Source organism: Thermobia domestica, chromosome 2 (assembly GCF_964235325.1).
Source record: "Thermobia domestica chromosome 2, izTheDome1.hap1.1, whole genome shotgun sequence".
Lineage (NCBI taxonomy): Eukaryota > Metazoa > Arthropoda > Insecta > Zygentoma > Lepismatidae > Thermobia > Thermobia domestica.
This window is the reverse complement of record NC_137455.1, coordinates 314,537,529-314,664,901: the sequence shown is the minus strand read 5'-3', so window position 1 is coordinate 314,664,901 and position 127,373 is coordinate 314,537,529. Positions and strand designations below refer to the sequence as shown.

General features: G+C 35.1%; 1 protein-coding gene and 1 long non-coding RNA gene across 3 annotated transcripts; one reads left to right on the top strand and one right to left on the bottom strand.

The window, feature by feature from the left end:
* The first annotated feature begins 18,230 nt into the window (after window positions 1-18,230).
* Window positions 18,231-108,923, top strand: LOC145678632 (uncharacterized). 2 transcript variants are annotated; one of them, XM_081748999.1, is made up of 10 exons: window positions 18,231-18,386; window positions 35,141-35,302; window positions 43,179-43,414; window positions 49,836-49,960; window positions 57,898-58,718; window positions 64,045-64,127; window positions 74,676-74,861; window positions 87,095-87,426; window positions 99,333-99,462; window positions 108,206-108,922. In XM_081748999.1, the coding sequence occupies exons 1-10, from the start codon at window positions 18,298-18,300 to the stop codon at window positions 108,370-108,372; spliced, it is 2,331 nt and encodes a 776-aa protein (XP_081605125.1). In that variant the 5' UTR covers window positions 18,231-18,297; the 3' UTR covers window positions 108,373-108,922. The 2 variants fall into 2 exon arrangements, with proteins under 2 accessions (XP_081605125.1, XP_081605126.1); XM_081749000.1 differs by lacking the exon at window positions 18,231-18,386 and adding an exon at window positions 23,772-23,972 and having other exon boundaries at window positions 108,206-108,923.
* On the bottom strand, window positions 35,624-57,952 carry LOC145678633 (uncharacterized). The gene is made up of 3 exons (XR_014130419.1): window positions 57,851-57,952; window positions 36,206-36,328; window positions 35,624-35,826 (listed from the first exon to the last, which is right to left on the bottom strand). It is a non-coding gene; the product is annotated as an uncharacterized LOC145678633 (long non-coding RNA).
* Window positions 108,924-127,373: the final 18,450 nt, after the last annotated feature.

Sequence of the window (127,373 nt, the reverse complement as noted above, 5' to 3'; positions counted from 1 at the left end):
CGTCGAAATAGAACACACAAGCAAATTTGAACATATGTATAATTCTGTATTTCCTAAGGAACAAATTTCCGTTAATATATATGGCATTGATTATGATCATGAAACTATTTTCCCGTTACGTATAAGCGAAAACACATGTGTAGATAAACGTATAGATTTACTGTATTGTGAAGAAAACTGCAACACTCATTATTGTTTAATAAAAAATATCAATGCGTTATTGAAGAGTCATAAAGAGAAAACTTATGTAAAATTGCCTCAATGGATTTTATCCACAAAATGTGTTTTAAATATTGAAAATAACGATAATAGAAGTTTTATGTATAGTATTCTAGCTGCGTTGCATCCCGCAAAAGAACATCCATATCGTGTGAATAATTACATACAATATATTAATACTTTATTACCGTTATTTGAAAAAACAATATAAAATTCCCTGTCGAAATAGAACACATAAGCAAATTTGAACATATGTATAATTCTGTATTTCCTAAGGAACAAATTTCCGTTAATATATATGGCATTGATTATGATCATGAAACTATTTTCCCGTTACGTATAAGCGAAAACACATGTGTAGATAAACGTATAGATTTACTGTATTGTGAAGAAAATTGCAACACTCATTATTGTTTAATAAAAAATATCAATGCATTATTGAAGAGTCATAAAGAGAAAACTTATGTAAAATTGCCTCAATGGATTTTATCCACAAAATGTGTTTTAAATATTGAAAATAACGATAATAGAAGTTTTATGTATAGTATTCTAGCTGCGTTGCATCCCGCAAAAGATAATCCACATCGTGTAAATAATTACATACAATATATTAATACTTTATTACCATTATTTGAAAAAAACAATATAAAATTTCCCGTCGAAATAGAACACAAGCAAATTTGAACATATGTATAATTCTGTATTTCCTAAGGAACAAATTTCCGTTAATATATATGGCATTAATTATGATAATAAAACAATTTTTCCGTTACGTATAAGCGAAAACACAGCTGTAGGTAAACATATTGATTTATTATATTTAAACTCATATTATTGTTTAATTACAAATTTAAATGGTTTAGTTAGACATCAGTTAGGTAGTCATCAAACATTTATTTGTAGACGATGTTTAATATCTTTTTATAACAAATCAAAATTAGATGAACATGACAAACTATGTAAAGAACACACTCCAACCAAAATTAACATGCCGAAACAAGGAGAAGTTTTAAAATTTCGAAATTTGAAATTGTTATTACAGAATGATGTGATAATAGTTGCAGATTTTGAAAGTTTTTTAAAACCTATAAATAAACAAAGTGGATCTCATACAATACAAATTCAGCAACATATACCATGCAGTTTTGGTTATATTGTATGTTGGAGTAACAACTATATGAAATCAGATTTAGTTATTTATCGGGGAGAAAATGTATCGATGAAGTTTATGTCTGCTATGGAGAATGAATTAAGAAAAATCATAAACATATTAGATCAACAAAAACCATTAATACCATTAAATAGTTCTCAGTTACAAGAGTTTAACCTATCCACTGAATGCTCAGTTTGTGATAGTAAATATACGAGTAACAATAGAAAAGTTAAACATCATAACCATTTAACTGGTCAATTTATTGCCACGGTGTGCAACAATTGTAATTTACAAATTAAACGTCAAAGTAATTTTATCCCTGTCTTCTTCCATAATTTGTCTGGGTATGATGCACATTTATTTGTGAAAGAATTAGGTTGCACCCCTGGAAATATTTCTGTAATTGCTGAAAGCACTGAGAAATACATAACATTTTCTAAGCACTTTAATTTTAATGGTAGACCTATCGAGTTACGTTTTGTAGACTTATTTAAATTCCTGCCGTACAGTCTCGAAAATTTGGTGTCAAAATTAAAACCTGAGCAATTTGTCTATACAAAGCAATATTTTTCCGATGATAAGTTTCCTTTAATTCTCCGTAAGGGAATTTATTTTTATGAATACATAACAAATTTAGATACATTTAAAGAAACTGAATTTCCTGAAATAGAGGCGTTTAGTAGCAAATTGAATGGAACACAAATTTCCGAGACTGATTATCAATATGCAAAACTGATTTGGCGTGTGTTTAAATGTGAAAATTTAGGGGACTACCACGATCTATATTTAAAATGTGATGTACTTCTCACAGCAGATGTGTTGGAGAATTTTAGAAAGACATGTTTAAATGCTTTTTGCATTGATCCGATTAATTGTTTTACTGCACCTGGGTTGGCATGGCAAGCCATGTTATATAGAACAAAAATTGAACTTGAACTTTTATCAGATATCAATATGTATATGTTTGTAGAAAAATCGATTCGCGGAGGTATTACTCAAGCTGTGTTAAGGTATGCCAAAGCTAATAATCCTTACGTACATGATTTTGATGCGGAAAAAGAAAAATTTTATTTACTGTATATTGACATGAACAATCTGTACGGACTATCAATGATTGACTATTTACCATATGGTGGTTTTCGGTGGGAGGATAAAATTGACAATTGGCAAGACAAAAATAAAATTATCAATTGGCCCACGGATAGTGAATGGGTTTTTTTTCTAGAAGTGGACTTAGAGTATCCAAATTATTTACACGAATACCATTCTGATTTTCCGTGTGCTCCCACTAATGAAGTTCCACCGAATGGTAAATACTCAAAATTACTATTGACACTTAAATCGAAATCGAATTATATCTTGCATTATAGAGTATTACAATTTTATCTAAAACAAGGTTTAATATTGGTAAAAGTACATAAAATATTATGGTTTCGTCAATCTAAATGGCTTGCATCTTATATACAAGAAAATACTCAACGCCGTGCAAATGCTACAATTGAATTTGAAAAAGATTTCTATAAGTTATTAAATAATTCTGTAAACGGAAAGACAATGGAGAATGTACGAAAACGAATTGATATAAAATTAATTAACAATGAAAAAAGTGTAAAAAATTAGTAGCGCAAAATCAGTTTCAAAATTGGGTAAAATTGGCTGATAATTTGGCATTGTTTCATATGGTAAAAAAATCTGTAACCCTTAATAAACCGATCTATGTAGTACCGTGTTGTGCATCAGTTTCATCCCCAATTGTTACATTGTTCTGTGAATGTTTAGAGAATATTCTGAGCTACAACTGATGGCACAGCACCGGCACATGATGGAGATGCTGTGGGGCTTACGCCGTTGTAACGAGCTCAAATTTCTAAACATTTTGCATATGCCGACCGGCAAAATAGGTTACTGTATCGCAGGAAAGGAAATAATAATGTTATTCCATATATCAAGTATTATTATTAACATGTTCGTTCATATAATATGTAGCTAATGATCAGGGATGTACGCAGGAATTTATTTCGGCAGGGGTCTAAAGCATTTCGGGGGTAGTCCAAATACAATTTAAGGCTAAATTATATGAAAATTTCTAAAATTGCCCCTAAAAGTAGACTACATTTACAAATGAGTCGGGATTTGGGGGGTCCGAACCCCCAGGACCCACCCCCTGCCTACGCCTCTGCTAATGTTGCAGACACTGATGTGAACAGCGGAATAATAAAAATCCATAGTTGGCACCAATATCCTAGAAAATTACTACAGAAAACCTGTTCGGCATCTCCGTATCCCGGGATTCCTCTTCCTCTGCATCCATGTTACACGTAAATGCCTGCATTATTTGGCAGAATCGTGACAAATCTTCAGCTAAAACAACATCGTCCTTCCGAAGGAGAGAATCTATTATAACTACGACTGACATTCGCAAGGATGATGATCTGAAAAGACTTACGGGTCTTTACCCAGGTGCAGAATTTGTGTATCATTGTAATAACGCATGTTACAAATTATATACGAGGCGCATTTCAAAAGCAAGGGCCGATATTTAATTGGAAACAGGTAAGTAAGTTTAGCAACATTGTTTTACTGGGTAAAAACAAGTACATATCCACTTTATTTTTCAACATAGTCATCATAATTTTCCAGCACTTCCTGTACCGTGGCACAAGGTTGTTTTTTTTATATACCCTCTGCATAGAAGTTCGCCGCCTGGGAGTTCAGCCACTTCAACACTGCCATTTTCAATTTATCAGGTTCTTGAAATCGTTGAGAGGAAAGACACCTTTTTGGGTGCAGAAAGAGGTGATAGTCACTTGGTAATGGTGAAGCGACGATTTTCTTTAACGTTTTCATTCACTCGCTGCACCAAGTCGTCAGTCTGAATGCTTGGTCTTCCACTCTTCTCTTCGTCGTGGATATTTGTACGGCCTTCTTTGTATGCACGACACCATAGCCGTATCTTTCCTTCACTCACTACACTGTCGCCGTACACTGCACACAATTCTCTATGAATTTCAGCAGCACTTTGTCCTTTGGCATGAAGAAATCTAATCAGCGTGAACCTCGCACCTGGCGGGATTGTGTATGCGTGCAGTCATTTTAACACGCTCCAACACACACGAAAGAAACAGATGACTGGCGAAACTATGGCAATTTGATAGCCAATGGACCAAGTGATGTTACTGCGCAAGCGTGATCCGATCACTATTGCCAGTCGGTTATAATAAAATATCGGCTCTTTCTTTTGAAATGCACCTCGTAGAAACAAGAATGTATTGTTGCGGAAGAAAGGGGAAAAAAGAACGTAGTGAAACTGCAGAACTGAATCAAAGTTCAATAAAATTTCAATCTGAGCCAATGCCAAGGAAAATGAGAGTAGATATTCCAGTCCGACAATCACTATCTTCAAACAAGAAAGCAAGAAATATTTTATGTGTAGTATGTGGGAAAGAGAAGCACAAGAGAAATTAACAAAAGTACAGAATGTGTGAATCAAATCGTGCAACTACATTTTTATCTGCAACCTTGTTCTTTAAAACTGACGGTTTACTAGAACTTGTGGCTGGGAGGATGAATTTTCTGTTTGCGGTGCAGATCTATATTATCATAAGGCCTGCCTTGAGTACTATTTTCTAAAGTTCATTAAATGTTCTCAGAAATCAGATGGCATAACTATCGAGTCTAAGAAAGTTAATAAAAGTGAAGTGCTTAATAAAGTGGCGCCAATTATCGAGAAACTATTGGGTGAGGGTTGTGGATTGACACTGTGGGAAATTCGTGACTTCATTAATGGAAACAGTGAACTGACTTTTACTCGTAATAACAACGAAGTTAAACTTTAGTTTTCGAAGCCTTCGGAAAAAAATAAACCGATTCTAGGTTTCAGCTCATTACTTAGTACCGAAGAAGTAGCCGACAAACTGAGATCGATTAACATACTTACGAGTGCAGCGAAAGAAGTACGAACGGCTCTCCTTCACACAGATTTCGGTGTTGAAGGGGAATTTGGGGACAGTCAGCAACTTCATAAAACCAGGCGAATAACTAGAATTACTCACTTCTTTTGGATTTCCTAGCAGAAGTGCTACAAGTGGACAAGCTGAATATCATATCTGCGGACGCAAGCGAAGATCTACATATCACTGACGAAGACCGTGAAAATGATCTTAAAGAATTTTCCAATCATTCTATAATGTACATCGTAGTAGGAAAGCAATCCCCATGCATTTGATGGTGGCACATTCAATTCATGAGAAATGCAAAAGCAGATAACTGATCTCAACTATGATCAAATTAGGTGTGTCAGTTGGCTATAAAGAAATCACGCAAGTACGAACCAACCTTGCACAACGTACACGTAAGACCTGTTCCTCCACCTTGTCTCTTCCAAGCCACTTTCAGGGTGATAGTTTCACGATAGGAGCTATAAACAATTTGGACCACGAAGTGGCTACTCTGTCAGAAATCCATGGTATCCACGATACAGTCATGGTGCTTTTCCAGGAGGTGCCAACAATATTGCCATTGAAACCAAAATTGTCTGAAGTCGGTATTAGCTATACCTCGTCATCTTCGATCCTTGCTTTCATATCGGCAATTGAAGAAATAAGAAAGAAAGGTACAACCTATATCGATTCAAAACACGCTGACAATTTCTCCTGAATTGTATGATTTGGAAATCGATAATCTGTGTCAGAAGGAGTTAACTCAAGACATAATGTACGCTGTATTCGAGCTAGAAACTAAAGAATCCGCTCTAACGTGGGGTACTGTGAATGCCATGATAACGAATTCGAATGGTCCCAAGAAACAGTTGGCTTTCTTAAAGTATTGCCGTATCCAGTAACTAAATATAATAGTGTATACACAGCAATCGAAATATCCAGAGCCTACTTGTACATTTAAACCGGTCTTCAATGCTCGTAATATGTTACGAAGGGGTGCATCACATTGCAACCGAAATTCAACTTAGGGGCAATGAATTTTCAAACATTGTCCTCATGCTAGGATCATTCCACATGAGAAAAGTCCTTCTTGCCTGCATAGGAAAGTACCTTTCTGGTACTGGTTTCGAGTCTTTTTCATAGAAAATTCTTTTTTGGGCCCAAAGTAACCGAGAGTATTCTAAAGGGAAGTAACTATGTTAGGGTTGTGAGAGGTATGTTTATGATTTCAGGTGTGTTTATTCTAAAAGGAAGGCTTTTCTGGAAGAATAAGGTGAATGTTATACGTCTGTCATCCAGCAATTCGTTGACAATATGACTATTATGAAAGAAAGACAAGCTGAACCTGCTTTTTATCAGTTCATGGAGTTATCAGTAATTCAGATGAAATATCGAATGTTTTGCAGAACTTTTCAGAGAAAGTCAGCTCAATTTCAGAGCAGTGCCGCTACCTTAAACAGTTTTTACATCTAGTATTTCTGCTGAGAAACCTTATAAGAGCTGACCGAGAAGGAGACTAGCCGCTGCATCTATATACTGTACAGCAGTTGCTTCCGGTATTCATGCATTCAATCGAATCAATTACCTGCGATGTGCGTCCCTTTGTCTTGACAAATGAAGAATTTTGGAGACTCAACACTCAGAAATAAATGCTCAGTTCATGAATGGTCACTTCGTAGTCAGAAGAACGAACAATGTATTTAGCGCAGTAGATGCTGATATGACACTTGAAGAGATTATAAATGAATTTAAGAAATAATCGGAAGGAATTATGGCTCAGACGCGCAGAAAGAACTATATTACGGAGTAAGAACTGTCGTACCACGAAATTCTTTCGATATGCCAAATCTTCAGCCTGATTCTTGGTATATCACAAACAGATTATGACTTAAAAATTCATCATGAATTCCTTTGCAATGTAGGTGATGAAGTTCGTAACTCTATGAACAGAATGGTAAAATTTATGGAGCGCAGGAAAAACCCGTTCAAAGTACACAGTCCTGTCAAGTTGTACCATTTAATGTCGCATGAAGTTGTACTAGATTCTGATGCAGAAGAAATCTTGAATTACCTGACATGTGACCGTGAAGCTTATGTGGTATTCCAATACGAGCGATTTTTATACAAAACAACTCCGTTATCGAAGACCATTCACAGACGAAAACTTCCACTATTTCATCAAGAAAATAAAGTACTGTCACCTGCCACTTCTTCCAAAATGTCACTTGTCAAATCGCTGGGTTCTGCGCAGAGCCTGGTAGACATCGCTAAGGAGAGAGGACTACTGTTAGATGATTGCGATATGACATGTGCCACTCCATAACATTGCTGGATAATTTTAGTGCAACCACCAAGCCAAACAAATCGGAACTAATGTCTATTTTGCAAAAGTTGTTGGGACCGTCTGAGTACGTCTTCGAAGGATATTTATCAATGAATACAGCAATTATTGTTGATATTATGAAGAGTGGTCGAAGTGAGGCGGTATGCGGTGGTATACCATACTCCCTCTGGTTTTTCAGTGATGAAGGCATACCGCCTCTGTTTTTTTAGTGATAAAGACATACCGTCACAGGAGACTAGATGTTAAATTCCTTTAATAAATCCATTTTATACCAAGTACCGGTAGCTAATTGACGAATAGCTTTTCACGCAAAAAGATTTTATTTCTTATGTAGAAGTAATTTCTAAGTTGACAACTCAGACATTTTTGTTATCTTTTTCCTATCTTTCGTCCTTAAAATTAAGTGTCTTCAAAGAAGTTCATTTAGTTTATATTTTGATGTGCCATATTGAATGGTTTCTTTCGTAGGTCTTCTGTCTTCTTCTATTGGTTAATATAAATGTCGTGTTTTGAGCATGAACGGATTTAGGGGTTGTCAGCTGTGGGGGCAATTCTTCTGGCAATTTGGAATACTCCTCAGTTGAACGGGTATGCGGGAGCTATCCCGCAGGAAATTGTTAGTAGGGCATGTAAAAACTTGGTATTTGATCATTTTCGTGTATAATTCTCTATAATACAGCATAAGGGGATATATATATATATATATATATATATATATATATATATATATATATATATATATATATAATATTCAGAAAGTCGTTGGCGAGGGATCAAAATTTCTTCAGCTCCCCCCCCCCCTAACTAAACAGAATCTCTCCAGTGGTTTTCAGGTCCATTATGTAAATAGAAATGCAATCTTTTAGCCAACATACCCTCATTGTATTTCAACATTTAGATAGCCAGTATGTCGAGTCAAAATTGTAATAAAACATACCGCCTCTGCTTTTCTTCCACTTCGAACACTGATTATGAACTAACCAACTTCGTAAAACTAGAGTAAAAGGTTTACATAATTTGGTGATCTGTTTGATGTATTCTCCAGGAGCTGCAGCACACGCCTCCTCGAGGATTTTGTGTTTGATAGCTATCTAAACACCTCAGTGAAAAATGTGGAAAGACAGCGAAGGGTAACCGCCTCACCTATACTACTAATAAATCTGTCACCTACCACACCCTATCGGTGCAAATGGATAGATTTTGGGTTTCTCGGAAAACAAAATTGAAATTCAAGATGTCTAGAAAGACTATCTCTGCACAAAAGCAAAGTCTATCACCTTTGAAATGTATCTGAGTGGATTACTACTTGAAAATGGTGCAACCCCTGCTATACTTGTCATGCCTCTTCAATTATTCCAAAGTTACATGAGTATTTCATGTTGAGTGTCAGTACTTTTACACTGTTCTGAAAAGAAATAAGTAAATAATTTTCTAAAGCACAGCTAAAGTCATATCTTCGTAAAAATTTTGAAACTGCAGAAAACCTTATTGTTAAATATTAGACCTACTAGTTCTCAGAAGCACACATGATGTTACCATCAAATTAAATTCTCATGCCGTTAGAGTCTGCAAAATAAAACGCCATAATAATTACATTAGCTACATAGTATATGAACAAAAATGTTAATACTTGATAAATGGAATAACATTATTATTTTATTTCCTGCGATACAGTAACCTGTTACTATTAATTTACCGATAAAATGAATGAACTATTTTAATTTGTTGAAAAGTAATAGCTTTGAAAGTTTTGCGCGTAGTGATGGTTTTTCCGGTAATTTATTAAACAGTTCAAAAAACGCTACACCCTGCGCCGCTTAAAAGGCTCCGTCATTTTTTAAAATCTGCTAAAGATACTGGTAACGATAGGAAGCTAAGATTATGCTCCTTTAATTATTTTGGGCTGTGTTTTAATATTTTTAATAGCTTCGTAGTTATTTGTAATGAAATGAAAAAAGAGAAACGAGAAAAACTAGTTTTCGGCCCAATAACCGTTATTTTTAAATATGGCGACAACATGTAAACAATATACCTAGTTTTCTTACTTAACTATCAATTTTCTTTAATTTGGTACAAGAACGAAATTTCTAGCTTGTTTCTGTGAGAAGATATTCGAGTTTAAATATAATTTGGTACTGCAGCGCGGGCACCATCTTGAATACTGATTTTCTCAATAAAGGGCCAGGTTTCGAAAGTGTTACCTTCGATTTTTTTCCATTGTTTGATCAGCATCTAACAGGTTCTGAAGATGTCTGCTATCATCTCCAGCTTTTCTACAACTCTTATGGACTTGGACAGAGCCTGTATTACTATGATCGGCAGTTGGGAGAAAAGACTGATTCACACAACATAAACTCACAAAACGCAAATAGATGTCTGATGGTATCAGAGTTTCTTACATGCATAGTTTCGGAGGACTCTGTTTAAGAAAAATTAAATTGTTATTGCCAAAATAGTGTTTCAGTGCAACTCCCTCATTTTGATTTTCCTCCCCCCACGGACAAATTTTTCAGAAATTATCCTGAGTGGTAGTGCGAAAAGTGAATTATTTATTTATTTATTTATTTATTTATTGCCTGTTTTGCATACAAATGAGAGTATTCTCGAGCACGCATACAGTTGTCAAAATTACAAAATAAATACATATATGGTATAGAAAAAAAACTTAGATAAAATAATACATACATAACTATGACTTTTATAAGGTTATACAATCATAATATAATTAACAAGGAAAAAAAAAACATTTATACATTATCTTCAAAAAACTCATTTACCGAGTAGTAACATTTATCTACTAAGAACTCATGAAGATCCGATTTAAACATAGAATATGATTTGTTTTGTTTTAGAAAGTCAGGTAACTTATTGAAAATTTTTGTACAGTTAATATATACGCTTTTTGAAAAAACGAGAAATTTTTGGGGGAATACATGCAAATTATTAACGAATCGAGTATTGTATTTATGGACGTTACTGTTTTCTATAAATAAGTGTTTGTTACTTACGGTAAACAAGATAACTTTATATAGATACGCACAAGGTAATGGTAATATTTTTTGTCCTCGAAAGATGGGCTTGCAAGAAGATTTTGGTGACAATCCAAACACAACCCTTAGTGCTTTCTTTTGTAAGCGAAACGTGCTAATACATTCAGTAGAATGACCCCAAAAAATAATACCGTAAGTTATTAAAGAATGGAATTTTGCATAGTACACCGAAACTAAGGCCTCTGTTGTGACATTACCTCTTAGTGTCTACGGAGGCCGAAACAAATACTACTTAATTTTTTGTTGAGTTGAGAAATATGCTCATTCCAAGTTAGTTTCGAACTTATGGTGACACCAAGAAATTTAGTTGAAATAGAAAAGTCGACTTTTTTGTTATTTACCATTACGTAAGGAATAAATTTATTTTGAAGAGGATAATAAAAATTTAGCAAGGAAGTTTTATCATTGTTTAGAACTAACTTATTGTTACTTAACCAGTTACTTAATCGTGAAAACGCAGTGTTTAGATTATATTCAATATCATGTCGTGAGTTACCTGTAATAATAACATTGGTGTCATCAGCAAATAAAACACATTTATTAGGCAACATTTCATGTGTCAAATCATTGATGTAAATAAGAAAGAGCAATGGACCAAGCACTGATCCTTGAGGTACACCAGTTAGTATTGTACCTTTATAACTACTAAACTTATGCATTTCGCCATTATTTTCGTTCGTAATTTGAACTATCTGATACCTATCCTTCAAGTAAGACTCGATCCATTTATTGGCAGTTCCTCTTATACCATAAAAGCTTAATTTTTTGAGTAAGAGATCATGATTTACAGTGTCAAATGCTTTAGTAAGATCAACAAAGAGTCCAATTGCCCATTTTTTATTATTTATTGCATGCATAACAGTACTAAGAAAATCGAAAATTGCAGAATCAGTAGATTTGCCACTTAAAAACCCATGTTGAGATAATGATATTAGATTATTGGAACGTAAGTAATTCCTTATCCTATTTGACATTACCGTCTCAAAAATTTTTGAAAATACAGATAAAACTGAGATAGGGCGATAATTCTTAATATCGTAACGACTGCCTTTTTTGAACAAGGGAATCACTTTAGCCACTTTTAACCGTTGTGGGAAAATGCCTGATTGAAGGGAAAAATTTATTACATGAGTCAGGTGAGGAGCAATTATCGAAGCAGATTGTTTTATAATAGTGGACGGTACTTCATCAAGACCTGCAGAACTGCTATTTCTCATCTTTCCTATAATTGCTAATATTTCATCAATAGTTACCGGGGTAACAAAAATACATTTTGGATAAGAAGGCATATTTGAAGAACCACTTGTACCAGCTTGGTGGGATAGAGCACCAAGAGCTACCTGAGGAGAAGTTATAAAATAATTATTAAATTTATTTGCAATTTCAGCAGGGTTTGTAATTCTTTTATTGTCAAAAATGACGTGATTCAAATTTGCAATATTACCCTTCTTTGTATGTAGTCCTACCGACTGGTGAATAATATTCCACATAGTTTTAATTTTATTTCTAGAGTTTTTAATCATTTTCGAATTATGCATTTGCTTTGCTGTCTTAATAACTTTCTTATATGTTATCTTATATTTTTTAACGTAATTTCTGAATACATCAGAAACATTTGTATCATTAAGCAGTTTAGCATACTTAATTAAATTTCGTTTGGAATTACGAATACCAGTTGTAATCCAACTCTTCTTAATTTTATTACATTTACTAATTGGCATGAGAGGAAAAGCTACATTAAAACAGTGCAAGTATACATCTAAGAAGGAGTTAAATTTTTCGTCCATAGTGGAAGCTGAATAGATTCCATCCCATGGCTCAAGAGCCAACAAATAACAAAAGTAACTAATGTTACTCGGTGAAAATAACCTTTTTTCAATTCTGGTAGTATTTTGCAACACTGGTAAGTTAGTTGATGGAAGCGATAAGCTAACTAATTGCGCATCATGATCTGAATAACCTGGGTTGAATATTTCAAGTTTGTGGTTATGACACTCTCTGCTTACTATTACTTGATCAAGTGCTGATTTTCCAAATCTGGTAGGCGTTTTAACAATAGCTTTGAGATTAAATGAAGTTAATAGGTTTTGTAAATCAGTTTTAACTTTAGTGTTAACCATCCAATTTATATTCATGTCACCACACAAAATGATAATATTGTATCTTTTGCACAGATGGTCAAGAAGAAGTTCAAGATTTCTAAAAAATACCCGTAAGTTACCCGAATTAGATCTATAAATACTACATATACACACTTGATGAGCGAGACTTATTGCAACTACTTCAAAGTGAAGTTCCAGATTGAACATCGATACATCAACTTCATCAGCATTTAATTTATTATGAACGAATATACAAACTCCTCCATGAATCAAGTTAACTCTTGAATAATGACTTGCCAAATCAAAACCTTTTAATTTTACAGATTTAATATCAGTACAGCTTAACCAATGCTCCGTGATGCAAATAACATGTGCAGTTGACAACACTGTCTCAACTAACACATCCATAAAGTCCAGCTTATTGCCAATTAAGTACGAGTATAGGGATTATGAAATACATGCGTGCTTGTCATTGCTTGGTGGCCCGCAGACTGTCCTTTTCTAATTGAGGTAGGCTACATTTTGTATCACATTGGTTTCCCTAACAGCACAAGATGTGCTAGGTATGTGCCATTTAGGTGTCTCAGCTACTTTTTAGGTACCCGACACTTCGCACATATGATATTCATGTGCCAAGTATGTACTTCAGCTAACTATAGTTTTAGGATCTTCTTGCACCTAATTGATATTTGCAAATATGTACCACAAATATAGTATTTATAAACCTGGCTCAGTTTCGCACTCTAACAGTCATTTGTTTTTATGTCGTCACTTGGATCATATATATGTCATGTTCCAAGTACGTCCTTTAGGTACGCACATACTGTTTCAGATATCCCTAACAGCACAAGATGTGCTAGGCGTGTGCTATTTAGGTATTCTAAATTTATCTCGCACATTTCATGCATTTGTTGCATCTTTTTCTAAGCGATTGTGTACTAGAAGCAATAAACGCATCAACTTTATTAGATGGCAACTGTCGCCGATCATTTGAAAGTGAATATGGAAGAACCATGAAATAAAGTAAATGGACACTTGTCATTTTGTTATAAAATTTCATGGTGAGTAGATTTTATCTGATCCCAAACGGTTATCGTCGAATATATGCGGTTAAAGGAGCACTCTGATTAGCCAAATTCAAAAGACCTCAATAATTTATCCCTCTACAAGCGACATTCTCTTCATCGCCTCCTTGGCCAAGTCGGAAGAGCACGCGGCTAGTAATCCAAAAATTGGTGATTCGCGCCCATCCTGGGGTACATTTTTTTACTTGTTTAAAGTTTTTTTTAGACTCACCTTAATGCAAACATATTACTCATATAGGCGATTTAACATATTTTGGAGGAGTAATTTGTCTAGGCACGTTCCCCAGGTACATGTCAGGCATGTGCCTAGGGGTGGACATAGACTGTGACTATCACTTGCCATCCATGTGATTTCTCTCTCAAAGGTACATAAGGCACATACTGGACACATTCCCATGCACCTGAGGGAACATGATAGGCATATGCCTGCTATGTAATTGTGCTGTTAAGATTTATATGATAATCCTGAGTAATTTTTATTGTGGGTTAAACAGAGGAATTATCAAATGATTAAATAATTTCATATGTTAGTTTTGTGTTCCTCTACCATAAAGAAAATAGACCTTTCTTCGAAACACCACGACAGAAGAAATACTATCTGCGGTAGCAATGCTCTATATTCAGAGATACTTGGTGAATAGCAGTCCAAATTTCAATCAGCAGATAGTAGAAAAAAATTGCAGCTCGAAGAAAATTTGCAGCTCGAAGGAATGAAGGATGGGCTTACATTTTTAAATAACTTGTATTTTATTTGATTAAATAATTTTGTTTAACGTCGTGCATGTATGTGCATTTTTGTTTCTCTTTTTCCGTAATACCCTCCTTCTTGTCTATATTTTATAGAAATGCTATAGGCTATATTGTATTTATCTTTTTTTGGAGTTTAACCCTACATAGCACGTGTGATCAATTGTAACATCAAGGCACGCGCGCGGAGTCTCAGTCCGCAATATTTATTTATCTTATTTTAATGTGTATTTTGCTTTGAAGTGATATTAGATTATTTAATATTATCTTTGCAATGTTTTTTGACAATTAACCACGTATATTTTACAGCACAAACTCCTGTAACAGTTCTAAGAAAACTAAAATTTTTCTATCCGCGGAGTATGACTCCGCGGCGCGTGCTACGGCGGATTAACGTCCCATGATTATGCATCGAGCTTCAGGGAGTCAGTGATAAGATGGATGACGATGGTAGAATAACGAAAGTGGGAGGAAACGGGAGAATCCCGAGAAAACCAACACACATGGTTGTCCCCACAAACCCTACTAGGCGGGAGCTGGAATGGAACTAGGGACCCCGTGTGCCAGAGCTGAGCGGTGTACACTAATCCGCGGCGGCGCTGTTATTTATCTCTTGTTCAACAACTTCGTGTATAGAAGTTGTGTATATCAAAAACGTATATACGTATATTGAAAGTGATTGTTCATTTCGTTTAAAAAAAAAAAGAAATATATATTAAATCAATATTAGTAAATATACCGAAATCAATAAACATAAAACTGGGCTTTTAGGGGTTATCCTGTTCATATTACCTAAATAATATTTGGATAAGACTAAGATCACCACTGGAGGGAACACGCGCGTACGCACATATCTTTGATATTTGAACCATTGCTTCTGCAGTCCACAAATCGCTACTGGGAAATATATTGATAGAAATAGATAAAAGATAAAATTTTAAATTAAACTTCCAGTAGTAACGAAGAGATTTTTTTCTCTTCTTTTAAGTGGGGAATTCTGCTTAAAATGGAACATTTTCACCTTCAGAAAGGAAATTGCACTTTCAAGTATTGGCAGCACTGCGTCGAACATCGCAAATAGGATCAAACTTGTCAACTATACAATATTTTACAGTGGCATACGATAATTTAAACAATGCTATATACGACAAAGCCCTTGCGATAATGGGTGAATATACGATAATTTTAGAATACACACCTTTTTTGCAGTTTTCGAATATTCAAATAAATTGTAGGTGTTCATTTAATAATTATAGAACATACACACTGAAGTTTTAAAAAGTCAAGCTCGCAGAATAAATCAATGACAATTTGAGAATTGGCAAATGGCAATCCTGCATCCGTTCTTTAAACTAAATTACATTTACGAGGCGGTGAAAATATTGTTGTGGTTCGGAGTAATCAGCAGGGCCCGGATCTTGTTGACAAGTCAACTTTTTTCTGTTACGCATAGGACAAGGCAAGTTCAAATAAAAACGTTATCCACCAACTCTAGGTTCTAAAAATATAGTTTTTTAGGGTTAACTTTTGGTCACTTTTTGCCTTTTTGAAATTTCAGATCATTTTTTAATATTTTAAGGTAACTTTTAGGTCACTTATGTTCTTTTTATTCTTTTTCTTCTACATAAGGAAATCTTTAAATGAACATGGTTTGCGGATGTGGAAAAGAGGAAGTTGAATAATCTCTTTTCTTGCTTCCTGACTATTGGGGTGGAAAAACTGTATTCTTAACAAGCTAATGAATGCTAAACTGGTTGACGAAAGGTGGGGGTTGGTAGTTGGCCAAAGAGATAGTTTTGGGTTGTTGACCACAAAGGATGTGATCAGGTGAACAACTAAAAATGGATTAGAAGGCGTACAAAGATTTTAAACAGGTTTTTATCTATTATTTTCATGTAGTCTACACTTGCGAACTTTTATTGTTTAAGAGTGTTTCCTAGTTTTAACGCGGGAGTGAACTGACGCTTTCAATACTTACAATACCGTACAATGAATGGACTGATCAATAGAAATAATTGATCAATGGACTGCAACTAACTGAAACAAAACTTTTTGTATATGAGTGAGAAATGTTAATTTAAAATCCAATGAATATTTTTAAAAATGTCACTGTTTAACGAAATAAATGTTTAAGAAAACGCAAGTTTTAAGGTCAATTTTTGTGATTTTTAGGGTCATTTTACAGGAATTTTAGTGTCATTTTATAGGTCACTTTTCAGAAAATTTTAGGTCAACAACATCCGGGCCCTGGTAATCAGTAATGCTACTATGGATTTTAAAATGGTGAGGGTAATGGCGCCGATTTGGAGCTCGAAACGGAAGAATACTAGATATTATTATATATTATTGTTATTAAAAATACTATTATACTTGTTTCTATATTATCACGTGCGTAACTGATTTTCTTTGTAATGTACTATAACTTAAAAAAACAAAAATTGATAATTTTGTCTTCTGCGGATGGCAACTCTGAACCGGGTAATAAAACTTCCGAAGCAATATTGCCACACTTGGTACAATTGTACCAAATTCAGCCCTTTTTGTCATTCATTGGCCCGTTGGTACCACGCTGGCATTTTCAGCCCCTTTTGTGAAAAAGTTGGTACAATTCTAGCCAATTCAGCACCATTTAACATACTTGTCGCATTTCCAAAAGTGTCAGTAAGACTTTTCCTACATCTCACGTTACTCATACTGTGTCTTGGACATAGGCAGCACCACAGTGGGTGCAGCTGCACAAACATTAACTTCGATTTTCAGATTTCCTACAATCCTCCTTTCTATTTTGTATATTTCTTGTTTCCTATGTTTGGATATATTTGAATGATTTCTTAAGTCTTTCATAAGTTACTTGCTATCGTACAGTGTTTTTCTATATTTTTTTTTCAGTAAAACTTAGGGATTATTTTTGAGGTTTTAAGGCTTAATAGTGCATAGCGTTCTGGCAACAATATTAGAATGTGTTGTCCCATCCTAGCCTGCACCCACATTATCAAAATCCTGGCGCCGCCTATGGTGTTGGACTATGCCAGTTTACTTACCTTATATTATTCTTATAGTCTATTATCCTCCTTCTTCGTGAAATAAGTGAGAATAAGTTGCAATAATTTGTTTCAATATTTTATTATAACGTACTGTTTACACATGAGCTCGGAAATCATTGATTTGTTCCTCGTTTTATATATTTTTTCATAAATGGCCATATCTTTTTGGTTTATTGGTCACTTCGAAATAGAGGCGCGTTTAGTTTCTTTGCAATGCATACCGAAGGTGATAAATGTTTTCCCTTTTAATTTGCGGCCTCTGTCATACTTCGTACGTGCAAGAAAAGTTTCATCTACTTCCACGGTTGTTTGGGGTCGCCTATTTGGATGTTTTTTAAAAAAGTAATTTTTCAAAAGAGCACTTTCTTGATTTGGACTCGTGGAAGAGGGAGGCGAGAATGTTCTAGAACTTTATCTCTTTTAGTTTCGTGTTATAAAGGCATGTAATACACTGGTATTAAGTAATGAATTCAGCCCTTTTTGTTTCAATTTGGTACTATTTTTCAGCCCACTCCAGAACTAAGACTGTGGCAACACTGTTCCGAAGAGAAGGAAGGAAAATACCTTGAAAAGGAATGTACTGTGGCATCCGATATTTTATATACCTTGCGTAAAATGGAGCTATCAGTCTCCTTTGGAAGGTCTAAACGTGAATATGAGTTAGGGTATTTATTACAAGAAAACCTAGAGACAAATAATTTGAGGTAATCCTATATGAGTATTTAATTTTTATGGGAACAAGCTTAGGCATGTAATACGAAATTTATTACCGATAGATTACACATTATGTATAATAAAAGCAGGTATAATAAACTGGAAGTATACATGTGTAAGACGTACAATTAAAATCAGTTAATAAATTTCCAAATAGGCGATATTAGGTAAATGACGGACAAATGGAATGGGAAGTAGAAAGGTTAAATGCGCCAGATACTGATACGAATGAAAATCATTATAGGATTGCATCATTATCATTCGAAACATGATTAGTATAAGTAAGTCAAAGAAGAAGACGGTTAAAAGCTAGTTACCTTAGCCCCGTATTATTCAACATTTTTGGGTTTAAAATGTAGGTTTCGATGAGCTGTGTCCAATGGCACCACTTTTGATTTCTGGAAGCTACCGCTTCAAGGTCAAATTAGGGGTCAAAAAAGTGGGATCATTTGGGCAATGGGGACCAGTTACAGAGACAAAATGAGTAGGCCTATCATTCGATTCGTATTCACACGTACATGAATAATTGATATGCTATTGTCCCGAAAATTCTATTTTGATCCGCAAAATTAATGACAATCCAAGATCCAAAATTCTAGATTTTCGTTAGTCTTCGGGATCAAAATAGAATTTTCGGGAAAATGACATATCAGTTATTCACGTACGTGTGAATACGAATCGAATGACACTCATTTCGCTCCAGTGAGTCACTAGTCTGCATTGCCTAAAGAGTCACACTTTTTATTTTTGACCCCTAGTTTGACCTTGAAGCGGTCGTTTCCAGAAATCAAAAATGGTGCCATTGGACACAGCTCATCGAAATCTACATTTTAAATAAAAAATAAGTTGAAAAATACGGGACCACAGTAACTCACTTTTAACCAAATAAGACTTTTTAAATGAGTTAGGAGATGATACATACAAAGAAACAGTATATTTGAAATCTGTGGCGTGAACCCATTTTTAATACATGCTAACAGCTACAATCTTTATCTGTGAAAATGTAGGTATTAAAAATTCTAGGGAAAAAATGAAATGAATTATTTAAGTTTTACTTCCCACGGTTATGCTGGTTAGGCTAAAGGAGACGGTGATGATGAGAAATGAATGGAATGGTGGAATGAAGAAAGTGGAAGGAAACGGGAGAACCCCAAGAAAAACCACGCACATGGTGTTTGTCCACCACAAAGCTCACTTGGCGTGAGATGGGATCGAACCGGGAACCCAACACACCAGAGGTGAACGCTCTACCACTAAGCCACCGCGGCCCCTTCTAGGGAAAAAATTCAACATGTTTGTCTTGAGTATCTTTCGGCAACCCCTTTCCTAATCTGCATATAAATTTATAAGCTTTTTAAATTGGAATATAATGTAAGGAATAGTCTCGCTGGTAGACCTATTAGGGTCATTCCACGCCAAATCATCACAGCTCCCAACCCGACCATCTCCGATTTACATGAAAGTCGGTGAAAAGTGAAAATACATGAAGTTATACACACACGTAAAATTTTACCCCTCACTGATGTACGATGTCCATACAGCAGTGTTGCCAACTTGAGAAAAAATGCAAAATTTGACCTCGGGTGCTCTTCAAAAATAAATCATAACTTCGCTTCTAATTGAGATAGAAACTCCATATTGGTCTTATTTTGAAGCTAAAGGGGCATAGTATCTATTAAAAATAGTTACAGTTCAAAATATTGTATTTTTGTTTTCAAGGTCGAAAGGCGTAACCTTTGACCTTGAATATCTCAGAAAATGTATCTTGATTTTCATTGTAGAAAAAATATAATTAACAGTAAGGTATCATCTCTTTTTGGTATAAATTTAATTTTGGGAAGGCTACGGGAACAGGAGTAAAAATATTCCTGAAAACATAATACTGCAGATTAAATTGAGTACCTTGACATTTATGTATGGAACGTACCTAATAGAAGGATGAAATGTAATATTGTATACAACACGCAATGAAACTTATCAGCAAAAAAAAAAAAAAAAGTTATGCCTCCTCCTCTGTAGTGCTTCTTCTGAACTTTGAGTGTCCACAGCAGTTAATGTGTAAGTTCGCCCAGTTGCAGTACGTGGATCAACCTTAATGAGAACTTCTTCACTTGGAATGTTCAATATGTCTGGATGGGGAGGATACACATATCATGGTGATGGCTCTTTGGGATGTAGGAAATTGACCAAAACATCTTGTGATGTTACATCTACATTCATGACACAACCTAACCACCAGGTATCATTATAGATACAAGTCACAAAACCTTTAGTTTCCTTCAACGGCAATGTTTCATGCGGGCTATTTGTTTCCTGCAAAGTATTGGTTGTGTCTGTTGAAAATCTCTTTATTACTAATTCATTCCTTGTTCCTGGGATGAAAGCATGAAATGCGTGAGTTCCAGGTATTGGTCTTGCTTCTTCATGTCGACTGTGAAGCATCCTCCCATTTTCAAGGATTTCATTTTGACACATACAAAGTTCATATTCTTGATATTGTCTTTTGTCCACTCAAACAGTTGTCGTGGAGTTATGATTTGATCAGTATAGATACGTTACAAACTTGCCCTAGCGGCTAGTCTCTTGACAGTTCCACCTAGTCCATCACATGAATTCTTGCCATGCGATGTGGCAAAGAAGTGCCACTCCACTGGAATCCAAAAGTCAAATTTGTGGTGTACCAGTTTTGAAAGTTTTTTTTTTTTTCTCTGTTCTTGTATTGGCCTATACACCCATCTGAGAAATAATATATCTTAGTTACATGTTGAATATTCTATTTTAGAAATTGAATGAGATGCTTTTGAAACATATGTACAGCCTATTGTAGTGTGTTGCAAACAATCTGAAATAACTACTAAATTTGTACATGCCAATTCCCCTGCAGGCAATTCTCTGTAGTAAATGGCAAATGGATGTATTGTTGCTTGGGCATTGTACCAGTGGAAACCCTGCACCTCGTCTTGTAGTATGAACGAATAATTTTCAGCAAAATCACACAACATAATAATTTCACCCACCTGTATGTTATCTTTTAGGCTTTTCAAGTATGATGATTGCTGTGCAGCAATGAAAGAGTGTGTTTGTAATTGTATCAACTTAGGAATAAATAAATCTATGAATTCGTCCGTGGTCTTGACAAATGTCTCAAGTGTGCATATTTGTACATTTGTGATATAATCCACTGCTTGCAGCTAACAGTTTCAGTGGCATTGTCTTCTAGTACGTTTTCCAATATTGTCCTTACATTATTGGATCCTACATAGTCACTACATTGCTGGAACCAACACTATACTTCGGTTGGACTGCACATCATATTTGCCAAATAGTGGTGGTACGTGGATAAATTAATACCATGGTCTTCCATTAGCTTGTCTAATTTACACCCGTCCATTAATAATTTAACATTTTGATGTAATTGCTCTTACAAGAACACAATGTTTAGGCCGCAGAGAGGCAAATTTGGTAAAACCAATCTTCACACCAGGATACGACTGTTTGAAATGAACATACACTTCTGCAAGGTTGTTTAACATTAGCCTGTTTTGCATGTGTTCTTTTGTACCAACCATTCTAAGACTCAAAGTCTTTCTTACCTGGCATAATTCTGCTGACATCATCATTGCAGTAGAAGTTCTTCACAGTGTCAGCAACATCCAAGTTCCTCCCTGGTTTGGGATTTGGTGTAGACAAAATCCCATGTTCTTTTACTAATTGCTTAGCTTTACGTATCATGTAGTTACTTGCACTACGAAATTCATGCTCAATTTTTCTGATACTCCACTCTTTCGGAAGGATGGTCAAAATTGTCACTTTCTCACTCTTATCACTGGTTTCTTCGAACTTTTCTTTTAGTTGTTGCAGCATGGCATCACAACCGTTGTCAACAGGCACGGGATCTTCAGCTGGTGTGTGAAATATCTTCTCTTTTACAACTTTCGCAATTTTCGTAGCTTTTTTTTTTCATTCATTCTCATCTTCTTGATAGGTGATGCACCGACACTACTCAAACTTTCATTTAATGACCGCATAGCAGATTCAGTCAGTCCTGTATGTGTCCACATCAATATCACTTTTTTCATCAATTGATGTGCTCGGTTCTTCCTCATCAGTTCTTTTAATTTTCTTCCTAAGTTGTCACAAATCATTTATTCACTAGTCAGATGTGGTAGTTTTTCTATCATCCATGGTAGAACCTTCCGTAATTGCTTTCTATTGCTCTTGACGCCTTTCAAATCAATAGGGTTGCAGCACTGTGTCTGTATGTACTTCTTCATTTTCATGCACTTTTTCGAACTATCACTCCTTACGAAAGCAGTAGTCTTTTAATCACTTTTGCCCTCCACTGAAGATTGAGCAGGACTGAGCTTGCTTCGCAGACTAGCAGTGCACCAAAAGAATGATAAAGAGAGAGTGTGAACTTGTGTTATGCATGTTTGGTGCAATTATAGTTTACTATTGTGTCATTTCACATGCCAAAACATAAAAAAAAAAAAATGCTACACTCATACTTTCTATTTGTTTTTACTCCTGTTCCCATAGCCTTCCCAAAATGAAATTTATACCAAAAAGAGATGGTGTTTTACTGTTAATTATATTTTTTCTACAATGAAAATCAAGATACATTTTCTGAGATATTCAAGGTCAAAGGTTACGCCTTTTGACCTTGAAAACAAAAATACAATATTTTGAACTGTAACTATTTTTAATAGATACTATGTCCCTTTAGCTTCAAAATAAGACCAATATGAAGTTTCTACCCCAATTAGAAGCGAAGTTATGATTTATTTTTGAAGAGCACCCGAGGTCAAATTTTGCATTTTTTCTCAAGTTGGCAACACTGCTGTACGGACATCGTACATCAGTGAGGGGTAAAATTTTACGTGTGTGTACAACTTCATGTATTTTCACTTTTCACCGACTTTCATGTCAATCGGAGATGGTCGGGTTGAAAAGTACACTTTTATGTGATGATTTGGCATGGAATGACCCATTAGTAACTTAAAGCAGTTTGTATCTAACGTGTAACTTAAGCTTTCTATTTAATTAATTCTTTCGTGACTAAATATTTTAAACCCGTTTGATGCAGAAGTGTCCAGTAAAGACTGTAGTATACAAAAGATTGTTCGGTTTAAATCGGATAGAATTAAGAACGCCATTGCCATTTGGGCCATGACACTAGAACGATGCGTGTGCTGTAAGCAGTGGTGCATCTGAAATTGTAGGTCGGTGAGGGACGTCAAATGGTACCTTTAGAAATCAAATCAATACTGGGAAGGATATATCATGATTCTTTTTCATGCTCGTTTTTCCTACATACGCATAGTAAAACAATGTCGAGAGAATGGATTCACACTAGTAGTGAGTAACGCGAAACATAAATTATATTCCGTTAAATAAATCAGAAGGCCACGAAGTACACCAGAAAGAGGACTCCAAGGACAGCGACACCTGCAATGCTGCAGAGGATCAGCTGTTTAGCTTGCTAGGAAAATTGACGGCTAATCTTCCGCACATAACGACACAGATAAGACCCACATGAAGCTGTTTTGAACGTTGTATTATTTACTTGTTATGGGGTATGTTAAGTACAAGGGGTCCAAAAGCACGTAAAAAAACAAAATTTACAGGAGAAATGAGTGATGCAAGTACTTAGACGTAACATAACGTAACCAAATCTAATCTAACCTAACATTAACTAACTTAAGCTAACCTGAACTAACCTAAACTCACGTAATATTAGTAGAAATAAGCGAAATTCTATCATTTTTTGGAAAATTATGGGGACTCCTACACTAATATAACATAAACTAAACTAACCTGACGTAACCTAAACAAGCCTAACCTAACTTAAACTAACCAACCCTACCCTAAACTGATCGAATGTGAACAGAAATTGCCAAAATTGTAACATTTTTTAGAGAAAAGAGCTGGACCCCTTCTGCTAAACATAGGCCTTTGTGATTATATTAATATACCTTACCTAGAATTACTCTTTTTTTCAATTCTGTTGTTCACTCCTTACTGTTAATTACAATTATTTCTTATTTACATGCTATCTTTGCTCTTCACTAGATTGTAGTATGTAGTGTAATACTGCGCAAAATTAGTACCTTCCAACTCTAAATGCTGCAAACTACCCATTACTCAGAAATAATGGAAACAATGAATTCTTCATTTCTGATGTTTCTAAGAAGCACAATAAATAACACTCTACTACAGTATTATGTAGCTTTAAAAAAAAAAAAAAAAAACTTTTAGATGGAGCTTTGGGCGGAACCGCCTATCAATTACATGACCCTAGGATATCAAAGATTATAAAACGCATACGAAAATACTTCTTTCTACACTAAGGTATCCGTATAAGGGAATAGTTAGGCCTACATTCATGAAATACACTCTTATTGCCTTAGAAAGTGCTTCTTAAGGGAAGAGTTGCATGATAGATGAAAACTGACTTTAGAAATGCTGACAATAACTACAGCGTGTGAACATATGACATAAAAACTGCAGTGCATAAAACACGAATTAACTTTAAAACACAAACCAACTTGTGCTAAGTGTACACTGAAAACCACGAATGCTATTTAACCGCGTTAGAGCAGGAGCGCACCAAGGGGCCCTAGTGGTAGTGAAGGGGTGCGTAGGTGACGATGGATGTAGGGTGAACTGACCAGTAAATGACCAGATACCAGTGAATGACCGAAAGCATGAAAATAACAGAAAAATAAGATTTAATGAATGTATCCAATCACAACCTACATTGCATCCTGCTGTGTGAACATCTAGAAGCAAGGCAGGGTCTATTGCCTTCTCCAATCATATGTGTATGAGTGGAAGATGGTGGACAAAACGTTATCTTTACACTAGCTCCTGTTATAACTACGTTGCTACTAAGGCACGTAAAATAATTCGCATAATACAATGTACTAATAAGTAATTACGTTTATTGCTGCAATGGTTAGTAATACTATTTTTGGCAAATTTAAACCTTAAAGATTATATTTTTGTGGTTGAAACCATCAATCACTGATCGAGATTGTACAAGGAATATGGTCAGCTAACTGGTTAAGTACAGTATTTTAAACGTTAAATAGGGAATGACCGTACGGGTTAAAGTTGGTTTGGTTTATTCGCCGAAATAATAAAAGTAATAGTTTTTTGTACAATTTAAATGCTACACTACAATGCATTCTTAAAATGAGCAACAGATGCTTTTAGCTAGTAGATGACCAGCATGGCCATTTACTGATCTGCGATCAGTCATTAACTGGTTCAAACTGCGTGTGAGTCCTGATATTGTATATATAAAAGAAAATGAGTGCAAGGAGCTAAAGGAAAATGATCGAAGAAAAGTGGAGTCAATGATAGGAGAGTGTTTGCTTCGTAACAATAATTTCTATGCATCGAACCTGAAGCGAAAGCTTTTCCTGGGCAATCTTCAGTCCTTCCAAAAACGCTTAGTTAATACATTAAGACAAGGACCATTTCTTTCAGAATGCCCTTACAATTAAACAGCATTATTCCTGTCACTGTCGAAAACAGTGATTTTCAACCTAGTGCCCCAAAGTATCCGCACGTGTACTCTGAGTACCGAGGGAGTTTTCATGAAACCCTTTTAATTGTTGGAATCTGGATCATTGTTCCCAGAATTGATGGAATTAGAACATCCTTATCTAGCATGTTTGCATAGATGCTGAAATGCTGAGAATAACGAAACTGAAAATACAGATTTTATTAATGAAAAGGTTCTGTACAACATATGGAAAAGTATCATATAGAATAGCTGCAAGAAGTTGATGATATAGATGAGATGAAGAATGTTAGTATAGGTGTTTTCATGAGCAGAACCTGAGTCAAGGATTTTTTATTTTATTTTTTAATTTTTTATTTATTTAATTTATTTATTTATTTATTTATTTATTTTATTTTATTTTTTATATTTTTATTTATTTTATTTTATTTATTTATTTATTTATTTATTTATTTATTTTTTTTTTTTTGAACCAGCAGCAAGAATCTGTTATAGACAAGAGCGAAAATGATTCTTTGTTAGATGGAAAAGTTGCTGATGTACAGACTTCAAGTTAGAATGTAAGTTCACTCACTGTGGGCGACGTCATAATATTGGAAGACAACGTAAGTATTTTACCAACATCTGAAAATAAACAGACTGACTCATCAAAAGATGCAACTTACTTTTGCTACACATTCTTCAGAAACACCAGAGCCAGTGGCTGGACCAACAAGAAGTCTATCTCTTGAAACTGTTTGGAATAAACAACTGCATTGGCTGAAGATTGTGGATTCAAAGATGAAAAGGAGGCAATCAGGAAGAAGAGTACAGTTCGCAGTTACCTATCAAAAATGGAAGGAGTGTCACGAAATAGCACAAAAGACAAGACAATCCATGGCTTTGGATTGATTATTTTAACAAAAGAAACACTGACCAAAGCTTAAAACCCACTGTATTTTAAATTATAATAAGTAACGGTTTCTGATATCTAACATATCTTGATCAGTGTTTCTTTTGTTAAAAATACAAGATGGAAAAAGCAGCAGAAAAGAAGTGTAAAAGGGAAGAGCGTGAAAACTAAAGAACATAAACAACAAAAGAAAAAGTGTCAACCGAAAAAACGGAGGACAATACAAGTAGCTCTAGAATCACAAGTAAGAACTGATGTCGATACTTCTTCACTTCATAACACTTCCAGCAGCTCATTAAATGAAGATTCCAATGACGAGTTATCCAATAACTTTTCAGATATTGATATTAAACCTAACATGTATGTGATTGAATATGAAGGCAAATACTTCTCTGGAATTATCAGTACAAAATTCGGAGACAATGTTTAAGTTAGCACTATGACCAATAGTGATGCAAAAAGCTGGAAATGGTCAGAACCAAGTGACAAAATCTGGTATAAAATGGATAAGATAAAAGAAGTCATCACAGTATCTGAGATGCTTTCTGCCCGAAATAAGTACGAAGTCCTAGAAATGGAAAAATAGCGTGTTCCAAAATGATTTTGGTGTGAAGGTTTTTCAGGGTCTATGTGGTTTAGTGATTTCAGTGTGAAAATTATCTTAATTTTTCTAACGTGATTAGAAATAATATTTAGTCCTAGTGCAATAAGAATTTACATAAAACTAAGAATCCTAGCATTGTGAAACTTTATACACCGTTTAAACCTGAGTTTCTGCCATGAGAGTTGCTACAGCTTCAAGGTCAAGTGATGTAAATTTAAATTTCGAGTTTTTATTTTCTTGAAATAATATAGGTGGTCATTCACTGGTGTGTCTATTGTTCATTTACTAGCTTAACTGGTCATGCACTAGGACTTTGGCATGCTTAATTTTTGTCACACTCTCTAAATATAACATCAAAAATAAATATATTTTTCTTCCTAAAGGAAAGATTTCAACGAAACTAATAATATAAGCAAACCTTGATTTACACTTACTGCTCTGGTTTCGCAATTTTTTATATGGAGAAGTTATCTTAAATGGTAATTCATTGGTCAGTTCACCTACGTATAAACACACTTTGTACACTGCCTTCACATAGCACTTCACCTTATCGTGTCTTATAGAGTCGTTTTTGTACCTTATTATACATGTAAGAGCTAAGATCCCAATATATTTTGATTACTTGTGCACAGGAGCGGATAGGTCCTAGAACCGGGGTCCGGGAGCACTGTAGTACAGGGAACCTCCTATTCCCCAGAACTCATTCATAAGAATATCAATACTTTATTATTTATGAACTGCTTTCAAGCTGCAACACAGTCATTCGCAAGCGACTCCGCTAAGGTACGTCCGAAGGTCAACCTAGGTCATGCACTTACGCGTTACATTGCAGAACGAGAAATGAACTTCAAGAAACTGTTTGAAAAGCACTTGACAAGGGAAATAGCAAACATCATCATCCGTCCATGTCACTGCTGATATTCTGCCGCTGACATAACCGTGAGAGTGAACAGCCCTGTGTTTTATAAGGAAATACATTGGAATTAGGAATTCGTGTCATTCCGTTTCAAGATTCTTGAAGGTGCCTGATATCAGTGCAATGAACTTCTGGATTTTACCTGTTGAAAAGATATCTCACATCGGAGGCCGCACATTCCGACAAAGCTTGCAGACTGGAGTGAGACGGAATCCCTTTAGTCATGCTTTGTTGGAATTTCCTCCACGACGTCGGATGATAGTATACATGCTGGCGTTCAATAGTATCAGTGGTGGTGGCTACATTTTTCCTAAGATGAACCCTTCAAAATCTGTTTCAGCCAAACAAGCTTCTGCATATGAATTATTTATATTAAAAAAGCATAGGATAAAAGTGTATCAAAAAGTTAGGTGTTTTTTGATTTACTGGAAAAAATGCCGAGATAATTATCTGAAATTGTATCATATTTGTCTCATGGTATTATATTAACATTCGACATAGTAACCATTGCGGTTCAAAAATGCATTCCAATGTGACACCAAATCGTCCATGCCCTTTGTACAGAAATGTTGCTCCAATTAACCATAACCTGTTGCGCCTATTTCAATGTATCGAAACGCCGCCCACTGAAATCTTTCTTTACGGGTCCAAATAAAAGCAAACTATATGAGATTTGCAATGTCCTGCAACCTCTCCTCTGTCTTCACGAATCATTGCATCGACGTGACACACATTCGTTCGGTGATGGACGTTGCTTGTGTTGCCACTTCTGCTATCTTTCATAGTTCTCCTGCCACTTGCGAATGCGCTACACCACACAAACCCGTGTTTCTGCGACATAATACTCTTTCCATAGACCAATTGTCGATGAATGTCAGATGGTTTTTGTCCCTGGATCCATTAAAAAAAATAACACCGTATACCTCTTCCTTGGAGTAATGTTCAAATCGATGTGCCATCTTTAAATTGCTCTAGGCACCAGAGGGATAGATGTAGAAGGCTTAATTGCCGTCAGACCCCCTCAGCTCGATATCTGCGACGTACAAAAAATTAATTAGCTACACAAAAATATCTATGTTTTAGAGACAAATGCACCTTATTTTTTGATACACCTTTGTATATCTATATCTATCTATCTATCTATCCACATATATATAGAGAAGTTTCCTGTAATTGTTATGACAAAAAAAGTAATATAGGTTATGTGTGTTGTGGTATGCCGTCTTGTATCTCGGATCTAAATGTTGTAGATAATGTAAGTTGCCCAAGTAATACTCCCCTACTAAAAGCAGTAGATATAACTACCGGTAATGTTCCTAATCAAAAAGTAGAAGACGTAAGTGAGTCCAAAAATATCAGTCTCCAAATCCTACATCACAACGTCCAAGGATTAGGAAATAAAATAATCGAATTAAAAATCATTTTGGAAAATGAATTAAGTAAAACTGATGTCTTGTGTATATCGGAGCACTGGCTGAATAAAGAAGAAATAGAAACATTTTCACTCACAGGTTTTAAACTATCTGCGTACTATTGTAGGGAAAATATATCCCATGGCGGTATTGCCATATTTGTCAAAGAGGACTTTCGTATCAAAATTCTAAGGAATACCCTTACATTGAACGTTTAGAAAACTTTCGAGTCTGTAGCACTTGAATTTTGCGATCATAATTTAATACTTATCTGTCTCTATCGCACGCCAGACAGTAACGTCAATGATTTTTTGAATAAATTAGAAAGGCTTATATCAGAATTCTCATCATCTAAAAAGTCGTTAGTAATTTGTGGTAATATTAATATTGATTTTTTACTAAATAATAGCAAAGAAAAAGAAGATCTCATTTCGCTCTGCACATCATTTAATCTGAAACCTATCGTAAATACTCCTACCAGAATAGGCAAAACAAGAATCTCTGCTCTTGACCAAATTATAATTCCACGTGATGATTTCGTATCTCATGTTGATGTACTAAACCTAGGCTATTTTGATCATAATGCTTAACTTCTTCATTTTTACACAGAAATAATTAATAAGAATACAAACGTGGGCGTGGAATGGTCCGAACGGCGTTCATTTACACCCACTAACGTGGCATATTTCAGATACTTGTTGAAAACTGAGTCGTGGGAAGATGTTTATATTGAATGTAATGTTAACGACCAATTTAATTCCTTTTTATGTATATTTACTCATTATTTTAATATTGCTTTTCCTAAACAAAAATTTAAGATAAATAAATCGGTAAATGTCAGTTCGAAGTGGAAGACTTCTGGAATAAAGGTTTCTCTAGAAAAAATGCGCTATTTACATCAACTATCCCAACGGTGCCGTACTCCCGTGTTTAAACGATACCACAAAATGTACAGACGAGTTTTACATAAGGTCATAAAACAGTCAAAAATGTTAGAGAATGATACTTACATTGGGAAAGCTTCCAATAAAATGAAAGCTACATGGCAAATTATTCGAAAAGAATCTGGGGAACAAAAACCCTCCTCTAAGATAACTAGCGTTTCTTGTCAAAATAAAATTATTAAAAATCCGACTGAAATTGCAAATGCTTTTAACGATTACTTCACGAATGAAGTGGAAAAGCTTATCACTAATAACGTGAACAATAAACTATCTAGCAAACAATACGTTAGTAGACATAACGTTATTTTCGGAAAATCATTGTTCTTGCACCCAGTAACTAGTCAGGAAATCTTAAATACTACACTGAAAATGACAAATAAGAGTTCTTCAGGATATGATGAAGTTCCTGATAAAATTCTAAAGCAGTGTTCTTATGAAATTGGTGATATCTTATGCTTCATAGTAAATAACTCATTTAGTAGTGGCGTTTTTCCTGAGGCATTGAAGCTAGCAGTTGTTAAGCCCTTATATAAAAGTGGCAAGAAAGATCTTACCTCGAACTATAGACCAATATCATGTCTGTCTACCTTCTCTAAACTTTTTGAAAAACTTATGTATATAAGACTAGTTAGCTTTCTAAATAATTTTAACTTAATATCTCCTGCTCAAAATGGCTTTAGATCAAATAAGTCTACTGAAACTGCTCTTTACTCCTTTCTCTATTCTGCTTTAAATTCAGTAAACGCTAAGAAATATACAACCGGCATATTTCTTGACCTTAGCAAAGCTTTCGATACAATTGATCATCAAATTTTACTTAAAAAATTGCAAGATTATGGTATTAGGGGAAATGCTTATGAGTGGTTTAAATCGTATATATCCAACAGAAGGCAAACTGTTGAAATTAACTGTCAAACTCGAGACACTCAGGGAGTAAGCAAATGTTATTCAGATACCAAAGAGTTAAAATTTGGAGTTCCTCAAGGTTCCATCTTAGGCCCTATTCTATTTTTAATATATATAAATGATTTGCCACAATGTTTAGACTCTGCTAAAATTGTTTTGTATGCTGACGATACAAATATATTAGTAACTGGAGAAACTTACGTTGAGTTATGTAATGCAGTAGATTCCACCATGTCTGTTGTCAGTGACTGGATGGATAGAAATAAACTACTACTAAACACAACAAAGTCTTCGTGCATGTGCTTTCATGTAGCAAAAAACGAGATAAGAAAACGCCCTTGTGTAACAATTAACGGCAAAACGTTGAATTACGTCTCGGATATCAAATTTTTTGGTCTTTGGGTGTCAGATACATTTGATTGGAAAATTCACATTCAAAAATTATCTAGTAAATTGGCTCAAACCTGTTACATGTTAAAGCTTTTACGAAATAGTGTCAGACAACATGTTCTGCGCACAACTTATTTTGGACTTTTTTATTCTAAATTGAAATATGGTATTATATTCTGGGGATCTACTGCACTGCTAAATTCCATATTCGTTTTACAAAAGAGAGCTTTAAGGTTTATGACCGGAAGTAAACCTCAAACTTCATGTAAACCTCTATTTAAATTTCTTGAAATCTTACCTCTTCCATGTTTATATATATATATGAACTTCTAAAATTTGTAAGAAAAGATATACAGATAGATACAAGCAGCTTCCGGTTGAACTCAGATATTCATATGCATAATACAAGACAAGCGTCTGACCTTCATGTAGAGTCCTCATGTTTAAAAGTACATAAGAATAGTACATTTCCTATGGCAGTGAATATTTATAACAAGCTTCCTTCCATTTTAAAAAACAAAACATCTGGTTTCAATAAAGCAGTCAAGTCGTACCTACTCGAGCACTGTTTCTATTCTGTAGAAGAATATCTCGCCTGTAGTAAATAATGTTTAAAGTATATGTATTTTGTATATCTATAATGTAAGGTTTTATTAACTGTTATGTTGTTTTATATCGCTGTATGTAAATTAGAATAATGAAAAATTGTACTTTTTTTTTTTTTTTTTTACATAAATTCACACTATTTTAATATTGCATATAGATTTAAATCTATACATATGTACACATTCAGTGTTCTTATGACGTGTCCAACTCATACGTTCACGTTGTGAACAATTTGTACGAAAAAGGATGAAAATAAATACAATACAATACAATATATATATATATATATATATATATATATATATATATATATGTGTGTGTGTGTGTGTGTGTGTGTGTATGTGTATGTATATGGTGGACCATTTATCTTGATACGCCTTTGTAACTTTTAAATTATTGAAAAAAAAAAAAAAACTGAAATTCTGTACTATGCAAATATAGCCAGGGTGACATTGTATGGCATAGTTTGTGGTACCATGAGTTTAACTGTGTTCTCAACTCAACACAAAGCTATCTTTTTCTAATGGCACTACGTTATTTAATTATATATTTCAAATTTACATGTTGAACGATAACTGACAATGTTTCACTTATTTAGTGTTCCAAGTACGCTACAGTATCACAAACATCCACATTTTGATGGCCTCTACAGCAGTAATAACGACTATGGTCATGATATGACAGCTTTCGAATGAATACGAACAAAGTTACAAGGGATTAAAAGTTTGATTCTTTTTAAGTCCTCCAAAAAAAGTTTTTTTTTTTTTTAATTCTTGTAACTTTGTTTCTATTCGTTTGAAATACCTCATATGATGAGCGTAGTATTCGGCATTAAGGTATTTTGGATATGCATTACCCGTCCGTCTCGCTTGCGTTGCGAAGTAAATCAAAAGTTGTTTACTATTATGTCCTTAGGTTGCAAGGTAAGTATAGTACTGTATGTTTTCCTTTTAAATGTAAATTTGAAATATGTAACAACCTGATGCGGTGAAATTTTAAAAAAATATAACTTTATGTAAGGATCTGGCAACACTGTTAATTTTGTGGCATCGCGGTGTACGTCAAATAATGTTCCCCTGTCGATATTTGCATGATACAAAATTTCAGATTTTTGGCCATTAGTTTAAAAGTTATAAGGGTATATCAAGATAAATTATGTAACTTATATATATATATATATATAACAGACACTGAGGTGGCATATGCAGAGAAGTGGTTGATTGAGCTTCAGCTTCTCTCGAAATGTTTAGAAAATCAGCATTTTTAACTGATTTGAATAAAAAGTGAATAAAAATCAGAAACGTAGTCGAAAAACGCATCTTAGCTGGAAGAGCTTGCGCGAAAATTTCATACCTTTCTTTTTAGAGCCAGTGCAAAGCGTACGTCCATTTTACAGCAAAAACAAAGAATTGAAATCATTTTCGGAAGGGAGGAGAATGAGAACGGTTTACGGAACGAGATGATTTGATAGATATGACGTATTACTTTTCTAAGAAATGCCAATTCCAACTGTTTCACTTAATGAATGTTTCAGCCAACTAACTGATTAACATTAAATAATAATAATAATAATAATAATAATAATAATAATAATAATAATAATAATAATAATAATAATAATAATAATAATAATAATAATAATAAGAAGAAGAAGAAGAAGAAGAAGAAGAAGATAACTTTAAATAGCATAGGAATATCGTCATTCATTTCCTCTAATTATCACTTCTTAATTGTTGAAATTGATCGAAAGTCTTTCAAAAAACCTTCAGCGAAGGAATTCGATGACTGTAGTGCACTACAAGAAGAGGTAAGAAGAAAACTTGTTCATAATTTCTCACAAAATGCTGATTTTGAGTTTCACGAATTATTCAAAATTCCTTTGAATTAGAAATTAAGAACTGGAACTTCTTGAATCCTTGATCTAAAATGAACAAGTAGAACTCCTAATAACTAGAAATTGCTTTTCATTTACAGAATCCATTGAGAAAACTCAATTGAAGAAATAGGTTGAGTAGTATTGATAACGTAAATGGTTTTTCACTTCTCTAATTCTTTGTGCTTAATAATTAAGTTAAACAATTTTGTGTGTAAAACTTATATATTGAATATATGATTCTACAGTGGCAATTTTTTCTTCAATATTTGTACTTAATATCATCATTTAAAAAATGTCTTCAAAGTGAAACGTTATTGGAGGCTCCAAAGACAGAGGATGGTTTTGTGACAGAGAAAGGAGGTGTGAAAAGCTAGTTTCATCGCTATTGCCGATGTGACTTTCCTGTTGTAGAACTCTAGAGCCGCCACTGAATAAAACTATCCGTTATGAAAATTTCACCAAATTCCTTGGTTGCTATTGTAGAAACAAGAGCTCAAGAAAGGAGCCCTGTTGTCCATTGCTTAAATATAGTGGCCTTCTTGTGTGGTAATTTCATTTAGCTATTTATGCTTAATTTTCCTGAGCCCCATATATGGTGCTTATCTTGTGTGGGCTGCGTTGATTCATAAATTGTCCATCACTAATGTAGTTGATTTTATGATTTCAGGGCGATAAGAGTATTAGTGGAAGAGAATGGAGCAGATCCCAATATAATTCTTCCAGACAAAGGAGCTTCACCTTTGCATTTGGCTATAGGTAATGAAGATGAGTCGTTCGCTGAACGAGTAACTACACTGTTTTTGTTAAAAGGAGGAAATCCAAATGTTTGGTAAATATTTATCTTTTTCATGATTTCAAACTGTTGTGTCATCGTAACGTAATTTGATCTTAATGTGGGTTAACGATTTTAAAGCTATGAAGATCTACATTTTTTTATATATTTATTGAAATTAGTTTTATATCTATATGGTAATTCCACTTAGAAAAGAAAAGAAAATAATTGAATGAAAAGATTTGGTAACTTAGAAAGCAACTAATAAGAGTTTTTAGAGTTGTGAAGTAATTTAATCATGCTATGATGTCATGATTCATGATTTATTTTTCAGTTGTAAATGACTTAAACGACAACTTAGCCAATTTGCATTTCGTACGTACTTAAAGAGGTAGAATTCTATATCCTACAAGCTGTATTTGTCGAGTTGTCTTACGATTATTTTGTTTGACCAAGAGGGTGTTCGAAGTCAGGTTCTATCTCATTTACGTAGGCGACGCCATAAACCCATAAGACAAAGGTACAATAGCCAGTTTCTTCCCTCTGCGATTCGAGGAGGTAGATGGGTATTTTGGAATTAGCTAAAATGAAGTGATAAAATGATCATTAGGATATACATGAGCTCAGCAGTTTAGCTTCTTTATACAGATATTCGCATGCATACACCAATTAATTATCTGATATAAGGTACTCTGTTTTCCTATATGTTAAGAAAGCAGGTCCTTAATGGAGGCTGTTTTTATGTTATTTTGATAAAAAATAATATGTTGCGAAATTTATTTAGTGTTTCAATGCAAAGGTACATTTTTCTACGAAAAAACGTTTACCTAGTGACAAGTGTTCAAGAAATAGTGAAACTTTTTGAACTACTTCATGCTCCAACCTTCTCCGAAGCTTTGCTAGTATAGTTTAGGTTAGGTAACTAAATAAATAAAGAAATAATCTAAATGAATTACTTACCAATTCAATTATCACTTCTATTGTATTCTCTTCGACCCATGGTAGTCGCAGCCATAGAGCCATGGGGACTTCATCACTAGATTTGTTCTTGTATTATAATGGATGCAATAGTAGCAGTCGCAGCTGTAACCGAAATGATTCTGCCATTAAGCCAAATAGCTTGTTCTTAGTTGTACTGTTTACACTAAGAAATTGTAATAAATAAGATTTACTAATTGCGCTAGATATGTTTAAATTGTTCTAAATTACTTAAAGGTCGTAAATTGTTCTAAATTACTTATCTAAAAGTAAGATTGTTAAAAAAATAATTAAAAAAGCGGGAGTTTTAAACTCAAGTACTCGTCTGGCAGCCATTTTAATAATTACACTCATTTTTTCCTTTACTTCATTAACTTATAAATCCATATCTATCTTAGCATAGGCTTCGTAGAAAGGCTGCAGCAAAAGTAATTTAAAATTGTGACCTAGAGGCATTTTATACTCAATAAAATGAAATTTACCTTGTGATCTTTAATTTCACTGTTTTGCGGCTTATAACTTCGACAGTTATCTCACTATAGTTGTTGTTTTCATCGAACCACTTAAGGTTGAGTTGGACAATTTCAGGTGCCAGAAATAAGTTTGTATGTACACTGTTCCACAAAACTTAAGCAACCCGAGAGAACGTGGTATAAGTGACGTGTGGGGCCCATTCAACACTGGTCGGTGGCATGCACATACACAGAGACACACAGGCAAGGCGATCACCCACTCTATCGCATAAGCAGCACCGTTGCAAGCGCGGTGAACAACTTATGCCATGAGGCGTACACCACAGCCCAGTAGTGTCCGAGGCTCCAAGCATAGAGTTAGTGGTTCTTCTGTGGGGTACAAACCTTGCAATGACTGGTAGACGACATTTGAGTGACTTTGACCGCGGGCGAATAATTGGGTGGTTGGAACTGGGCCGATCGCAAGTGGAAGTGGCGCAGGAATTCAACGTGAATAAATGTGTTCTGTCAAGGCTCTTGAGTCGCTTCCAAAATGTAGGTGAAGTCAGTAGACGTCATGGAGGAGGCCGTCCGAAGAAGACGTCGGCCGTTGAAGACCGATTTCTCACAATTTCTGCCAAATGTAACCATCAAGCTTCATGTTCTCAACTGGCCAATGAGTTGTTTCAGGTTACAGGACAACGCGTGAGTCGTGAAACTGTTCGTCGGCGGCTCAATAGAGCAGGACTGTATGCAAGAAGATATGTGCTGTGTGTGTCATTGAAACTGGAGTACAAACATGCGCGTTACAGATGGTGTCAGGAACATGTTGCATAGGGAGAACACCAGTGGGCGCGTGTCATGTTCTCCGATGAGTCGAGATTCAGCCTGTCGTCAGAATCTGGTCGGACTTTAGTGTGGAGAGAGCCAGGAACACGCTATCATCCAAACTTCATTGCTGTCCTATGGCGGTGGTTCGATTATGGTGTGGAGTGGAATTATGCTGGATGGGAAAACTGACCTCCATATTGTGCAACATGGCACTTTGACAGCACAACAGTACCGGGATGAAATTCTCAATACACATGCGCCGCGCAATTTCCGCGGAGCAATTTGGCCCAGACTTCCTGTTCATGGTTCCTGTCCCCGCCCACACCGTGCACATCTTGTGTCCGAGTATCTGGAGAGCGAAGACAATACGCGTATTGCATGGCCTGCATATTCGCCGGACTTGAATCCCATCGAGCATGTGTGGGATGCTCTTGGGCGGCGAATAGCGCAGTGCAGTCCACCAGCACCCACTCTCCCTGACCTGCAAACAGCTCTCCTCGAGGAGTGGCGCCATCTGTCGCAAGACTTGATCAACATTCTGATTTGCAGCATGGAGGCCAGATGTCGTGCCTGTATAGCTGTTCGTGGTGGTCACACGCCATATTGACTGCCTATGCCCTCGCACAATCCAGCTTCACCTGTTGAGGTATCGTTGTACTGAACTTTTTGGTCACTCTGTACATCTTAACTGTATTGTTCGTCTTCACTTGTGTTGCATTGTGTATCTGGACCGTCTGTTTGTTCATTATACTTGGTGCAGTGATCGTGTTTTATTTTCTGCTACTTTCTTCGAGTTGCTTAAGTTTTGTGGAGCAGTGTACATACACAAGATCGTAAATCGCTACTAACAGCCTGAAAATGACTTTTATAGGATATATTGACATGTATAACTCGATCCCTATAAATTTGGCTACTTATATTTGCGCATAGAAGTGGTGAAAATCTTATGCATTTTTATATTTAGAAATTTATTAAATTACTAAGACGTTGGAATTATGTTCGAAACCAAATTTTTCACATATGAAGATCGAATTTACGAGCAGAAGCAAACTTTAGACAAAAGAACAGTTTATTGCTCCTGTTTCAGCCAATGTATAAACATATCGAATCTAAAATTTTACTAATGCAAAAATTAAAATAACCTAAATATTTTCGCTTTGTATATGGCTTGGTTTTGATAAATAGAAAAGACGGACGAATGTAATTTCTTTATGAAATAAGGTAACAGCGTTAAGTGTGAATCCAAGATAAAATGCATGGTAGAATTAGAAAATGAAGGCGTCTTAAATTATTGATAGGACGTTATTTTTCACACAAATGTGTTTTTAATTTATTGTCAGTGTTGTGTGTCATAAAGAACTTCAACACTAAAAGAATCAACACTAATGTGTTCAAGAAACTGATTGTTACTCTTGCTAAGATTCTTTTGGAAACCAGAGAAGTGGATTACACATGAAATGATCACTTTTATTTATTTATTTATTTATTTATTTATTTATTTTCATTTGTTCAACACTTATTAATTTTTTAGTAGTGGTTAAGGTTTTATTCTTCAAGAATGTAAAGAAAGAACGAGCTCTAAGAATTCGTGTAAGCAAAAGTGAGAAAGAAACACCTCTGATTTTATATACAATTTGTCGATTTAAAGAAAGAACTGAAAATAGAAAAATGCTTATAAGCGGTTTTACAAAATTTTATAATTATATAAAATCATAACATACTATATAGATGTATTCATTTGAAATCCCTTTGATAATACTGGTTGATTCATTACTGTTTATTTACACTACTGCAAAAAAGTCCGAATTTTACATGAGTATATTTTTAATGAACAGAACATTCTGTCCAGTTTACTTTTAAAAGACATATCCCAACGATATAAAAAGAAAAACTGTCAATACCGTCTCATTGATAATTTTCGGTTTATGGCCGTTTCTGCGCGTACGCATAAATTATAGATGATCATGCATGGGGCCTATTCGATGAGTAAGGGGAGCGTCACCAGGGATTTTGCCTACGGGCGCCAAAGACAATTGTTACGCTACTGCATATATAGAAAATAAAATTAATTAATTCAAGTAAAGCAAAAGCTGACGATTGGGAGAATTTCTTTCTTAAGCTTAATTCTTTGTTCCAATGATGAAGACAAAATAATTGAAATCAACTTTTAATTAAATATTGAGAAGAACCATTTTTACAGGATTGACATTTTGGAAAATATCAGTCCGCAACATCGTTCAAAACTGGCAGTATTTAAACGTATTGTGATACAATAAAATGAATAGATACATTTTGAAACAACTATAAGTAAAAAAGCTTAGTGCTCACCGGGTATTTTATGAATACAAAATGGGAAATTAAGATATTTTAGTAATTACTCCATTTCTCTAGAAGGGCACAGTTCTGTTCGTTCTGTTCGATTAAACTTGTTTTTTTAATATAATCAGAACTGTCACTAATCAGCTTATCTGTATTGATCTTTTCGGTTACTTTTACGTCACTCGGTTCCTGTCTCCACCCCGAGAGATGTATTAATCGTACAGTATTCAGAGTTCCCATCGAACTGTCTGGAAACTCTGGAGATAATGGAAAATCCAGGGAATTCAGCTAATTTATAAAAAATCATGGAAAAATCAGGGAATTTCATGAAAATTTGAAAAACTTGGAAACGTCAGGGAATTTAAGTATGGATTTTTACTTGTCAGAACTTATTTCTCTTTTTGCCTTACTCAGCTACTTTGTAGAGGATATTTTATGTCTTGCAAAACGTCTCTACCTACATACATGTACACTCTATACATGTATATGCATAGTAGATGAGGAACTCGTGGTCATGAAAAATATAATTGCTTGTTTACATTATATATAAATCTAGAAATCTGTAAATCGTGATCTGGAAAATGTGAAAAAGTCAGAGAATTCGTGCTCTCCAAAGAAGTTGGAAGCCTGGTATCTTTTTCCTGATTGTAGGTCATATGTGTACCGAGTTTGGTTGATTTTTTTTGTGTGTGTGTATGTGAGAGAGAGAGAGACAGAGAGAAAGTAGTTATTTTGCATAAATGTACCGACAATATTATAAATCATATTGTCGACATAGCAATACAAGAAACTGACTAGGTCCTGTTTCAAGGCATATCACACTATAGCTGATTGCCCAACGAAACGAGCTACAATGAAAGACTTACATTTTATGTATTGAGGGGTAAATATCATAGTGGGTGTAGTGCGAATATTTTCACTGATAAATGTAAATGATGTTTGCAAAATGGTCCTTAAAAATACGTAGGAACATAACAACCGATTTTCACTGTTGAAAAATTGAAAAATTATTTTGATATATTTCGAGCATTTTTAATTTTATTATGATGAAGAAAATGACGACAGTGTTAATAATTGCGTCCTAAATTTTTATTATATTTTTAAACATTTTTTCAATAACGTTAATATATTGATTAATCTAGTGAGTATGTGAAAAGAAAAAGATCTTACTTGGTGTGTTTCCACAGTCAAAGAATTTTAACAATTCACAGAGAACAGCGAAGTCTCGCAATGCTAATATTTCACACCAGGAGAGTAATAGTTTAAAGGGAAAAAGTTGAACAAAGTGAACAGATTGAAAATAACCTGTTAATACATTACGATTTTTCAGACAGCTTACATTGTTTCTTCCAACAAGCCATGACGCGCTAGACGGCCATTATATTGTTTTGCATATTGTTTTTTAGCTTACTGTCTTGAAAATGTTTCTTGCGTGGAACGAAATATTGGGTTTGTTATTGTAATACAGTGGACTCGCAATTGCTGTTATTAGGTATAGTAGTACATATTATAAATGACAAAACAATTTATTTTTTACAGGAATTGTTTATTACAGTATATTAGAACTTATTAAAAAGCCAATACTTTTACATACGTGGAGTATCATACAAAACTGTTTTTGAAAATGTCAGTGATTGTTTCTTTTGGGACTTCTTTTGGCCTCTCTTTGATGCTACGATGTTATAGCGGTACACGACGAGAGACGGCTGAGTCCGAAGATTTGGAACGTATCAGTTCGGTAACAGCCAGTATACGCGCCATTTCTTACAACTATAATCTGAAAATTTTATTTATTTTCTTTTTCAGGCTATTTTGGTTAATCCGAGGGATAAGCACGTAGCTAAGGGGGGGTCTGAACCCCCCCCCCCCTTCGAGAACGGTTTTGAAAAATTAAGGAAAGATGAAACAAAATGGAATGAGAAAAAGGAGGATCAGCGTTAAAAATAAACTACAGAAAGCTTTTGGTTACTCCTTCTTATGAGGAAATTTGTATTACTTGCAATACATGGTTGCGAGGTGAGCGATATATCCTGGAAGAGTGAAAGAATTTGAAATTTCTAAAAAAGTTGCAGAATTCTCAGAATTTCTGCTACTAGTCAGGGAGATTTCAAGCTTCCGAAAGCATAGTGCTGTTGTGTAACAGCGTGGACATTTTTGTCATAATTTTTCGTCATCGCATCCTTGCAGTATCAAACATCTTATTTCAAAAACAATTTTCTATTGCTCCTTTAACCTGTCATTTGAAGCAGACAGTAGTTAACGGAATAATAAAAACAAAAATATATGTGGAAATAAAGTTTTGTTAGCATTTGATTCAACAGAAAAAGAAACGCAGATATTGCAAAATATTTTACAAGACATTATTGAGTATGAACTTTTTATAATAGTGAATATGTACTTTTTATAATAGTTGAGGTCATAATGAAAGGAATATTGTTATATTTGAATAAAAAGAGGAAGGATGTAAATATTGTATAATCTTTTTCAATAAGCTTTCTTATTTTACTCGAGATTTCTTCATAGTTTATTAATTACTTACCAACATATCCTCACAAACCAATATATGTTGACAGTAAAGTAGTTTAGATTGATCGAGCTCCTGGGCCTTCAGAATTTCATGTCACGCCCTTCCCCCCCTCCCCTCGTTACAAAATCCTGGCTAAACGAACCAATATATGTCCCAGTAAAATTGTTTAGAATGATCGAGCCCCTGGTGTGATGACCACAGTATTTCATATCACGGACTTCCGTCCTTCACGCAATCCTGGCTACGTGCCTGCGAGGGATCAGTTAATCCTGAGTTTGTTCTATTGAGAATTATTGTCGTGTTCTCTGCAAGTCGTTGCAATTATTTGAATAGGAAACCGTTAAAAAAAAAAAAAAAAAAAAGGAGCATGTTTGTATTAGACATTAACCTAAATCCGTTGCTGGAGAATTGTATTAAGTGAATAATTCAAATTAATAGATATTCAGGGACAGAGTTGTCTAACGGTACAATGCTCGCCTTTTGCGCAAAAAGTTATTAGTTCCATCTGAAGTCATTTGGTTGATAAAATCGATTTGTGAGTTTATTCAAGGTTCTCCCGTTTTCTCACATTTTCTTATTCCATCAGTTTTCCATCCTTCTCTTTTAATCTACATGGCATAAGCACGGAACTTTCACCGAAAGATTTTATTTGATTTTAGTTCTACAAATTAATAATAAAGAAGAAAAGAAATATGGGTAACTAAATTTTTCCTAATCTGATTTTAGATCTGTAAGTTAGAAGTTCGAAATTTTATATATTCTGTTTCAAATATAATATTGTGTAAACTTTATTATCACTTCGTTTTTTCTTTTTCTACAAATTTAGGTCTACAGAAGGTTTAACACCAGTACATATTGCAGCCGCATGGGGTCGCCGAAGGATACTTCATCTTCTTTTAGTAAATGGAGGAGACCCTTGGCTCAAAGATGAAGATGATAAAACTGCTCTTGATTATGCAATCGAAGAGAAACATTGGCATATTGTCGAAGAGCTAAAGAAGTTCTCAAATTTGAATGCCACAAATGATGATAAATGTGGTCCAAAATATGATATGGTCTTAGGTAATAGTCCTAGATTTAACAAATAGAACTGTTACTAGAATGTCTGTATATTTATCCAGTGATATCATTTCGAACTGTCAGAATGCACGTTGAAATAAACTTAGGTCAAGAACTTAACATATTTCGTAGATCATATTAAATTGACAGAAATTAGCACGTCTGTACAGAATAAGCAAAATATAATCACCGTCCAGGAAGAACTTTGCATAACTTAATTTGTCCAAAATAGGAACTCAAAAAAATTATAAATTTAAATACGAACAACGATCATTCGATGTCCAAACAATTATAAATTAAGATACGAAGAACTAGCATTTGCTGTTCAAAAATTAAAATTAAGACATGAACAACGAGCATTCACTGTCTAAACTAAGACAGTGTGGTACTTCACATTTCCTGAAGTCTAGTTACTGCTGAAAGAACACCTTTGAGCATTTGAATTTCGAAAAAAATAAAGGTGTAATATACATCATAGTAACTTACATTTTTCAATGAAATTGTTGATTACATTATCTCAAGAAACTTCAGGCGTAATAATATCAGTTTCGTTGTTTAATTAATAATAATACCGTATGTCAAACATTATCTTTATTACATTTTAATGATTCTAGACGGGCTCAACCCGGACGGAATTTTCCAGAGATGATATATTAAAAAAGTCAAGATTGAAATATAGTGTGCGGGTAAAATGGCTGGCCATGACAGGGCATTTTAAGGGAGATCTACATTGAAAAAAATGTTGGTACCACAGCGCGACCGAGTTTTCTTGTTACAACGCTACTGACGCTAGAAGAAGCTGAAGTTATTGGTTATTGGCTGTCAGCGCAATCCGTGCTTTGGTTCTGTATGCCCCGCCCCATTGCTGGTAGCTCAATGTAAGCGGATGCGACTGTATTGTTTAAGTCTATATTGAAAACAAATAAGGGAGAATGCGAAAAAAATGGTCCAGAGGCCTAAAATGCCTAAATATGGACCTGATTTTAGATATTTATTCGTAATAACGTACAAAGTATTAGGCTGATTAAATCGAGATAGCCTGGCCACATGGTTGTAATGGAAAATTCACATATATATAGAGTATAAGAACGAGTTTTAAGGTAGAGATTGATATTGACAGCCCTAACTAGGTTGAATTGGGATAGAGTAGAATCTGTTAGGGGAATTTGTTTCTGTGGTGTTGAACTTAGTTTTCTATAAGCTATAAAATTTCTCAGTTAATGTGAATGATATATAAAAATATCTATAGCTAACCATTATACAGTACAATATCTACCTACAATTATTTCTTAACGGATAATCATGCACAATAGGTTCGAAATGATCAAAATTTTCAGACTTATTATATAACCCACAATGTTAAATATTCTCTATAAGTATGTTCACGTCATTCCTTTATTTATTTATTTATTTATTTATTTATTTATTTATTCATTCATTCATTTTATTTTTGTTGTTGTTGTTGAGTATATTACCCATTACTGATTGAATAAATGTGTGGAAGTGCAAGTTTCTTGACAAACGTATGAGTTCCTTTAGAATCGCTGGAATCACATTTCAAGTGGATTCGCTGTTGTGAAAAACCCTTAAAATGGGAGGTGTCTAATACTAATAATTCTAATAATTCTGAAGATTAGTTTTGTTTAGATGATGATTTTCGGATAACCATCACAATTGAATAGTATTAAAATTAATCAAACAAGATGATAGGTTGGCTAACGACAAACTGATTTATAAAATACTATCATAATTACTAATCGAAATTATGAAGAAACAGAGTGTCTACTGACCTAAACCTAAAAAACCTTGAATTAGCCTGGAATTCATTTTTGTACCTGGAAAGCCTGAAAAAAGCCTGGAATTTAATAACAAACCTGGATTTTTCTCGATGTTACATTTTTCACTGCATATAATAGAGAAATCCTCTTTTTCTTAAAGGGTTATGTTTTGTGAGTATGTTGATAGCGACTACAGAGATAGCTGAGCTGAGTTCTATCTCTGCTTCCACTTGCTTGTGCCTTTTTTTTTTAAATTTCTTTGCGCCTTCCTTTAGCAGAGTTCCCATAGAACTAGAAAGTCTTTAGGTAGAATTTCTATCCATATTTTAGTAGCAGTTCGAAACCATTTTTTGCTACAGTACAAATCTAGAAATCAGGGAAATATTGGAAAAGGAAATTTTACCAAAAAAAAGTAAGGGACTAGTCAGGGAAAATGGTACTTAAACTGGAAATCAAGGAAAATTGGGGATTTTTGCTCAAGAAGTGCAATGCTCATGGTTCCTGCTTCAAAGTTACGAGTGGTGCCAATTGTTTATCATCAGAAACTATGCCCAACGAAACGCTTCGAGAGTCACGAATCACACTTTCTCTTGAAGCATTTGTGGAAAAGCATCAAATGTCACCTATAGTTGCAGACACGGTGAGACGAGAATATTTGAAATTGTGTTCGAATTCTGAAATTACACAGAAGTTGACAAATTTCAGTCAAAAAGACGAGAGATTAGGTTTTTTCCTACATGATTTATTTCATAAGGAAGGCGTTTCTAATGCTTTTACAACTTTCACCCGTAAAATTTGTGTTCTTTTTCACTGTAACGCTGCAATAGGAAGTAGCATTTCCGTTAACAAAGGCTGCTTCGTGGAACATCTACAAGACAAGAGTTTGGTTGTTTAAAGAAGTGTGTTAGATGCCATACATGTTGTTGGAGGGATATCCAATGTTAATATCACAAAAGACCATGATTCATTGTGTTGAAATGCATCAAACAGGAAGAATGAATATTTCAAAGACTGTACTCAAAAACAAGACAGAAAATATTAAGGAAACAAAATACTGAAAGAGAAAATAAAAATGTTAGAACATCAGTTTAAGTGGAATTAAAAAATGTTACTAAAAAGTACAAGAGCAACGAAGCTCCATCATTTGGATCACCAACGAAGTTGCCTAGGAAGCGGTAATGCACCAAGGCCACCTCCACCATGCAGAGGAAACTTCGCAAAATGGCAATGCAAGAAAATCCGCCAAGACAAAGGTGTATGGCTAATGTGTCTTGACGTGTCTTTGGAGACTGTGAGCCGGACCTTATACCATCAACTCAAGCTGGAAAAAGTCATGAAAGCTCGCGGCCATCTTCTCACGAATGCCCACCAAAAAGAACGAAAGTGTAACGCTCGATGAAGCATGCATTTACCTTTTCGACTGCGGCAAACCGAAAGCCATCATGTGCCGAGAGAAAGGCGCCAAGAACTTCAGAAGGTGGGTCTGTATCTGTAAAGAATCCTTCCCAAAAGTGTTCATGGTCGTTACTGGCTACTGTTATCGAGGTAAACTGAAGATTCGTAGGGTGACGAAGAACTGCAAAATAAATTCGCAGTATTTTCAGGAGCAGATCATGCGGCCGATCTACGAGCATGAGATTCCAACAATGTACGGAAACTACGCCAATCTGGTGCGCATTCATATGGATAAGGCCTCATCACATACTTCACGATCGTCCCTCGCATTCTACAGGAAGATGAAGGAGGCAAGTGGTATACAGGTGATACCTTTCAATGAGGTACCTGTTAAATCTCCAGATGCAAATCCTATGGACTATTGTGGATTTGGATTGCTGAAGCGGGCTTTGGGAAAACGGCGTGTGACAACTGTGGAAGGACTTTGGAAAGCTGTGCAAAGGGAGTGGGACAAGATTCCCCTCCCAGTTCTTCAGAGAAGCCTATTACAATGGAAATTACGCTGTCGAGCTATTGTTAGGAACCAAGGGAAACACATCGAGCACTTACAGACCTGGCGCCATGGATTCTTCTAAATGTTTAGATAAGTCGAAATTGGCCAAATATAGACTGAACAGCCTCTATAATGCGGAACACTTTAAAAATGCAACGTCACGAAGATATCTGTTTGACTATACATTTGCAGAATGTGTAAAGGATTAGCAGTGCAGCACCGCAGCGCTTCAGCAACAGCAGGCAAGCCAGAGAGTCAACATTCAGTTGTGTCCAAGTGTTGGCGTGACGTGTCTGAACGATCAAACAGTGACTCGTCCTCGACGTATCATGTTTCCGCCTTTGATCGTAGAACTGTAACACATTGCGACTGCGGGTTATCCTTCCGCGACATCGGTGCCCATGTTGAACAGAATGCAGCAACAGTGATTATTATTATTATTATTGACAAAATGATTATAATCATGATCCAAACAATCAATTTACTTTCATAAATATAAGCGCAATTCTATACATACTTTGCAAATACTGTAGTTCACACATTGATCTTATTTCTATATTCTTTTAATATACTAATCTCTCGGTTGAGCACAGTTATCTCATGGAATTTAGAATTAAAGGAAAAAACTTTGAGTGTTGCTTTCTGCTGCATATACTCTGCATCGGTGTTCGAAGTGGAAAAAAGCAGATGCGGTATGTTTTATTACGATTTTGACTCGACATACAAGTTATCTAAATGTTGAAACGCAGTGAGGTTGTGCTGCCTAAAAGATTATATTTCTATTTGCATAATGACTCAAAACCATTGGAGAGCTTCTCTATAGTAACGGGGAGGGGAGCGCATGGAGACACTTTTATCCCCTTGAACAACTATCTAAAAAATATATCCCCTTATGTTGTATTATAGAGAATTATGCTAAAAATGCTTAAAAACCGACTGAGAATATTAACAATTTCCTGCGAGAAAACTCCCGGCTCATTACTCTATTGTGGGGTATTCCAAACCGCCGGAAGGTCCCCTAAATCCGCCCATGCTCAAAACACGGAATTTATATCATTAAGGAAACAAAAAAACACACACAACACATGCTTAACAAAGAAACAATTCAATATGACACATCAAAATATGAACTAGGTGAACTTCGAAGACACCTCATTTTGAAAACAAAAGGTAGGGAAAAGGTAAGAAAATGGTGCTATCAACTTAGAAATTATTTCTACATAAGAAATAAAATCTTTTTACATGCAAAGCTATTCGTCAATTGCTGGATATAAAAATTGATTTATTAAAGGTATTTAGCATCTACTTTCCAGTGATGGTATGTTTTAATCATTGAAAAACCAGAGAGGGTATGCCTTCATCACTGAAAAATCATACCGTCTCATTTCGACCACTGCTCTGCATGCCCCATAATTGTTGAAATACATCTGTATAATTTGTTCCTTCCAGTTCACGAGTGAAAGTATTGATGCACCTCTGGTCAAGAATACTTTTGAATAGCGGAAAGGATAAAAATATTTTTTATGTATCTCCGTTTAGAGATGAGAATGAACATGCAGTAGCTGTTGTTGGGATGAATACTAACTAACTAACTCTATGGCCTATGGAACCCGGAGGTTCAGTGCCGCGTTCACAAAAGCTCTCCACTGACTTCTATCCTTAGCTAATTGCATCCAGTTTCTACTTTGTATTCCTATCTCTGCGAGATCCATCTTAATATTGTCCTCCCATCTGCGCCTAGGTCTTCCTAATGGTCGTTTTCCGATTGCTCTTCCACTCAAGACTTTGAAAGCGTGTCTACTTTCTTCCATTCTAGCTACATGACCCGCCCACCTAAGCCTCCTAGACTTGACGATCCTAACAATGTTTGGTAAACCATATAAATTATGTAGTTCCTCGTTATGAAATTTCCGCCAATCCCCATTCTCGTTCCTCTTGGGTCCGAATATTCTTCTCAGGATCCTGTTCTCAAATACTTTCAGTCTATGTTCTTCCCTCAGAGTAAGCGACCATGTTTCGCAACCATACAGAACAACAGGCATGATTATCGTTTTATATATTTTAAGCTTTAAATTCCTCGACAGAATTCGCGACGACAAGAGATTTTGAACCGAATAGTAACACGAATTCCCTGCCTTTAGTCGACATTTAATTTCTTCGTGAATATGATTTTCGTCTGTTAATATTGATCCTAAATATTTAAAAGTATCCACTTTATCAAAAGCATTATTTAATATTTTAACGCCTCCACAATTTGCCGTATTACTATGTACGTTAACTTCCATGAGATCTTTGATTTCCTCCACTTTCTTGTTCTTGTGAGCATTTTAATATTTGCATACTCCTTTTTAGTTAAAGTTGTTAAATTTCGCTTTCAAAATGCTATTATAAATGTTATAGCAATTTATTATAAATAGTATGCGTGCTCTAAACTAGATTCCCGATGGGTATCAATATATTTCGTAATTTATTAAATGAAATGAAAGGAAGAAAGAATTACTTGATTTTTTTCAGTAGTAGAATGTGAGATAAGAAATTAAAAAATGTAGCTTGTGCGCTAATCGTGCATCTCAATCAAATGTGCCATCCCCCATTCAGTACCCTCTATAGGTTGCATGCCGTAAGTGAATTATAATATTTGGTACTTGTAATTCTTTAAACTTCTTTCTACAAATAACCTTTTTTTTGTGTGTTTTAGAAAAGATCGTCCTTCACGAGAGTGATTTTGAAGTGGAGTATAAAGTGGAAGAAGAAGAAACTTGTAAGTCGCCTGTGAAAAAAGTAACGAAACAACTGACGTTAGGTGCCAGTGGTGATTGCAAGGTAATTAAAATATTAAATGGCCAAAGGACATGTATATGGATTTTACGAGATTTAGTGTATAAAATGAGGTAAATGCGAGATGAAAAATTAACAAAATGTTTATCATCTGAACAAAAAGAGGAGGAAATGAGTTATTATTGTTATTATATTACGTATAAGTGGTGTTTTGTAATTAAAGGTAGAGTTATCCTTATACTTACTATTTGGAAAATTCCTGTAATAACATTCACCATAAATTTAAAGTTACAGTAAAGACGAAAACAACGGTTTAGTTTTTTTTTAATTAATTAGAATAACAAATTCAACACCAAAATTCTTTGAAAACTGTTGACTACTTATGTTGTAATGTTGTCAACAAGCGTAACCTTAAATATGAAAACAAATATTAAAAAAAAAAAAAAAAAAATCTTCCAAAGAGTTTTCTCGTTGTGTTCTGCAAAAGAAATGCCAAACAAAGAGAGAAAAAATGTTTATATCGGGAAGAAAAGTGGTTACTCTATAAAGCTAATTAAGAAATTGTTAGGAGAGACTTGGGGCTCCACACGAAAATAAGAACCGAAACAAAAGCGAAAAAGTAGTCAGTTAACCGAGTTTTCAATCCCTAAACGATAAATAAAATGATGTTCAAAAGATTGCTTTAGATACAGATATGAAATTAGGCAAAATTTTGGAGAAACACTTAGCTGATAGTTTATAATCCAGTTCAAGTTTCATGCTCCTGTGAGCAAACATGTATGGGAAACACACACATACACACAAACATCAAACAGAATTAAAGAACGTATCAGAGATGCAATATAGGAACACCCTAAAGGATAAATAAAGTGATGTTCAAAAGATTGCTTTAGATACAGATATGAAATTAGGCAAAAGTTTGGAGAAACACTTAGCTGACAGTTTATAATCCAGTTCAAGTTTCGTACTCCTGTGAGCAAACATATATGGGAAACACACACATACACACAAACATCAAACAGAATTAAAGAACGTATCAGAGATGCAATCAGAAACACCTAACTTTAGACTGTTGTTACATCAAAATACAATAATTCACATTACATTAATGAAACAAAGTTTTATTTAAATACAACAATCCTACAACCTCAATTTACTCGACAAATATCATTTTGTCGCTATAGCTGTCGAATCGGGTGGTTCATGGGGTCCTGAAGGCCTTAACTTTATAAAAGAAGTTGGTCAGCGCATTTATTTATCGTCAGGAGACGCTAGAGCAACCTCTTTTCTACTGCAACGCATCAGTATGGCAGTACAAAGAGGGAACGTTGCATCAGTTTTGGGAACGCTACCCTCTGATAAGGAATTGGAGGAGATCTTTTGTCTGTAATCTCGGCGAAGGTTTGAGGATGCTGTTGCGAGGCTTATCTCAATAACGTGTATTAGTGGATAATTATATTTTGATATTCTGTAAAATGTAAATTGTGCACTGTTCAAGGAATGTAATCTTTAGTATTTTTGCCAGCGGACTTAATGCAAAGTGGGTTCTGTACGTAAAATTGTTCATGTCTGGTTCCCTATTTTTTGCTGTTTTGCTGTTTTTCTATCGCTAGGAAAACGATATTAAAATTTGTATGTGTTACTACTAAAAGACGCACAGAGAAATATTTGTACCAAAACCTGGCCAAAATTATTTACTGTTTCTTTAAAAGTTCCTGAAAAAGTATGTATATTAACGTGTGATGAAGATTTATTCCGTGTTGAAGGGTGTATTACAGTTGTAGTTTGCTTGTCAAAAATCTGTATTGTACAGTGTAATTACGTAACATGTATCATTCATCAATATCAAAATTATATGCCTGGAAGGAAAAAAAAAATCCTACAAAGAATTTAGTTATCGTGAGTTTTTTTAATTATTAAAACTGAAATTAAATTTTAACTAAGCTATACTACAATTGTGAATTGTACATGGGAATTGTAGAAGGCATGCTATTGAAACTACGAACTAAAAGAAATATATATATATATATATATATATATATATATATATATATATATATATATATATTTTAATTATATATATATTTTAATTTACACATACAATATATATATATATTGTATGTGTAAATTGACTGCAGATTGTCGCAAAGCTTATTAATAAACACTATAGGTTAAAGACGTATTAGCAAAGCAACTTTGAGGGATAAAGAATTATATTACCAAATAATTCTCTCTAGGAAAATGATAGAAAAATCACAATTTTAAAGACAATAATATGCCATCAGGGACATTCAGAAATTAAAATTAAAAACTTAATAGACTATTCAGAGAACATGCATTTCAAATAGTTACAAATATATAAATAAATAAAATAAACAAAGGTCTAATTTACGAATTTTTTTTAAATACAAAAGAGAAGTAAACAATTAAAATCAGCCATTATATGCCGTAGAACATCTTGGCATTCGTCCTTGATAGAAGAGGCAGAATAGCTCAACGGCGATGGACAAGGATGAAGAAATTAGTTAGAATCTGATTTCGCCGAAGAAAAGAGAGTAAGTTAAACTTTTTTACCTTATGATCTGACTGCCCCAGGAATGTAAATATGCATTTAGCTTAAAAGGCAAACTTTACATTAATAAAAATATAAATATGGACATTAGTGATATTAAAATTAGACTTCTGACTTTGTTGTTTGCTATCGTTGAACGTCGTTTTTGTGTCATGAATCAACCATGAATCTCAGTAATCAAGTGCAGAAAATGAAACTTAAGCTTTTAAAATTGAAAAAATAGAATTGGCCTCTTAACAGTGACTTTAACATGACTACACTTGAGATACGTTACATACGAGACAAAAGTGATCAACTTATTCTCTTCTAATCTGTAAATACATATTCAAACTATTTTCTTCTTCCTTGTCAATCCCTGTTTGGAAAGATTATCATAGTGTAAATAATAATTGATTAAGAACACGTTTACAAACATAACATTGAATTGGATTGAATTGAAAAACCTGTCGCCACTTGCATTTCTTTTTTCTTTTTTTTAATGATTCGTTGTTAAGTTAGGAAGACAATACTTCACTTAATTCAATTAGGCCTCTTTATTACAAGAGTGAGTCAAGTCTTGCAATATTTCCACAACCCAAACAACAGGTGCGTGTATGCGCCGTGATCGACCATAAGTGCAAGATTAAACTGGCTCAAGAGGTAGTGAGGCATGTGGACTAGTAACATGACATGTTCAGTCATATTTTAGCGTTAGTGACAACGTCTGATACATGAACTGTTACTAAATGCGTTCGAATTTACGCATAACGTCGCGGCAACAATCCAAAATGTTTATTTTGAGAAAGAGAAAGGTGCAATTAACCACAGTACGTATCATTGATTCCAGAAATCTCGTTCAGGTTGTAAAACTTTTAAAGATCAGCCAAGGTCCGGCCGCCCCAGGATAACAGATTCTGGGATCATATAACACGCCACTGAGGAAAATCCATCCACCAGGACACAACAATTGTCAAACCAACTCTCATATCCCAGCTCACTGTAGTGTCACTCTCACGAACTCGAGAAAACCATCAGGAGCGGCCTCATTGTACCACGTCAAGTCCAGAGGAGAGTGGATGTATGCCGACAACTGCTGCAAAATCCCCGTGATGTGCGTTTCCTGAAACTGATTGTTATATGCGACGAAGTGTTTCACTGTTATATGCGACGAAGTGTTTCTCCGAAATCCGAATGTGCAAAAACAGTGTTTGAAGGAGGACTAACTTCCAGAACCGGTCGTCAAACAGGACTGTTTCGAGCATGAAGTCATGCTCTGTGTGTGGTGGAACTACGAGGTAATAATTTACTTCCAGTTCGTTCCTAACGATCGTACCATCAATGCCGACCTCTATCCGGAACAGTTGGAGCGGATGTATGCTACACTATGACAAAAATATTCTGTATTGTTGAATCAAAAGTGTATCCTACTGCAAAAGGGTAACAAATCCAAACTCTAGTCGAAAAATGCAACAAAAAAATCAGGAACTTGATGACATCGAACTGATACAACATCCAGTTTATAGCCCTGACTTGCCCCTTAAGATTACTACACGTTTCGGTCCATGACACACACCCTGAACCCACGATGCTTCACCAAGCAGCAGGAGATGGAAAAGAGAGTGACTGACTTCTTTACCTCTAAGAACAAGACGTGGTATCGACTTGAAATCAAGGAACTGGCAGAAAGGTAGCTGCAGACAGTCCAACACGAAGGGCTATACTTTAAATGTTAGTCTGCTTTCGTTGTAAACCCAGGTATGTTGTGTACCGGAATATTGCAAGACTTAACCTTGTAGGATCAATGTGTAACAGGTTAAAAGGCTTATATTGCATACATCTTAAGTAGTGAGACGCAAAGTTTCGGAGTTTTAACTCCCTCCACTCCTCCTTCTTCAGCAAGATATTATGGAAAAATAAACATTTACTCTCTCTCTCTGTATATATATATATATATATATATATATATATATATATATATATATATATATATATACCTAAATCCCACGTGTCCTGAAAGGACATGAGATTGAGTGCCTTAACCCCGCCCCCTTGTTGAAATTCTGCGTACACCACTGATCGTAAGTATACGTAACTGGAAAGCTGAGAGAATTAGTAAGTGGTAAATCCAGTTTTTTTCTTTTTCATTATTTATCTTTTAACCTTAGGCAAGAATTAGGAGGAAAAGAAAAATTACAGAATAGAAAAAAAAGAGAGAGAGAGAAAGAGAGAAGGCCAAGTTGGTTGGTGCCATATCCGTTCTTGTCTGAGGAAATATTTAAGCGAAAGTTCTTTTGATGTACACTTTTAGTGTATGTGATAAGTTTATATATATAGACAAGAACGAATATGTATCAACAAACGAATATCAAAATAATGTAAATAACTTGAGTTAGCAACACAGGTTGTGAGGTAATAGCACTGATGATGTGTGTGCAGCGTCCAATAGTAGTTCGTGGCGTATTAGATGATTGTTCGTAGTACGTCAGGACGGAAATTGAAGGAGATGTTGAGATTCATTCTGATGGTCCCCAAACTATGTCTGAACAGGACTGTGTATGTATATCGGCGTCTTATCATCTTGGAAGACTGCTTCGTTGTTAAGTGACATTTGTACCATAGAATACATCGGGTCACCTAAAATGTTTACATAATCAAAAGCAGTCATTCGACCCTTGAGAATAATCATATCAATAGAGTATACTCCGACGATACCACTACAAATTGTTGTCATGTGTAACTGTAGGAAGTACATAGTCTAGAGCACATGCATCTTTAGTCATCTGCCAAACTTATACTCAACCTGTTATGGAAACAGGAAGCAAGATGACTTAACGGACTATATTATTATTCTCCAATTACTAGCAGTTCATTTTTTTCGTTGTTGACACCATCTTTTTCACGCTATCTCATTGATGACGGTGATCAGATGTTTTAAAAAAATCATAACCCGACTGCGAATATTGAGGTTACAACTCTCATCGTGCTGTGGTTATAGAAACAAGTCTTTCCAGATGATGATTGAATTGTGCAGTCAGTTTGCTGCATTTGTTCAACGTTTCTTCGTGACAATCCTGTTTACTGTTCGGCGATCTTTGTCATCTAAGGTACGTCTTCCTGACCAAACGGCTAAAGCGCGAGCTAAATATAAGCGTGGTCCCAGTTGAGATAGTTGCTTTGGATAGAAGCGCGAGTACTGGTTCAGATCCCTTTAAACAGTAGGTTCCTTTTCCTATAGCCTTGCTGCTGAAAAGGAATGTTAAGCTAAATCAGTGCAATCCTATCACCTAGACTTGGTTTTCATCGACATTTTCTGTTCTCTGATTGTCTTGTTGTGTGTTCTATATGTTGTAATCTTCACCTTGTATACTGTTGCTCTCGATATGCTTAACATACTGATGGTTTAACCGCGCACTCACAATTTATCCTCTTTGGAAATCTCAAAGGTTTCTCATTTTGCAATCTAAACGTATAGTTTATTGCACAAAAGTATCCGTGCTATCTTGCGTATTAATCATTATCACCTGACATAAGGCATCACAGCGCACGAGAGTTCAATGTCAACCAATTCACAAAGTTTACGGGTTGCAATACATGGTTTTTTATAGCTATGTGTACACTAACCATTGTTGAAAACTGTTTTTTAAAACTTTAAGATCTACCTTAGTACAAAATTACTCCTTATTTTCGATCAAATATAAAAATATTTGCTATAGGAGAAGTTTATTTATCCTCCTACCTTTAAACATTAAAATACCAAATACATTTTTAATACCAGATCATGAAAAGTATTTGGTTCCTAAAATTTTTGTCTCCTAGTAAATTACTCGCAAGTACATTTATAAGAATTAAAATTAATTTATAAGAATCAAATTTATAAGAATTTATAAGAAGTAAATTAACACGATTAATTTAAAGTAGATAATAAAAATTCTAGATTAATATGTTGTACGAGGTATGGCTAGAAAAAAACCGGACTGATGCTACAAAATCTTTTATTGGACATTTTGCACAATGGGAACTCTATCCCCTTCAGAGTACTCCCCTTCACGATCCTTACATCGTTCCACACGATTCTTCCATTGTTGGAACCAGTGTTGCCAATCATTTTTCAAAATCATGTTTATGACATCCGTCGCTTTTCTTTTCACAGCTTGTCTCAAATCTGGCTCCTTTCAGGGCTGACTTCACAGTGGGGAATAAAAAAAAAGTCACACGAAACAAGATCCGGCGAAAATGCGGGTGATCTAACACTGGAATGTCATGTTTGGCCAAAATTGTCTTAACTGATAGGGTCGTATGGACAGGAGAGTTGTCTTGATGCAAAATCCATGACTTCGTTTGCCACAAATAAGGTCGTCGTCTTCTTACTCGCTCACGAAGGATTGTCAGAACATCAAGATAATGTTGGTTTACAGTTTGACCCTCGGGTACCCAATGAACCTATACAATCCCACGGATGTCGAAGAAAACAATCATCATGGCTTGGAATTTTGACTTGCTCATTCGAGATTTCTTCTGGCGTGGAAAACCCGGGCTCTTCCAATCCATTGATTGGCGCTTTGTTTCAGGATCGTACATGAAAAACCACAATTCATCACACGTAATCACTTTGTCTGAGAATGTAGGATTCATTTCAATATTTGTCAGAATGTCAGTACAAGTGTTCACTCGAGCTTCCTTCTGTTCCAATGTCAGGTTTCTTGGCAGCAATTTTGAACACACTTTACTCATGTTCAAATTCTCATGTAAAATTTGACGAACACTTTCTTTGTCTTCTGTGATGTCAGCAACAGCTCTAATGCTCAATCGACGACCTTTCCGAATCACATAACTCACTTTTTGAATGTTCGTTTCTGTCCTCGACGCGCAAGGTCGTCCTGGACGCGGGTCGTCTGTGATCATTTCCCGTCCCTCTTTAAAACGTTTAAACCACTCAAACACTTGTGTGCATGATAATCTCCGTACACTGATTTTAACATATCGTACGTTTCTGTTGCGGATTTTTCCAGCTTACACAGAAATTTCACATTACCACGCTGTTCCATTTTAACACAACATTTTTCCGACGGAACGCAGACGTACGTTGTGCTTTGTACAAAGACCACAGCAAAACTGATTGACCTGCATCCAGTTCAGGCTGTCATTCAGTAGACAGGGTATCGTGCTATAGAATCATGCATTGCTTTACCTTCATGTACATGTTGTTTGCCAGTAGCTAAATCAATCCGTTGTTTTTCTAGCCATACCTCGTATGTTTATTCTTATATTTATAACGAAACTATTGTGTATAACACACATTAAGGCGAGTAAAATCAATTATACTTGTTGGTAGACTTTTGGATTAAGTATGTATGTTCAGATTTACAATGCATCTCTCAGCGTACCTTTTGAGACATACTGGTTTAAAAGTCGATTTCTTGTGTACTTTCAGAAAACTGAGAAGAATAATTCGCCCATTGCATGGAGGTGGCTTAAATCTATTGCTGGCCAGTCACCTAGAAAAGAAAATTCAAATGAACATGGTTATTTGAAGACAAAAGAAATGTCTCTTCAAATTGAAGCAGATGAACTTTCTGCGTATATGGGAAAATTGTCCGTTAAAGAACGTATCAAACAATGGCGGGAGACGATAAAGAAGATGTCTCCACCTGCAGTAAACATTAGAGGGTCTTCAGCAATACAAGAACAAGATTATCAAGAAGAACATGTATTGGAGCATAGAAAAGGTAGTGACGAAGAGAAACCAAAAGTTAAAGAAAACAGCGAGAAGATTGTAGAAGAAGAAATTGTAGATAGTGAATTACATGAAGAAAACGTTGAAGAGAATAAAGGTTTACCTGTTGCTGCAAAAAGTGTTGCCAACCAAGTAAACGGGACATGTGTATTGGAACAGGAGAGAAATTTAATATGTCAGTCTGATGTTATAGAAGACATCAAAGAAAAGACAACAGCTACTTTGAATGAGAGTTTTTATTCAGCTGAAGCATGTACTCCGCAGAGAAATACATATAATGATAGTGTTTGTGAAAGTATACATACAAACCTTGAAATGTACGAAGTTGTTTGCTGCAGAAGTATTCCTAGTTCTATCAATGAAGTTGGTATAACTGAATATTTAGCAAGACATATCTCAGGAAATGAGAACAGACCACATTATCACACTCTATTAAATGTTTCAGAAATGTATTGGTACGTAGATGAAGAAGAGGACATTATTTTAGGTATAACAAGATATCTAGCAAATGTTACTAGGTAAGAACGATGTGCTATTAAAATATCATTTAAAAATATATATATATTTTAAGCTTGAGATAAGAGCTTATATTTCAAGTTACAAAAACGTTTACATTGTGGAAATTTAGAAATATTCGCTTCAAAATAAGTAAAGAATAAATAACATAAATAGCAAATTTATTCATGTTAAATTAATATCTGTTTTCACGGTTTCTAATTAATATTCATAGATTTTCAGATCAATCTCTACTTTGAAGGTGAAACCATTCAAGTTTTATGATAATCCATATGTATATAATAAAGTAAAATAAAATATATATCTTTGTGCGTCTTCTTTAGTTTACTTACTGTATTCAGTAACTCTTTGATTGTTGTTTTCTTCAAGGAATGAAAATTCGACGAAGAACGAGATTTCAACTGGTTACATTTCTGTTATTTTCTAAAACACCTGGTCTACTATCCTGTAGTTAGCTTTTTCCTAAGTACAACGCCCAGTCCTTTTTTCAATTGTGTATAAGGTTTATGTTATACTCTGTATAAATTATTGAAATAATAATAATAATAAAATAAAATAAACAATAAATATGAAGGTCATACACAGTTTACAACTATATTTAGTCATATCCATATTGTTTCAGTATTACTTACTACTAAGTTCAACTATTTCCTCTTCATTTATAGAAGAAACCCCTGTGTGTGTTAATGATGATGATGATTTTGAGTTTAGCGTCCCGTTCAGCAGCAAGGCTATATGAGACGTGGAACTACTTATTAACGTAGAATCCGAACCACGTGAACTCCCACCGGGAATCGAATCCGTTGCCTCCCACGCTGAAGACGCGTACGCTAACCGCTTAACCACGGAGGAGCTCTCTGTATGTGTTAATTGAGTTGCATTGTGAATTCCTAAGCGGTCTTTGGTTATGTGGTTTATGGCATTTAATTATATTATCTCATTGTACATTTGAAACATCACTATCCTGTTTTAATTTAAAATGAAATGAAATGAAATCTTTAAGTTTTACGTCCCACGAATATGCCGACTAGGCTAAAGGAGACGGTGATGATGAGAAATGGATGAAATGGTGGAATGAATAAAGTGGGAGGAAACGGGAGAACCAGAAAAGCCACGCACACAGTGTTTGTCCACCATAAAGTTCACTTGGCGCAAGCTGGGATCGAACCAGGGACCTCAAGCACCAGATGTGAACGCTCTACGACTGAGCCACCGCGGCCCCTGTTTTAATTTGAGTTCCTGGTTCTAAGAAAATGTAATCAATAAGTAATTCTTTTTACTTTTGAAGGTAGGTTGTGAAGTATTTTCACCTTATTTACGATATGTTTAGTTTCCATTAGATGCCTTGATAAGCCTTATACTGCTAGATTTTATTCCTTTGATTTTCTCAAGTGCTCTTTAATTATTGTTGCTGTGTTTCTTTTTGTCGTGCCTATGCAATCTACTAAACACAGGATAGTGAACCAGGAGTTTTGGAAAACAATAGAAGTGTAACCAGCTGGAATCTCGTTTTTCGTCCCTTGAAAAAAGTAACAGTTAAGAGTTACTGAAGTATAGTGTAAATAAACAAAGGTGAATATTTTATTTTATTTTATTTTATTTTACTATACATAAGTATGTAAAAAAGTGATCAATTTATATTAACTCTGTATCCGTTAACTATAAGTGTATGTTAAATGAAACTCGAGTAATTTAATAAAAGGTCAGAAATATAGTATAGTTCTCACCATTTACAAATTTTCTCACTATTATACCAGGGAAGGGGTGTCTTTCTTGAAGGGTTCTTGTGACTAGAGCAGATGTTACATCGTCTCTTGCATTTGTTGGTATCACAGAAAGTGAATCTCCTTTAAAGTTTCTTCAACTGTCTTGCGTATGGAAATCGCATAAACCAATCAGGATTGTAGGATAGATAGGCCAGTAATCGTCATTATCTCCGCCGAGACAATGCAAGTGTATTCATCTATCGACCGATCTCACCGTTGCTTGCTCTTTCTCTTTCTCTTAGGTAGTAGCGACTCCACAGGTTTCCATTGTATACTGGTACGGCGCGTTTCAGAACCTTAGTGATGATAGATGATCTTGTTTCCTGTCTCAGTGCGGAACAGGAAATCATCCATCTCAAATCGTGAAAGGTCCAAATGCTGTTAACAAAATCCACACGTGCTGCTTTCTTTCCTCCCCTCAATTAGTTTTCATGAGATTTCCAAGTTTGGCTCCCTTACTTCAAAGAAGGCAAGTACCGCCAGCTGTCTACTAAACGTATAAAAGTAATCTGTTGCTATTGATGGAGAGTTTTCACATGTCAAAACATTTCTTTCCATTGTTTCTTCTTCTTTCGCGAGGTTTTATTTGACTGCCTCTTAGAGTATATTAGAAACACCCAGATAAATGTAAAATAGAGTTCATAACAGAAAAATATGTTAAAATACGTAGCTTATGCATTTTATTGAATAAAGACACTGAACTTATGCAAAGTCTCATTTTGGAGTAAATTTATATTTTTTATTATACCTAATAGAAAGTTTATAACACAATGTACATGTAATAGACACTAAAATAATACCCTCTCATTTACTTTTGGTTTGTTATTGTAGTTGTTTTAGTGTTAGAGTATCCCATGTACGTGCTGCAAATATCGTGAGAACTGTTTAAAATATTTATATAGGCATGTATTAATGTAAGAATATATACCGGTAGTGTACTATGTGAGTATAACTGTTTCTTTGAACCTAATTGTACAGTTTCGATATAGCCAGTTCATCCAAACTTGGTATACATATGATTTATAATCTAGAAAAAAATGTTGTGGAATAGAACATTCCTAGCAGCCTTAGGGGTTTGAAAGAATGACATGTAAAATAATCGAAAACGACCTATATCAGTGTCGAATTCATATTTGCGAAATCGCTAAGATGAATACAGATACTCCCGATACTGTTGAACTCCACGTTTAGTCCCCATCGGCATGATAGGTGAGAAGGAATGAAAAACAAAATATTCAAAATGACTGAGAATAATGTCGAATCCATAGTTTTAGGATTCGGGAAAACGATTAACCCGTTGGAAATAGTTTTTGGAACATAGTTAGCATTTACCTCAAAGTAGGTTTTTATCGTGTTATTTCGATTAGTTAGTATTTTATGAGGGTAGGGTGTTTCAAAAGTTATGCCAAAAGTAGAGTATCTTACGGATTATTGTCATTATAGTTTCATTGAAATTCGTATCCTAAGGGGGAAGGGAATTCAAATATTTCCCATACACGTATATTCTCGTACGAAGAACGAGTATTTCAGCTTATATATATCGGGTGTTCTAAAAATGGCGCCCACGGATCACAGAGCATTATTCTGCAGGTCAAAATAAATATATATAGTGTGTACCTTTCGATTCCTTCGTTGGAGACACAATTTGCAATATGTGGCAACGTCGCAAATAAAGAACCATAGATTAGATCTACCAATCTATCAAATAGTTTTATCGATTCTTTCCAGATGGCAGCTAAAGTCGATATTGTTTGACAGTAGCGTCGTTTATTAGTGTAGCAATCGATTCAACTGCTCGTTGTATTTGTAGAGTAATGGTGGTGGCTCCAAGTTAATCTGTGACGTTGCCACATTGAGAAATTTTGATTCCCCGTAGCGGCTGAAAGAGGCCCCAGAGGGTATAACATCATATAACATTTCTCTTTATTTTGGCCTGTAGAATAGTGCTTTGTGGTCCGTGGGTACCATTTTTAGAACTCCCGATATATATAGATAGATATATAATACTGAACTTCAATGTGATTTCCCTTGAGTAGCATCGGTATGTACAGTAAACAAGTCAATTTACATAGAACATTACAAAATAAAGTACTAATGTATGGTTAACTACGGGTTCTAGCAAATAAATAAAATACTGAATGCTTTCGACTGGAAGCTCCATGAGCTGCTTGTTCCTTTGACTTTTTGGAGGAGGAGGTACTACTCATTTGACCATAGAAATTGGAATTTTAAATTAAAATTAAGTATTTATTTCATAGATTACAAGACATGCGTCTCCGTCTGCAACGGGAAATATCAAATCAATAATTAGAATTCTTACATTAGAATAATTCTTTCTAACTGTTATGTGTTGACAAGTTTGGGTCTCTGCTTAACTAGAATCTTCACAGAACTTCGAAGCGCACTAAGTCAATTCGCAAGAATCTTGACATTCTGTTGTTAAGCAGAACTCTTACTTGAAATCCTAGCCAAGAGAAGAAAGTGCCTAGTTGACAAAATGTACGAACACACACTATATTAGATACGAGATTGGTAAAGCGACTGACTTCAAAGTTCGAAACATTAAGTTTTATACAGACACAAAATTTTTGACACGTAATCTTGACAGCGTCCAAGATGAGTTACTAAGTCAGCAATATTAACATAGTACTAAGAATTTAATAAAACTAATTCTTTGCGATTGAGCACATAGTATTTTGAGTATTACATTGAGTTAACTATGGAGCAGCACATGAGAAATATGTAGTATACACATATAACTTTTATTTATGTTTTAATATTGAATTCTGGTTTACTCTATAAATCTCAGCAAAATAGTTTCAATTAGGGTACGTTAACTACCGTCATCTACTAAAAATACATTCGTATATTGTCAATAATATTACGTACTTTTTACATGTTACTATCCTGTAAAAACAAAGAGAATTTCATCGAAGTTTATCTCAAGCTAATTATACATCTAACTTGATTTACTATATGCTTTTTTATTATGTCAACTTTCTCCTTTTGCTTGAAAACAATATTACAATCAGAATTAAATAGTTTTATGCATTTCTAATGTATAATTGTAGTTTCTCTAAGATTACAAGACTTTGTGGAAATCTGTGTGTCCTGTCCATAGATAATTGTGCTTATTGCTGAGACACTTGATTTTTATTTGTATCTCTGTTTTCCAAAACAGATAGGGAAAGATTTATTAAGAATACTTCTCATGGGATTGCGAATTATGTATCGCTATAGAATTTACAAGGGAGACATTGAATGAAATGAATGACACCCATTTAATTCTTTAGAAGTAATAACGTGATTAAAGAGGAAAGATGTAAATATAAATATATAGGTCATATGTACACCAGCAATTCGATCAGAGGATCCTGAGGAGGAAAACTCTGAGAAGAGAGAAATTTGGAGAATATTTCTCACGAGAAACGTAGGTCTGTATAAAATAAAATGTCCGTATTATAATATGAATCGTATGTATCTATTGTAATATGTCTGTTTCAATATGTTACTGTAAATTGTGTTTTCTTTGTTATAACATTGGTTCATTCTTTACATTTAGGCCTATAATTCACTCAGAGGATCCTAAGGAGGAAAACACCAAAAAGAGAGAGATTTGTAGAATATCTGTTACAAGCAATGGAGGTAAGTATATCGTTAGGCTTATTTGAATTATATTAGTAGTAGTAATAATCGCATTTAATGTATTTAGACTCATGTTAATTCATTATTTGTTGATTTAAAAGGTACTATTGATAGGAAAATGGATCAGATGTGTACAATTATGCGTTCCATATATCGGTTAACATCGTTGAAAATAAATATCATATATTACGATATTATCCAGTACTACCTATCGGATGAGTTACTGCGTTCGTTTTGTATAGTTGTTACTGTTGTATTTACATGGTATTAATGATAAAGAAGATATTAGGAAGGGAGACGTGAATAGTTTTCTGAATTTCTTTACATGGTTTCAGGATATAACAACAGTCAAAGTCAGTAGACAGTACATTTCTCGATTTGTTTTGTTACTGAATACGATTTTTGAAGTGGTCGTTGGGATTTGAAGAGAAAAAAGAAAACGGGATAAAAATTGGTACACGAAGTAATCCGGTCTGATATTGGAAAAACTACTGTGTATATATTAAAGTTCTATAGAAAAGAAAAACCCTACACTAAATATATTAATGTTGCCTTTGCAAATATGCTTTAATATTTAAACATCTTTTTTCATATAGGACAATTAAGTTAGCAGTTATCTGGATGATTCACTGTTTGATCCCTTGTTAAATAGTTTTTACATATTCAACGCAAATCTACTTTTAAATGTGTACACGACTGTTCTTATAGATATTTGATTATGTTCAACTTATTTATTTTGTTTTCCTGATAAACTTGTGCACGTGAAAGAAATCTCAGGTGGAACCAATTCCTCTGACAACACTATTATATGTCTGACTTCACTAGTAAACAATGAAATTAATTCGCAATCTAGAGGAAATACTACTCTGCACAAATTCATTTCTTCTAGTCACAAGGTGGTTGTAGAACAGTTCCTGCAGTAATATACATATTACTGCCATACAAAGATTGCTACTGCAACTGTCATATAAGAATAATTTATCGATTTTCGTTCAATTGAATTCAATTTTATTTCGTCTTTATAATCATAATAGCATCAATTCGTGCGTATGAATAAGACTAGCCCAGGGATAGGTAAAAAGATACATATATATATAATTGTGACGAATACGTACCAACTTACATAATTATATTTTCAGAATACTAAACTTATTGTAGGATGTCTTAAGGTTACATTCAAATACACAATTTCAATAAAGTAAAATGTACTCGTCAAATATTTAGAGGTTCATTTTGTATTAATATACTCATCGTATATCTAGATATTCATTCACAGAATAAAAGCATTATTCTAATAAATATCTTTTCGTTAACTTCTTGAACGTCTGTATTTTTCTGCCATTCGGATGTATTAAGGAATGTATTGTAAAAGGTAGTACTATCCATATACCTTGGATTGCTTTCATACAGCGTTTCATAATGTTGATTACTGGAAATTTTATCCCTACATCTGGTTTCGTATTTATGTGTTGCTGAAGTGTAAAATAGGTTAAAGTCGATTTTAACGAAAAACAAGATGTGTTATATTTGAAAACAAACAAGCACTTTTATTCACATCTATTTACGGTTTGGTGTAAATAGAAAAACTGTCGTTGATCTAGCTCAGTACTAGCACAAGTTGGAAAAATGTGATCTCTAAATATCTTCATTGGGAATGATACTTTGTATCCAAGTATTAAATAAACAGAATGAAATACTAAAAGAATCAACATTTGAATCATTCATATTTTTACGCCTTTCTTCTCCTAGTTCAAATTCAGTAGGAAATGCCTTGCCAAGTAAGACTATTTTTCTGTGTCTTTTATCATACACATTCTAATACAAATCCATAATTTCTCCCAAAATTACATGGAAATTCATAATAGTTTTTCGTTCAAGAATTAAATTTCAATTACAGTGTATAATTTTGAATTAACATTTATTTATTTATTTATTTATTTTATTATGTATAATCTATAACAGAGCTTAAGCTCCAATTACAATAGGCATTATAACTATGTAATTAGTAATATACAGATTGACAAACGTACAATATGTCACAATATACATAAGGTACCACATTGTACAAATAATTAGTATAATATAAATATTCAAAATTACATCATAATACTCAACCATAGCATAATATTATAGCCACAGCACATTATGAAGAAGAATATACCAATAACAAAAATTAAAAAATAGACTTAAAATAAAGAATAAAATAACACAATAAAGCGAGGCAAAACAAAAACATGCATACACGAAAGTGTTCAAAAATAATCTCTTCAAGGCAATATAAATTTAATATTTCAAAATAATTTCTAAATTTAGTAATTTTGGGCGCTATTCACAATTACAACTATTATTATTTCATTTCTTTAAATTCTTCCTTAAATTCACCATAAATACTTTCACTGTCATTGGAAAATCGATTTCATGTTTTCCTTTAACAGCATTATTATGTTTCCTGGAGAGTCTTTTAAGTGGTGAGTTTTGATGATACACTGAATTAGATTTCTTACAGTAGAATGGTTGCCGATTCCGTAACGCATTCATTTTAACATTGAAGTTTAGTAGTTGTAAATACTCACCACATTGCAATAGGCCACTTACAATTTTATACAAAAATAAATGATCTGTTAACTCTCTCCTTAATTCTAATGTATCACAAGTAAATTCATTAACTAAATTATTATAAGAAATATATTCTTCATATGAAGATCTTTTATATTTCTTGTAATACATATGTCGCGAAAATATATGATTATAAAACAATAATGATATCAAAATAAAATGTCATTTTGCATTTCCTCTAAATTTTACTCAATATGAAATTTAATAACTGTGTTTTTATTTTGGACTTGAATATTAATAATCATACAATGATCATTTAAAGTGATTGTTGTTTATAACTCCTGAACATAGGAAATTGTAAATATAGTTTTCCGAAAATGTTATAGATGCTAAGTACCCTGGAACATGGGATACTTTTATATGATGTCGGAGTTAGTGGCATCGTTCTGTGATAGATCTCTCTTAGAGGCAAGATACTGTGCAGGAGAACGGCCTATACTGTGTGGGTGAGATATTGCATAATGGCCTGTGCACCCACCAACTGCACCAGACTCAAGCCCTTGTCGTGGTTCGAAGCTCACTTTAATAGTAGATCCTGTCCCTTATAACCTTGATGTTGCATAAAGATGTAAAACATACATACACATACTCACTATATATAGTCGTAGTGCTAAGAAATAAGAACAAAGTAAATGAGAAAATAAAAAGTAGATTAATACTGGGAAATGGATGTTACTACTTTGGACAACACATTTTAGCCGTGCGATTTACATCGAAGAAATTTAAAGTGAATACAGTTTCAACAACCGGTTACAACATCTCTTTTAACAACGTATTGGGTATAATGGCAAAATTTATCGGTCCCGTCTAAACCTATAAAAAAACTGTATTTAAAAAATCGCTTACTACGACATTGCTTATTATAACATATCATATATAATTGACTTATTTTTATCACTTATTGAAGAAATGTATCTGCTATAACGTTCAATGTTGCGGGAGTTTTGTTTGTTACGTGTTTGGAGATTGCTGACAACAGTGTAAGGTTTATTTTCAAACTCTTTGTTTTGCTGATACTATACAACACATACAGTAAGTTTAAAACATGCTCACAAGTAAACCTTACGTTTGGGTGAATCGAGTTGCTGACTGAGACACATATGAGAAAGTAGTACTAAATGTGTTCAGTATTTCAGTGAAGTTGTAGATGCGAAGCTCCAGGGGTTTAGAAGATACAGCTACCAGAACATCACATGGAAGTACAGAATAGTTGTCATACAGTTGGAGGTAAAAGCTCTGTAAGACCTCTTGTAACGACAAAAGGTGAATAACAAATATATGGGTACATATTAGGACTAGGAAGAATTCATATAGTGAGGGTATACCTGACGGCGGCCATCTTGAAATCCGCCATTTTGAATTAAGGTTAAGTTTTTAAAATAGGAATAGGGTCATGTGATACATGATTTAAGGCGCAAATTTAATCAGAAGAACAATGGTGACGTTAATTTTGATTTACGCGCAATTGGTAAAAAGTTACAGGGAAATTAAATATTGTTGCAGCATATATATTAGTCCTTTACCCCACTTTGTAAATTTTGTGTTAATGATAATAATTAAATAAAAAGCAGGTGGATAAATATTAGATCTATGGTAAGAGTTGCCTTGATGGCGGCCATGTTCAAATCCACCATTTTGAATCAGACAAAGGTTTTAAACAAAACGCAGAACAGTGACACCTTATTAATAGCAAATTTTACCATAACTCCAACGGTATTACCATCATTAACCAGCTTAAAATTAAATGGATCGCTCCTTACGACTACTGCTTTGACGGAATTATTAACGACAAATGTGTCACTCCGCGAGTGTAACTCGATTGCCTTTGTCAGGTGTGCTCACTGTGAGCATAGCATTTGTGCAAGTCATGCACTCTTTTCTAAACTACATATTGATTGTACTAACTGGGGACTTTTCTGGAAGAAAGACCCAAGTTCAATTATGACTCAATTCCACTTTGGTCATTTTTCCTTCAATTAGCAACTTGTATATGCGATAACAAATGTTGGTTAATGATAAAGCAAAAATGGTTATACCGTTAGATTTACGGTAAAATTTGCTATTAATAAGGTGTCAATGTTATGCGTTTTGTTTAAAACTTTTGTCTAATTCAAAATGGTGGATTTGAACCTGGGCGGCAGCAAGGGAACTCTTACCATAGACCTAATATTTATTCACCTACTTTTTATTTAATTATTATCATTAACACAAAATTTACAAGGTGGGGTAAAGGACTAATACATATGCTGCAACAATATTTAATTTCCCTGTAACTTTTTACCAATTGCGCGTAAATCAAAATTAACGTCACCATTGTTCTTCTGATTAAATTTGCGCCTTAAATCATGTATCACACGACCCTATTCCTATTTTAAAAACTTAACCTTAATTCAAAATGGCGGATTTCAAGATGGCCGCCGTCAGGTATACCCTCACTATATGACTTCCTCCTAGTCCTAATATGTACCCATATATTTGTTATTCACCTTTTGTCGTTACAAGAGGTCTTACAGAGCTTTTACCTCCAACTGTATGACAACTATTCTGTACTTCCATGTGATGTTCTGGTAGCTGTATCTTCTAAACCCCTGGAGCTTCGCACCTATAACTTCACTGAAATACTGACCACATTTAGTACTACTTTTTCATATGTGTCTCAGTCAGCAACTCGATTCACCCAAACGTAAGGTTTACTTGTCAGTATTTTAGCTTATTCATTACCCAAGACCGTGCACGACATTTTTGAACAATTTTCGCTATTGTTACTTTTCCTCACTTATTCTAAGTTTTTATATTTTGTTACCATACAGTATTATTGCTGTACGTACTGTATAAACATGAGAAGAAAAAATCCTTTTCAGTTCCATTCCACAAATATTATATTGTATGCACTGTATTTCAGTTACATTTTTTTAAAGTTTAGCTTCATTCATTCATTATGCATTCTGTTCATTAACCACGTAAATGTACAGCCCAGAACTTAGATAAGAAATTTTAAGCAAGAAAACGAAAATCCGCTTTGTGCGACTATCGACTATAACGACCGTAAGCTTGCGGTCCCTTTGGAGTTGTTGTAACCGGTTTTGACTGTATTTATAAGCCCATATTTCTCCTTGTAACATTTTATGGTTGTGAAAGTAGGTCGTTAATATTAATATTAATAATTATTATTTTCATTCAAATTTACGCTAATCCTTCCTCTTGTAGCGTTTAATAATTTAAAGAACAATAAAAAACATCTCGATTAATCCAAAATATCATTCCATATAGCCGTTGGTTCGGAGTTCAAATAGCACCTCAATTAAAAAAAAAAAAAAAAAAGTCGCATAGGTAATCTACCTGACCTCTATCAAAAAACTTTTTCTTTTTAATATATTGACTTGGGTTATCCGACGCGCCACTTTTTGGTATCACAATAACTATATGACTTGTGAAAAATAGTTAACTAGAAAAAAAAAAACAAAAAAACTAGCAATCGCGAGTGACTCTGAACCAGTGAAAAATTACAGCAGCAGCATACCTAAAAACCTTAAAAAATAATAATAATAAAAAAGAAAGGCAAATAGTTAATCTTATAACACTCCACACTCTCTCGTTCATACAATTTAACCTGGTTGGTGAATGCAGAAAAATATCAATTAAACAGATAAATCAAATTTGGGACAGTTTTATCCCACCATCTCCACCATGAAACATGAGTAAATAGTAGTTATGTTTAGCTTGATTTCATCTATCCCTTTGGTCATTATGAGACCGATATATGACTAGATTTTGGGGTATCTTCTCCACCACCAGCAACTAGCGCTGGAATATAAAAGTAAATCTCATCTGAAAGATAATTCTACAACTAAAGCATGTGGGAAATGTAGCTCATGGTATTTAGAAATCATAACTCATACTCAAATTTGCTTTTAAAAGTGCAGCAGATAAGGTAAGGAAAATTAAGTATAAGAGTAATTAATCTGGCGTAGTCACTTATTGTTTCGACGAAATAAACAGTACCTTCTTCAAAGATAGTAACTCCATTCTTCTCCTCCCTCTCTCGCTGGCTCGTTGCTGTTCTTACAACTCCAAACGAAGTACCCCGAGAAACACTCACCATCCAGTTTTGTTTCCCGGACTGAGGTCTCAAACCACACCTCCAAGTTTCCTCAATAACAAATATGGTCACTCCATAACTCACCTCCTAACACCGTGTTCGTGACGTCACATGAGTCAAAACGTTTGAGAGTCGAAGACCTCACACGCTGGGGACTTCACCTCCTGATCCTGAATTGTACTTTCTGAGGAATTTCAAGTGCAAAGCTAAACCTCAGCGAAAAGTAGAAAATACAAAATACACACTTAATAATCGTTGACGTAGTTACCAGACAATAACTTTTAGTTGAGGCAATCCAATGAGTCAGCTAGAGAAGAGCTAACTGGGCGCTCGAAATATTTACAAATAAGTTGAATGTGAGCAATGTCCTCAAACGCAGACCAGTGACACTGCCAAGAAATGGAAACGTAGCCAGACACAGGTAGAAAGTTGATAAGTTGCACAAAGGTAGGAAAACAAACAAGGGTAATGACTTTATATGAGGTTAAAGGAATCTGCTATTGCACTTATCTTTTAATAAAACACAAAGGTATACAAAAATGCTTCTAGGAAGCTTAAGACTACATAATTAAACTTTCCGAGGAAAGAAAAAAAAAAAATAAAAATAATCCAGCGAAGTAGATGACGTAAATCCAAAAGTCTGTCGTTGGAATCGAACCAGGGACCTCCGACGTATAGTATCGTAACATTAGTTTCAAATTTTTAAGATTTAAAGTACAGTATACATTTAAATGTAGGAAAACAATAAGAATTTATTGCTGACGATTACTGTTCTTTCAACGATTTCACTATAGAATCAGAAATGGAATTCGCTGTATTTAAATTCAATTTAATTAGATCTATAAGACCAAACTTTTAATGATCAATAGAGAAATATAAGCTTGAATTACGAACATCCTTTCTTCGTTAAAAATTTATTGACTTTAGATGAATTCGATATGGAGAATTTTGGCTCAAACAAAATATTTAGCATATAATTTAATTATTAGTTAAATTTTTTTGAAACCTGTGCATTCAACATCCAGTGACTATTTCTACTATTTCTAAGTAATATCTAGAAATCCAAAATTTAATACTTAGCACTTCAAAATTGGAAATTTTTAGTATAGAAGTTACCCAAAAGGCTCCAATCTTCTGCGGGCTCCACAGTCTGAGACCTTCTCTTTCAACTACTAATGTGCAACACGATTTATCAATGAAAATTTTTATTATTCAAAGGATATTAATTTTAAACGCCCTATATAATCTTACCGAGTTTAATCTAATAGTTAATTCAATGATTCCTTTAATGATTCTGAATTTAACATAACTTTCTGCCTCAGTTCGATCAAACTGGGCCTTTACTTTATTTCCCTACTCCTTTTAAAACTCCCTATATAGTCTCATTGAATTTATTCAACTAGAAATATATTTATCACAATATTGCGAGCGGTGATTATATTCAATGAGAAAAAGCAGAAAGGCTATAGTAATAGCTTTTCTGTTTTTAGAAATATATTTTTTATTAACTTAGTTTCCAGCCTCTTTAACCACTACTCCTAGACAAAATTACTCAATTCAAATTACATCCACTAACATTTAGCCATTAGTTCTACGTATTAGCTCTATCATTCCACTATGGAGTTTAATTTCAATTTTACAGCTTTAGAATCAAGTAGCAAAGGAGATTACTTAGTCCCAACCTTTCTATTAAGAAAATTAATTTCAATTTTTAATGCCAATGCTTAATTTCTCTCAACAAAACGCTATAAGAGGAGTCCTAATACAACTTCAATTAATTGAAACAGCCTACATAACCGAAGACCTTGCTTATCAAACTGTTCCAAATTTACGGTAGTTACTTCCTCAAACATTATAAAAGAAACACTCCATTGTCACTGAATTAATTCACGGAATACAATTGTGTTCTTTATATTTGATTTTTGCACTAGCTTTTTTTATGTATATTTTACAATCACTTAATTTAAGAGCCAAAATCTATATACGGCCTTCACACCAAAATTCGTATTAAACCAACTCCTGCAGAGTCGTAATCTTCCACTTGTTCCTATACAGTTCTTCTAATCAAGTGACGAGGCATAGCTAGCATGAGGCAACCGAAGCCAAAAAGGAGGAGTGTCGCTCACACTTTCCGTCTTCCCGTGCTACGTCATTCGAACACATGACTCACAAAAAGTAAAGGCGTTTTCGTTTACAGCTTCAAGCTTTTACAAAGAAATGTGAGCAAAAGAAAGAAAAACAAAAGCAAATTCCTTTCCTACATATTACAATCCACCTTTTTTTTAAAAAAAAAAAAAAAATAACTTAATTTCTTTCTTTCTTTCTTTTTTAAACTAATAATTCATTTAACAACAACAATATTTAACAACTCTGTTTTTTTGAATATATATAATAAAAATAGTGTAGCGTATTGGAAATCGCTACACTCGGAAGAATAGAAATAGAGTTCATCACCTAGAATTTAACGTATCTTTAAATCTGGACTATTTTGATAAAGTGTTCTGCAACTACAAAGGATGTAATCAGTCTTTCCGCAGAATGGACTAATTTTAATTCATCCGAATAGTAGGGGAGATCTGTAATTGGTTCTGAGTGTCCAGTCCGAAAGAAGATTCTCGGTTATCAGCCTATCGTGGTTACTGCGACTAATAGCTAGTAAAGTAAGGATGGGACTGCCAATTTGTTTCGATGTGATTCAAAAAAATATTAGAGTATCCTAGTGAAATATTTTGGGAGTTCATGAAATTCTCTGTCAAGATGACTTCGTGGTGCATGGCACACGCAAAATTTATTAACAGTTTGTTTAGAAATTGATATTTGTTCTTCTCGCTTTAAGAAACATTTATGTATGGGTGAAAGTTACGCATCTTCATTTTTAAATCTTCAATAACTAAGAGTAAAGAACTTTCCGGAATTTGTAAGTTCTTCCTTTAGGCATAAGTACATTTTCCTTTATGTTTTGTTAACAGACTCTTTTCTTACCAAAGTAAGAGGAGTTGCCATTCATGATCAGTTATCATCTAACATTTAATTGTCACATGATAGCTATTCATTATTCGAGATCCTAGAGCCAGCCACTATGACTAGCAACATACTGGCAGCGAAAGTGCTACCTGGTAATCATTTTCATTCTAACTCTCCTTATCCCTTGAAACCTTACGAGGTGTTTTAAAATAAATTTCTTTAAATATCAAAATTCAGATGGATAAGACAGAAATGTAATTATAATGACTTCTTTCTTTCTTATTAATTTTTAAATTCTAACATTAACTCATAACTCTCTACTACAATTTTAGTCTTACTACATGAGGGAACGCAGTGGCAAAATGTTCACTTTTGGCAACATGTTCACTCGTGTACATGTTTCCTCGATATTCTTTCCTTTTCTACACATTCACATATTCTTTCATAATCATTTACTTCCATAAATCATTTGTTTCTTTAGTCTAAAGGATACGATTGTGGCATTTTAAATTAAAAACTTAATTTTTCCACAATTTTGGCTAACTTTCATTGAGCTACGCTTTTTTTGTCGGTTATTTTTTCGGTGATTTTAAACACTGCTTTTCTATATTGTAACATGATTAAACACATTTAAATAGTTCTTAGTAAATTCTACGACATTAAACAGAAAACAAGAAATTAAGAAACTAGAATTAAGGGAATAATGAGAGTTAGAATTAGAACACCACGAATTCACAAACTGAATAATTTGATTTGATTAAACAGATTTTTGCTTCCACATGTTAGACATTTCTGTCCTATTAGGAAGTCAGATTCTTCACATGACTATAATTTTCCACATGTAAATTAGTTTCTTTCTATATTTACAGATGGCAGCAACAACGTGGATGTATCAATGATGGAAATGAACTATGAGTCTGAGGAGTTGCGAGATGAGTTAGCAAAAGTGTGCTTGAAATTTGGCTCCGAAAGTGATACTACAAAAATGCGTTTAAGGAAATTGGGAAGGTATGAAAAGAAATATGGCTTAACACATTACCCTGTACTTAAGTCAGGTGAGTTAACATTAAGAATAGTATACTCCTGTAGGGCAGTGTAAATGAAATCTCTGTCGGTTCTTATAGTTAGAACAATCTAAATGTGGTACGAGTATTGCATGTAAAGCAAATAAATATTTTTTGGAAATGTTTTATTTAAGTCCCAAATGCCTCAATTATCGAACATTAACCAGTTTACATAATACTCAAATAATGGAGAAGCAAATACATAATGGCGCCTCTATTACTAAATTTATTCAAGCCTTTAGCTGATCCTACGGGGCGTAACTTTGGGTAATAAATAAATAAATAATACTAATAAATAAAATAAAAATAAATGAAATATACTATTGTTTAAAATCGTCGTTCGTCTTGAATTAGTTTTCGAGAAATTTAAAATTGTACTACGTGGAGATAAAAGGATGTTCAAAACATAAGTAGTTTGTATGGATATGTGAGCAAACGTATGCCTTCACAGTCTATATGTGATGAAAGATCAGCAGTGAGTATTTTAATAATAATACTAAAAGGTCGTTACCTCATCACGCGGCGCTGTTGCGTCAGTGCTCATGAGAAATTTATTTATTTTTATTTATTTATTTATTTATTTATTTATTTATTTATTTATTTATTATTATTATTATTATTATTATTATTATTATTATTATTATTATTATTATTATTATTATTATTATTATTATTATTATTATTATTATTTTTCTTGCTGCAGTTTGCTAAATGCAGTTCGGGCGTTACCTTTAAGAGTCATTCCTCATTTGACGGTGACGTTAGGAGGCGGCTAAGCGGTTCTAGTCGACGGTGATACATGTGTAAAGGTAAAGATACGGGACCGTTACTCATGACAGTGAGAAAGGATTGAAAAGAAAATATATTGCACATGTAGGCACTTTGTCTGCTGCTGTTGCATCCTTAAAGTCTGCAAAATTTACATTTGCTATTCACAAATGGTATTTAAATACAGATGGGAGCAACAACTGATGGAGGTTTCGTATTCGTATTATTTTAGTGATTGGTAAAGTGACCAAACATAACGTCTGTATCGGGGGATGGAGAATCCACGTGAATAGCGCAATACAAAAAAGGTTTTTCGAAAGTTAACATTTTCTGAGCAATTTGCAGTCGTAAAGTTTAAGGTCCTTCTGTTTCAGAAAAGAAACTGCTATTTCGATGAGCTACAAAGTTGTTTTCTTCTTGCTATGAGGCTAGAAAGCATTATTTGGCAAAAAGACGGAGCATCCTCCTACTACGAAAAGTTCGGAAATGGTCGAATGAATTTCAATATCGTATAATAATAATCGGTTGTCATTGCTGATATTGATTGATGAAAATATTTACTGTAGTCGTTGTGTATGTCTCCAAGATTTGCTGAAAAGAAGTCCACGTGGTTGTACATGAAAAGCACTTTCAGAGACATGTTGCATTCACACTTTTCATAACTGTTCAGTAAATTGTTTACGCAAATCTAATGTTTTGTAATTTTTAGCCTTTTGTTGGGTTTAGGATTAGGAATTAGATTTCTTGGCTTTCGGCGGCTACGACCATATCATCACATACAAAAGATTACGTGTTTCGGCGATTACACTACCCGGGGAATTGGGAAGAAAGAAAGGAATGGAGAAGGAAAGAAGCAGCCTTGGACTATTTATGTTAAATACCATCCCGGCATTTTCCTGGTGTGAATGAGGGGAAACCTAGGAAAACTTCACTCAGGATGTCTGGTCTGAAAAAGTTTTTACATTGTTCCCACCGTGAATCGAACCTGGTACAGTTCGCATCATTTTAACCCTGCCTAAGAAAAAAGAGCAAAACGTCTTGAATGACACCCAAGATTGTAGTTTAAGAGGACTAAGGAACTTATCAAAATTCCTGGCCCCAAGTGAAATCTCTTTATCTGAAAACACACAAACACACTAGCTTTCATTTTGTTGGAGCTGAGATGAGGAAATTTACGAATCAGTTACTAGAAGTCAGCATTGCCCTTGTCCATTTCAGGCACTAAAGATTTCATTAGTTCAAGCTTAACATGGAATGGTAGTAGATATATGTCTTTAGTGTTGCCTAGGGCGGGGTTGCAACATTCTTTACACATGTTTCCATTATACTGCGCAATGGCCATTCTTTTCTCTGATAGGTAGTGGCGGGTTCGACTATCCCATTCGCACAGGAAGCAGTAATGTTTCTATATCTAATCTTTAAATATGTAAGTATGCCCATAAATCAAATTGCACGAGTGCGTTATTTATGAATGTTGTACTGAACTTTTTCTAATATAATTTTATGATAAGATTTCTTTCGTCTGAGACAGGTAACAAATGTTACAAGTAGAAAGACATTGCTCCTGTGCAACAAAAGAACCTAAGACTGGTCGTTGCGGAATCGGATAAAAAGTCTCCACTCCTGTGCTATGTTCCCTACCAAGAGCAAGAAACAAACCATTGACACCACAATAAAACAATTTTGTGTATTTAAAAAGCACTGAATGACAGATGTCACGTTTTGTTCAAGCATACAGTAGAACATGTATCAGGTAGATTCCACTGTTTAGGTCTGAATCGAAGAACCTCAGTCTGTGATTTAGATAGCTGCAAGTCTTGCACAAGGTTCTTTAAATCAATTTGTCTTACAAAACGTAGTGTATTCCAATTCAGAAGTAGTTATGTGGGTATCTTCCTCTTTCAATGAATGTTGCTAGAGGTAGAAATCGGTAAGTCATCACTGCCGGTTAGGCTAAAAGAGACGGTGAAGATGAGAAGTGAATGAAATGGCGGAATGAAGAAAGTGGGAGGAAACTGGAGAACCCCAAGAAAACCCACGAGCACGATGCTTGTCCACCGCAAAGTCCACACGGCGCGAGCTGGGATCGAACCAGGGACCCCAAGCACCGGAGGTGAACGCTCTACCACTGAGCCACCGCGCCCCCATTGTGTGTGTAAGAGTCTGGTTGCAGACAAAATATTGTCAGGATAGTTGATTTTCTCCCCCTATCTTTATCTTTTAATTCTTGAATGTAGACTATACAGAAGCAAGAGACACGTAGTCGACTAGCAGGCATATATCGGGACTCCAAACGACTTGTTTTTCAACCACTCTCGAAGACACAAAGCACAGTTGTTATATATTGTGCTGGTGCCCACTGTCTACTTTAATTAACCTTGTTCTCAAAGTGAAGTTCGTACAAGATAACCAAAGTCCTTGCCATTTGTGATCGTCAGAAACAGAAATACAGTGCATAGTGATCTACTTAATGTCTCAAAGTAATCTGTGTCAGCATACAACCCTTTGCCAACGTTAAGCTCTCCAATACCCTTGAGGGCTGTTGAATGCAAAGAAGTCTGTAAGTGTGTGCCGCAGGTCTGCCTCATTGTTGAAGGATTTCCCACGGAGGAGGGTGTCCATGAAATGAAACAGGTGGTAATTTAATGAAGCTAAGTCCAGTGAGTGTAATGGATGACAATGTCTTATAGCCAAGTCACTCAATGGTATCCTTGCTAGTTATTGCCACGTGTGGTCTCACATTGTTCCACATCTTTGCGATTAACCAACGCTGGCTCCTTCTCCAATACATGTTACACCAGTTACAAGTGCTGCGAGTACATGTGCGCAGTGATAGTGGGACCTGGTGGTAAGAGCTCGTAATGCACCACTTGGCGACTAGTCCACCAGACACGTAGGACAAGTGCAGAAGTGGTTTGGAAGTGTGAGGCACAGGAGTACGTAATGACAACCAATGTTGGTACTCTTGAAAGTGTCATACTGGACCCATTTGTCGTCTCTCGTGAGCACTCGACCTAATATAAATGTGTTTAGGTGTCGAGACAGCAAAGACAAACATTCTGTTACTTGTTTCTTGTTGACTACCGACGATATGTGGGTACCCACTTGCTCAGCTTGTACAGTTTTCTTATGCGGGATAGATGAAGCCTGACAATTTCCTCGGAAATCTGGAAGCGCTCGAGAAGTTCACCACGCGCGTGACTGCTGTTCTACTCTATGGTCGCCTTGAGGACCTCGTCTTACAACACTGCGTAGTTCATCACAAAGGCTCAGATCTCTCGACTTGGAACTTCTGGAACCAATGCCTGGCAGTGCATTCGTTTACGGCATCTTCCCCAAATGCCTGACGTATTCGACAACTTGATGCAACTGTTGACAGTTCCACCTTAAAATCATACCGCAAACAACCGTGAATGAACTGTCTCCATACTTCTATTTCTCTTCGACACTGGATGAGTGTGGTTGCTGTACGTGCATGATGTGCTTCTATTGGCGCAGATCAATAGTCACACTAACCTCCATTGCTTTTTCGGTGCTCCTCGGAAGTTGCTTCGTTTCCTCTCTGTGATCACTTCATCAAATGGGCAACATAAATGGCAAGAACTTTTTTCGCTTCGGTACATATATGAATGCATAGTTGATGATGTACCTGGCATTGCTCGGTTAAATGTATAATGTTTACTCCATAGGATGGCGATCCAGATAGAGCAAGCATTATATTTGATAGTCGTAGATAGAACGTTTGCTCGAGCGTTGACGATGAAACAAGTTATCCGAAGAAAGCTCCTTTCAACGTCAGCCACACATAAGCACTATTCTACATACAACTTTTAAAGACACAAAAGATTCAGCATGATAATTTCGAAAATTAACAAATTACACAAATAAATTAAAAGTAAATTTTGCACCATGTACTCAATAGACAGCCACGAGGCATGGGAGACGACATGCACAATCGCAGAAAACACTCGTCAATCGATTTGAGAATTTTAATTATATTGATACTTACATCACTTTACATAGAGAAATAACTATTAAAAAAAAAGGGTAATAGTAATGGATGTGTCCCTTAATATGAAATATAACTGGATTTGATTAATCACAGAACATAATGAAACAGTGTCTTGTCGCAGCAGTGTAGAATGTGTTGTTAGCTGTCCATCCTGTTTTTGCCAAGTAAGTGTCTCCCGCTAAATCTCTTCAGCTCTCGCTGTTCGCGTGGGTTTCACGCGTTAAGTGACGTAAGAGCGGACAGAGCTGTGATTGGCTGAAGAAGTGTTGATCAAGGTCACTCCGCCCACATGCATTCGCTGCGTGAGAGAACACACATACATACACAGAGAACGTCGTCTGCTAGCCCTTTTAAATTAAAAAAAGAATTAAACTGCTTGAGCTGCATATTGCCAAAATGATGGATAAATGAGTTTATGACAAATGGCACCCGAACAGCCGATAGGTAAAGTTCTGGTGAGATACGTTTATCCTAAGGACCCTGGCAACACTTATAGTTTGTGTCTGCGTATGACGAGGACACACTGTAAGTTGTTGAAGCACTCTTCACTTGGGCCATAGTTCATATGGGTTAAGTTACAGTTCACATAAACACTTCACTTCACTTACTGCTGCAATCACGACCATATAAAATGTTTATTCAGTCCATAAATATGTAATATATCAATAAATGTATAGAAATATATTTATTATAGTCCTATTAGTTCAAATGTAAATTCACTTAATACTTAAAGAAATTGAATATATATCACATACACTAAAATATTGTAAATAATGTGAATAAAATGAGAAAACACTTCAAGCAATGAATTAATTTCAACCTTTAGAAACACTTTCACCTTTGCAATTAATTGAACATAAAAGAAAAATGAATATTGAAATAAATATAGATATATTTTCCAGTTCGAATAACAACACTTCACTGTTCATTTATAACACACTGTTTATACTTTTACTATCTGCACACGTCACACTGTCCAAGTTATTCACCATTCACAATCTACACCATGCTCCAGAACAATGTCCAGTCCATAGGCCATCCTCTTCGTTCATTCTCTTCCCACTGAATGAACACTCGGCGATTAAATCTTCTGCTCCTATCCTCTTCCCATTGGATAGGGCTAGGTCCATCGGTGGAAGTTCTAGAAGGTCTCTGCATGCTACAGTCTTTTAATAGTGCTGAACTATTTTCAAAATTCGGCGCCAATATGAAGATGCATGGAATACTATAACTTATTGCGTATAAACTTATTGACGTATAATTTGCATCTTCCTTTCTTTTTTTTTTTTTTTTTTTTTTTTTTTTTTTTTTTGTGACTTAAAATGTGCTGCATTTGCTACTGCTGCAATCGTATTAAGTGGAAGTGAATAGAATGTGTGTTCTTCTTATTGTTTGGACCTACATGTGTTCTTCCTTGTGTTGTATTCTTCGTGTATGGATATCAAGTGTATGTTTTTACGTGTTACATGTAATTACTATAATAAGGTTAAAATAACATAATTATGGTTAAAAGGAAGTTGACTTGGGATGGGTTAACAAAAGAAATGTAAGTATTTCTTCTTTCATTCTCTCTTTTTTTTTTTTTTTTTTTTTTTTCAAATCACTCCACGAGTACAAACTACGACAAGCACGCCCCAATCCACAACGCCTTCGTGCAACTTCATCAAATAAGTACATGGTACATGATAAATTAATACTGAAATATACCCATATAGGACATGATGCTGAATAAAATATATATATATATAGATAATATAATAAGCCTATAGATATAACCTTAACGATGACTGTTACATGAATACTATAATGAAGAGAGAAATAAACCAATATAAGCTCGAATGATGGAGAATTATATTGGGGCAATGTCAGATGTCTACAGATGCCAACCTGTATCCATCTTAGGGATGGTCTGACGACTAAATGAAGAAGAGCCAACCCACAAAAACCATATAAACCTACCCACTGTAAGTACGACCACGAAGACACACAGAGATGTGGTTACAAAAACAAGTTATACTAAGGAAACCCCATAGAGTTTTATAGAAGACAAAAAGAAAACGATGCACATGAAATTCATGGCGAAATGTGGTCGTAGGTCTTAAGGTAAAACTTCAATGTTGTTCCAATAACAACAAAAGGAATACTGTAATAAACGTGTATATTACTCTAATATCTCCTAACATATCTCTAAATTCAAATCGACTTCTTCGAAGTGCTAATGGTAATATTTCTCTAATAAACTCAATAACTTTCGCTCATCTAAATAACCATGTCGTATATACCACAAAATATACCGACGAAAATGTTTGGTAATTTCACTATTCAGCGTCTTCCTTTTCTTCTTTCGCTTGCACCACGCAATCTTCGTTTGCTTTCTTCTTGATTTCTTTCTTCTTAATAAACTAGACTTCGTTCGTAGGGATCCAATAGTGTTCATCTTTCTTCTCTTTTCCAACACTATATGCAAAGGTAGCAGATGACGTGATGAACTAGGTCTGATTACACCCCACTTTGACAATTTTCGGATCTCTTCACGCACTCCTTCCTTATATTTGTGCGGAATATCATAAGGACGAGCAACAATGGGTTCATTTGTATCCACCTCTAGTCGGTACTGAAATTTATTACACAGGCCAGGAAAACGGGCGAACACTTTCCTATGTTTCATTAACAACTGAAATAATTCTTCTTTCTCGTTTTCACTAAACAGCGTAGCGCGTGTAACTGCATCCCTTATTTCATCTACTGTGAAATACAGATCCGGTGGGAAGTCCTCCACTAAGTCACTAGCTTCAATTTTCTCTAAAGGCTCGGCGCACCCACTGCGGAACACATTCACCGTTCTCGCATAAAAATCATTAAGGTCCCTTATCTCGGACAACACAACAATAGGGGCTACCTTGCACTTAATTTCACTTACATTAGCTACAATGACATTTTCACTATTTCTCTGTATTAAAGGCACTTCACCACTAATTCCTTGAAATTCAACACGCAAGTTACTTCGCTTAAAATCAATGACACTGTTTAGCTTCTCTAGAAAGTTTGCACCGAGTATTACATCTTCATGCAGTTCTGGTAACACAAGAAACTCAACTGGCACTTCCACATTTTCAATTCGTACCGGTAAGATAACCCTTCCTTTCACGTTCTTTTTCTTTCTTCCTAGAAAATCGCACAAAACGATATGCTCTCCTTTTTGCAAATGCACGTTTGCTACACACTTTGTTACTTCTCGAAAAATATTGTACCGTAATAGGCATAATTCTGATCCACTATCTAACAGACAAATTTTGGGTTGATCGTTTAACAAAATTTTTACTCTCATTGTGTTATGACCTAATTCACATTTGATCACTTCTTCTTCATTATCATTACTTATATAATCTTCTGCTTGTAAATCTTCTTCGTTGCACATATGTGGAAAAGTAATCCGGTTTACACTACTGAAATCCCTCCCCTTTTCAGCAATCAAGTGGGAGGGCGCTACTAGTTTAAAGGCACAGAACTTTGCGGGTAAAATCCACTTTGTTGGTATGGAAATTGACGTTGCTGATTGCTACCGTTATTTACACCAGGACCTCTATTAAATGTTGGAAACCAATTATTATTTTGATTCGGACTACCTTGAGAAGTCGACGCACTACTTTGATTTTCGTTTGCCCTTGCACCTTGCGTTTCGTTTCGATTTTCATTTGCACTTGTGTTTTGTCGGCCATTGCCTTGCGACTGATTACCACTATTCGAGTTGTCATTATTTCTGTTAAAATTACCTCGACGTCCACGTCTATGAAATTTCCTTTTCCATCCCTGTTTGAAATTCGGACGCGCACTATTATCACTGCTCATTTCACTACCGTGTTCTACTTTTACATTATTCACGCTAACACCGGTACCCCCTTGCTGTTTTTGTTTATTACGTTGATTGTCGTACATATTAGTAATTCCTGACAATCCTTCGATGGACTGCACACTCGCAAGGAACTGATTTATATTATCAGGCATAGAGCCCATCATAGCTAACTGGTACCGCTTGGGGAGGAGAGTGATGATGTGTGACAATGTAATGGTTGGATTTTCGTATTCTTCCAGAGCTTGAATTTGACTAAAACGCTCTGTCACAAAATCAACAACACTACTATAACGTTTTGGGTCAAACGGAATAGAACGCAAGTTACGCAGACGTGTGGCTTTCACTAAAGGACTCTCAAATGCATTCTGAAACTCTATCACAAATTCTTGAAAAGTTTGACACTTCTTACCGTGTAAATCGTACCATTTAAGTGCACTGTCTTTAAGAATCAATGGCATGATCATCAAATATTCACTTTGAGGCACTCCGGCGAACGACATTTCTCTACCGAAATTTTCCAAAAATGCACTTGCACTTTCCTTCATCATATCACCTGAAAATGTGGAGAGTTGTTTAATGTCTGCTAATCGCAATGAACAACGCCTTACATTCACTTCACTATTTCTTGCACGCTTAATGCGCGGACTTTCTCTTTCGGTTTTGATTCTTGACACGGTTCTCTTTATTACATCACTTTCCTCCTCTGTATCAGACACCGTTTGAGACTCACTGCTCGATTTTCTCTCGCGCTTCACACTGTGCACGGAACCTGTGTTTCTTTGTGATATATTACTTCCATTATCATGGTGCTCATTTGCTAATTCTATACGCTGCACACGTTCTGATAGTCGTTCCACATCTTGCTTGGTTTGTTCACTTAATTCACTGGCGTGAAGACATGTTTCAAAACACTGCTGGTTAAATTTACTCTGCTCGTGGCACACTTGAATACACTCTTGCACTGCTATACCGTATTCACTTTGTTTGGTCTCGCACTTCTGAATTCTACTTTCACGGTACTTGTCGAGACTTTCGACCAAACGCAACCTTTTTTCATAATCATCCACTCTATTGTGACATTCATTTAATTGACGTTGTTGGTCGTTTACTTGGCGCGTATTTTCTTCAACTGTGCCCCGTATATCATGCACTGCATCGGCCAATTCACGTACACTTCTACGTATATCTTCATTCGTATTGAAACACTTTAATTCCACTGCTTCAATTCGTTCTATCAATTCCTGCCGCACTGCACTAATACACTTATTCACATTATTAATTTCACCTGACAAATCATCTTTACATTGGGATATGTTTTCACGACACTCGCTACGTAGTTCCTTGATATCGTCTTGCATTTTCTGTTGGTTTACATTTATCGCCTCAACGCTTTCACTCACACGCTTTTGATTATCACTCAATTCGTTTTGGCTTTCATTCAACTTATTCTGATTTTCTTTAATTTCATTAATTGACGCACTCAGTTCCCTTTGCAAAGATAAGAGAACTGTTCTAAGATCACCCTCAGCCATGATGTTGCAAATATAACAAACTCGCTAACACAAATAATTGACTAATTTCTGCAAAAATCTAAGAATGCAAATAATAAAAATATTCTAATTCAGACAGGATTTAGGCTTCAATATGCAAGGATGAATGCACTGGACAAGGATACAATGACACGAATTTCATGTACTATTAACTCTCTGAGATGGCGGCAAAATTACGCAGCAAGTTTTGAACATCAGAAATACCTAGGCCTATGTTCGTAAACACAAAAACTGAACATTTATACAAAAAGAAAGGTTTCTGCTTCGACACATTTATCCCGGCACCATTTTATAATGTTTACTCCATAGGATGGCGATCCAGATAGAGCAAGCATTATATTTGATAGTCGTAGATAGAACGTTTGCTCGAGCGTTGACGATGAAACAAGTTATCCGAAGAAAGCTCCTTTCAACGTCAGCCACACATAAGCAAAATTCTACATACAACTTTTAAAGACACAAAAGATTCAGCATGATAATTTCGAAAATTAACAAATTACACAAATAAATTAAAAGTAAATTTTGCACCATGTACTCAATAGACAGCCACGAGGCATGGGAGACGACATGCACAATCGCAGAAAACACTCGTCAATCGATTTGAGAATTTTAATTATATTGATACTTACATCACTTTACATAGAGAAATAACTATTAAAAAAAAAGGGTAATAGTAATGGATGTGTCCCTTAATATGAAATATAACTGGATTTGATTAATCACAGAACATAATGAAACAGTGTCTTGTCGCAGCAGTGTAGAATGTGTTGTTAGCTGTCCATCCTGTTTTTGCCAAGTAAGTGTCTCCCGCTAAATCTCTTCAGCTCTCGCTGTTCGCGTGGGTTTCACGCGTTAAGTGACGTAAGAGCGGACAGAGCTGTGATTGGCTGAAGAAGTGTTGATCAAGGTCACTCCGCCCACATGCATTCGCTGCGTGAGAGAACACACATACATACACAGAGAACGTCGTCTGCTAGCCCTTTTAAATTAAAAAAAGAATTAAACTGCTTGAGCTGCATATTGCCAAAATGATGGATAAATGAGTTTATGACAAATGTGTCTCTTACATAAAGTAGTTCATATATCTAATAAGAGAAAATCGCGAAAAACTGAAAATCGGAAATAGGAAACTGCTACTATCGGTTTACCAGTTTTATATACTGTAGTTTTACAATTATACTGGGATCTAATTAATGCTCATACAAACTTTGGTACAGGTAAAGTATAAAGATTCGGATGAAGACCAACCAACAATTGTTCATTAATGTATAGATATAGATTTGCATATACGATGGCTTGATATCATTACTGGTACTATTCTTAAATTTGAGGCCCAGAACCAAAACTATGCTGAAATTAGATTTCAGCAGTTCGAAAACTAAAAGGATCTAGCTTCATGCAAAAACAATTTTGGAAGTTACATTTTGTCGATCAGTTTAATATGTGTGTTCAATGCATCAGTTTCCAATTTTTTTTTTTTTTTTTGTAAATCTGGGTTTACTTTTATTTTATAATTACTGTGAGCTATTGGGACAAGAAAGAAAATATTATTTCCACCTAAATTAAAGAAAATATTACATACATAGAAGATGTACTAAATAATTCGCCCACACAGAAAATCACTAAAATCTACTTACTTTTACAGCCTACTTGATATAAACAAATACACATGTTCTGACCATCTGTCCTAGAATTTTATAGCTAATCGTGTGTCCTATTCTAAGTATGCATCTGCATGTTGAAGAAAAGTAACTGAAGCTCTTACATTTGTTTACAAAATAAAGTGTGATAACGAACAAACAAAGAAGGTTAAGTGGATTTTTTAAAAGAAATTTGGATGTATGCGCCTTTAGTATCTTTTAGTTTCAGCTTTCAAGTTAATATAAATATACAACACTGGCAGCCCATAAACACTTAAAACAAACAAAATGACGGGTATAGGAGGCCCAATCATAGATATACCAGATAATGGAAATAAGCTAATAACTCTGTTTTCAATGCTTTTTCCATAGTTTTCTTAATTTTCTTCCTTCTTTTTCAGTTTATTGTGAAGAACTGGAAAGAACTCTAAAAGACATTCACAGCATCAAATATTATAAGGGTATACAACTTGAGAAACAAATGTCATTTCAGTTTGAAAATCCAGACCCTCGTAGGAAGTGGAAAGAGGGAATTATTAAATCTTCTTTCGTGTATATTCTTCTTGATCCTCGCGTTACAAACAATTTGCCATGGAAAATTGGTTCTATGAGTATGGCCGAAGCATGGACAACATTTCTATCATCCATCTTCTACATAGGAAGAGGAAAGAGATCCAGACCTTATTCCTATCTTTATGGTGCTGTGACGTCATGGAAAAAAGGATTATCAGTGGTAAGTAAATTAGTTATAGAGAAGATTTGCATCAATGTTGTTGACAATGCTGGATCATATAAGGCGTTCTGGTTAGTAAGGGCGAATTCAACAAAGGTTTGTTTCCTGAAAATACACTCTAAGCGTTCAAAATTATCGTCCATTTATGTTGAAACTTTTTTTTTAATTAGGAAAAGAGCAACTGTTTCCACGAACTATACATATAGGCACGAAAATTGGCTGCTACAGAACAGTTTGCTATTATTGCTCGAACATATCACATAATTTCCGAGCATTCAGATTGCACCTAACTTTTGATGAAATCGCCCTTAGTATCCGCAATACCTCATATAATATTGGTTTTAATTTTCAAAATAAAATGCTATAAAATCTCCCAAGATTTGCTACCAGTGATTTCACTAAATGCTAAGAGATTTAATATATCATATGGGTATTGAACTTCAGAAGATAACATAGATATTCTCAGGGAAATAATACAAGGTGTCTATCAGTCACGCAAGTCGCGAAAAAGTCACGAAATTAAAAGACGGTCATGAAAATCAAGACAAAGTAATTTTTTGGGTCACGAGTTTAATTTGTATAAATAAAAGTGCAGACTAGAAAATTTTGTTCTATAAAACGTCATAATTCACCACTAAAAATGTCTATGGTCGGCTTTAGACGCTACGAAATCGCAAGCAAAGCACGCTTTTATCGCATGCATGAAAATTTGGCGTAATTCGCACCCAAATTCACTTTTGAGAATGTTACAAAATTTTATGGATTGGTAAAGAAAAGGCCATGAAAAAGTCACGAAATTTCATTTTGGAACTTCAGTAGACACCCTGTGATACTTTAATTATTTATTGCGACTATCATATTCATTTATTTAAATATGTGATTTCGTGTATTTTTGTATAACTTTTTAAAAAAATTAATAAAGCTTACTGAGTCTTTCCAAGGTAACTGGCAAACATAATGAAAAAAAATGTATATATATATATATATATATATATATATATATATATATATATATATATATATATTACCCTAGTTCTAGTTAGACGTTCCCTAGAGCTATATTGTTAGCATTCTTGCCTTCCATGCGAGAGATCCGGGTTGATTCTCGGTGGAAACTTCTTAACGCTATAAAAAGTCAGCGTGCCTTATATCGAAGAGGTCTTAATTGACGTGTACGAATGAATATGCCTATGTAATGAAGCCGTAGTAATTCCGTTGGTTGAAGATATTCCTAAGACTGATTCTTAATTTATCCCTTCTCTTCCTAATTTTCCGTTTGTTGCATACTGCTTTTAACTACAGAGAAAATGAACTGTCTCTATTCTATTATGTTTGATCCACTAGCTTAATGGCCTCATCTGGTATCATTGGGTAAGACAGAACATTCAAATGAAACAACATAGTAGGACCTCCTGAGAAAATAGCAAAACATTACCTCTTATATTGTATTTTAATTAAGGAGAGAACAAGGACTGTTCTTTACATTAACTTCAGTTTTGTCGTATACCTTCTTTTCAGCTTCTACTAATCATTTTCAGTTCCTAAATACCCTAATCAATCATTAGTTTCTTTACACATCAACTTGAACGATCAAGCCGACTGACGTGGTCTAGTAATCTAAGGCAGCGTTTCACAAACTATTTTTAAGTCACGACCATTTTTATTAGTCATAATCTACGAACTACCCAATTCTTCTCCCTTTCGAAAGCAAATTTTTCTTTTTAATATTTTCCATTGTACAAAGCTTTGTTTTTAACAGACTTAAATCTGATTTAAATTACTCGCTGAAGAAAACAATACGTTTATTTTATTATTTTTTTTAACATGTAACAGTTTTGCCAATTATCCACTTTGGCTTTATCAGACACTATGCTGAAATATACGAAGCCAAAGTGAACAGTTGGCGAAACTGTTACATGTTATTTTTTTTAAAAAACAATAAACGTGTTGTCTAGCTCAGCGAGTAATTTAAATCAGATTTATTTCTTTTTAATGTTTCGAATTAAAATTCCAATAATTTTACATTGGTATTAACAAAGAAAAATTAGACTGGTGGTCGTAAGACCTACCTGTCACATGTTAGAATCCCACCCAGAGCACGGATGGAATGTCCTCTCATCATTCATTGTTCATCGTTTCCTTTAACCGAAAAGATAAAACCACGGTGCGACGTAAAACTCAACAAGCAGGTTCTCTGTATCTGTAGTATAGGATATCAAGTTTTTACAGCATACAGTGGAGGATATTAAAGTTTTACACCGTTCTACATCATTAATTGAATACCTAATTTTTGAATCATATTTCATTAGGACAAAATGTCTTAAACTCAACACCAAATAAAAGGTATGGACTATCACATTAAACTCTTTCGCTCTAATTTCTTAAACTAAATCATGTTATGCTGCAGTTATTACTGAAACATATATTTATACGAACGAAATTATGTATTTCGAAAAATTAGTTCGAAGAAAACTCACTCGTGAAAGCAAACTACCGCTTGTGGATTTTTAATGGCAAATAACTATCATATATTAGGGTTATTTATGAAACATTTGTTTATGAGATATCAAGAAAATCACATGAGTCGTATTTGAGAAAGTAGAAAAAAAAAACACCCTTGTAAATAATTTCGTGACAAGAGATTTGCCCAACATTATAGAGTTATTAATGAAATATGTAGAAAATGGTCTGAGTCATTTTTGAAAAAATGATCTGAAAATAAACTTAGCTCCAGCAGTAAGCTACCCTTATGGATTCATTAATGAGAAATGACTTAACTAGTAAGGATTACTAATTAATCATCAAATCAAATATAAACAAAATCGCGGAGTCACTTTTTGAGAAAATTGTAAGAGAAAACTCACTCCCAAGAATAAAATACCCCTTGTGGATTTAGTCATGAGAAATGCCTTAACCGGTGGAGGAAATCAATGAAATTTTTGTAAAATATTAATAAAATTTCCTGAATCGTTGTAGAGAAAATCGTCCAGAAAAACTTAGTCCTGAGAATAAACTCTCTCTTGTGAATTAATTCATGAGATGACTTAACCAGTGGAGGTTATTAATGAAATATTTATTTATGAAATGCGGGCCGCGGTGGCTCAGTGGGGGTGATTCGCTGACTGGCTGTTGCCGGGAGTAGACGTTGACAGTTAAGCTCCGGGAATAGTTATTTGCAATTGCGAGCTTCGCCTTTATTTCGACATTACTGAAGAGGATTTGCAAGTTTTGGTAGTGTTTTGTGGCTCCAGTGTTAGTGGTACCATGCAAGAACTTCGTAAGAATAGTGTAAAATTTGGTTTTGACAAAACCACACGCTCGATACGCCCTAGCCCGGCTGAATTACATGCCTGGTTATGTGTACATTTTCCCAACATATTTGAGGATATCCAAGCTTTACAGCTCCATAAAGAAGAGTATTGCATGTTTGTTCAATTCAAAAATAGTGATAGTTACGAAAAGTTTATGTCTAAGGCTCCAGACAATTTTTTTTTTACCCATTTTGATCAATCTGTCAGCGATGTGTATATTATGGACGCACAAGTTAATCTCACGAGAGTTAAAATTATGGATTTGCCATTTGATTTTCCTAATGAACAAGTGTCTCAGGTATTATGTAATTATGGTGAAATTAAAAGTGTGGAGTATGAAGTCTGGAAAACTGTGTTTCCTACACGCCTTTATAATGGTAACAGGATTTTTTCGATGACGTTAAAAAAACATATCCCTACTCGCTTACATTTTGACACTATTAAAGGCAATGTCTCCTATCCAGGACAGTTACAAACTTGCCACGCTTGTGGATCACTCGATCACCTGATTTCCATGTGTAAACAGCGGCGACGTCCTGCCCGGTCCACGCGGCTGGAAGGGGACACCCCTGTAATGACAGATCTACGTCATGTTACAACAACTACACGTCATGTCCCCGAACGACTTGTGCCCTTGACATCCTCTGTTAGTGCTACAAATTCCGACGCTACGTCCCAACAAGTGTCAACACCGCTATCTACTTCAGAAACTGATTTCCCCCAATTGCCATCAAATGACTCATCCGCTACCATATTACCAGCTAAGCAACCTTCAGTTCCCACTGATTTGGATGACGGGGTACCATGCACCCCCGAGGGCCCCCCAGGTACACCACCCTCATCTCTTGCTTCATATGCGACAGTAGTACTTCAGGATCCAGCGACAGGTCTTCCTTCTGCTAAGCATGGCACGACCCAGGATATAGTGCTTCGTCCAGCTGTACCTTTGCCCGCTGACGTCTTTAATGATGATACAACCTGTTTTTCGCCTATACTATCAGTAAAACACGTGAAGAAACGTAAACCGAATGTACGAGAAAGTGTAAGTGACCTCCAAACGCCTGACCTTGTGGAATAGCAACTGTGGTAAGACTTCACTAGTTTATTTGTTTCGTCTCGTCATCACGAGTTGTATGCTGTTCTGGTGTTTTGCTTCCTGCTTGTGTTACTTGCGTTATGTGGGAAAGTTATGTCAATTTGGGCTTTTCCTGCTTGTGTATAGCAAAGCTATTAACCTATTTTCGAGAAGTTCTTGGTTTTGTGTTTCCAATCCAGTGTTTTTTGTGCGTGTGTGTGAGTGGTCAACAATATATATGGCGTTTCGCAGATTTACTCGGTGTGTGTGCTGTTCTGCGGGCGAGGTACACTTACAGGTATGTGTCCTGGAGATTTTTACGGCCTTGTAAAGTACACATTTATCTTGTGGGTACGCTTTTTGTGTTTTACCTAATGAACGCTGGGGTCAACTCCCGCTCGTATTTAACTTTAAACATTAACTCTATAAGCAGCATATCGAATAAACAGCTATTAGCGCACTTCATAGCTCTTCACGATGCCGATATTTATTGTTTGCAGGAGGTAAAGGATCCCGACCTATCCTTTGTGTCTAATTATACTGCTATTGTCAATATTGCGCCCCCATCATTGGGCACTGCTTTACTTGTGAAACGAGGCCTCCACGCTACGCATATCCAACTATCTTCGTCAGGGCGGGCCATTCGATGTGTTATTGATGGTATATGTATTTTGGCTGTCTACGGCCCCTCAGGGACAAATCAGCGTATGGCCCGCGAACGTTTTTATCACGAAGAAGTTGTTGACATGCTACCTATTACACGATATCCAATTTTGTTTCTTGGAGACATGAATTGTCACATGTTTCCTCAAGATACGAGCGGTGAATATCACCCATCTCCAGCTTTTCATCTTTTTATTACACATTTGGGCTTAAAAGACATTTGGCTTCATTTTCATAAGAATCATACTTTTACTTTCAAATCAGCCCAAGTGGGCTCACGCTTGGACCGCTGCTATCTCCCGGCAAGCCTCCTAAGCAGAGTATTTGATATACAGCAATATGCGGCTTGCTTTACAGATCATACAGGTATTAATCTGGTCTTACGCTTTTCGACGCAACTTCCCAAATTGTACGGTAGTGGTTACTGGAAATTAAACAATCAACTTTTAACCATCGACCACGTCCGGTGTTTATTTCATGCTAGTTGGACACGATGGCTACGAGCTCGTACGATCTATCCTAATATTAACATGTGGTGGTGTCGCTACATTAAACCCCAAATTCGTACTTTCTTTCAAGGCATGGGGAAATTACATCGCCAAAACTATCGCGAAATGCACGAATTCTTATACAGTGTCCTATGCGAACTGTGGAACCAACCAAGTAGCGTTTCCAATATGGCGGCGATCATGCGTGTTAAGCACCAATTGAAACAGCTGCAACATACTCAATCATTGAGCGTTCACATTGACGACGGGACGGCAGATAGACTTGTTTCTGAACCTTCGTCTTTGTATCATTATGTTAAACGCCTCAATCGCCAAAAACATCAGTTCATCTCTCATGTGTCCACTTCAGAGGGGCAACAGCTCACTATCAAAGACGGCTTGTACGAGCATTTTCAGGAATATTACACGTCATTGTACGCATTACCCGACGTCAATACAGTATTCCCTCCTTTCCTTACCAAGATCCCATCGTGCCTATCCGAACAAGACTGCACTTCTTTACTTGCGCCCATCACTCTTTCCGAAATCGAGACAACCCTCTCCCAAGTTAAACGGAGTACCTCTCCGGGCAGAGACGGGATCGGGTACCGCTTTTACTCAAATTTTTTTACACTAGTCGGTCCCATACTCTGTGAATTATTTAATTTTCTGTTGCAAGGTGGACCGGTCTATCAACATGCAGGCGTTATCATTCTACTACCCAAAGGCGGCAACCCGACAAGCGTGGAGGACTATCGCCCGATCACACTTCTAAACACAGATTACAAACTTTTTACTAAGCTTTTAGCCACTCGCATTAAGCAAGTTATCCTTCCGTACATCTGCCCCGCTCAAACGGCTTTACACTCCTCCCACAATATTCATACCGCCCTTGCGACCATTCGCGACTTCCTTGCTTATGCCCAATTTCAATCTCTCCCCGTAGGAGTTCTTGCATGCGATTTTCGGAAAGCCTTTGACACCCTAAACCACTCTTATTTGTTTGAAGTCTTACAACAGTATCACTTCCCTCCTCAGATACTTACCGTTCTGCACCAGCTTTATCACAACGCTACTTCCCAGTTACAACTTAATGGCCATCTTCTTTCCCCTTTTGGGATTCATAAAGGGGTCAGGCAAGGTTGCGCTCTCTCGGGAATATTGTTCTGCCTTGCACTAGATCCTCTCCTTCATCAATTACAGCACCCCCCTACATCGGCTCTTCACAGCTTCAAGCAATTGACAACCATTTCGTATATGGATGATCTAACGCTCCTCTGTGCGACCACTGTTCAACTTGTCTCAGCGCTACGAAAAGTCGAAGACTTTTCCCTAGCGAGCGGTTTGCAACTTAACCTACACAAAACAACTCTTCTGACGGTCAATAACTTTCAGACCTTGCTTCCCAGGGACGTCTTAACCTCTCTGACCTGCACGACAGAATCCCTCATTTTAGGCGTCCGATTTCAAGCCGTATGCCGCTCGTCTTACGACCATATTTGGCAGCCATTACTCCAGACGCTGCGTATGAATTTAGCATTGTGCCGCTCAAGAACTTTCACTCTAGCTCAACGTATTCAATATCTGAATATTTACATTAGTTCCAAACTCTGGTTCCTAGCGCGTCTTTTTCCACTGCCCGATAAATATGCGCGCCAAATTGATTCATTATTTGGTTGGTTCATATGGAAAGGCTACATGTTCCGCGTGCAACGACGCGTTTTATATCTTCCGACTGCGCGTGGCGGTTTAAATCTCATCAGTGTGCGTCACAAATGTTGAGCTCTTTACGTGCTCACCGCCCTACACCATTTGGAATATGCCTCCTCTCACACTGCGCAATGGTTCCAATGCTGGGTAGATCGCCTTTGGCCAGGGAACAATCCTGCCCACGTTCGTTTTCCTGAATCATGTCCAACATACATCTTACAGGTCATCCTGGCCTGGTCGATGGTTCCGAGTGACAATCCTTCCAAGTCCGGGACTTCTAAATCTCTCTATATCACACTGTTGCAATTTGAATTGATAAATGTTACCCCCCTATGTGAAGTCAGAGAATCGCACCACAATTGGCCTGCTATTTGGCGTACCATTCAAGCTCCGTATCTTACATCCCCAATGAGAGAAGCCTGGTATCGTTTAGTAAATAACTTGACTGTCACAAAAACCAGACTGTTACAGATCGGCAGGAGTGCGTCCGACATATGTGACTTTTGTCCGCAGGTGGACACTTTACAACACCGATATACACAATGCACGGCTACGCGACCTGCGTGGCAAACTCTGTGTTCCTTTCTTGGGCTGATTTGTCGCAGTTCAGGGAGATATTTCACCTTTGATCTCCTTTTATTTCCGGACTTTCAGTGGTTCCCGCCTACCAAACAACGAGCAGTTACCTGGCTCATCTGCTCTACTATTTTATTTATAGACAACTACCGACCTTTCTGTAACCGACATCTATACCTGACATACTTGAACCGAGTTCGGAAAAAACAGTTTACTCACCTAGACGAGCAAAGATTGTTCGCTCGATTTCTCCAGGTGACTCTCGATGTTTATTCTTAACCGGTAATGTTGTTTGTATTGTATCTTATCCTTGCACATATATTTTAGGTGTTCATATTTGTCTTTAGATTTAAGCCTATCCATATAAATATGTATCTATATATGTCTCTTACGCAACTGTAGCACAGAATGTATTCTATATTGCGCTAAATAAATACAATTAAAAAAAATAAAAAAAAGTGGTAGAGCTTTCACCTCTTGTGCATGGGGTCCTTGGTTCGATCCCAACTCGCGGCAAGTGAGCTTTGTGGTGAACGAACATCGTGTGCGTGGGTTTTCTCGGGGTTCTCCTGATTCCTCCCACCCATTTTATTTATTTCTCATCATCACCGTCTTCTTTATCCTAGCCTGTGGGATATAAGATTTAAATATTTCATTTTTTTATTTATGAAATATGAACAAAAAAAACTGAGTCGTTTTAGAGAAAATCATCCAGGAAAAAAACACCAAGAAACTAGCTTTTACGGATGTATTCATGAGAAATTACTTAATTAGTGGTTGTTAGTAGTTAAACATTTATTTATTAAATATGAACAAAATCGCGTGAATTACTTTTTGATAAAATCCTCGAGAAAAGCTATGTTGAATTTTTACTAGAAAAACCACTGAGATCATATTATAGAGTTGTTAGTGGAACATTGATTTATGAAATATGAACAAAATCGTTAGAACTGTTTTCGAGAAAATCGCAAATTTTATTTTCATCCTTCAGTAAATTACCCTTATTTTCATGGGTAGGAAAGAAAATTTAAAAAAAAAAAAAAAAAACTCCTAGGAAATCTTATAACCTTATGAAGTTTTAAATTTGATCTCGATATGTTCAATGGAATGCGCTCCAGGCGGTTGAACGTCTTTACATCGGGACGAACAGACGAACAAAAGTCGAAAATCACTTTTTCGGCATGTATGGGCCATGAAACCTGTAAATCCGAGGAAATCTCGAATTCGATTTTTTCACAATCACCATATTTTCTTCTGTCGTCGCTCGAAATTAAAAAGGAAATTTAGAAAAGACATAGGATAACATTATTACTTGTTTCATAAACAAATATTAAATAATTTATTCTTGTAAGCGTATGTCTTTATTGCTCCCAGATTTCTTCTTAGTACAGATTTGTTGTAAGTATAACAAGGAATGATTACAAATCTGTAAGTTTTACGTCCTACAGTTATGCCGGCTAGGCTAAAGGAGACGGTGATGATGAGAAAGGAGGAAATGGTGGAATGAAGAAAATGGGAGGAAACGGGAGAACCCCCCCCAAAAAAAATGAAATTAAATATTTGAGTCCCATGGCTATGCCGGCTAATCTAAAGGAGACGGTGACGATGAGAAATGAATGAAAATGGTGAAATGAAGAAAGTGGGAGGAAATGGGAGAATCCCCCAAAAAACACGCACATGATGTTTGTCCACCATAAAGTTCACTTGGTACGAGCTGGGATCGAACCAAGGATCCCATGCACCAGAGATGAACGCTCCACCACTGAGTACCGCAGCCCCCAGGGACGATTACAATATTAACAATTGATATCATATTATAAATTTAGTAACTTTATTATTCTGAACTTCCATTGCACAAATTTTGGTCATTTATGAAAAAAATCAAGCTACACGTAACTTTGCATTCGTATCATTGGTATCGTCTGATGAGTATAGAAGACCATGTTAAGAGGAGTTTCAGGACGAAATTATTAATATATATATATATATATATATATATATATATATATATATATATATATATATATATATATATATATATTCCTTCGTATTTAAATCGAATAATTCCTACTGATGATGAAGAGCAAAGCATATAATGATCTTACTGCATAATATGATTTAGTCTTTGAAAATGGATACTCGCTGAAAGTATTCGAAATATCGGACACTAATTCAGTCTACTATAAATACAAAATGATTAGTACAATTTTTATCTATGGTTTTAACTAGTTTTCTTTGTATTCTCGAAAATTGTTGAGAAATCCAGAACTGAACTAATGATTAATCTCTAAATATCTAATACATGTCAGTCTTTGTTTTAGTTTTTCAATTTCGCTCCGTCTACATACATACACAAACAAACATACATACATACATACATATACATATTGTTGGGCAAACAGGTAATCGCAAAATGGCTTGGCAACAGAAGAAGAGGAAGTGAACAGCGAGGGAATGCCACGAATAATTCAAGTCCGAAACAGTTCGAGGAAAACAGATATTCTGAGACAAAGACCAAAGTAATGTCAGTTCAACTGGAGGAGCGAGATAAAATTATTGCTCGAATCATTGAAAAACAAAACACCATGCAGGCGCACATCAATTTTCTGAGGGCCACAGGGTATGAGCGAAAGAAAAGGAAAAAGTCGGCAGAATTACAAGAGAACAAACAAGGTTTGGAATCCTTGAGTTTGATATAATATTCGTTAAAATATTTTGTTTCTTTTGGTAGGTTCTGATTTTGTAAAAGGGGGAGAATTGTTGGATATTGGATAATGGAGAATGGCACAAAGTGCTTACAAAGATGATACTAGACCGTTACGTAGTTAAGAGAGTAATATGTGCAAAACAAAAAATGGATAGATTTGAGTTATGTTAAGACAAGATTAGAGGAATGTTATGAATGTTAAATAAGATTTATATTATGATGTAAGTAAAGATAGTGGATTTACGAAACACGATTGATTTAAGGAATTGAGATTAAAGTGTAGGCATAAATATAGAATAAAGAGGTTAAATAAGATATTGTGTGTAGTTGAGATTTTTAACACATATATATATGTATGTATATGAAATCTTTACGTTTCACGTCCCATGGTTATGCCGGTTAGGCTAAAGGAGAAGGTGATGATGAGAAATGAATGAAATGGTGGAATGAAGAAAGTAAGAGAAAACGGAAGAATCCCGAGAAAACCCACGCATACGGTGTATATATAATCACCATGATTATATATACACACGGGATTATATATATTAGGATTACGAAGGAAGGACTCATACTATATCTTAGTCTGTGTTGGCAGCAGAGTTTGAACATATAAATATGCACACCGAAAGAGACTCCCTAGCCATAATAATAATAAACAGGTAAATATGTCATTCGTTAATGTGTTATGTAAAATACATTCGAGAATTTTCAAATCATGTTATTCGTTTACTGTATATCGAGCGTTAAAACATAATTTTATTTACAATAGTTTTTATGGTTATTGGTGTTGTATTTGATTTTATATGGCTCTAAATTCCCTGTGCTTACTCTGAAAATTATGATTGTTTCTTAACACCTTGACTGTCACCATGTCTGTTGACCGATGTCTGTGCGCCACTGGCAGCAATTCGCCACTAATATGTTTGTTTCGCCTTTGTTTTAGCCACATAAATGTATGCCTTCCTCTGTGTATGGTGCATTCACGCGGCTTGGACATTAGATTTTGACATCTACATCATGTGTATACGTGACAAAAGTGACATATATTATTTGTGTTTGGAAAATTATACACGCGGTACTGCATGGGAGAATCGTGTGTGTGTAATTCCATACACATGGCAGTCTTTAATAACAAACGGCAAACGACAGTATAATCTATAATTAATCATCTTTCATAAAATTAGTCAGCTAATAGACGTCACTACCTGTACTATTAGATGTTGAAGTATACAGGAAATTTGTCGATTTAAAACTATTACATAATCTAAATCATTTAGTTATAGTGTTCCAAATTTGTAGAAATCGTTTTTAATCTTTTTTCTGATAAACAATCTAGTAATTGTATGATACGACACTGTTACTTTTTTCCTTTGCAGCAAAGTAAAATGACCAATCATGTTAAGGATATATGGAAAGATAATTTGGGAGTAGTATGTTTACATGTTTACGACAAGGTGATACCTGTGGAGGCGTGTACTCGAGAAGCTGCTATGATTGAAGCTATAGGTTAGATGTTTAATATATTTTTATTCAGTTTTTTGAAATTCCGTTCTGAATTCACTCAGATATCCTTTCTGGATAGCTTCTTCATTCTTTATATCTAACATTATATATTTTTTATTTCTTACCTCTACATCTTTAACTCTTCGTTTTAAAATCATTTTCTGTAGTACAAATAACGATTCTATAGGTAATGTAACTTCAGTGACATTTACGAGATTAAAAAATAAAATTTGTTCATGCTTTCTCTCTCTCTCTCTCTTTCTGTCTCTCGATATATATATATATAGATAGATAGATAGATAGATACGAGGGTCAGTCAAGAAGTTCCCGGAATTTTGTTGCAGCTCTTTATTACCACAATATAAGTACTCATTTACTTAACCAAAGTAGATACTTTCGGAACAGATACACTTGTTCTACCGCTCTTGCCAGTATTCGAAACACCGATGAAAGTTTTTAATCTTCCGAAGTTAAACCGTCGCATGGATTTCGATCTCTTCTACGATGGTAAAACGGGTACCTCTTGAGGCCCATATTTGACCAAAAATCCGATTATCCAAAACTGTTTTTAAAGTTATTAAAAGTGCCTGAAGCAGATTTCCTAACTTTACTCATGAACTTGATGTTCACATGTTCCTACACCACACACACACCTCCGTTCAGCTATACTAGTCGTACTCTGCCTGTTATGACCTATTCATACTTGGCAAATTCACGATTAGGCAACCTAAGGATCGTACTGTACAAGATTGATTGTGATTATATCACAAACATCAAAACTACAACAATTTTCCGGGAACTTTTGGCTGTTTCGCATGTAATTTACATATATATAAACGTAACGAAAAAGAAATATTTACCTACCACAGATCTATTCGTACAATTTAATATGTTTTCTGTGTCTTATAAATATTGGAATTCAACATATATAATGGTATAGCATTTGTTAAATGATGCAATGTGGATTAGCAGAATATATAAATTGTCACGTGTATAGTAGGTCGCATTAAATAAAATTAGTTACAGGATTCCGATTATAGTATCGAGATAATAAATATAGAATATATAGGCGTCTCAGGCATGCTGAAATTGAAAGTAATAAGAAGAGCATAAATTTAACTAATTTTACGTGAAGATCTCGGGGCTACTGGAATTAAGATTACACATGCTACAGTTTTTACCATTACCAATAGAACTCAGTATAGTTGGAAAAATTAATGAAAAATTTAACGGAATAAAATTAAAAATTAAGGTAAAAAATTAATGTCAGAAAATAATAACGGTTAAAATTAAAATTAGCTTAAAAATTAGTCGATTAAAATCAAAATTAAAAATAATTTTCCATATTTACCAATAAGAATTGTCTTGAGCAGTGAAAACTAATGCAGAATGTAATGGATAAAATTCAGGGCATGGGAAAATTAAACAGTTATTATGAAAAGTTATAGTTTTTATGCAAAACTGGCAATTAATTAAAAAATGTCATAAAATTGAGAATTTTAAAATGGAGCCCACAGACCACTATTCTACAAGTCAAAATTAAGCGAAAATGCTATATAATAATATACCTTGCGGGGCCTCATTCAACCGCTACGGAGAATCGAAAATTTCATTCCGTGGCAACGTCGTAGATTAACTTTGAACTATTAGCATTGCTCTAGGAATCCATCAAGCAGTTACGTCGATTGTCGCTAGATGGCAGTTAAAGTAGGTAGACGCAGAGTAAATGGAAATTATATTAATTACTATGTAACGGTCATATTGAGGGATCTAGAGATTATTCGAACATGTTGATTGGCTAATCATTTGTTTCTGCATTCTTTATTGGCTATTCCTTCTCGATTGTAAAATGGGTTGTCACTACTCGTACTGTTTCAAGAAAAATCACAGCTTTAGCAATTTGTGCATATGTGTATTTTTATTTTTTTAGTTTAACGTATCACAATTATGCACCTAGACTAAGGAGAAATAGTAATGATGAGATGCAAGTAAACGGTGAAATGAAGAAAGTGGGAAGAAATGAGAGCACCCTGAGAAAACCCACGCACATAGTGTTTATCCACCACAAAGTTAACTTGGGGAGCTCATCCGTGGCTAAGCGGTTAGCGTACGCGCCTTTGGCGTGGGAGGCCCGGGTTCGATTCCCGGCGGGAGCTCATGTGGTTCGGATTCCACGTTAATCAGTAGGTCCACGTCTCATATAGCCTCGCTGCTGAACGGGACGTTAAACTCAAAATCAACTCAACTCAAAGTTAACTTGGCGGGCTGGGATCGAACCAGGGACATCATGCGCTACCACTGAGCCACCGCGGGCCCTATAAATGTGTGTAAGCAGTTTACGCAGTGAACTGATACAAAGCCAAGAGTGTCATATTACAAGCTTGTTTCACGTCATCTGGAACACATTTAAAATTTTTGAATTTTTAACTTTTTAACGTATTGAAAGTATTATCAAATATAAAACTGGTAATAAACAGTAAAATGCATTGTAAATGCTTGCACTAGTGATATAATTGTCATGCTAAATTTAAATTAATGTTAGATACAATTGAAGAAAAAAGAACTTAATTTTTATCATTTCTATATTACTATTACAAAGATAGTACTTTCTGTGAAACAGGATCTAAAAATGCCAATCCTTAGAAATATTTCATTCAGTAATATAGTTGGCACTTATGTAAACAGATTTTAAAATTACGCTTTTTTTTTTTATAACATTCAAGAACTTTTCCACCCGTAATACACCGTTATCATAAGATTGCTTGTTGTGCATTCTACATACAGAAAAAAATCACTAGTTCTGATGTTTTTTTTATTTCTATCTTTTAATTTAACATCTCACAGTTATGCACCGAGGGTAAGGGAGATGGCGATGATGATGATCAATGATATTGAGGAATTAAGAAAATGGAAAGAAAAGGGAGAACCCATGTAACTCACCACAAAACTCACTTGGCGCGACCTGAAATCGATCCAAGGTCTCCTCGCACCAAATATATGAAAAATTGAAATTAGGGAGTAGGAGTGGGATGATAAAATGAGAATTAGGAATAAATATAGCCTTTAGGAAAAAAAGTAATGATTATAGCTTCATTACACATACTCCTTTTCATTTGCACACTTATTTAATAAGACATCACTCATCTTAAGGAAGCATGTATTGTATATAGTAAGAGGTAATATTATAGTAACAAACATTAAGGAAAGCCAAGAAACTACTATAAAGGTACTTCGATATCAGAGCCGTAGCTAGAGATTTCGGCGCCCCCTACACTCATCTTACCAAGCTTTTTATTATTATTATTTATTACATAGAAGTAGCTTTTGTTATTATGCTACAGTAAATTTTTATCAAGCTGCTTGGACAGACCATTTTACAAATAAGATCATTATATATTCTTGTACAAATAAGAGCTTTTCAAGAGGCTTATTTTGTACTTTCTGTTAAACTTGACAAAATTACCTTTGGCCACAAGCGCCAATCTCCCCGAGGACGTCTCCCCAATATATATATATATATATATATATATATATATATATATATATATATATATACACATTGTTGAGGCTCATTTACATTATTTGTAGGCTTCTTGGCCTGAAACCTGTTTTCAAAATTTTATTGCTTCTGAGTATTCACTTTATACTATCTTTTACCATTATTTTGTTTTTGATGTATTTGGTATAATTCAAATTTAACTAAAATTATAAAACAAGGTTGAATTTTACTGTTTGAATAAATAAACAAAGGTAAAGTGTGTGTGTGTGTGTGTGTGTGTGTGTGTTTCTTTTAGTATCGCATTTTCGAAAAGGTAAAAATAAACATAAAACATTTTAAGTTTTTGTTTTTAAGTCAGAAATGCTTTAAAATGCAATGTATGAAGACTACTTTTCTTTTTAATTTTCCGGGGAGGACCCCTGGACCACCCGCTTTCTTAGGGGTCCCTTCCAAAGTTCACGTGCTGCTGACGCCAACGCCTTTGGTTGTATACTAAGGTGCAGCGAAATAGGGGGTCGATTATTAAAAGTTGTCCAACGAAATAGCATTAGGTGTCAAAAGTTGTGTATTGACTAGTATAACATTCGTGAATTTTTTCATAATTTTTGTACTTCATCTTCACTCCCCGCAAGGGCCTTAAAATTTTGCAATTTTTATGAAAATTTGATTTTTTGAAAATATTGAATTTTTTTAAAGCTGACCAAGGTGACAAAAGTTGCATAATGACTAGATTGACTACATCATTCATGATTTTAAAAATAATCTACATCTTCATTCTCCGCAAGGGCCTGAAATTTTGCAGTTTTTATGAAAAAATTTCGAAATTTCACTTAAAATATTAAAAGAAGTTTTAAAATCCACCAAATCACTTCATACTAACTTAAGAAAAGTTGTATTCATTACCGTAACACCCATGGCTTTAAAATTATTTTCGTGCTTTATCTTATTACTTGCAGGGACTTTAAAATTTTGGAATTTATACGGTAAATCTCAAAACACATTAAGACACTGACAATTTTCAAGAACTGTCAAATAATGTTCTACTGGATATCAAGCCTTTTGCGTGACTAGTATAATTTCGATGAATTTTTAAAAATATTTTTCTTTCATCTTCGTTACTTCAAAACAAGTTTTAAAATGCAGTTTTACAGTATTATCTAAAAATACATTGAGCATAATATTAAGATACATTATGTAAATTTAACAATTTTGCATTCAAATTATTTTTTATATGCAGCTCTTTGCTGGTTCCCAGAGCTCACCACGAGGAGGTGGCTGCATGTAGAATTCCACCCATCTTCCCATCCCATCCACCCTACCGTTGGAAATTATTTCTTTAACTCGTTGGTTCGTATTCAGATTTTGTTTCGAATGTAAGCATAATTGATCTATCCAACAGTTTTGCTCTGATAAATCTATCTCAAGCTAAGATACCACACACTTCACGCGAAGCTTCGGTAACAGCTTTAACGCATCTTTCTCGACTCTTGGGTATGACATGGCAAGTGAAAAACAGGCGGAAGGACAGATGAACCTTCTGTTACACATTTCTGTAGATCCTTCTCCAACAAATGGCTCGTCAGCGGTGGATCGATTACTTCGCGTTCCTGCCAGTTGATTAGATCAATGTAATCCTGAGCACTAAAGCGTATTGCTGGTGTGCTGAACTTGCGTACAGGTGTTTGGTTTGAGCTTTTTGACCTTGCGTCAAGGATTCTACGCATAGCTAGTTTTGAATATGCTTTCAATCATCAGTGAGTATAGATATCAATAAATTCTCCGGATGCGCGAAGAAACTATTGCGCTGAATTGTCCTGTCTACAATGAGCTTCAGTTCATTGTTTAAGTATTGTGAAAAGGCTATAGTACGATTTTTTTTCCATGGCCGGGAAACTTCCTTCAATCGCTTGAAAACTAACGATTTGGAAATCCTCATAGTTGGTTAAACTTTTTCCTATAGTTCCCGAGAATTTTTGAGGACCCACTGTTGCGCCATCTAAATGCTCTAGAATATGCCTTAGAATATACTATAAAAATGCAAAATTTTAGGCCCTTGAGGGGAATGAAGAAGCAAATTATTTTTAAAATCGTGAACGGTGTAGTCAATCTAATCTAATCATTATGCAACTTTTGTCACCTAATTCGATTTCATTGGGCAACATAAAAAAATATATATATTTTTCAAAAAATCAAATTTTCATAAAAATTGCGAACATTGAAGGCTCCTGAGGGGAATGAAGATGAAGTACAAAAATTATGAAAACAATCACGAATACATGAACACAAAATACAATACACAACTTTTCACACCAAGTGCTATTTAATTGGACAACTTCGATTTTTTCGCTCCACCCTATTGTATACAAATCTACTTGGAGAACAATTATGGAAATTTACAACTATTTACAACGTTTCGTCCTATCGATAAGAAATGAAATTTCAATACATTAAAAATTATGTTCTTTTAAAATGTTCGAAATGTTTGACAGTATTAATTTGTAGTAATAATTGTAAACTTTTGGAAGTTTATTTTACATGTAACTACACAAACAGCATTTTAATTTTGAGTCTTTTACGGTAAAAAAAAAAAAAAAAAAAAAAAAAAATGTGAAATGTAACGGAAATTCAAAAGGAGCCTTCTTTGCGAATTGCTCTAGACACATATGTACAAAAATGTATCCTGGCGATAGAAGTTGTTGGAGAAATTATCCCAATAAATTCATTCAAATTGGAAGCATTTCATACTCAATGGAATAATAATAATAATAATAATAATAAAACACTGGTAGTGATCAGTCTTTTGAAAAGACGAAATTCGTCGGGGTAAGTTCTGATCCTTTAAGCCCCTATTCTACAACTGATTCAAGTTCGAAAATGTTATTATCCCCTTTGATTACCTTCATTTTTAATATTCCCGCGCAAACAGCAGCTTGCGTATTCTCTTCGCCCCTCTTATTTTTATATCGTCACTCTCACCGCCGTGGCTAATCCGATATGGGTAGAAAAGCGTAATTTACTAAGCAAATTCATCACTTCCAAAACGCCGGAAACGTATTTCAGACTTTGACAGTTTCTGATTTTGAAAACGCTCCTGCATACACTATAAGTGATTACTCGGGACCATGTATATAACATCGTTATTAAAAAAACATATATAATAACTTTCTTTAAGTAATAAGTAAAACCTTGTCGTAGCTCTTATTGAAACTTCTGGATTGCGAGCGGAGCGAGCAAGAAAATTTTTACCAAATCTATTTTGCAAATCGACAACAATATTGATTTAATATGGCGCCAATATCTTTTCAGGGCGACGCGTCGATTACTCACTTCCAACACTTTTCCTTTCTTCTTGCTCGTTCGGCGCCCCCTTGCTATTGTGCTATTGTTGCTATTCAACGCTCGGGGCAACCGCCCTGCTCACACCCCCCTTCCCCTAGCTACGGCTCTGCTCGATATTGAATCTGATACATCCAAAAAAATTATGTCTTGTTTATGGAGCAAAAGTAGATTTTTTCATCCATTAACAATTCCCGTAATTATTCGCGTTATTTAAACAGCTTATTCAGTAACCTCAATTGGTGGATTTCCCTTCTCACTGTGGCCTATCCAGAAGAAAAAATAATTTCGCAATCCGAAACCCATAAAATACGCTGGTGTACAAAACTTAAAAACGAAAGCAAGTTTCGTATGCATTGTCATTTCCAACAGGCATAGATTGGTTAAACTTAAATCATACATAGGGGCCGCGATGGCTCAGTGGTAGAGCTTTCATCTCTAGTGCGTGGAGCCCTTGATTCGATCCCAGCTCGTGCCAAGTGAACTTAGTGGTGCATAACACCGTGTGCGTGGGTTTTCTCGGGGTATCTCCGTTTCCTTCCTCTTTCTTTATTCCATCATTTCATTCATTTCTCATCATTCTGTATTATAGTTCTACAGTATAATACAGGAAACAACAAAAATAAACATGTGACTAGAAAAACTAAAATGACGCTTCTATATAGAGGCTGAATAACTTAAACTGAAAGCACTGTGACTCACATTATAGGTGTGAAATGATTCTTAAAAGGGTGTGTAATGACCACGGATACCAATGAATGCTCTGCAATGCTCTCATGCTGCCCACAAAGTTGAAAATGATTTGTTGTGATCTGGAGTTCCATTACTTCACCAGGGCTGTTGATAACCACCAGCGCATCAAGGACAACTGGTGAATGGTTTTTGGTACACCTAGACTTACTGCAAGACGCCTTCCCACAGCATCCGAAATAATAATGAACTCAAGAGTCTTGGTCTTGCATTTGCTCATCACTAATCTGAAGGGGAAAGGTCAGGACTATATTCAGGAAGGGGCAAGGTCAGAAAGTTAATTGATCTTCGTGCCGGCTCTTTTATTTCTGTTTATATCTGAGCTATCGTTCGAAATCGCACCCATGTTCATGTGTTATTTTTTTTTTAATTACCCATACAACCATTTCCCACAGTATTGCCACTTCCTTCCGGGACACTGAATGAATATATAGTCGGTCAAAAGTTCAAAGACACCCTATAAAAACACCTTCTCATCATAGTAGTTACGGGCGTTCTTAGTATGGCTCTATACGTAATGAAATAGCAGAAAAAAGTGTCTTCTCACTGCAAGGATCAGTTAATTATTCTCCTTTAAAATGTTAAAATATGCTGTATAAGTTGACCGAAAATCTTAGTTTTTTTTCTTTCTTTAAGGAAAAATTTTCTTAAAACTACATGAAAGGTATTGTTCGTACCGATCGATCTTTGTTTGCACCGGCCTAGTGTTGTCATAGAGCTTTTACACGGAATTTGATAAAATGCTTTTTAAAACTGCATAGAGAAAGAAAAGAAAGTTTAAAGACATTTTAAGATTTTATAAATCATGTGATAGTACAAGACCTGGAAGCAGTCATAGTGTAATTAACCTGCTTTTAATAGTTTTCAAAACATTTTTCTAAAGAAAAGAAATAAAATATAGATTTTCGATCTAATATAAAAGAACATATTTTATTGTGATGTTTCAATCAAGAGAGAGAAATATTTTCGGCATACCCATTTTTACTGTTCTTTATTTGAAATATTCATTAACATTGATAACTTGGAAGTATGAAAAATATAAACAGTCCGCCCTAATGCAAATACACTGTATTTTCTAAAACAATTTAGTTACCATGTAGTAGTTTACTTGTAATATTCATTCATTGTTGTTGATAAATAAGCTTATTGTGTATCTTGCAGGCGTACATAATCTTACTAATAACCGATGCGGTGAATATTACGGAGTAGCTGCTGCTTGGACGTGTGAAATGAGGAAGAAGTTAGGAGTGTACCTTCTGTTCAAAGCGATGATCACGTATTTATGTGAAGGGGAAAAGCAACTTTGGCCTCCCGATTTAAGAATGTAGGACAGTTTTATTTTTTACTCCGAAGATGGGTCGAATGCATTTACTGTAAATGCAGGGAAAAATATAAAGAAATTAAAAGTCATTGAACCAGTGAAAGCATAAAGATAAAAGACATTTTATTGTTTATTAAAAGTCTTCTTTTTATTATTATGTTCTTGTACTATGTAATATTTTATTATCATAGTTATTATTTTTATATTTGAATTACTGTTCCTTAATCTAAGACATAGAGTGAGAGCATAATTAAAACTGTGCACCCAGAACTTTATTTCTGGCCTCTAATATTTTATGTACTGATTTGCGTTAGAACAAGTGATCCATATCATTTCATATTATTTTACTTTTCTATGTAATAATGTAATAAGAAGTAGCATTCTTTCTTATAAAAATTCAAATTTATGATTAAAAATTAAAATTGATGTATGGTTATCAATATCAATCTTGAAAGTGAAATTAAAGAGATTTCAATAATCTTTTTCGTGTGTAAATTATCGTTGATTTTCCTTAAACTTGCTTCACACAAGAAACTAGTCTTCAAATATTAGTGTAGAACATATAAAGTTTAAATTTTTGTACATTATAAAATTACAGCTGTATGGAATATGTGACTAGTTAGAGGAATTTACAGCACCACTCTTTACAAATCAGTTTTGTAATCTTATTAGATTTATGAAACTGGACCCTTACATGAGTTTGGGCTTTGAAAATCCCAGGTAAGTTCTGTGAATCTGGTCCCTTAAAGAGACTTCTTGCCAGTGCTGCCATCTTAAATATCTTAATTTTAATCATGATAAAAATACAATAAATTGAAAGAAGAAATAATCGAAATCAATATATATATATATATATATATATATATATATATATATATATATATATATATATATATATATATAATTAATCCTATCATATTACATACAAACAATATTTGCGAAAAAATCCAAGTTTTGAGTCAAAGGAACTAAACTCTCTTGAAAATTGTGATATATATTGCGAAATTTCCGTGCAAGAGCAAATTCACTATGTTAGAGATATACAAATAGATTATGTTGCTGAATGCATTAAACTCACACCGTTTTCAGATTGTGTTATAGGAAATAACTGTTATCGGTAATACTGCTTTCGTTCCGGTTTTTATTTCGATTTGGTTTCAGCATTTTTATTCGAACAATTGAATAAAGAACGAATTATTCATCAATTTGTGTAATTTTACATTTAAACCTGCCACTTGCAACACAAAATGTAAAATTCTCGGTACAGTATGTATGTTATATATGTTAGCGCATTAGTTGTCATGAGAGTAATTTACACCTTCCATTCACAGTTTTATTTTTCGATTTCTCAAGATTTTGTATCCACTTAGCTTCAACATCTCGTATTAAGTATAGACAAATGTATATATTCCACTGCCACGACTTACTAGTGTGACATTTACCAAACTGCAAATTATTTGCAAGGTTCAAGTACCGGTACACATTTAATGTGTAAATACTATTATAAATTGAATCTCCGCGCAAGGAATATATTCTATAATGCATGAACGCACCAAATTCCTAAGAATTTCTATAATATGTTGTCTAGATTATCCACAATTTCAAACGTTGCTCTGGTCCTCCATCGAGGGCTCCAGATAAGGTTTTGAAAGAGAAGTACAATATATATATATATATATATATGTTCTTATATGTTCAAAGCTGAGGACTCTTCTAATTTCAGTAAAATAGATTGTTTCCCATCAACATTTAGATTGAAATAAATTTTGTAGCTGTTTTTAGTTCACTATGAAGGGGAAGAAGGGTAAAAAATTTCCATATTCATCTAGTTCGGATGGTCGAAAAAAGTTTAAACTTGGCAGAAATATTCTGTCTTTTCTACATAGTCACCATACAAAGTTACACATTTTTTCCACTGTTGCAAGCACTTGCGAAGCCATCTTTGTAAAACTGAACAGATTGGACATTGAATCCGTGAAACCGGCATTATCTTGAGAGTGTTTGCTCAAAAAAATCACTTTTCAAATTAGGGAATAGGAAACAGTTTGAAGGCACGAGATCTGGGAAATGTGAAAGATGTAGCATAGTATTATAGCTACACTAACGTGCTTTGACAAGCGCAAAATGAGATGCATGGAAAGGTGCGGTGTCATGAAGAATGAGCACACCTTTAACAGCAATCCATATCTGCAATGTTTGACATGCAATTTGGCCAGAAGGTTTGCGTAATATTCTCCAGTGATTGTGTGGCCTTTTGGTAAATAATCCATGTGATGACATCACGTTCATCCGTAAAAACAGGTAATATGACCTTTGCAACCATTTGGACTTTTGCGTTTTTAGGGTGTCAAGGAGTCGCAATATTTCCACTATTTTGAACTTTCTTTGTTTTCCGGATCAAAGTGATGACTCCATGTTTCATCTATTGTTACTAGTAGGGAAGAAACATGAGCACTCCAGTCTTTGCTGCTTTTGGAATGATGTCAGCAGACGTGGGATACACCATACAGACACCTTTAACATATGTAGATGATTATGCATGACGTTTCCACGGATTCTGTACTTAGGTGAACGTCCTAGTATATTTCTTTGATGAATATATGCCTACAAAGTAAAGAGTAACTATTGTACAGTTATATTTAGCACGTAACATATATAAGGCCATGCGTACCCAATGAACTAACCTTAATTTGTGATCCTACGTGAACGATTTCTACATGAATATGGAAATTTTTGAATCCCCCTCGTAATTGAAGTTGTAGATTTATTCGTGAATACTTTTTCGTATTTACACTAAACTGCCCATTTATGAATTACACACCAACTATACTCAACTAAGTTACTATAAATTAAGTTAATTGCACAAAAACAAAATGTAGCTGACCAACGTAACTTTACTTCAAGAATTATATATTATTCAGTGTTTCTGAAGTTTTTGTTCGAACAAAATAAGATTCAAATAATAAGAATGCGTTCTTACACCTTTTGTACTAGAATAATAAAATTTTATTACTGTAATAACTTATTTCTGTTCGTAAGAACGTTTTAGTGTAATATTTGAAGTTTTTTTATGTTATGCTTTGTATTATCTAGATGTGTCGATAAGCCAAAAACTACTATATAACCAATATTTATTTATTATTTAGTGTATTAGTAAATTATTACAAAACTTATCTCATTGCAAGTGAGCTATTTTATACATACGAATTACTTAGTTTTACTGAAGAATCCTCATTTCAGGACATGCAAGAAGATATGGTCCACCTTATATCCTGTATATACTGTATATATATAGTGGACCATGTATCTTAATACGCCTTTATAACTTTTAAATTAATGGATGCAAAATGCTGAAATTTTGTATTATTAAGTATCTGCAGGGGTACATTGTCTGGTACACTGTGCAATACAAACAACACCGAGCTATTGGACAGTTTGAGTCAGATTCATACCGCCATACTCAACAAGAGCTGTGAATTGCCCACCAGTCATTTGACTGGTTTATGGGTAAGTGTCCTGTAGATTACGCAAATAGGTATTCGTAGTATAGTATGTCTGCTAACAACTTTCCCTGAGTGCGTATACCTACCTCTAAAATACAATATTTTTTTATGAAAACAAAAACAAGTAGCAGTTTTTATCCATCCTTTATATGTGACAAAATAGACGTAAAGAAATTACTCAATATCCCAACTTCAATAATATTGAACGTTCATAAAAGAACTCAGCTCACTTCAAAGACATACTTTTTTTCTCCAACATTCATTCCATTGTTTTCGGAAACCCTATTCAGGAAAAAGTATTTCTTGAAAAAAAATCATTTGCGTAAGAAAAACTGTCTATTTTCTTCCTATAAGGTGTTTCAGATAAACAGTCCAAGGGGTAGAACAACATAATAAATCACAAACAATTGAAGATAAAAAGGTCATAGGGTCTGACGAAGCCAAGTGGTTGGTTGGCGAAACTGTCACAAGATATTAATTTTATAATAATAAATTGCTTTGCTCAGCGATCAGTTTATAAAGACAATTCCAAATTTGAAGGGGAGGAAGGAGGACAATTTCTGCAACATTCAAATTTCCAGATTTATATTTAACTTTATTCCTCCCGTATGCAGAACGAACACTTCTGTTAGTATTGATTTAGCTTCCATTTATTTTTTTACACAATGGTTTCTCTTACATGAAACACTAAAGAATTAATTTCTAGGATGAATATTTTTCCATATTACTTTCTGTTCAAAAGCAAACATAAGATTGTGCTATATTGGAGTGTAGCGTTACTTCTAACACTGAGGATATACAAGACCTGAACCTATTGCTTAACGTAGAATCTGAACCACATTAGCTCCGGCCGAAATCGAACATAGATCTTTCACGGCTGAGTAAACGTGCGAGTCAAGAGAAGGAGGAGCTGTGGTTTTGTTTATTATATATGCTCTAATGCATGGTATTACATAGCTAGGATATATATTTAAAAATTTCTTACATTCAAACATGAATGATCTTTGTCAGTAAAATGCAAATTATTTGTTATTTAAAAAAAAAAAAAAAAAAAACTTGTGCAGACAGGTTTCGAACTCACGTGAAAATGAACATTAGTACGAGAACCCGTTGTATTGTCCACTAGACAAAGAGCCTCTTCCGTTTGTTTCTGTTACTGTTCTGTTGATGGTGTACTTTCTCAGTCTTGAACCTGCTATCATGTAATATGTCGTCATATCTTACGATTGCTCTCTACATATCAACTGAATATTTCCTTGGAGGAAATGTGCAGGCGATCTATTTCTATTTCTATTAGAGAATACGCATGTTGCACTGTAAGAGAATGGAGGGAAAATAGATTTTCTTTGTAAGCAAATCAGGTTACTTAAGGATCTAGGTTCAACTTCTTGCAGTTGAACAATGGAAGACAGTCTCGGTTTTTGGAACCAGATATATACATTTACCACATAGCGTGCAGTGAATAAAATCAAAATTTAAATATCTTATAGCTAACTTGAGAAAACTTACCGTATAGTGAAACTAATTAATGTTAAATATGTTGATCAACTGCTTATCTGCATTCCTTGGTAAGAAGAATTAACCGTAAGCGTAACCGTAAATGAGAAGTAGTAATCAGAAGTACCGTGACGGTGATTTCGGTTGTTAAATAAGGTTTCGAAAGGACAGGAAGACCATGAAATTTGCTTCCGTGCGCGAAGCACACGTGGGGATAGAATATTAGAAGAAAGAAAGAAAACCCCTCAGATGATGTTACTGTTCCACTATTATAAACAAGTATATTTATAGATGAAAATTATATGCTATTTAAAACTATAATTTTATCTTCCCATTTACAATGAAAGTTTTCTTCCAAATAGTATATAAACAGTCTGAAGAAAACGAAAAAAAAAAAAAAAAACATTGAGAAATCAAACGACACAGGAATCGTTTAGCCCTTTTGAATAAAAGTTCAAACTAAGAAGTTTAGAGCTAACGCGTTCTTTCCACTACTGTTTTGCTGAACTTTCTCAAATTGGAAGATACAGTAGACATCCGAGTATCCGCTCGCGACTATCCGGCCTGGTTTTCTTTTATGTTAATTAAATAAGGAAGGCAAATCGTTGCATTGGCAACATTGCCAAGGCATTGGAATCGGGCGTCTGCTACGATCCTCCTACGTGTCCTGAGCAAAATGCAAGCTGTGACAGGAAAGGAGCAGCGTTCTGCTCCTTGTTCATTGTTTCGTCAGTGTGTAACGAACCTCAATACAATACGCTTGCCGCTGTTCCTGATTATAACTGTACAATACGTACAGTACTGTATTCATAAATTGTTCTTGGGGTATGCTTAATGTTCATAAGGAAATGAGTTCATAGAACTCCGGCTTTTTTGTTATTCCGCCGCATTAGGCCTGATACTCGGGAGTCTACTGTACCTTGGATCTACCATTGACTAGTATAGCTGCATGAAGATGATGTTTATATTCCTAGAATACAAGAAGGAAGAAATTACTGGACACCTGTCATGACTTTGTGAATAACGAAACCAAATATAATCTGAAGTGCAGAGGATAAGTGATGACAGGGCAACTTCACCTTTCGGTTTATCGTCTTACTCTTGTTTGTAAATTAGGGAAAACATTTTTAAAAAAGGCCATTTTTGTATACTCATAAAATATGATAAAATGCATTGTGAAATTTAGATGTTTAATCAAAATTATATATCGTGACAGAATTCAGGGTAAAAGAGAATGAAATATACACGTCATTGATTAAACATGACAGTATGTTTATCTGATACAAAGAAAGTCTTCCGTAGCGAATACAAAGAAACCGTTTAAAGAAAAGTTTAGCCGCTTCACTCGAACTGAGAATTTTCGAAATGTAATCTAGTTTCCAGAGACAGGAAAGGAGATGAACCAGCGAAATCGTATAGTAAACTTATTTCTTGACGATGTATTGCAACTTAATAGATGTAGAAATATTTCAAATCCGCTCTCATTATAACTTTTACGTATAGTTTAGTTTTGTAATAGTAAATCCCTTCTGTTGCATTAAAATTGCATTTATTTAATTGCTTATCAATTGACACAGATAAGCATAGAATAGAATCTAGTTCATTTCGTCAAAATAAAATTCTGACTTAATTTCTAATGAATCATTAAAAATAAGAGGTTTGTCAAATCTGCGACAGCAACACAATACATATATGACAAGAAATTGCATGGATTATGACTATTATCACAAACTGAAACGTTAATTTTGCATTACAATTAGTCAAACCCATACTTAATGATATCATGATCTAAGACAACAATGGCTGCGGTGTGAATCGTTTCACCAAGCAACGTAAATTTCAGATTGGTAAAATCTCTTTTCTGAACTAGACAAGCTTAAGAAGCGCTAACGAAAACACAAGTATATAAATATATATAAACGATTGCGATAATTAATCATGTCTAAACAATCACAGAATCCAAACAGACTGCGACGAGAACTTCCGTCGCTCAACCCAAGGGCTGAGTTACAAGAGGAAGAGCCGTCCAGTAGCTCGTCGCGAGGCGAAGTAAGTACATAACCTACCATGTTCTTTAGTTCTTTTCGTATATTTAAATAGCTTCATAAATTACTGTCTTATAATGATTAATCAATGTCATGTATACTTCCTTCTCTTATACGCTGAAATAGTTTTATATATAAATATACGTATATAAGGGTTGTTTCAGATTTTGCTTTTGCTTTTGCTTTTGCTTTTATTAGCAATTTCCAAAACATATTAAAATTTGCATAGGAATTTATAATTTTTGAATCGCTTTTTCGAAAGCGAAGGAAATTATTATTTATGTATTTAATACTTAACGGGGAATTGAAATAATAAAAGTAAACAAATTTGTAGGTGACAAACATGTGTAAAAAAAGCAAAATAAAAGAAAAGTACTAGCAATTATGTAAGTACTAACTTTGTCATTCTCCAGATTGTCTGAAATGATAGTTATACCCTGCTGTTCCCTATAAGAGTGATCAAAATCAAAACAAATTCACGTGGCCTAATCGGACTGAAATGCAACACAGAAAAGAAATACATATATAATGTAGATCCAATTTTAGAATCCATAATAAATCAAACGATTCCTTTATTCCTAAATATCAAGACCCAATTATGGAAATAGTAAAATATATATATAGGTAATACATAAGGTGTTTCAAAATAATGACCTGTTTTTAAAAGTCCATATATATTGATAAAAACATATTACAAAAATGGGGTAGATTGCAAAATACTTACAAAATACTTTTAGCTATGCTATTACAAATGCTGTATGTGTAGAATTTCTCAGACTTCGCTCAAACGTTTGCCGATTTTTTTCCACCACTTCATTGGAAGTGTGAGGTCGATCTTTGCACAAGCATCCTGTCTCTTCAAATTGGCGATACCAACGACGAATGTTTTTAGTTGCAGGCGGATCAATGCCAAAACGCCGACGAAAAGCATGCTGGACTGAAATCATTGACTCAGTCTTTAGAAACTGCAGCACACAAAACGTTTTCTGTTAAGCTGACGCTATCTTACTTCTAACTGACTGCAAACCGAGAAGATGCATTGATTGATATCTAGTGGCGATTTTCTGAAACTCTAGGCTACGCCCATTCAAACAACACTCATTTCCTTGCATGGATATATATATTAGAGCGGATCGATTTTTTTTTTCGAAACCGATAACGGCTCACACGGGAAAAGTTGTCCACCCATAACAGTAGTTCACTCAATTTCTTTCACATTTTTCGGGTGATGTCTTCCGGTGCCTTAATCTATCTAAACTTTTGGAAAAGAACATATGCAACACGCATTACAGAGTATGTAAACAGTCTGTTTTATCTTTCAATACGGTTCGGAAGTAGCATATCTCTCTACGTGATTGTTCTTCAACTTTATGTGCTGTACTAACATCACTAATATGTATATTCCTTGCTTGTTTTAACAATAAAATTGCATTTATTAACGTTGAACCTGCGAACAGAATAGGAACGATGAATGGAAGCCCGATTCTATTGTTGCGTGCATCAGCGCAAAGCGATACAGTTAGTGTTTGCTTCTGGTAGTGGGGAGTTCATGTTGAATAAATAACATGGCCGAAGAGGGGTTGGGTTGCTGGGAGGGACTGTCCTTTGCTTTAGTGCAGTGTCGCTTGTGATACGATTAATGTGTTGACTGTTGAGTGTTGAGGTTAAAAGTGTGTGTGTGAGTGTTGAGTGTGCAGCGAGCGTTCTTTGAGGTTAAAAGTGTGTGATTCACGTGTGCGCAGTTAGTATTCTGCTTGTTGGCAATTGTTGAGTGTTATTTAACTATAGTTGGTTAACAAACAAACATATTGCTTAACAATTTACAAGGACATCGACGTAGTAAGGAGTAAGGAGCTGGCGACCAGGTTTGTGTGGCCCTCTGCCCGCGACTGTAGGCTGGTAGTTCAAAATTAGACCCCGACATAACGGTATCGGACTCCTCAGATGTATCATCAGAAGTCGTAGGTACTCCCAATTCAATCTTTGAATTCGAATCAGTTGGCACCGATGTCGACCTGTGTTCCATTTTCTTTCTTCTTTGGTCGGCTGCTTGCAGAGACCTTGTAGTCTTAGGCCTCCTAGGCATCTAGGCCTCCTATCATCATTTTTCGCATTGTTCGTTGGTGTTTCAAGAATGCTTGTTCCCGAGTTGGAACTCGCAGTTCTTTCACGCAATCATTCAGATCTTTGCACCGGCAGGTACATATGTCAAAGAGGCGATCAAACGCCTTTTTAGAAAAGTTATGCATTGTTTTGCTATTTTTTCGTTTTGGTGATTTGGAAACACTTCGACACTTTCTGCAGTACCTCAAGAGTTTTCTTACAACATATTTCTTCGGAATAACGGGAATGGATGATTTTTTTCAGATGTTTATCACCCTATCTGCAACCGTTGGCAAAGCTTCACTTAACGGCAAGTCACGGCCGTTGCTCTCAGAAGACAACTGTAGTTTCACCCAGTTTACAAAACGCATGACGTCACCACACGTCGGCAAGTGAATTTCTTTTAATTCCGAATGTGCACCAAACAGATCACTATTCACACGCTGACGGGCAGTCCTCACAGAAGGCTTTTTCCGACTCATAATGAAGGCAACCGATAATCAAAAAGGGCGGTGGCACTGTAGCACTTGCAACCAACAGTTCACTCGTTGCCAGCTCCTTACTAGGTAGATGTCCTTGTAAATTGTTAAGCAATATGTTTGTTTGTTAACCAACTATAGTTAAATAACACTCAACAATTGTCGACAAACAGAATACTAACTGCGCACACTTTTAACCTCAAAGAAAGTCCGTTCCGTCAACACTCAACAGTCAACACATTAATCGTATCGCAGGCGACACTGCACTAAAGCAAAGGACAACTTGCCAACCTCCCTTCGGCCATGTCATTCATTCAACCCCCACCACCAGAAACAAACACTAACTCTATCGCTTTGCGCTGATGGGCGCAACAATAGAATCGGGCTTCCATTCATCGTTCCTATTCTGTTCGCGGGTTCAACGTTAATAAATGCAATTTTATTATTAAAACAAGCAAGGAATATACATATTAGTGATGTTAGTACAGCACATAAATTTGAGGAACAATCACATAGAGAAATATGCTACTCCCGAACCGTATTGAAAGATAAAACAGACTGTTTACATACTGTGTAATGTGTATTGCATATGTCGACATTTCCAAAACTTTAGGTCGATTGCGGCACCGGAAGACATCGTCCGAAAAATGTGAAAAAAATTGAGTGAACTACTGTTATGGGTGGACAACTTTTCCCGTGTGAGCCGTTACCAATTTCGAAAAAGAAATTTCGATCCACCCTTATATATATTACATATATATATATATATAGAGAGAGAGAGAGGTTCTTTGCAATAGATTTGGCGTCCAAAAGGTGGGTTCCACCTCCTCTTGTAAGCCACTCTTAATTTAGAATTTATTAGTATTTCCGGTTTCAACAATGACCGCCATAGAACTAAACCAGTAGTAGATAGAAATAAGCTGCTTTCTGGGATTGATTGAGAACTAAGTTGTAAATATTTACAAGTACTTCTAGTTTCAACATTAATTTCCATGTAGCAAATATGGTAATAGAACTCTCACACCCTTTTCCAGTTCTGAGTAGTTTATCTGTGAATTAAATAAAACCTTTTTTTTTTTTTTTTTTTTAAGAATTCTTGAATCAAGAAATGAGATCATTGACAAACAACATTACAGTCTAACTACAAAAAAAGAAATAAAATAAAATAAAAACCTACAAAACAACAGTTTATTTTGTATACTATTTTATAGTTAGACTACTAAATAAGTACGTTTCCCAGTCGTATTACTACAACACAACTTAAAACTTTTCAGTGTTTAAAGGAATGTGTTAATAGAATAAGAAATTAAAGTAACACTAAGTTTATTGCTTAAGTCTTATATTTCAATTTTGCTTAACTGAAATGGGTAATATTCTACTCAGCTTTTAACATTTTGTAACAAAATCTATAACTACTTTTAAAATTGCCCATCTCGATTCTCGGAAAGCTTTTTCCGACTTGTCTCGTATTGTAAATTTACGTACACGCCGCATCTAAAACATTGCGACAGCTAACGCCGCACAGCTAGGCCACCCAATATACACCTTCTTATCCCTTAATCGTGTCTGGTAAAAAGACCCCCTCTCTCTCCTTTCTTTTCCCCCATACTAAAATCAGCTAACAACATGAGAGCAATTCTAATTTCAAACTAAACATGTATTAGTATCAAAAGAATGAAATAATAAAATCGAGACGAAACAGGATTCATAAGTTGATATAGGCACTAACATAAGTGCTAACATAAGTATATACTGTAGTTCTCACCACCAAGGGTGAGACCTGCACGGTGAAAGATTTGAGCCGAAGCAGAAGCCCAACCTGTGTAGGGATGTTAACCGGCTTAGCTCGGTTCAACTGAGCGAACAGCTCGAGCCGGCTTGGTTGAGATGAGGCACCGACTCGGCTCACGTGAGCCATCGTCTCGAGCCGGCTCGGTTTGTTTCGGCTCGTATCGGTTTGGGTGGGTGAGCTGTTGGCTCGGCTCGATAGGGAATGAGCTGTGAGCTGAGCCGTTGAGAACCCTAAACCCGGACCAAGCAGTTTTGAACATGTGTGGTCGGCGCCCTCTAACTTCTAACGATTTTTGGTTCGAGCCCGGATGAGCTCCTCCGGAACTCAAACCCAGAACCTCGTGAACGATGTCCTTGCCTCCTAGATTTCACGACTAACGAGGTCACCCGTCAACTAGTTTTTAGTATTCAGATACAAACCACCTCTTTCATGTTTATACACGGTGTTATAATAATAATAATAATAATAATGTTATAGTAGTAGCAGTATCATTGGTAATAATTATATTGTCTATGTAGGATACCTGAAGAAAGTACTTGAAACTACACACAGCATTTGGCTTGATGTGGCTCGTCTTGACTCGCAACTCGAGTCAAATTTGAGTCGAGTTGGATGAAAGTTTTCGAGGCAAGTTCTTGAGTCGAGCTCAAAGATGTCTCTTTCGAGTCGAGTCAAGTTTCAATGAAAACTTGCTCGAACTCGCTCGTGCCCATCCCTAAAAATGGCCTACAATATTATGTAAAAACATGTATTAGTAATCTATAGTCAGGGAGATATTTAGTGCAAACTTCAAAATAAGTATTCAAAAAAGTGAATCTTTGCGGTTTATGTGGAAATATTTCAAAGGAAACCTTCGATTTAACTACTATAGTTTATTCTACAAATTTTCCAATCAGTTCTCTTCAGTTTGTCACAAAAATGAACGTCTTGGCTTTATTACATGAAAAGTTATACGCATTCAAAGATTTCACTATAAATTTTGACGGCAGCCATATTGATGACGTCATAGCTTCTAAACCCGTCACAGGATTCGTGGGGATTTTTTGCCAGAAGTACAACATAACTAGTACTACATATTCCAGTAAGTTTCGTTTTGTTATTTTAAATGTCTGGGTTTGGCCCCCAAAATGCCTAATTTGACTGGACTATACATATAAATATTCTGAACGAAAGGTCGGGTCTGACTAATGAACCGGGCACCAGAAAAATAATATTAAAAGCGAAGTGTCATGAAAACCCCACGGTTGGTAACACTATTTGTAACAGAAGGAAAGAGTCATGAATATTGAGTGTGGTCAAGAACTTGTTGTAGCAGAGAGAAAAAATAGAAGAGCATAGAATTGAGGAAATCTGTATATATTTCCTACTAGTGTCTGCAGACAAGGAAAAAAAAAACTCAACAACAATTAATCAAATGACATTGAATTTGGTTGAGCCTCTAATAAGAATTTCAGAATATTTCTTGAAATTATTGGCCGGAAGTTTTAACATGGTTCAACGTCTTGAAATTAAGAGATTTTAAATTGAATGACCCATACAGAATCAGACACATAAGAATCTTTATTACGATAAGTAATTATTTAAAATTTCAGAACTGTCTTTATAAAAGTGAGCATGTACTGGATTGAGGCGAGGAAATACTTTTGGCCATATGAGCTGTTCTGAAATCTCTTCGTTCATCTCTGTTCGTACAAGTAGTGTTCTGGGTTATCTATCGCCCAGCTATATTGAAGATTAACTACGATTTTTATATGAGAATAGTTAGTGATTTTTGTAATCCGAAATTTAACTAAAATCCGGATTTCGAAAATAAAATCTCCGGATTCCGAATTTTTTGAGTAATCCCTAGTCTTATCGGCAAAATCTGAGCTGTTCCGTTTGAGCTTATTAACTTCACAGCAACGTAACGTCCAAATCGATCCTTTGCAACAGTACGGCCAGTTGAAAATATTCAAGCAGCCAGAACGTGTTCTACGAGAAAGCAGAAAATTTTAGTATAAGTTACCCTAGTATTTTTGTTTCATTTTTTAAATTATGATTAACACAAATACTTTTCCGATGTATTTTGGTTCTTATTAATAATTAAAATTGAAATATTCTTTCCTTTTATGAGAAGCTTGAACATTATTATGTGCTATTAAATCAACTTTAGGTGATACCAATACACAACAAAAATCTACATCTTTTTCAGCGGTTCCAGTCAAATTGCCACCACCCCTAAAACAAATGGATCATTCAGAGCCAAAGGATTCAATTACCAAAGTTGAAAAAAAAAAAAAAAAAAAAAAAAGAGACAGAAAGCTTGTACGCTCGGTTTAAATACATGTAAAAGTGTACAGTTATTTTTTACATTATACCAGTAGCGTAGCGTGGTATTCCGAAATGGGGATGCCAAAGTTAGTCACTTGTCTGATATAATGCAATGCAATGCAATGCATGTTCAATGTGTATTTTCCTTAACAAGTGAAAAGATTCACTATGCAGCAAATGTTGTTTCGATGACTCATGTTTTAGAGCTTTCTTCATGAAATTATCCAAATCAGAAATACCGTTTGAACACCACTCCGACTCCTTTGCCCCAAACATAATGCAGACGAAACATAACATTTTATTCCTTACAGAACACCCAGAAAGCCAAGAAAATCTATCATCATACCACGAAGACTGAAATATTTGCGACTGATTGCTAGTTGTCGTTTTTATGGAAAGCTTTGGGGTAGGTCGTATCCCTTTCAGAGAGCAGCGCTGCTCGTAAGTCAACCGAGATATGGTAGTTGTTAACAAAAAAAACAATTAAATTTGTGTCTGGTACTGTTATCGTAGTCATCATTTGCTAAAAGTTAGTAAGGTACTATACCTTGTAGCAGCCGAACACTTTCCACAGTTTTGTCTCTTAGTTATAAATGTAATTCATTCATTTCAAATCACAACGCAAATATATATATATATATATATATATATATATATATATATATATATATATATATATATATATATATATATATATATATATATATATATATATATATATACCGCCAATTTTTCTTGACCACCAACGATCAATCTTGCTAATCAAAAGCATAAATCTAGTACAGAACGCAAGGGCATAGCCAGGGAGAGGTGAGCCAATAATTTATCACAAGAAAGGAGTGTAAAGCCATGTTCATTAAACAACTTGCAGAAGTTTTATATTTAGCAGGGCATAATTTGCAACCATCCCATACGATTACACAACACAAATAGAAGATTAACAGGCTGAGTCTGCTCATTAAGGCCCGCAACCAGCCATTAAAGTTTAGGAGAGAGGCACAAATATGCTAGGGGGTCCAATCGTCACAATTCTGGATCTCTTTTATCAATAACTACTCTTAATAATTAGAAGGCCAAAACATTTAGGGGCCCAGGCTCCCGTAATTGTACGCCTGGTGGGGCATACAGTAGCAAATGCGTAGATTACGTTAGACGCCAATAAGCAATTGTCTCAGCTCCTTTTCTGCCACTAGCATTGTGACGAGAAAAACCGGCTCCACTTTTGTATAAATATTGTTTTCAGTATAATTCCCTTTATTTATTTCTCGTGGGCAGCTTCTTTCTCCGCATACCATACCTCATTTTTTTTTTAATGTCACCCCTAGAAATTTGTCATCTTGGGTCCGGACCTCAGGTGCCCGTTCGTGAATATGGGCCTGAGTGTTTATATCATTTGAAGATACAAATAGAAAGCCCTTAAAGCAACTCTGGGGGCCTATTTCTGTGTATCTACTTCATTGTCAGATATCCAGATACGGAAGAGCACAAGTAAACTTTGTGAAGGGCAGAGGGTGGTCTACCGGTGACCGTGATTCTACAGAATGCATTATAGTTATGCTTGTGTATGTGAGTCCTCTCAAAGAATATCTGGCTACATTCTGGGACATGATGTGTATTTATGATGTAGATTATTAGTTTGCCTTTAACTACTATTACAATTACGATGCATTTAATTACGATTAAAGCATAACTATTTTTATACTATTACTTACATAAGTGTTGGAGCGTTGAAGCGTTCATAATGGCGTTGAACTAACTATTTATGTTTTGTTCTATTTCCTTGACAGCGCTCGTACGTTCTATACAGAAACCATAGCTTAGTTCAAAATATATAGAGTTGGCAGTACTTGAGCATACGCCAGCTTATATCTAAAGCAAATGTTGGGTAGCAAAGGGATGGCGGGGAGTAGTTGGGCATGCGCATTCGACAGAAAGCAGACGAAAACCCCGATGCTTGCAGTAGGCCTGGATGCCCGAGGAACATAGCATACAACAAGAGGAAAGACAGAAAATGTGCATCAGAGTGATGCGCATGCGTAGGTTCCGCTTGCCAAAGTAAAGCGAGAGAGCGCATCCACAAGATTGCAGTGGAAATAATTGTGATAATTATAAGCAAACAATTTATAAATATAATGAAATACATACTTTTTTCTTATTAACAGGGGATGCCGGGCATACAGGCGTTCCCTTACGCTACGCCGCTGCATTATACGAGCTATATATAGAATGTCTAGGAGTGGCTCTGTTACGCACTGAAAAGAGCTTCAGATAGAGATCTTAACCCTTTAGTGGGCAGTGTTGCTCCCAAGCAACATTGCATTCTATTGCGTTACCCGCACGAATTATAACTTCAGGGATCATTTAATTTGCATTATTGCTTTCATACAATATTCATCTACATGATTTGCGGGTCACTTCTTTAGATACTTCTAATCTTCGTCAACAGGGGACAGTCACATTTAGTATTGTAGCTTTATCTCCTACGTTCCACGAAAGTTCTTCTTTTATTTATTTATTTTTTTTATTTGTGGTTTCTTGCTCTGCAGGAAAATATTTCAACGAAACTGCTGCTAATTACTGAGCGTATTCTTATGATATTTTATCATAATACTGCAATGTTGCTCAGTAGTTACACATAAGACCCATTTTATGACAATGTTGCTTTGAAATAAACACACTGTATTTTGTAACCAAATTACAAAAATACTTTAAAAATTACGAAATTATTATCAGGAAGACATGGTTCAACCATAAAATCAAACTAAATATTTTAATGGTAATGCTATCAATACTTGCCCATTAAAGGATTAAATGTGATACTTGTCCAAACTGGCGAAAAGTGCACGTAGCACCCCAAATGATACTCTATTCGTATTCGCAGTTAACATTGTGAATCTAGATGCAACAAAGTATTTTTTGCAGTCCATTTCTTGAATGGATACTTGCTTTTTCATAATAATAGGGTACTCAGGTTTTACAGTTCCGAAATGGGAAAATGTGATTGCGAAATGTTTAGTGTATCTAGCATGAAGCGTATAATTTCACACAGAAATGAATAAAATATGTCAAACAAATTGAATTGAATTTGGTAAATTACATTGCAAGAATTTAACACCTGGTTTTGAGTCAATTTAAAGTTCTCTAAAACGTTCTAGTTTAAAATGCACAAAATAACTTACGACAGCATAGCTCGCTCTAGCCCCTCCATGGCTACGGGGCTGCCTATTATCGTATTCTTCAATAATTCAATAAGAATACAGCAATGAAGTCTTGAAAAAATACATCTTCCGTGTTGCTTCTCATTTAGTTCTCAATCTGAATCTACTTACGTTTGAATGCGCGAGTTTTGGCACTTGGGTTTGTATTCTTAACTTTGGCCTTTTCTAAATCCCTACGTGCTTCAGCCATTCCGCTTAATACGGCTACAGTTATCCAATTGCACTTGTAGCATTTTACCTGTCATTCAGGAATTACAAAGACCGTGTAAAACGTTCACTGAAAATATATATACGAGGTATGTTCAAAAAAGATTCGAACCTTATTTTTTTCCCGTGTAAACCAATGAAGCGCAGGAGACTTCCATCAGTACAGATGTAGAGGGGACACTCATGTGCAGTCGTGGATTTTTTTCCGCCCGCAGAAACCGTCAGTCTGCCAACGAGTGAAGACGTAGTGAGCGCAGTGTTTCTTCCAGACATGCCCTCCCCCCGGAGCTCTGAGAGTGCCCCCCCCGGAGGAGACCAAAATAATACATCTATAATATAATAATAAATAGAATAGTACCAGCAGTGCCCCCCCCGGAATACTAAGTGTGACCCCCCGGAATAGTTTTTCTGAAAGAACGACTGAGTGAGCGGTTGTGGGATTTCAGTTTTTTGTAAAATGGCAGAAAATCTTGAGCAGCGATATTGCATCAAATTTTGCCAAAAGGTTATCGATACGTAAGCGGAAACCATTCAATCAGATCGGTACATTCAATTTTGAACGAGAACTTGGACATGAGGAGAGTGCCCGCGAAATTCGATTCCGGCTTTCATCGCTAAATACAACATTCCTGTGTGTTGTTAGGCTCTCTACTCTCCCGATATGACTGCGTGTGACTTTTGGTTATTTCCCAAGCTGAAAATGTCACTACAAGAGATCTGATTTCAGTCAAGAGAAAACATCATGCGGAATGCGACGGCGCAGTTGCTCACTATTACAAAAACTGCGTTCCAGAAGTGTTTCCAACAATGGGAGAGCACTGACAGATGTGTGTGCATTGCCAACGATATTACTTTGAAGAGGTTTAGTTTGTCGGATTTCCAAATCAATAAACGTATTTTTGCCAACCAAAGGTTTGATACTTTTTGAACACACCTCGCACACTCGAAGTATTCTCCTTATCTATCACTCATTCGTAGCAGTTTTCTACATTTCTTCATCTCGTATTTTCTTAGTGATTAAAATGTATTTAAAACGATGCATCTCTTACAAATATCCAAATTTATATTATATTTTTTTGTATTAATATAGTATATAATGACGGATTAAAGTCTGAGGAGGGGGATAAGGGGCACAAAAAATTAGAATATATAATAGTCAATAAACCTCCATGTTGTGTATACTTTATTTCGTATTCCACTTGGCACTCACAAACAACGATATACACCGTAATTTCGTATAAGTATTTTTATGTGCATTTTATGACAACACTGTAGTGTGATTAACGCACTGTATGTAGGCATATACCTTTAAATGTTACGTTTTGACTAGTGGATAGATGTGAAGGTTTTCTCATAACCCTTAAATTTTATAAAATAGAAAAAGTGTATTTTGGTTTTCTTTAACATTTGCTACTTAAATTTATATCATAACTATATATAAAACTACATGAACTGACATAAAATAAAGCGGTGCTTCCGGTTGACGTGGAAAGTTGCAATTTGGCATGATGTATCTTGCCGGGACTAACCCACAGGAAAATTCTCAAAATTGTATATTTTTAATTTTTAGGATGCCTAAAGAAGGCATGAAGAAATTCCCCATATTATTTAAATGATCATTTTTTTTAACCTATAATCTCATGTTTTAGGTACTTGATTGGAATAAAAAGTTGAAATTCGGTATGCTTGTACGTTTTCGTTAACGTTACCTTAGTAAATCACTAAAAATAAAAATTTCAAGTGATTTTGTGGGGAACTGAGAAATCTTCTCCATGTTATTTATATGGGACACCTTTTACACTCCAAAATTATTGAGCACTTCCTGTAGAGCTACAATGATTAAATTTAACATGA

Excerpts from the sequence above, each read along its gene's own strand:
- LOC145678632 (XM_081748999.1), top strand. The coding sequence starts at position 18,298 with ATGGAGCTATCAGTCTCCTTTGGAAGGTCTAAACGTGAATATGAGTTA. Across the intron at positions 35,303-43,178 it reads GGAGGAAATCCAAATGTTTG|GTCTACAGAAGGTTTAACAC; the intron begins GTAAATATTTAT and ends CTACAAATTTAG. Across the intron at positions 58,719-64,044 it reads TATCTAGCAAATGTTACTAG|GCCTATAATTCACTCAGAGG; the intron begins GTAAGAACGATG and ends CTTTACATTTAG.